The following is a 144,179-nucleotide window of genomic DNA, read 5'->3' on the forward strand; positions in this document are numbered from 1 at the left end:
AAGCTGCTGACAGCGCTGTGCTCCACGTTAGAAGCAGAGACCTGCAGTTCAGAGCCGGTTGGAAGGGAGATCTTGAGGCAAAGTGTTCATGTTACAGCAGTGTTTTAGATTTCACTGTGGATTGAATTGAGGCTCTTTCGTGCTGAAAGAATAAGCCTGTACAGGTTTGTTGAAGAGGCAGGCACTTAAAATTATAGCAGATCTTTATTGACTGATTGGGTGTGGACAGGAGAGAGAATAATCATGTTGATGACCAGGGTGTTACGCCAAGAACTGGCTAAGATGCAAGATGGTGACTCAAATGTAGCACTGAAGGCAGTACTATGTTAATGAATTGTAATTATTCTCTTATTTGTACTAATTAGTATCAGTCTTCCAGCACAGTGGGTCTTCTGAGCAATATGTGTAGTATTTTTATTTTAGCATGGGGTTTTTCGTTGACATTTGAAGAGAAGGACAAATCATTAACTTAGTGAGTACAGGCTTGATGTAGATATATTCAAAATTTAACTGGAAGTTAAGTTTTCCATTTACACTAACTTTGGCTTCTCTTCTCTCTGTGTTACAGAAATACAGAGCATTTGACCTTCTAATCTCTCCAGCTGAATTTCCTGATACCAGGACTAGGAAAGGGTGCCTTCAGAACCAATATGTAGCAAATGGGTATCACACCTCCGAAGCTCCTCCCTTGGTTCAACGCTTGCATGTTTTAAGGATCCTTGTCGCCTCAGCAGTGAATTGTTCTTGTGAACTTCAGAAACGGATTTCATGTGGTGCTTGCTAAACGTTGAGTCACCATGAGTAGTAATCTAGGAAAAGAAAAGGACTGTAAAGAGAAGGATCCCAAAGTCCCGTCGTCAAAAGAAAGGGAGAAAGAGGCAAAAGCCTCTGGAGGATTTGGGAAAGAGAGCAAAGAAAAGGAGCCTAAGACCAAAGGGAAAGATGCCAAAGATGGAAAGAAGGACTCCAGTAGCACGCAGCCTGGGGTAGCTTTTTCAGTGGACAATACGATAAAGAGACCTAATCCAGCCACAGGTACCCGTAAAAAATCCAGCAATGCTGAAGTGATCAAAGAGCTAAATAAATGCCGGGAAGAGAATTCAATGCGCTTGGACTTGTCCAAGAGGTCTATACACATGCTTCCATCAGCTATCAAAGAGCTAACGCAGTTAACAGAACTTTATTTATACAGTAACAAACTGCAGTCCCTACCGGCAGAGGTGGGTTGTCTTGTGAACCTGATGACACTGGCCCTGAGTGAAAACTCACTCACCAGTTTGCCTGACTCTCTTGATAACTTGAAGAAACTGCGCATGCTTGACCTGCGGCATAACAAACTTAGAGAAATCCCCTCGGTGGTGTATAGGCTAAGCTCTCTTGCCACTCTTTACCTACGCTTTAATCGTATAACTACTGTGGAAAAGGATATCAAAAACTTGTCAAAACTCACCATGCTTAGCATACGAGAGAACAAAATCAAGCAACTACCTGCTGAAATTGGTAAGCGATTACACTGATTGAAAGTTTCATTCTGTGCTTACGTTAGTTTTGCAATTCAGTTAAGTATACATAAACTGCCACTACTCCAGGTGCCCTTCGTCATTTCAAACTTCAAAAAATTATGCTCTTGATCATACTGTTGCAATGCTAAATTATGTTGAGAGCAATCAATACCTTGGATATATTTCTTTCAAAACAAAAGCTCCTTTTCTTCATCTGTCATCTTAAAATCAGATGCATCTTGTTTTCATCTTTGCCTTGTGCTTTCACATATTGTGTCTTCAGAGCCCAGATGGTTTAAAAAAAAAAAGATACAAGGGCATACTTCATTTTAAAATTTCTTTATAAATCATTTATGAACTGTTGCAAGTTATAAACACATTATGGGCATGTTACAGAGGGGTGTGACCGTGGTAATACAAGGTAGAATAGGCAGCTACATGCTATTACCATGAGCAAGCTGTTGGATGCCATAACAGTTAATAATGTAGGTTAATGATTTGTGAAAGCCTCTACCTTTTATAAGTCATGAATATATTAATACATGGACTTTTAATATAAAGTGGCCAAATGTTGAATGCATGGTAGATGATTCTTAGGATTTTTTAATGAATAATATTTGTTTTTCCAAACATTGTCTTGCAAGTTTGAAAGACGGTGAAATAGTATGAAAGTGGCTTATTGATTTAAATAGTTTATTACAAAAGGTGCACTGGAATACCTGTATATCAAGAACTCCCTAATTTGTTCCTGATAGGTTCTGATTCATGGAAAACATCTCTTTATCAGACTGTATGCGACAAAATATTTGAACAATGTATGTGCCTCGTAAAAGGGAGATTCTATCATCAGACATTTTTTTTTTTTCTATTTATGTTGGTTTAAAATGCAAGTATAGAATCATGGAATCATAGAATAGTTTGGGTTGGAAGGGACCTTCAAAGCTCATCTAGGCCAACCCCACTGCAATGAGCAGGGACATCTTCAACCAGATCAGGTTGCTCAGAACCCTGTCTGATACATGTGCCAGAAATGGAACTTCAGGACAGAGGTACCTTCCAGGCCTCAGTTTTCAAGTACTTATATACAGTCAGTTTGGAAAATGCTTTGAAGAGCTTCAAAACATTCAGCATGCAAAGTGCTACCAGTATAACTATGTCAGTTAGCCATACCACTTTCAGTGCTCATATTGCTTGTATCTGTTAAAATGAACTCCTTTATACTACTATGAAGGCACTATAGAGCTCAATTTCATTTCTCAGAGCAAAGCACGAGTTTACTGGTCTAAACATTTATATAACAGGTAGAGTTTAGTCCCTTTAGGGGGAGGGGGAACATAAACTTCAAGCAGTTAAGAAACTGCTTCGACTTTCTTCAAGAGTGGAAAAAAACTTGTAAAAGCCCTTATAACGCTGTGAGCAATAATTCCTGTGACCTCTTTTTAAAAGCTGATGTGGGACTTTTCCCTGTTAACCAAATCAGTGCATGGATATGTTGAAGTGTTACTGAAGTTGGCCCCTGTGCTCACTCATTTTGAAAAGCTTGGGAAATGCTCGTTTGGAACCCTAAATAGATCTGTTTCCAACTAGCAGTGTTTGCCTCTTTCTCCTGCACCTTGATAGATGTAAGATTTGTAAGATTTATAAGATAACATGCCCTTGACGGCAGGAGCTCCTGGGCACGTCTGAAGCTGCTGATCACATTCCCTGTGCTGCCCGGCACAGCTTCTGTAGCTGCTAATGGCAGCGGAGAGATGCGGAGAGGCTGTCGCTTGTTGGTCTGAGTCTTGGGCTCCCTGTAGCTGCAATCAGAATGGTTTCTACTAGAATTCACAGAAACACTTTCCTGCTAGGCAAAAATTAAATGGTTAATGTGGTATGTTTTCTGATCAACATGATTTTTGAGTTGGCACTGACATCTGAGCAATCCTGGGGATTTCCCTGGGGAGAGCTAAGGAATTATAATTTTGACCTATTTTGCCACTTCAGTTTTAAGTCCAACAGCTTCCTTGAATCTTGTCCTGATCAGAGGATCAAACTGGAAACCATGTCGCTGATGTTTGCAAAAAAACCCAAAAAACAAACCCAAACCATGCTGTGTATTTCTGTATACATTGAAGAAATTGTGACCGATGTAACCACTTGAACTGTATTACACAATTGTCAGTACTTTACCTGGGTCTGTTTGTGTCTCAGTTATCAAATGTAATTTAGCAAACAGTCAGCTTCTGAGGTTCAACGGGCGATAATATTGCATAAATTTAAATTAACACTAGTGTGTGAAGGAAAACTTTTGTGAGACGTTGCATTCCAGTGTTTGGACTTGCCCTGCTAAACTTCTTGTAGGTGTGTTTGATACCGCAGACATTATTGTTGCTGCTGGAACCTCTTTGTTTCTTAACTATTTTGTTTGTAGAATTTTTATGGTTAAGTTTACATTAAAGTATATAATTTCTGTATGTTTGTTTACAATAGTCTTGAAAGAGATCATGTGTAACAGTTGTGTGGAGAAATTTGGTAGATATATGTGTCATGAAGGAATATATGTAACTTGCTTTTTTCTTCTCTGTGTGTGTTGTTTGTTGTGTTGTTTTTTTTTCGTCTTGCTATGCATATAGGCAGTGTTCCTGGTTCTTTATCAAACCCTAGCTTGACAACATGAACTACTTTACATCTGTCTTTGTATCCAGCAGTTAGTCGTGCCTTTATTTGTACTGGGATAATGCCCCCGTTCCTTGTCATGGGTCAGCACCTCATTGTGGAAGGCACTTTAGAAGCATAAATGCAAGAGGACTGTCACCCTTACGAAGAATTTTAAAGGGAAATCGCTATGTTCAACACTGTCCCCTTTTATTTGAAGTAAATTTTCTCTGACTAGGTCCCTTGCAATTTAATCAGTTGAAAAATAAAATAATCAAAGGATTTTGAAGTGTAAGTAACACAAATAATTTTAACTGCCAAGACATACAGAACAGACATTTGAAAGCCTTTTTTCTCAAATAGTAAGAACAGATGAGATAGTTTCACTTTTGTAATTGTTTTGTACTGACTTTCATGTATCTTTGCTCTAGTACAAAGAGGAAATATTTGAGTTGGAAACACAGCTGAGAAATGAAACTGCTGAGAATTTATTTCTTTTAGATGGAATTTCTCTGTTTCTTTAAACTCTGGTTATTTCTCTACATTTTACATGTGCACTTGAAAAAAACCTTGCCTTTTAAGTCCCAATGATTTTAATCCCTTGTATGTTTATAGTATGATTGCTACATACCATATACAAGTAAGCACTGTTATATTATCAGCTTGTAAATAACATAGAAGTTTTTGTTGCTGCAAAGCGGGAAATAAAACGAGGCTATTATTTTTTATAAAGCAATATCGTGCGGAGCATTTAAAATTCTTTTTTTTTTTTTTTAAATACCCCATTGTTGTAAGGCCTAAGGCTCACGTACCTCATGGCAAGCTAGTGTGCTTGTTCATATTTTTAAAAATTCAAAGCTGTGTAACCTGCTGACTTCTCCAGCAAGGCAGAGTCTTGCAGCAGATAGCTGTGATGTATTCCTGTTGCTAATCTGACACACAACTGTGCGAAGAATCCTGGGTTTTCTTTACTTTGTCTTTTAGAGGTAGATCTGCTACTAAAGGTTGCCCTGGACAAAAAACCAAACCAAAACAACCCAACAAACCACAAAAACAACCCAAAACCCCAAGAGTTCAGCTGGAAAGATGGGATGTTGTTACTGTTGCCTTGAAGTGTGATGGCATTAAAGTCTAAGCTGGTGCTAGACACTTGTGTTCAGTGGCAGTGAAAGCCATCACAAAATATCTGTTCTGTATAATTATAAAAGGCTTTCTAACTTAAGGACCTTGCTGCTCTAAAATAAAGTGTCACCTCGTTTGTAAGCAATCATCCCATGTAATTTTCTAGGAATCTTTTGTCTCCAGCCTTAGAAAATGAAGGTATTTTTCCTTCTACTCCCATGGAAAGAAATTGGAAGTAGGTCCTGGAGTCTAAAGTGCTCTGATATTTGAGACCTTTCTTCCAATACCCAATATATCTATGGCTGGTTGATTTTTGTGCTAGTGATGTTTCATTGCTTGTAGACACAGCAGTTTGCCTCTGTTGCTTTCATTTGCTCTCCCATTGTATGTGCAGGCAGCGGTCAGATCTTCTCCCAGGCATTACTCACACCACAGCTTTTAGTCCTGCATAAAATCTCCATTCCTTCTGTCACCCTGCTATCCATTTTCTGTGTTGTCTTATGTTTTGAATGCTGAGGGTGCTTGATTAGTTGGAATATGCTATTCCAGATGAGTCTCTGTCTCTGTGCTGGAGGTAACTCTGTCCGTGCATCTGGATCCCGTTGCAGCTGTGTTAGACTGACCACACACAGGCTCTCGTGACCACCCAAGACACCTGCGCTCTTTGCTGCCTCTGTCCTCCCTCTCTGGCAGAGGTCAACCCTGAGATCGTAGTAGCAATGTGCTCTTTTTTTGCGCTACTAAATTTCATACAGTTTCCATTATTTTTATTTACCTATTTATTTATTATTATTTTCATAAGAGTGTTGGAGAGGTAACCTCCATCCAAGCTGGTGTGTTATTTTCAGTCCTGTTACATCCATAGCAACTTGTAGTCAGTTCCTCGGGTATCTTGACATCTTCTACTAGTCACCTGAGTCTCCTAGTTATTTTCTGTACACTACATCAGATGTCTTTGTGAAGTCTAGGATCAGTAGACTGGATAAAATTGATCTTCCATATCTTTGCAGAAAACTGTTAACTCTTTATGCCAAACTAATTTGATATTTTACTGATATTTTTTCAAGTCACTTTTTATTTGTCTCTCTTTTAATGACTTTTGTTAATGTTTCATGCAGATTCTGTTGATCTGCATTGTGTTTTGATGACTCTGAGGTTGTCAGAGTCTCCCCTTGTTATTTCCCCTATCTTGAATTTTAAATTGATAGTTTCCAATCCTATGGTAGTGTTCCTTGTTTGATAGATGACATATAGAAACTATACTCCTGGTCGTGATTTCAAAATAAGTTTCTAGAAAAGCTTATGTAGGACTTCTACTGCTTGCTGTGCAAGCACACAGTAATAATACTTGTAAGAAAAAGATTTCTTTTAGGGAAGCCAGAAACTAACTCCAAAACATTTTTTAGAAGCCTGAGTGAAGGTAAAATATTTAACAAAATGTTTGCAAAACACATTGTTGATCAAATTTTAAGTGGCTCTGAAAACTTCTTTAAAACAACTGATTGGTTACAGTGTGTCTTGTCTTGAGGGAAACCTAGAAGTGGTGAACAGTTCTATTTTGGGCTTCAAACTGTCTTTAGTAGTTTAAAAACACAAACTCAAATGAGGTGAATACACTGGGGGAAAAGTTGCTTTGCATCTAAACAAAATATTTTAGTGAGAAAGAAGAAGTGCTACTAGCTATAGTTAGTAAACAGATGTGTGTGTTTCTGTTATGTCCTTTTGTTTTTCCCCAGAATGCAGTACCTTTCATTCCTTGCATCCAGCTGCTTTGCTGTAGGTATGATGATGGCAACAAGTTTTCCTGTCTTTTCAATATTCAGAAAGCTTCTTAATTTTAAATAGTATTTTACTCAACTGAACACAGTAAACCAAAAAATGGAGAAAATATTATCTGTGCTTTGGAAGAAGATGGTATTTTAGTAACTTGGCAAATTCAGGCTCTAGGCACCTAGCAAGTCATAGAATAGTTTGGGTTGGAAGGGACCTTTAAAGCTCATCTAGTCCAACCCCCTGCAATGAATATGGGCATCTGCAACTACATCAGGTTGCTCGGAGCCCCACTGATCATTTATTGGTCTTTTCTTAACACTTTTCCAGCAACATATATATTGCTTCTACATTTTTAATGCAATTGAACTGATTTTAATAGGCAGTATAGTAAGCTGAGGTCTTGACAAGCATTGTTGCATTTTCAAATAGACTTGTTTGAATAAGATCTAAAAATACTTAAAAGTCTATTTAACCGAAAACATATTCCAAGGTTTTTTTAATACCTTTTTTTTTCTCTCCTTATGTTTAGCTAAAAGCTCGGTTCAAAAGTAGCTGAGTTGTGGGGAGTTCTTGTGAAATGGCTGTGTTGATGCGTGGCAGCTTCAGGATGCCAAAAGGGGCAGTATCTGATCCCTTCCTCACAGCTTCTGAGCTGCTCCATCCTTCTGCCTCCGTCTGAGCCGATCGATCTCCCTGAACTAACAGAGAGATGTTAATGGTTTTGCTGCTTTCGTTATTTGTTGAAATCAGTGAAGTTTCAGATCAGAGCGGGGATGGTGTGGGAGGCCATGGGCTGGCACTGGGGAGCACTGAGCCCTCACAGCAGCTCCATCGCTGGAGCTCCCTGGGGAAACCTCGCAGGTAGGATTGCTCATGTTGTGTAGAAGCGTGTGCAGTGCTCTCCAAGTGGTTTGAAGAAGGATGGATTACTGTCTGCAGAAAGACATTGAAAATGCATCAGATTATATTTTCAGAATCTCTTTTTTTTTTTCCTCCTTCCCCCACTGCTTGTTGCACAAAACCATGTACAGCTTATTAGAGTCCTGGTAGCATCAGCTCTGCCCCAACTTCATGATGCATTTTTTTAATGAAGTTTTTTACATATAGTTGAAAGAATGGACTGATTTAAGTTTCTTGATGGCACAGCTACTCTGTGTTGCTTTTTGTGAACCTTCAGTTTCTTATAAATTGCATCCTACCTAACAATGGTGATAAATTTTCCGAGTGCATCTTGCCCGCTATCCTGCTTCTGATAGTAGCCCTAAACAAATGTCTGCATAAAACCAGGGTAAGTATATGTATGAGGCTTAACCTGACTCCTTTCCCAGATCCAGCTATTTTTGTATCATGGATTTCCTGAGTCTGGTGCGGCTTGTCTCTACTAATTCTCAGTAGACTCATCTTCTAAGAGCTTGACCATTTTTTTTCCTTTAAACTCCTGTAAATGCTTTGCATCCCTAACAAGGACCACAGGTTTGCTTTGAGCATTGTTGTTGACAGATTAACTCCAGTTCTCATGTACAGAGGTGGTCAGCAGTCATACTTATCTCCGTGCCATTCACGATTCGTATGTTGGCCCTCCAGATTTTGCTTCTGAATGCTCATGGATTGTTTGAAGTCCATCACTTCATAAGTGAAGCTAGATATGGGCCACTGGTCCCTCATATCTCTTTACATTTTATATGCCTAATTTTATCTGACGTTTTGTTGCCCAGGCATTTAATCTTGTAAAGTTTTTCTGCAGTATCTCACTCTGCCTTTGTCCTTACTGACATAAATAGTTTGGTATCAATCAGCAGACTTCTGTTGCTGAGCCCAAGGCCACTGTTACATGGATGTTGAACATTATATCTATCACACATCTATGTGTGTGTGTGACTATATATACATATATATATATATATATATACACACGCACATATAGAGTGCAAAAGCAGAACTTACCTGTTCACTTGTCTGTTGCGTATCTGGTGGCATCCATGCAATAAAACCTTAATGGAAAGGTTTCCACGTGGAAGATTTTCTGAAACACAGTCTGCAGGGCTAATTGTAGAAATGAGTTCACAAGGTGGACTCCAACTTCATTGCCATATCTGGTAAATTGTCCCTTCCACTGAGATCAAAAAGTCAAAGATTAGAATGGAAGAATGCAAATGCTTTGGTGAGTCAGACAGCACGAGAAGGATGAAAAGCAGAGGAACTGTCTTGGGATGAGGCCAAGCAAATGCTTCAGTATGCAGGCTGTTACTTAAGCAAGCCGTTTGCATTTATTGTATTGAGAGTTTTATTGTATTCCTGCATGGTGTGTTGAAGGAATCATTTTGTACGATCAGGTGGCTGATGTATTATTTGCAAAGACAAGCTTGCACCTTATACCAGTTTGGGATATTTTTTTATTTTCTTAGGACACACAGCTCCAATAGAAATAATATAGTCAACACGGTTAAAATTACATTTGCATAGTTTCTGCAAGTTCTTTAAGACTCCAAATATTGTGTTTTCTGTCTGTGAATGCAACTCTTATTCTATGGAGAATCTGGTCAGGGCTGTTCTGCAAGGGAAATATTTTTAGATTGTAATTCAAGGAATCTGCCTACACCAGACTTGGAATGTCTCTGAGACTTTCTTCTGTTCTTCCCTTCCCCCGTCTACCCAATATTTAGATCATTTGTGGTTTCTTCACTACTTTGAAACTATTTTTTATAACACTTGCACCTGTTTGGTTTTCAGTAGCATAGACAGCAACCCAGATGTGTGCAGCTGCGTTAGTTCATGTCTACTCACTCCATACTGAATGTAGTGTCTCCTTATTAAATGACTTGTTAGTCGCAAAACTTTTCAGTGATGCTCTGAATTTAATTTCCCCCTTTTTGTAGCAGACCTGATGATATAGGGAAATATTTCTTTACATTATTTGTATCTCAGAACACCTTCTTCCTTTTCAGCAATTTGAAGGAAACCAAGTTGTGTTCCTTGGCTTAGCTGGCATGTTGATTTCTGCAAACACAGTGGTTTGAGAATATTTTTGTATTTTAATGTGATAAGATCATGAAGTGGTGAACAGAAGTGGAATGAATATAGGCGTTGATACGGAGCAAAATGACTGCTTATTTCATCCAGTTCTGGTTGCTTTCTTGAGCTTCAGGAAGGGTGAAGAACTTGATTTTGGCCGGCTTCAGATTTGGTGTCAGGGTCCTGATTCCTGTGACAGCTCTTGTGTGGCTGCAGTCCCATCTTGTCAGCTTCCTTCTTGTGAAATTCCTTCTGTGACATTTTCTTCAGACAAGCTTTAAGATAATGATTAAGTAGTCCCGCCTTTTTTATCTACTTGCAGAGCTTATTGGGATGATGCCCCAAGTGTAATTCCAGTAAATACTGGCAGCTTGCTAGAAGTCCTACTCTTTTTTTTTTTTTTTTTAAATATATCAATGGTGCAATTATTTTAACTGTTTTTATACTTTCCTAAGTGCTGAACAGAGGAACATAATAGCTTCACTCAGGCTGCCCTTGCTCACACAGCCCAGGACCTGGTTACCATTTATTATTATTTGGGAGTGAGCACTTTGTTCCACACTGAGAATGGACAGGAGCCAAGATGTGACTGAGGTTCAGCCTCAGCAGGACCCCCTGGTCCATCCCGGCCGAGCTGTGTCCTCACTGGCTGGCGTGAGGCTGCACCATCCGCTTCACAAGCTTATTCCATTCTGGGTGCAGGACTTTGCCTTTTTCTTGGTCCTTCATGAGGTTCCTCTTGGTTTATTCTACTGCCCTTCTCAAATCCTGCCTTGAGCCCTTGCTGATACTGTTTCTTTTGCAACTTCCATGTGTTTTAAATGTTGTTTGAACACGTTTTAATTTTATTTATATTTGTTACTTTCAGTTATAAACAATAAATAAAGACTGTTTTGCTGCTGTGTCTTGCTGACGCTTGTTTTAGACCAGGTTTTGACTCTTTTCAGTTGAGCTTAGCTTCTGTGTTTGAGTGGTTTCCATAACTAGATCCTGTTGTGCATTCTGCAAATACTAAACATTTTACTATGCTTATCGCTTACTTATATAAATATTTTAACGTTGGTACATAAGTCACTCGTGACCATATTAAAATTGCGCGCTTTCTACTCGGTCATACTTCTATGTAAGTTATAGTTGTGCAGTAATAATTCAAAACAGCTCTGACTGCTTTACTGTTCTTTTGGGCAACTGATAATGCACAGCAAAAAGTTCAGGTTGTCTGTTACAGTGATGTACTCAAATCTCATACAGAGGGAGAAGATTCTGAAACTGTAAAATTGTTGTGTTTTGTTTTTCTAAAATCAAGACACTTATACTAAGGAATTTTATAGACAGAGTATTTTTTTTTCCAGCGGAGAACCTGGTGAGAGATTGATAACTACTGAAGTTATGGGAACGGTTTATAACTCGTCCCCACCATTGCTGATTTCAGATAATTATTCTTTACAAATGAGCTCACAACCAGTGTTGGGACACACCAGCCTGAAGTCCCACTAATATTTGCATTCTTCTCTTCCTTGTACTTTCCATGAGTCTTGATCCTCTTGCTGTGTCATCTGGCCCAGGATTTATCATGTTGTGAAGGATTTCGTAATTTTCAATCTGTTTAAGCCTGGGCAGGGACGGAGTTAATCCAGTGGAAAACAGGCTATATTTCAAATTGCGTTTTGCCATCCAGGAGTGTTGCCTAATGTGAGAATTAGTGGTAGCAGACACTGAAGCCTCTTTGCTATTGACCTAGACTCTTTCCCTATACGACTGTTAATTTGTGTGCACTTTTATATATTTTTTTAATGAAGCTGTATTTTGTTTTTTAAGTGGCCAAGAAGAATTTTCAGAGTTACGTAAGTCAGGGCATGTAACTTGGTCCTCTTGCCATAACAGGCTTTCAAGGTTGGCCATGTGCTGAGACTATAATTCTGCCTCATTATGCAGAAAACATTAGTCATTTTGTAATGTTGTTTTTTTCCAGCAGGTATATTTAGCTTTGTCATGCTATAACATTTAGTCTCTGTGCATATGAGAACGACAGTGAGGTGATTGCTCACCGCACCTTTTTTAAGGATTGTTGAGAAGTATACTGAGCTGTATTTTTAACAGTGTTTTTAACTGGAACGTGGTTGGGAGCCTTCACAAGCTATTTAGTTGAAAAATTCAAGTGAATAGTCTGAAATGTTTATCTTGTAGGACCTTTGAAAATATACGTTTTTAAAAACTACATAATAGGATGTAACTAACCATTTTGTGAAGGTTACTTATAGAGAAACCGCTTTATGTATTTCATATGGGCATTACTTCTACTACAAAATATTTTATTGTCAAGCCAGCTAGTACATGCAATTTCTGTCTGCTTTCTTGGCAGACTTTGTGCAATATAGTATTTAAACATAAAAAGGGCGAAAAAAGAAAGGGGGGGGTGGGGGGAAGGCAAAACTCAACCTCAAACCTCAGCATCTTCCTAGTTTATTTTCTAGTTCTCCTGAGCGTGCTCGCCTCTTCAATGCAGTTGCACGTAGTCCAAACTGAATCCTTTATTCATTACTGTGAGCTTAAGATTCGTCTATTTTGGACATTACTTGTGGTGAAAAGAGTTAGTTCATTTTACCTGTCACTAGTATTTCCCTCAAGTAGTGCTTGCCTCACTCCAGTGATTTCAGGTGTTCGAACAGTCCTCTGAAGTGATGCTGGAGTTGTCCACGTAGTAAATGGGAATGGATTTTTCTTTAGTGAACTGCTTTCTGGGTAAGGCTGATTTTTGAGCTGCTGCACATTTCTAGCTGGCATATTTCTGTTTAAATTAATTAAGATACAAATGTATTTCAGCAAAGTTTATGTAGTACCCCAGAAAAGAGCAAATGTTGATTCTTTTAATATGAGTAAGGTCATGAGCTCCATACTCATTAGCCGATTTTCTTTTCATACCTGAGCAAATTTTTAATTTAGGAAAACTTTCTTTTTGATTTTTGAGATATATTAACCTGGCCAAGAAAAAAGAGCCAGATTTCAGTTGTATCTTGGTGAAACTTATTTTCACTTTTTTTTTTTTTGAGAAGCGTTTCCTTCAGTACAGTTGCCGCTGTTCAGACAATAAGGACGACACTTTCCATCACTGAAACAAGCTGGCTTTACATCTGCTCCTAGGAACAGCATTGTGCAGATGGCCTCAAGTTTGGCCTCTTTGTTCTTGCAGATCATTATTTGTTGTATCGATTGTTTGTGCCATGTGTTTCTTTTTGAAATAGCTGCTGTTGTGCAGCGGTGCCATGCACAATGTCTCCATTCACGGGGTAAATCGCAGCCGTCTGTCAGCTGGGGAAAGAGCTGCCCCTGTTCTGTAGCTACTGGCTTGGAGGCAGCATGCTCTCTGTGTCCAGAGTGGTTCTGGTCTCATGTATCATGGGATGTTTCAGCATGCTCTGTGTCCAGAGTGATTCTAGTCCCATGTACCGGGATGTTTCAGCATGCTCTCCATGTCCAGAGTGGTTGTGGCCCCACGTACTGGGATGTAATTTTAGCATGTTCCTTGTGTCCAAAGTTGTTCTGGTCCCATGTACTGGGATGTTTCAGCTTGCTGTCCATGTCCAGAGTGGTTCTGGCCCCGTGTACTGGGATGTTTCAGCTTGCTGTCCGTGTCCAGAGTGGTTCTGCTCCCACGTACTGGGATGTTTCTGAAGTGCTGGTCGCATTAACCGCAGTGTTGCTGGTGCTCAGATCTCCACGCCTGCAGAACAGAGCCTCTCACCCGGCAGAACAGTGAGAGTTGAAGGAGAAGACAGGACAAATGGTGCTGATCGTGCACAAGGTGTGACCAGCACTGGTTCGTGAAGGACTGGACCCTTTGATTTCCCTATCCCTCTGTTTTCCCACACTTATCGTTCACAAACCACATTGATGCCTCCCTTTCCCCTTCCCTAAAGATCCCATAGCAACTCTTACCATCCCAGGTTGCTCTTCCTTGCACCCCACAGGAGGTGTTCAACCCTCACATGCAGGAACAGCCTGCGAGGTGCCCTGGAGCATTTCCACGTACTCACCATGATGGTTCTCACGCTGGCCAGGGGCCTGATGGCACTCCTGGGATAGCCAGTGTTGGGTTCTCCCACCCACTGCTGGTCCTTTCTGTGCCTTTGCATGTGGAGATGAGCCTCTACCACATCACCTAAACATTTTTCACCTTGTTAAGCATATTGGATGTAAAAATTTTTTCCATACGTCATGGAGAATGACAGGAGAAATGTACCTTGGGTGCTTTTTGTTGACTTGCACGCTCTGTGTTGTGTCTCAGCAATCCAAGTTAAGGTATTGGAAGAATTTTAACGTCAACAGCACTTCACCTCCCCTCTGCTTCTGCCCTTAGGGGAAAACAATAACATTTTGGTAAGAAGCTGTCAAACCGTAAGAATCGCTATGTCCAAGAGCAAGATTCTTTACTAAGCAATGTGAACTAAAAGCTGAATATCATAATATCTATTGAAATTGCTTTCCTTAAGGCACTGTACTTCATGATAGGGCTTTAAGTTGATTTCTGCTCAAAAGTCTAAAATTGTTGGGCAATCCTCCATCTATTTTAACGTTCAGATTTTTTATTAAATGTTTTTAAAAGAATACCTGCATCTTTAATATAACAAAATTAAGTATGACTATCCAAATCAAACCAGTGTGAGCTTGCCTTTAATTGGCTAAATGATCGTGGGCATCTCTTCTCTTTTTCTCTCCCCAGAATTAGTGAGGTGTTTGTTTCAAACACATAACTTGCCGTTGTCAAAGTTTTCAGCAGGTGCAAAAATGAAGTGCAGCAAATGTTGCTGCACAAACCCAAGTCTGTCTTCGACTTCAGCAGATGTAGAGTGGGAAGAGTCAAGTAAATGAGAAATCAGTGTGATGAAATGAAATTTATGCCACATTTCAATTTTGACATCATTGGTTTAGGTCTGAAGTGAAAACAAATCAAAACAGTAATCGTGAAGTGAAAACTGCTGCCCCAAAGTGTGCGAAGGTTCTTGAGTTATCTTAGTAAAGATTTATGAGATTCTTTTTGGTTGCTTTGTTTAAAGGGAGGGATTTTGAATTTTTTCTCGAGGTTTTCTGCCTCCTGTTGCCTTCTACGCATTGCCCACTTGCTTCCACAAATAATAAAAAGACTCTTCTACCACAGAACATTAACTCTTGCTCAAATTTTTCTTAAATTTGCTTTCTTCTGCTTATTAATGGCATTGAAACCCGTGGCTTTGTGCAGCGTGGGATGCAGCGGGTTTGACTCTTGACTCTGGCTGCCTGCAGTACACTTGGACACTGACTTGTGAGAGGGGGTGCAGAGTGATGGAGGAGCTGCTTAAGCACCACCTTTACATTTGTATCTGCCTGGTTTCTAGAAAAACGTGGCAATTTCGCTTAATAAATTCAGGAAATAAGATCAGTTATATGTTAACAATCTAAGCAAAAATGGAATAATGAAGCTGTTGGGGTTGGCTTTTTTTGCTAGCCTTTCACAACTGTTTTGTGATATGTACTAAGTATTATACATGACACCTGCAACTCAATACAGTGTCTGAATTCATAAATATTTTATGATTTATTAAATCACCATTTGTGATTGTCTGCTGATCTAATGGGTAGATACTCCACATGCCAGAACTTGCCCAAGCTGGTCCTGCAGCCTGCGGGAAAATCCTTAAAGGATTATGTCAAAGATACAACACTGAAGCTTAAAAATAGACATTCGGTCCTCCAAAGGAATTTGCTGCTCTTCCAGCTTTGTTACTGAGCCATGCTCTTCTACACAAATACAGTGACCTCATCTTTACTGGATAGAGTTGAAGCTGTTCAAATCATTTGCATTAATTTCACCTCCATCAGATGCAAATATACGTGAGTGCTTACACCCCTGTATTCATGCACGCATGCCTTTTTTTTTAAACAAGCCCAACAAGCTGTTGCTCAGAATACAGTATGTTTACCATTTAAATACATGAAACTGCTGTACATAGAGAGTTGTGCCTAGCTGTACTTTTAAATTAATGTGCAAATGTCAGGGATGAAGCAGTTCAGCATAAAGTAGCTCTAAACTCTAAGTATATCCAATCTTTTTTAAGGCTTAGCAGATAAGCCTTTTATTTAAAACTTATTTGCTGTAGCTTTGCTTGCATATATAAAATATAATAATCTGCGTGAATAGGTTTACAATTTACTTACCGTAAGTTGCCTTTTTTGTGATGACTAAAAATGATTAAAAACAGCACTCTGGGTGAATTACCTGGATTGTCAGCCAGATCATTCTGATGCCTCTTAATTGTTGATTTTGTGCCTGAAAGTAGTTCGTGCTGTAAAAGCAGATCTCAGTTGCTCAAAATTGAATACAATCCACTCACTCTGTGATGTTTTAAACTTCTGGTCAGCCTGAAACAAGTGTGAGATATAGGTTTTGTATTGTGTTTCACAGCTTGAACTGTCAGAAGAAAATAAATGTTTCTTCAGAGAGTCTATAAAAGCTTTACCTGAGTTTTTAAAAATTGTTGGTCAAGTTTTAGATTTGCTTGATGAAATTATGATCCTGTAATGCCTTATTTTATATGTATAAGCTTATGGTAGCAATAGCTTTTTCTCAGATAATCCAAAAATCTGTCTGATTCTATTAATCTCTGTGTGGAAGTAATTGTCTAGAGCTGTACATGAAAGAACTTGATGTTTTGGTTTTCTTGTGTGCTTTTAGGTGAGTTGTGTAACCTCATAACGCTGGATGTAGCGCACAATCAGCTTGAACATCTTCCAGAAGAGATTGGAAGCTGCATGCAGATCACCAACCTTGACTTGCAGCACAATGAGCTCTTGGACCTGCCAGAAACCATAGGTACGTGAAGAGGCTGGAGAAGAGAAAATAAATCGCTTTTTCCAAATGTTCAGTAAGATGAACAAATTTAAGAATGAGGTTTCAGTTGGTGGCTGTAGAATGACTGGTGTTCTACTTAAGGCAGCTTCACACTTGAGATCAAATGCAAGGTGTGTGTGTTACCTTAAAGGCCGTTTAGAGCTTTCTGAATTACGTAATTAAATTTAGCTGTGCTGCAGTCTCTAATAATGAGACTTATAAGGAAAAAAATTCATCACTTCTACCTCTGATTTAAGATTCTGTACTTATGAGTAAATATCTGTAGTTTGTCCATTCTGTGATGAAACTGAGCATATAAATGAATAAAAGGCTAAAAGACTCATAGTTTTGATATGTCATACTTTGGCACAGAGCTTTAACTAACATCTTTGACTAAAGAAAAATAGAACTAAAAAGGTAAATATTTTAAATTAGTTGTGTATATTTCATGCTCTTTGGTAGAGTGACTGAAAAAAAATCTTTCAAGTCCACCAAGTTATCATACACTAATGCAATAAAATACAGGGGGTTTGCAACTTAGTTTGGGAGTAATAGGCTGAAATAAACACCATCCTGGGTGGTTTCAGAATCTCATATAGGATGAAACAACAAAATATGACTCTTCCTGTTTAATTAAATCAGTTTTAAAGAGAGAGGATGAAAGATGCATGCTGTGGTTTTTAAAAAGACAAAAAACAGAGGCCATCTTGATTTTAAGCTCTTATTTGTCACCAGAATGTACTCTGAAGAATGAACATTATCACTTGGACAATATTTCATATTGAACATTTCATTAATGTTCTTTAACGCTAGGAAAATGAATGATCAGAAGAGTGAGGAACCTCTTAACACTCCAGCTTTTCTTCTAGCAGTAGATTGGAGTGTGGAGTTACTGTTTAGAACCTTTGACCGGAACAGAGTTTACATTGATGAAGCATCCACTGGAGCTAAATTTCCTTCCTGGGCTGATGATATTTTTAAACTCTGGAGATCCCGCTCCATCTGGAATTTACATCTAACTTACACAATTCATAAGCGCAGCCTTTATTTTTGTAGCTAGTTTGTAAATCTTCTTGAAAGTTGTTTTACGTAAAACTTACCTGTAGCGTACATGTCATATTTAAGAAGTGAATTCTCCAGTTAAACTGTTAATTAGGGGAAAAATTCTCTAAGCAAGTGTGAGATTTCCATTTTCAGGGCTTATAGACTACTATTGTTGATTCTTGTGCAGAACAGTAGCGTGATTTACTGAGTTGTTTAATGACGAGCAGTCACGGAGCTTCTCAGAGAACCACAAAAATCTCACTTTTAATATGATGCAAAGCTGTGCTTACACGGAAAGGCCTTTGGATAGGAGAGGCGCAAAGTTACTTAGTCAGTTAGGTCATTTGTTATAGGAAATTGCTGACTAGGCAATCAGGATTGTTTGGACTCACCTATTTCTTCAGAAAGTTATTGTAAGGTTAGGTGGTTTGTATTGAGTCAGGCTCATATCTGGTTGGACGGGATTTCTGCCTGTTTGTTTTGTTTTTCCATAGCACTGTCTTCATAGTTTTTTGAAGTTAGATATTTTTAAATGTATATAGCTGTCGCTTTATGTGCTTATCTGAACTGAATATCAATGCTATATAGCTCAAAAAACCCACCAAAGACATGAATAATGGTAAGAGACAGCAGTGTGCCGTCACGTCTTTAACCTTACACTGGTTCAGTTTTTACTCCGCTGGAAAATACCTGTTGTTTTTATTGACAAGTGTGTAGTAGCTGAGCATTCCTGTTTAGAGTAATATCTTAAAATCAGAAATTGCTATTTGTGCCACATATAGTTCACAAACAGCCAGAGCTTAATACTTAAGGGAAAAAAAGTTAAACTCCAGCTTAAATGATAATGATCAACCTACATTTATACATGTTACAGAAAAGGTAGCCATAGCCGGTTCAGCAACATTGGCTTTATTTCTTAGTCATCGCAGTTGTGATTCAACATTAAAGCAAGTTGTGGCTTGATTTTCAGATTGCAGCTTGCTTTGTGGTTAGGATTGTTCAGTGAGAGACTGCGAGTACTGAGAAGAGCCCAGCGAGTACATGGCGTGTAGCTGCCCGACGGCCCCTCCAGCCTCTCCATCCTCTCCATCCTCTCCATCCCTCGCTCCTCTCTCCACCTCTTCCCCTACTTGGGGGTATCTACCCGGTGTTCAGCACAGCTGGCTTTTCTGCCAACATTTACATGCTGCCAGCTTTCAGTACACTTAATATGTAAGTGCTGTTAATTTTTCCCCAGTTCAGTCAAACTGGGATGGGTTCTCAGACCAGAAACAAAAAGGACCAAGCACATTTACTCGTTATAGGTGTTTAATATGAGGCTCCTGTTATAGAACAGACTTTCTATTACTGACAGGTCTGTCCCCTCCTCTCTCACCGACACTGTTTTGATGGAGACCTGTTTGGTTTTGGTTTTTTTCCTTGAAAGGGATGTTTTTGCCAAGCTGCTTTGAAAAACAAACAGCTCCCTTCCTTTTCTGTTTCTCCCTCCCTCAAAAAGGACCCCTTCCCTCCTTGCCTCATGCCACCAGAACTAAAAAACTCTTGCAAAATACTTCTTAAACTCTCTGCTGGGTTATCCAACCAAGTTTGGGTTTTACCACAGAAAGATATCTGAATCTGCCAATTAAAAAAGCTTGTTTTCTAACTGACAGCACGGCATGAAATGTGCCGGAGCTGTGAGGAAGGGGTGCTGGAGGGTGACATGCAGGGGAGCGTCAGGGAAGGGATTATGATTACAGAGGTAGCAGAGCCAATATACCCACTCTGTAAAAATACAAAGTTCTTTTTTCAACTAACGCTTTATAAGCACACTGTTGTGCAGTAACAAATGTCAATTTTAGATATTAGTTGTCAGGAAGTGACCTAATGTCTTGCTTTATAGATATTGGCTTAATACATTCATATCTGTATTTCTGTTGATTCAAAATTGTAAAGTACTTTGTATATGAGATCACTTCCTGTAAGAAAAATGAGCTTTGTGGAACAGCTTAACACATTCCAAGAGTCTCAAGTCTAGAATCAAAATCAGAGTGGGATCTTAGCTACTTAGTGTTTTAATTGCAGATTTTTTCCCCACCCCCATTTTTTGGGGGAGGGTGAGGGAATTACGATCCATTTCTATTTACACAATGTTTTATCTCTGTATACTTAGCTGGCGTGCTAACATGTCCAAAAGATATGTAAAAGAAGGTAAAGAACATACCATTTCTATTGAAATGAATAATTGAACTTTTGAGAGAGAGAGAAGGCAAATTTTGGGTGGAGTAAAGTGTTCCTTTGGATTACAAGCTAGCTTAGAAATTCTGTGCTGTAAATACCACATTGCGAATATTCCCTCTTTGAACTTTTAATTTTAGCATTCTGTACAAATGTGTTCACAATTTCTTATTTAAAGCACAGAAACACTTATTTGAGAAAGAAATCCAACAGTAACAGAATTACGGCTTTGAAATAAATCAGATTCTTTATCTGTTTTGTAATTTTCTAGTTTCGTGTGCTAACACATGGAGTTCGATTGTAGTCAAATGTGCCATATTGATGGACATTTAAGGCAATAGACATTTTAGTAAGAAAAAGAATAGTCAGTTGTAAATGTTCCAAAATGATGCTTTAAAAGCACAAAAAATCCTGTCACTGGACACACTTTGCAGTGTCTGACATGGCACCGTTCCGAAGAGATGGTTGGGGAGATGGGAGGCGCATTCAAAGCCCTGCACTACTCTCCTGCCCTTGGCTGCGACGCATTAGCTCGGAAGCTGAAATCACGACTCTCACGAAAGCAAATATGTGGAATAGCTTTGCCATTTTTGCTGGTTGAAATTGTCCTGTTACACAAACCAGGCTTTGTGCTGCAAACGTTTGGCCCTGGTGTACCTCTGAGTGCTCTGTTGTGCTTTTTTTTTGATAAAATATGAAGCATCGTGACCAGAACCGGGCGTATGTAATTGGTACAGCTCAGGTTACACAAATTGTGGTCGAGGGCTTTAAGTTCCTAGAAGTCCTAGTAAAGAAACTTCTGTAGAAACGTAGAACGAGTTTAAAATGGTATTTTCAGTTTAGTAGATTTAGCAAAAACTGGAGAGGTCTTATTCGGAAATGCCTGACAGATGCACTGGTCCTGGTGAGACCCAGCAGAGCCCCTGCAGCTCCCTCGGGGCTCAGGGATGATGTTCATCCGTGACTGACGGGTTCGATGTTACTAATTACTCGCCACTCTGATGAAGCAAAGTGCACAAGCTCCTCCTTCAGCTTTGGCAATATTCATATTCTTAAAATTTAAGCACGTGACCTAGTGGTTTGGTCTGTGAGCATTCAGTACTTTACAGGATCGAGCCCGTTTCCATAGGCTCACAGTAGATCTGGTCAGTGTTCAGTGCTTGGTCTAAAGTTTTGTTCTTGGACTGTGCTACTAGTGAAACATTTTTAATTACATTCTGCTAGTATTGGGAAACCACAATTAGCTCGGCCTTTGCTTTATCTGGTGGAAAGCAGCGTCTCCTACTTTTATTCTGAATTTTGGACTATAAGCCTTTGCTAGTTCTCGTGCCGGGATCATAAAAAAGGGAATTAAGCTTTTGGTTCTTGTTTGCTTCAATTCTAGACTTAGTAAACATAAAGCAGTGACATTGGCTAGAGAATAGAGTGGCAGGATAGGGTCAGTGGGAAGTGAGTGCTCGGTGCCTCCTCCAAGGGCAGAACAGGGATGGAGCAAAGCTGTGAGGCGGCGACCTCAGACCAGTAAAAATCAGACAGTTCTGCGTGCGATGGGTCGGGAACATCGGGGTGTCAGTGTGCGCACAGGCTGCTGTAGATTATAAAAGCTCACAGGGCAATGTGACAATTATGCAGGAGAAAAATGTATCAGGTGCTGCTAAATTTGGTTTGTGGCTGAGCCACACGCTGTCCAATCTCCTCCAGCTCTTGGGGAAGTTTCAGGCTGGGCTTTCCCTTTCCTTAGGTTCTTCTCCTGGTATCTGCTGTTGGGCATTTTTTCCCAGAGAGAAAATAGTAGGTGGATCTCTGTCTGTGTACAATAATTCTCACATTCCTTAATTAGCTAAAATTATAAATGTATATTCATGTGTTATACATTTTATGTTTACTCTATATGGCAGGGCAGACTCAAAAAATTAAACCCATGTATCACTTAGGAAAGGTTAATGTTTTTTCTGCTTTGCCAGTTAGGTGTAAACTGTTCCTACAATGTGATTTACATTTATATAAATCTTTAATTTCACAGAAGGTTTTAAATAGTCAGTTGAAAAGGAAAATAACAATGAAAAATGAAATGAAATAAATTTCAGTAGCGCTGTGTTATAGTATAAAGTATGAATTGAGTAAAATCCAACACTTTTATTGATAGTTCAAAATAAGTCCCAGCAGTTGCTTTTGACTCTGTTGCTGTGTGAAGTGTGTTTATATATTTGTATAATTTTCAGCTAATTCAACTTTCTTTCTTTGTTACTTAATAAATAAATCTCCAATGCAAGCCTGATATAGTTTAATATGTACGTACTGTTTTTCTGTAAAAGTTAGGCTAGCTTCCATTGGCTTATTCATAGAATCATTTTGGTTGGAAGAGACCCTCAAGATAATCAAGTCCAACCATAACCTAACTCTAGCACTAAACTGTGTCCCTAAGGGCCTCATCTAAATGTCTTTTAAACCCCTCCAGGGATGGTGACTCCACCACTTCCCTGGGCAGTCCATTCCAGTACTTAACAACCCTTTCTGTGAAGAAATGTTTCCTAATATCCAATCTCAACCTGGTGCAACTTGAGGCCTTAATTTTTAATTAATTCAAAGTTTATTGTTTTGATGTGTATTTATGAAAATAATTTTAAATTTGTATTTTGGTTGGATATTCTTTCTTGTAAGACTAGGATGGGAACAGTTTATTTTAGTGAATGTGCATACCATCATACAGTAATTAGGTACGGAGACCAGCATGTACAGCTATGTTATAACTGCAGCTCAGCATTTTCAGAATGCTTTCTATACTGCAGAAAGAAAAAGCCCATAATCTTACTTTCTTTATGTAAGACACAGGCACAAGGGAAGAGTGATTCAAAGGAACACATCAGAATTGAGACAAGCGGATCTTTTAGTTGCATGCATCTTGATGAACACATGTTGAATGAAGTTGAATTTTCATAGCTTAGACAGTTTCAGAAACATGTCACTTCGAGTTTGTGCTCCCTGGTCTTATGCAGGTGTTTTGTGTGCTGCGTGTCAGCCTCTGTCACTTGATTTTTGCCAGCATCTTGTGTGCATCTTTCACACATACACAGTCAGCAATAACTGCAGTCTTGAATCACAGCTGAAAAACAAATAAGTGCTGACATGCTCACGCCTTAGCCATAATTTTGAAATAATGAAGGAAAACGTATCTTTGGTTGCTACTTTTACATTGAAAATAGGAATCTCTTCGCTTTCTTAATTGGTATTTAAACCAGTAAAGGTGGTAGAGATTAATTTTACATTTATGTTAAATAGCTTCTAACAGATAACATCTTTTAGGAAAATTCCTAGACTTTGTGTAAGGAAGATAATGCATTTGGTTTGAGCGGGACAAAAAATGGTGGATCCTGCTGACCTTGTAATTTGAGAGTCTGAATCTGCCTCCTACGCTGGTCTGATATGTCAGGAGGTATTGGTGGCTGAAAAGAAAAATTAAAATATATTAAAAATCACTTTACTGTTAAACCAGTAAAATCCGGAGTTTGTTAAGTCGAGCTTTGTGTTGTGTTCAAATATACCTTTGTATTTGGAAGAGTATGATTATGTTTCCTACTTTGGCTTCAGTAGTTGGTAGCAATGATCTCTTCTACAATTTTCCTGAGTGCTTGCCCTCCCACCCCCCATCACCTTTCTGTCCCCATTCCCAGTTTTGCGAAAATATCAGCCTTTAGCTGGAGCACATTAAGCATCAGGGATGTTCCAGCCCTGCAGGCTGTAGAAAGGATTTGACCTCTCTGGGATGATTGATCAATGGCACTAGTTTACATCCATACAAATCTATAGGCTTTGGTTTAGGAAGAATTTGCTCCCAGATCAGATGAGTACCGACTAAGGGATTTTGTTCTGCTTTCCTCTGCAACGTACCGACTGAGATCACATTCAGGATGTCTTGCTGGACCAGTCACTTGGTGCTGCCGCGGTGCTGGACATTGGCAGGCATCATCTTCGCTTGTGCAATGCAATTGGAGGTTAAAGCGGTTTATCTGAAGCCATTTGTTCTACTCTACAGCTATTGGGGGAAATGTTCTGCTTACTGACAAGAGATTAGATTAAACATGTCAACGGCTCCTTTCACCTAAAAATCTGTGAAACTGTTTAACAGTTGTCATGCAGCATGGCCGACATCTGGAAAAACTAATATGTAGGAAGTACAAAGTGTGATACAGGCATCTTCGGACTTCCATCTATTTTAGGCTGGGAACACTGTTGAAGTATTTGAGTGCAGTGCTTAATCGCTATCCATAGCTGGCCATCTCTGGCTTCTCTAGTCTCTCCTACACAGCTTTCAAGTCTTTCAAAGCCCTTTGATCCCACCTGATTTGTAATGTATTGGTTGGACCTCTTTTGGCTTTTTCTTCTGTATTGTCATCTTGGTTATTCTCATTAAAAGATTAATGTGATGTGGTGTATTAAACTTAAATGATGATTTTTTTTAAACAGTGACATTAAGCATAGTGGTTTTTTGCTTGTGTGTTTTGTTTTTAAACTTTAATTTTGGCTGTACATTTTGCTTTCTATTTGTTAAAAGTGAAGTCTGGTACCTCTTGTGTGCAATTTGTCTTTCTCAGAAGTTCCCTTAGTGAATTAAGTGAACTGAGTTGTAAAACATGTTCTTTAGTAGGTGGCTACTCATTGTATGCAAAGTTCAGTCAAATCAAAATTTAGGAATATTTACGGAACTTAGACCATCAGAAATACTTACTAGTGCCATGTTGCTTGTAGCAAATTCTTGCAATTACATATTACATGCTGAGGTTCACATATACTTTTGATTACAGTCTTACAGGGTTTTGATGTGCACAGCTCTTGTAAGTCCAATTTGTGTTTTTAACATTATCTGCAGAAAAGTAGAAGAGACTTCAAATTGATCAGATGCTTCTGGCTTATTTAGGAGAAAGTAACTGCTCCTGATAGCAAAGTAGCTTGATGAACTAAGCTATATAAAACAGACTAATTATTCAATCTTTTAGTAGTGATGCAATAATATTTCACACAAAGTAATGACCCTTCGTCTAAGGATGGGGAATTTGAAGGATTATTTAAACTGAGGGAGGGAGAGGAAGAAATGTGGTAAATCCCAGAAGAGAGCATTTGTCACTCCCTTTAGAAAGCATTAGTAGGATTTTGAATTAGGAATCTGGATTTCTTAAAATTATTCAACGTACCAGTTCCTTTTTCGCTTGATTTTGAAATACTCAGAGGAATATTGCTCCTACTTTGTGAACCACTTCAGATGGTCTTTCTAAAAATGTGTGCTTTGGTAAGCATGGTTTTCTGCTTGATTTCCAGTCTTCCCTTTGTTTTGGGATTGGCAAACACTTCTTTTTCTTTGCCTAATATCTTTGAGGTACCTTTAATGAAGAATTTAATTTAAACCATCTATTTAGAATCTCTTTTATAGTAACAGAATTTAATTGAATGTTTCTGGATTTGCATGCTTCCAAGTATTTTTTGTTCATTTCTGTGTAAATGAAGCAGGTAACCCTGAGAGAGGCCTGCAGTCCCTCCAGTGAAGTGATTATGAATTCTGCACTTATGTTGCTTCAAACCTGAGCTCTGGGCGAAGCGAAGCCCCCTGATGGGCATTAAAATGCTTTGCTGGTGAGAAAATGAACCTGAAACGAGGTGTCTGCATGAAACCTGATTCCCAAGAGTGACTGTTCACACGAGAACTAAAACAATTTTTCAGTGACTCTGGGCCTGGCGTAAGCGTAGGGATTAGTCAGGTTTTAGTATTGTATTTTTAGAAGTACCAATGGACAGGGCAGTTGAGTTTACAAGGTATTTTGTGATGGGCTCCCTGAGAAACAAGTTGGAAGGAGTTTCGCTGGTTACTTTTCCTGCCATTAGCTGCTTTTCAGTTGTGGTTATCAAACCGTCATGTTTGTGAATATCTAGTGCTGCGCTGTCTGAGTCGCTCTACCTGTGGAAGGCCGTGTTAGAGGAACCACTGAGCTACGGTTTCAGTGACAAAAGTACAACCGCAGATGATCCTGATGACTGTCTGACTGGGTTGATTGCGATCAGTTGTTACCTTCCTCGCCTTAATTCGTAGACTAATATGCGGCCATCTCAGAACCAGTAGCTGAACTGGAGAAGATGGAGATGAGTGCAGGCGCTGCAAAACAGCTCTGAATATAAGTATCACCTAGGTAATCCTGAGCTTAGGGAGCTGTAAATGGTATCACTTTTGATCATGCAATACCTAAGATGTGCGATTTAGAAACTTTTAACTGTTTTCTGTTACAAACTGGAATTTGCCACTTTGCTGGTTGGAGAGCCTGCGAGGAGGCCTGAGCATGTTAGCTGCCTGGTGGCTGGGCCATAGGATATGGAGGCAAATATTAACATTATTGTACTGATTATTGCTTTTTATTAAACAAAAACAAAAAACCCAACCCAAACCAAATGAACAGCAGCAAAAATACCTCACAACACAGTGATCAGAGAGTGGCTCCTTTTTTGTGAGGAGGAACTGGCTCATCCAGCATATGAAAATAAAAGCTGATAAAAGTTTCTCACCATGGCACGTTTACAATGGGGTGTGAATATTAACTCTGTTGAGGATGAGAAGATATCTAAGTCTTGTTGACAGAAGGCTAGATGGCAATAAATTGGCTATAAATACGTTCTGACCTGAAATGAGAAGGTGGCCCAAACTGTCTGCACCAGCTGGATGCAGGACAGCCCTCCAAGGAGCAGTGGCACAGGTGCTACTGATGGAGCTCCAGCTGAAATCTTGCTGGTTTTGTTCTCAGGAATAACTGTATTTAGTGCTGTGGTGTCTGAAACAGTCACAGGGAATGTGAAACATGCAGCATGTGTCTTCTTTTATGCCTTTCCAATGGAGGAGAAAGATGACTAGGAGAGAAACAGTGATAAACTTTTATGGAGAAATGCTACTTACAATTAAACAAAACAGAATATTAAGAGCTTCTGTTCATGCCTCCTTTCTGATAATGCCATAAGGACAGCCAGTGTGTGTCATTCTCTCCTGAAACATTATGGCACAGTTTGATTCTCTCTAATGGCTGCGTTGTTTCGTTTTTCCGAAATGCCACGTTGCTGGTAGGAAGAGGAGCCACACACGTACAACCTGTGCTTGCAATCTGGGAACTGGCATAGCGACGTTGGATTGCTAAGCAACAGTTGGCATCATGCTGGCTGCTAGAGCCGTTTCTTCTTCGTCTAACTGCCTGAAAAATCCAGATCAGCATCTAGCTCAGGGTTTAAGTAGTGAAAAAGAGCAGTAGATTGATACCTTATTCTGTGTAGAGTTTGCCGTTCGTTTTGTTAGTAAGGCATTAAATAACAATTCAGAGAAAATCAGTCAGAATGTGCTTTGTTCATCCCTAGAACAGCGAATCCTCACGATCTGGGTGCCTTGCAGGAGGGTGTCTGTCGTGTGAAGCGAGGCCACTTTCTGATACAGCCAGCAATGCCACATCTCGCCAAATATGGCATGAAATAGCTACACTATGTAAAATTTGTGCTTCTTTATGCTAGTGGATTGTAGGCTCAAAATAGGTTCTAATTTTATTGTCTTTAGTACATACACGGACTATAGGATTTGACCTCAGAGAGGAAGATTTGTGTGTGCACTGAGAACCGTATTGATAGCCCTGGGTTTTAAGTGCCTTTTTTGGTTAAGGGAAGACTTTCTTTGCTGCTTTTGCAAAAGCGAATTGTATACTTGCTCAGAAAGAAAGAACTTAAAAAGGGAATAAAAATCCCAATGGGAGATACTACTAGATAAGCAGCGCAAGGTGACTACCTGTTCTTTTAACTTTAGTTTTGTTATAGACAATACTAAGTGAAATTTGTTCCTAAGCTTGTTATCTAAATAGCAGATATGCTCTGACTTTTTTGTTTTGTTTTGTTTTACTTTCATTGCTCTTGTGAATCTCCATTTTAGTAACTATAGTGAATCACACAAGATTCCCAGTTTCCAGTTTGTATTAGCTACATTTCCAGCTACTCAGCAACGTAGGGTTATTCACAGTATATTTTGACCAAGTTCAAGAAAGACACATTTTGCTACTTTCTTTCTTGAGGTTCCTTCTCTGTCTAGCAGATTCCATTGTAGCAGTTGTATTAATTGTCAGTCTTCATTTCCTTTTATTTTGTTTCAACCTTTGTTTCCAAGCTTATTTCATACACTACATTTGTGTGTTCCTTTGCTGTGTTCCAGTAACCTTTGTATAAGTATGTATATATTGACATTAATATATCCTTTATTTAATGAGTAGACTGTACCTGTTAAGCTCCCTTCATATTTTAAAATTCTTTCTGATTATTTTTGCTGCTGTTTGTTAAATCCGACGTTTATTTTCTAATGTGTCTTTCTGGTACTTCAATTTGCAGGACAAATGTGTTGTGGCATGAGTAGTTGTAAAAATGACTGTAAAAATAGAAAATATTTTGCAAGGAACTGATGGATTGTGTGAATCTGTTCCTGATCTCCACAGGTGTGATGTACATCCATGCACAGACACGTTTTTGATTGCAGGATGAGCCAGAAGACTAAACACTGTTCTTTGTACTATTTGCCAGTTGACCTTTCAGTGAAGTTCAAGCTCTTAAAACCTGTAGGAGAGGCTGAATGCCGCAGCACCATATAGTTCAAAGGCATCCTTAAGCAGTTGATTTTGGTCTTGAGTACTTGTTAGATGGCAAAGGTTGGAGCTAAAGGAAACTTCAGATGGGAGATTTTTAAGTTTCAAGTTTCTCAATGTTATTTTTCCTGACACAAATACATATCGGCTGGCACTGTCAGCCTGGCAATATCCAATAAGATTTTTACATGCACTATTGTCTAGACTTTTGCGGACTTCCTCCAGACTTTTTCTTCAGTATCATTCCCAAAACTTGGAAGTTTTGGTTTTTTCTATGACTTTTTTCAAGACTTTGTTGCTTTTAGACGATGGAAAAGCTTTTTTTTTTTCTTTTTTTTTTTTTCTTTTTCACTTCACCGTAGAGGAAATTGTTTTGCCCTGACCTGAGCTGTGTGATGTGTGCCCAAGGTCTGGTAACATGACTCATGGCATTGAATTATGCTGCCTGTAATTTTAAAAAGTCATGTTGGGGACATCTGGAAAATGATAGAGTAGTTTGTTGGTGGAGAGATCAGAATAGAAAGACTTCTACTGTAGGACATAGGCCTTGCTTGCTTATCATATTATGCACAACTTAAGAAAAATATTTAATATGCACAATCTACTTCCGCATGGTTGGCTTCAGTGTTGGAAAGCGCTGTAATCTGTGTATCTCGTGTTTGGGGATGATAGCTCCATTTCACCGTATGCAAAGTTTGAAGTGTAGAGTGCAAGACAGCAGACGAATCAGAACTCAAACCTTGTTTTGTGCCTTTGTGTAAATCTAACGATATATTAATACCTGTTTCCTACCTGCAGGAAATCTGTCCAGTTTAAGTCGCCTTGGCCTGAGGTACAATAGGCTGTCAGCAATTCCGAAGTCTTTAGCGAAATGCAGTGAACTCGATGAACTGAACCTGGAGAACAACAACATTTCTGCTTTACCAGAGGTGAGAATTAGAGGGCATAGATTTGGGAGGGAATGTCATTGTAAGGCATTGGAGTTTTGCAGAAGGATTGGAACATGGGAAATTATCTTGTCTTGCATCATAACTTTGAGGAATTGCCTCTGTTTTAATCTACATGTGTGTAATGTGAAATATTGCAATTCTGTACAGTTAGGTATGTCTAGCTAGTATAGAAGAACTGATGTCATACAACTTCAGTGAAAAGTGGGAGCAATACATGTGATTGTATTTGCTGTCCTCAATCCCTTTAAAAAACCTTAACTAAGGAGTCCGGTTCCCACCGTTCAAGCTAGGTAAGAGCTGCTCAGTATTTTTGTTTCATGGAGGTAGGGAAGAATTAGAAAAATTAAAAATGGGATATTTTTTGCTGTCTAATTTAGACAAGAATGACCTTTAGGAGAATGGCTAAAGCTTTTCACGCAGCTCATTGACACGCCTTCCCTCAGTTGTGAAAAATAAAAATTTGCATAATTTTTCAGGGTTCAGTCACTTTCTGAGGATCTTGGGAGACAGAGGAAGAGAGACCTGTTTTCACAGCTGCTGCACTTGGTTGTCTTACCTTGGCCTGTCTTGCTTCAGGCTTAGTGTGGGACCAAGGACAACATCCATAGTTAGAAGTTCTGGAGCCACCGTGTCAGGCTCTTCAAGTAACACGTTCCCTGAAGCAAGTGCTCTGCTGGCCCTGGGCTGGGGAGGCAGAAAGCCCAAGTCCCCCGTGCAGCTGTACCTTTTTCTGTACCCCTTCCCTGGAGTTCCCTGAAAGGTGATCCTCTGGGCTTCAGTTTTATAGTCCTGCAGTGGCTGGTTGCAGACCAGTTTTTAAATACAGCTTTGATGTCTGCAGACTTGGAAACTATTCCAGCTCTTGGTTATGCCTTTCATCCTGATTTTCCTTTTCTTAGTTTCTTGAGACTGATTTATCAGGGTAGCAGAGTGTGAGATGCTTGGCTACATAGTGTGTGTTTTTGGTGCTAATAAACATTTACAGAAAAGGTTCGACTTGAAGTATTAGTGCCTGGGCAGAATTGCTCTGATGACAGAAAAAAATCTGATGTGATTGATTCTTACTTTGGATATTTCTTCCATCACTCTAGAACTATTTGAAGATGAAGGCTTCAGGACACAACAGAGAGTTTTATTCTGTTCTAGTGATGGTCAAAACTACTTTCCAAAGCTGCTAACAAACCAAAAGAAAAGAAGTATAAATTATTACTATCAAATGATTCAAAATGTATCTAAAGAGGTATATAGGAAACTATACATAGAAGGAAAAAAACCACATTTGGAGTTAGACAAAGTATTCATAGTAACAAAGTGCAATAAGTTAACTACTTTCCCTCAGATAATTTTCTAAACTTGGCAATGATAGGCTGAAAACAGAGAATTTAATAAATGCTTGGGTAAAACTATCATTTAAGAAAATGCTACTGACTGAAAACCACCAGGCTGCTTTTAAGATGAGAGCTAAGCTAGCCCACCCCACCCAGACATTTTATAAAAGCATCTGCAGTATAATTACAGAAAGCTAATGTGAGGGATGATTACTTGCTTTAAAATATGTTCAGCCATAATACAAAACTCTTTGTGACTGTGCTGCTTTTTTCATGTATATTTGCCAACAATATGTTAACACTTAGGCTGCTACCTTGCAGAAGTGTATAGTTTATACTGTAATCTGTTTAAAGTAAAACATTCTGTGCTAGAATATAAAGAACTGTGTTTGTAGAAGAAACTTCAGACTTTCAAAACATAGCTGAAGCTGCTGACGCTCTGCCTAATAAATATTTTATCTTGAAAGGATGGGCTGGGAGAAGGCAGCACTGCCACAGCTCTCATAGATGTAAGAGTATTGTTCTCGTTGTATTGCCAAAGCTCTCTTGCTTCCCTTCAAATGTGTTTAATTACTCTGGGCTATTAGACTGTATTAGCTAACATATTTTTAATATTTTTTTTGTATGGAAGCAGACTTCAAAAATGGCTTTTTGAAATGCCAAGATCCATTTGAAGCAATTAAGTGTGTTTGTAACAGAGCTCAGGAACTGCCTAAGCCTAGGACAAAGAATATCTGTTTATTAAACTATAGCTAGAAGCAGTATTTTCTAATCAAAGATTATAGTAGCTAATGATTAGGTTAAATTAATACTGATTTGAAGATCCATTATTTTTTCTTCGGGGGGGAAATTGTTTCGCTGATATTTGCCGAGATACCCGCAGAATTGTATTTCAATGCTTGGAATTTTATCCATGACATGTAGATGAGTCCCTATTAAATCTTGTTTTATTTACAATAATGTTAATAAACTGTTTAGAAAAGTAGCCAAAGTTTTCCTGGTGAAACAACAAAGCCATGTTCTTAGAGCTTTTGTAGTGAATGCAGCAGTGAAATTGCAACCCAGAAATACTGACATTAAGAATACGGTAGGAATCATCTTGTTACTGCTCATTCCTGGTTGGAGATGTTGCATTATTTATGGTGTGTACATAAGTCTCCAGTTTCTGTAATACTTAAGCAAATAGGGCTGAACTCAAGTTGGCGTAGTAATAAGCAAAGGTGATACTTCAGCAGTAGTTTAGATCTCATTATTTGTTCCACAGTTCCAGCAACATGGTTGGAAGGTAACTAACAGATAAACTCTGAGATCTGCACTGCTGAGATTTTTACCGTCTAATTAGATTGTGACGTGAGACTCTGAATTCGATAGGAAACCATCACTACCCAGTTTAACACCAGGCTTCTTGCTTTTTATTTCTTGAGGGGGAAAAAACAAAACAAAACAACAACCCAAAACAAACAAAAACCAAGAAAAAAACCAAACCAACACCTAACACACAGAGTGGAGTAAGAACTATTTAGGAATATTTTGAAAGCAGGAGAGGGGGGAAAAAAAAAAAAAAAGGAGTTTCCAAAACTTACCTTTCCATTCCTTTTCTCTCTCCTGTCTGGTTACCTCAAAGTGTTAGAGTCTAAAAGGAAACTTCTACCAGAGGTGCTAACCTTATGGATTGTTATTGCATGACCAAAGTTGTATGCTGGAAGTACCAAACACCAGCTGGGTAATGGGTGCATGCAGCTGGTCCTTCTTTGGGCCCCAACCTCAGCTGTGAGGAGACACTGAGATGGAGCGAGCTGTGGTGTGGTGGCCTTGGCCAAAGCTGGTTCCACTGTCCAGGACACCAGCCGCTGCCCCCGCACTCCTCAGAGCTGCCCAGAGCATTGGTGTGTGTTACAAAACCTCCCAAAATTGTGCTGTTCAATGTGATCTGTTTGTGCTTTTTTGTATCTGGCAATATGGGAAGGGGGAAATAAGGCAAAGCTGACAACTCTGGGCAAAGCTTGTTGCTGATGGAGATTTTATCAAATTTAACACTAGTTTGTGTATTGGAACACTTATTGAGGGGATGGACTTGGGGGGGAAAACATTTCTAATTAGAGCTATGAGGGAAAAGAGATGTATTCACATAAATCTGTCCTAAGTTCCTGGGTGGTTTTCTTCTCTCTACAGGGTCTTTTATCCAGCCTTGTCAAACTGACTAGTTTAACACTAGCCAGGAACTGCTTCCAGTCCTATCCCGTGGGTGGCCCGTCCCAGTTCTCCACAATCTACTCTCTCAATATGGAGCACAACCGCATCAATAAAATCCCCTTTGGAATTTTCTCTAGAGCGAAAGTGTTAAGTAAGCTGAACATGAAGGTGAGGCACAGAAACACGCTACTGTGTGTAAAATCAATGAGGAGCACTGTTTGCCGCTCCACGAATACTGGCAAACTTAATGATATAAGGAATGAATTTATCACCCTGAAGTGGACGCTGATGCTATCACATACAGAAACAATTCTGTAAAAGTTCGGAAATGTACTATCAAGAGTTTATTTATCTTTATTTTTGTGAAGCTTTTGTCACATTTGAACAATGAAACAAGGAAGTTGTTTGCATAGTTCTTGAATATTCAAATGAGACCTAAGCATGTGGAGTAGCTTATTTGTTTCCCCCCCCCACCCCGTTACAGTTTAGATTAAAAACAAAATTATGTAAAATATCTTTTTTGAATACATTATTTCAAAACCTAAGTTTGGAGAATTTTGGCATTAGTTGCAGAGCATGGAAAAAGAACATTTAGGTCTGCTATGTACACTTAGAGTGAAGAGAACTAGAGAAAAGAGATGATGTTTTTCTATGAATGAGTTTGTTTCAAGTTCTTAAAGTATTTTTTTAAAATAAATAATGTTTGAGGGGTGTCTAAACTCAGCTACTGTTTTAGAATATCTTTTGGATTCTCAATTTGCATTGAGACCATTTTTTATCACGTACCTGTTTGTGACTTTGCATGTTTACCAGGACTTAGTATGACCTAGTTGTTTAAGGGATTTTTTTTGGGGTTTTTTTGTAGTTACATTTTGAGCAATAAGAGGTTCAGATTAATTTCAGATGCTTTTACTCTGAGCCATTAAGGTATATTTTCTTTGTGGTGTGTTCACTGTAGTGCCTCCTTTTTTTTTTTTTTAAGCTAACACTCTATATTTTTATGATTCCAGTGTTGCTGACTGCACATTTGTACATTATGGTGAACTTTTTATTCTTTTTCCCCTCTCCCTCCACTGAATTCAGCAAAGAAAGGACAAAAAAAAGCTTTAACCACTGGGATGCATGAAATCTTGAGAATTATGTGCTTTTAATTTTTCCACTTCCATTCATATTAGTATCGCAGAGTCAATTCTGTTACTCTAGGTTGGAACTGCTTATTATGTTTTGAGGAATTTAAAAATATTCGGCCAATTATCAACATCTTATTCTTCTGATTTAATTATCTACTGCTTGGTTATGAAATGTTTTGTAAGCACTTTGTTGAATCTCTCAGATGCCATGCTGGCCTCTTGCAAGCGCAGACCCTAAATGTTTGATATGTTAAATCACAGGACAATCAGCTGACCTCTCTCCCCTTGGACTTCGGGACTTGGACTAGTATGGTAGAACTGAACTTAGCGACTAATCAGCTCACAAAAATCCCTGAGGATGTATCTGGTCTTGTTTCCCTTGAGGTGAGAAGAGTATAATTGAACAACTAAGTGAATCCCTGCAAATAGGTGTTCTGTACTTCAGATTTAAGTAATATTACTTTTGGGTCACATAAAGCTGTATAAATAATATGTACGTCTGCTATTTAAATAAATGTGTTGCATCTGTTTATGGTTGTTTTCAACAGCCTTTTCAATGTTGCTCTTTAGCCTCTTGACAGGTGTCTTTGCACAAAGAGTTAAGTACATATATAGTTTTAACTATGTAGAAAGAAAGTCTTTCTTAGCAGAAAGTTAATGTTGTAAATGAGATGGCACTGAACTCACTTCAGTTCCTTGAGAGACTAGCATGAAAACAGCAGGGATCAGAAAAACATCGTGAAATGGTCTGCAGCCAGAGGTGGCTTGGATGTAGCACTATGAACCTGGTAGGGAGCTGAGTGGGAATTCCCAGCCTTTGAGGGAGAAGAACTTGTAGGTTAAAACTGTGAACTAAACCTGTTGTGTTCCCTGGTCCTGTTTCCCAAGGTAGCATCAGGAGAGACAGTTCCCTTGGAGGGACATAAAGGCAGAGGTCCTTGTTCTGGCAGTCAAGGGGACTTGGTCACCTCTGTGAGTTGCTGGGAAAAATCTGTTCAAGTACAATAGCAAATGGCAGATTTGAAATTGCAAATTTCCAATGTGACTGCTGCTCTGAATAATTAATAATTCCTGTAGTTTGGGGCAAAAAATATGTGGCAGAGTAATAGCTATTTAGTGGCCCAGTTCCCTTTAAGTTAAAGCTGTGATTAATGTGATTGGGAAGTTAGTAACTCTAATAACTGGATTTGCTGATGATCTAATGAAGCTGGAGAGCTGCATGGTCCTCAGACCCATTGGCGCTGTTTTTCTCGGTAATTAAAGAATCACATACAAAGAACTATTTGGGCAGTGTTTACACAAAAGTGAAGGTTCCCACAGCAGTGCTAAGTCAGCTGCGTTGCATGTAGGTAATATTTTTTGTTCCTGCCTTTGTTTCTCGATACGTGATTAAAACGTTACTATTCTTATCGTTCTGCGTGTATCATAGCGCATAAAGGAAGGCCACCAAAATACTGCTTGTGCTAATGCTAAGATGTTGGCTTTTATTCGTTTTGATTTCCACTTTGATTTTAGCTTTGTTTTCTGTTCTGTTCCTGCCTGCCGTGTTTCCGTGCGGTGGGCGCTGGGGTTGGTGGAAGCCCCGGCATTGGGGCGCTGTGCGTGCCTGGCGTGAGGGTCCCGCTGGGTGCTCTTTCACATCCTCGTGTTTCAATGGGCCTTGTTAAATAGCTAGATAATAGCATTGCTTAATCGGTAATTAATTACCTTACTGCTTGCCATGTTGATACAAGCCTTGATTACTTTTCAGGACTGCTAGACTTCTCCAGAGGAAAAATGGTATATTAGTATAACCCCTGTCAATTTGCTTGTGGTATAATAAAAAACTCTTTTAATCGACATTGCAAATAAGGGTACATTTCTCGGACCTGTGGTGCCTATAATTCAGCATAGGAGGAGAAAAACAAGAGGATGACACTGTAGTAGGGGCAGATGTGTGATGGGGAGACCATTTTGGAAACCAGTGGCTATGTACTCAGTGTTCTGCCCAGATGCTCTAATTTGTATGTTTACTCGCTGCTGCTCCTAACCAAAGGGACACGGGGAGAAGAGCAAGTATTAACCTTTTAAGGGAGGACTTGGCAAACACAGTAAATGGTATAAAGCATGGTTATGAGATAGGTAAGAAAGGATAACAATAGTGAAGGGAAGGCTAGGAGGAAATTGGCTTTCTTTGGTCATTTGAAGAAATAAGGTGTTCTTTGGTTTTGCTTTGCATTTACTATTATGCAAGATAATATTTGAAAGAATTATGTCATAAAACCACATATTTGTATGATTAAAGACTATAAAAATATTTTAATAACTGATTTTTTTAATCTTTTCCGTTTGTTTCCATAATTTTTATGTATGCTAATTTTGGACTTCATTACTTGAAAATAAAAAAGATCCTGCCTTAATTGTTATTTACTAATTGCGTTGCTGAAATTCTCTCTGTGTATTTTTTTTTTTTTGAGGTTCTTATCTTGTCAAACAATCTCCTAAAGAAACTTCCCCATGGAATTGGAAATCTACGGAAACTCCGAGAGTTAGATCTAGAGGAAAACAAACTGGAATCCTTGCCAAATGAAATAGCTTACCTCAAGGATCTGCAGGTGAAACAATAATTGGCGGAGATAAACATCTTACGCCCTTTATTTACACTGTGCTGATTTAATTACAGCTAATTTGAGGCATACTCTTTGGGACTGGACATAGAACCATAAGTTAAGAATCTTGCACAACTTAATCCACAGTCTGTGTTACTAATTCTTCAACTTATCAGTTAATATTGAACAATCAATTTTGAAGTGTTTAACTGTTGTACCATGAGTACATACTGCCACAGGAATACTGTCTGATTTTACTTATGTTCATGAAAGCTTTTTTATTTAAGGTACACGATTACTATGCACTATTTTATTTTTATGCCTAGTGATGCTTAATAGAGGGCTGAAATGTTGTTTAAAGGTAGAATTTTTTTGTTCAAATGCTGGAAAGCTGAACTGAACAGCTATATATCTTGTTCTTTGCTGTCGTTCGAAGCAGAAGTCATTAAGCTAATTTTTAAAAATGTGTTTTTTCCCTTAGAAATTGGTTCTGACTAATAATCAGTTAACCACCCTTCCTAGAGGTATCGGTCACCTTACCAATCTGACGCACCTTGGGCTTGGAGAGAATCTTCTCACACACCTTCCTGAGGAAATTGGTGAGATCCCTTTTCCTGGTTTTATGTACTGTGCCTGAGCCAGAGCAGTTGCTGACGCAGACTATGCTCATAAGCAGAGGCCACAAAATTCACGGGAAACTTACACATTTATACAACCTCATGTGAAGTGTGTGCCACAGGAACAGCACTATGGGCTGTGATCTTTGTCTCACTGAACTGTAGTGAGAAGAACATTCTAGCTTGTTTTCAGTTCTGCAGAAATCTGCCGAACACACGTTAACTTGGAATGGTAAGATTCCTTTCCTCTCCAAATTGTCTCGCAAGTTGCGTGTTACCAGTCACTTGACTTCATAAACCTGTTCTTGGAAAGAGGTCTGTGTCAGAAAGGAAACTGTCTGGTCCTACTCTAATTCCATGGTGTGGACAATAACCTTGTGTAAACTGTAGACAGCTGAAGGAAACGTTTCTGCTGATAGTCCTTCTCTGCACATGCTTCTGTTTATAGAACATCACATTGTTTTTTACCTTGATGAGGTGGGAAAAGGAAGTAAAGAGGAGAAAAATTACAGAAAAGAAGGGAGGGATATGATTATTTTTGTCTACTTGAGACATCCAGAGTAAGTGGGATTCAGAGCATCTGAAACTGAGATCCCATGTTTGTTTTATATTTGGTTGCAAGTGTCTCCAGAGCATGATTCTGGGCACTTATGTTAAAATCCTTAAAAATCAGAGCTCATTGTAGAGGAAGGGTGATGTGACAAGCTACACAAGGCAAAATGTGGTCAGAAACAGTGATGTGCAGATGGGGAAGGCTGGGACGTGATCTGTCTCTCCCAGCATCTTTAGCAAAGAGCTGTTACGGCTTCTGCTCATTATATATGTGCCTCAGTGTGAGAAGAGCCTAAAACAATCTAGATCTGGAGCTTTGTAATTTACTTAATAAGTTAATGGAGAGAATTTGGAGGATGTGGAAATGGGCTGTGGAATGAAAGTCAATAAGTACACTTGAAATACTATTGTAGGAGTACAATTCGGTTATTAAAGCTGCTTGTCTTAACAGATTAGAGAATAGTTAACTATTTTCAAATGTGATTGCTTCTTCTATCGTGCTATCAGCTATTTCTCATTATTTGTTCTCCAGCCTTTCCTTTTTGTTGGTTTTCCATGCCTTGAGCCCTGGCTACTGCGTTCTCTTGTGAAAGATTAAATAGTCTTTTGGATTATAGGAGATGGTATAGAAGAATGGGAGTATTTTGAGAAGGACTTGTATGTTTGGAGTGCATTTCAAGGACATGAATTAATTTTGATATTTGATTGCTATGCAGAAATGGCAGTCTTTAGAAAGAACAGATTACAGTTTTCCAGCTTCTGCTTAATCTGTATTGCAGTATCTGTAGTAGAGGCAAGTTGTAAAATTTGAATTTGGGAAAAAATTTACACACAGGTTTGTTCCATTTAATAAATTCACTGCTGTGCAGAGATCTCTGCTGCTTTCTTCCTGTGGCACATTGCAGTTACAGCTTCAGGTCTTTAATACAGGGGTTCTAATTACATAAAAGGTATAGTGATAGATATTTTTAACAAGATAGTAGTTACCATACGGCATAAATATTTTCTAGGCCCTTCTATCTAGATAGCCATTCAATGTTGCCTGCAATTGAAAAGCACTTGTCTGAACAGCTATGGTGAATTCCCTCTCAGTTCTCTTACTTTGTGTATTCTCAGTTCGGGTTTTATCTAAAGGAGATGTAGTAATGGATATTTTTACAGGGAAACTGAAACAAATTGTTTCTTGCTTACGTACCAGTGAAATAAAACTTGCTGTGCTTGAAAACAGGCGTTTAGATGAGTCACTAAGCTTCTATCTAGAAGTTATAAATTGCACGTATTATTTTATTTTATCCAGGTACACTGGAGAATCTGGAAGAACTGTATTTGAATGACAACCCCAATCTGCACAGCCTTCCCTTTGAGCTGGCTCTTTGCAGCAAACTGTCAATAATGAGTATTGAGAACTGCCCGCTCAGCCACCTTCCACCTCAGATTGTTGCAGGAGGACCCTCCTTCATCATTCAGTTCCTAAAAATGCAGGGACCATACCGTGCCATGGTCTGATGCGAATCGGATTGTCCAATACACTGTACAAAATACAAACTGCGTTAATGTTGTTATTGTCTGTATATGTATATATAATATAATATATGCAGCTTATATTATATTATATATATATAAATATATAAATAATATAAAAAGGCAAATTTAAGACTGCATTATGTGTTTCTGCTAATAGAGGAATCATAGCCATTTAGATTTTTTTTTTTTTTTTAATTCTGTAAAAATGCTTGTCTAAGTTTTCTTTGCTGAATTTGATGGAAGTTGTCTGAATAATCTGGAAATGCCAGTTCATTTAAAGCAATTGCCAATGAACTCAAAGTTTAAATTTAAGGGACAAAAATAGTTTTGCTTAGATTTACTTTCAGTTAAGAGAAATGTGTAACCTTTATATAATGAACCTTTCTTTTTTCCTCCCTCCTTTTTTTTTTTGTCAAAACCCGAAAGGGTCATGTGTCCTGAGGTTGGGATTTTCTTTTAACTTATTTTGAGATTTGAAGCAAATGGTGTTTTTATATTGTTTACAGTCAGAGTAAATCACTGGATTCTGTTTTATTCTGATTTGCTCTGTTTTAATCAATCATATCTAGAATTTATATGCCTCTGCTGATGAATTTTTATCAACCGGTTTGTATACTAAAAACATATACTCATCAGAACAACTGGCAGGTGAAAAGGATGCAGTCAAAACAAGAGAGAAGAAAAAAAAGCTTGAATTCCTTTAAGTCTTGCTTCCCTGAGTTATCAGTTGCAGTAACATATCTGAACTGAGCCTTTTGCAGTTGGTCTTTTCTAGCACAAGTCAAACCTATTCAGATTGGTAAAAATGTTGAGTATACTCAGTGAAGAGCGGTTTTCATTTTGTGAAGTAACAATTCCATGAGGTCTAACCGTACAGTTAAGTGGCAAGGAAATAATATATATGTACATTTTTATTACAATGTGGAGTCGTAAACTACAACAGGCAATTTTAAGGATTCCTTATAGTCCTTGTACAATAAATAAATGAATGTGTCTTACTTTTAAACACTGCAATATATGTAAGTTTTAAGGTTGGTTAACAATGTACTATGGTTTTATATCTTGACTTGCCTTGTACCTCCTTCCATTATGGAACTTCTGTGTCCAAGCACAATATCTTCACACTGTGCTGTTTTGCTGCTGAACTAAATGCACTTTTCCCCACAGCTGGGGCACTTGCTTCAAAATATTCAGTTCAGTATCTTGATTATTCTTTTTTAACTTCGCCCTATCTGTTTCAGTATTAAACCGTTCTGTTAAAAAAGAGGCACCTTTTTTGTTTGTGCATAGATGTCGGTAGCTCCAGAGAAACGCTGTATGTGGTGGACATCCAGTTTTATCACGACTTTCTTGGTTGTTTGAAAGGCAGAAGATGCTTCGGGGAGATTTACACTATTGCTGCGCTTGCAGGGCCACTTGTCCTTTTTGAGGAGGGCAGGAGCTCGAGGCGGTTGCATTCCACTCTTACTCAACAACTGTCCAGTTTGTACTCATTGGAATTGCTGCTGGGCTATTGTGACCTAGAGGACTGTACCTTTTGAACAAAATCAAATCAACTGATGCCGTGGGAAATCTGTTTCACATGCAGAAGTTTGGGGAATATTATTTCTGGCTTTCGGGCATGCTTACTTAGAGATATTGCCTTGATCTGTTTGCATTCTGGTTTGTCGTACGTCTTTTCATTAACAAGGAGTAAGTTTAAATGGAAGGCAGGTGGAGATATAAAACCTTAGAGGGCTTAAACATGCTGTAAAACTATTGTAGATGTCACTGGATTTTACTAAGTAATGTTCTGTTCTTTCTCACACACTCTGTCTCTATTTCCCCCCCCCCCCTTTTGTTAACATCTACTGTAGCTTTTCAGTTTAGACTCTAGTTTATGAAAGGCTAGTTCCTTGCAGTTCTGCCTGAAGTTAATATTTCTCAGCATTAAGCTGTTAAAATATGAAGATGCTGACATGCTTAGTATCAAGACTGTACTCTCACTTTGGAATATACTGCTAGATTCGTGTTTGTGCCCTCAGGTCACGAGGGGAAACAGGTTTGATTAATATGATTCCTTAAAACAAAAGTGGCGACCCCTTGTGTTTTCAAGCATCTTGGTCTCATTCCATGTCTGCTCCTCAGTCCCATTTTTATAAGAGTTGATGGGATCGAATTTGCTTAGTTTGTAAATATGTTGATTATTCACCTTGTTAAGGTACATGGTTAATGACTGTATGATTGGAGCTGACCCTCTCTCACATACATTCCTGTGGAGAAGTTGGCTACCAAAATAGTGCTCGTTACACTTGCTTAAAACAAACTATTCTTTTCAGTACACTTATAGGAATAAATAAAGCTATGTTTTAATTCATTACTATATTAAAAACAGGATATTTTTTCAAACTATCTTTGTACTAGTATGGTTGTTGCAATGCCAGTTAATCCTGAGCCCTGTTTTAGGAGTTTAACTTTATAAATTCAGAGGTGCACGTTTATTTTTTCAGTGTCTCGAGAGATTTGAATAAAAGCAGTGAGAGAGAATTTCTGGTACAGGAGAAATCAACTCAGAAAAATTTGAAAATTTCTTTAAAATTACGCAGATTTTAAGTATTAAATGTGTGGCATGGATTTGGAATAGATGCATAAACATCCATGTAAGTACATGCATGGATTTATATTCAAATCTATGCACAGATCCATATAAATCCATCTGTTTTCATCATTCAAAACAGTCTTACATCCCGATAAAACAGACTTTGGCATTTCACAGGATGCTGGATTGTTAACTGGTGCATTTTCTAAATTGTATTTAATGCCCGATGACATTCAGTTGGACACACGTGCTGGCTTATAAATGTTTAAGGATTTTGTCTGGCCTAATCAATCAAAGTACAAATGGAAAGAATTTCATCCTGACAAATGTTTGTATACATACATACATATATATATATATATATATATCTGTGTGTATCTATGTATGTGTGAAAGCATAGACACGGTGGAGGAATTAATTCTTTACATCATCTTTGAGAACAAGACAGAGAAGCAGGTGATTCCCAGATACTTGTACGAAATCTTTATCCCCCTTGCCATACTGAGGGAGATAATTTAGAAAAGTTATTTAAAAGTGTGACAATCTTTACTTTGCGTGAAAATCATGACCTTGATTACTTGCCCATAGACAAAATATAAATTTTGTATGTGTCTGTGCCTATGTACATAAGAATATGTACATATATACGTGCCCCATAAAGAGACTATCCTGAATCATGCCTTGATTTAACAAGCTAAATTACTGTACTATAGGCTAAATAGTATTATGGAAGTCTGGTTAAGGTGTAAAGCAGATTAGGGATTTCTTAAATAATGAAAAGAAGTAATAATTGCTGTTGTGACTCATGTTGGTCACATATTGCATTTAAAGATACTAAATAGAAAGTTGTTTGCTAATTCTTTGCAAAAATGTTTTCTTTTTAGTAAAAAAAAAAAAAATTAAAGTTCTGTCTCTTTCTCTCCCATAATGAAGTTCATCACCGAAGTTGTCCAATATAAACGCAGTGGAAATGCTGCCTGTAAAGTTGGGTCACACAGTTGTGTAATTGGCACTTTTCCATTTGCCAGATGCTGTTGGAAACTTGGAAATTCATACACACCTTTTAGAAAGAGAGTTGGGTTGTAGAATATTTGCTTCAATGCCTCTCTTGGATTTAAGGTTTTCTCTGCAGTTTTGTCCGTCTTTTGCTAATGTTGTGTGAGAAAGTGCATGTTCAGACTTCTTGAAGGTCGTATTTGCTCATGTACATGATTTAGTAAATTAGTACTCAAACTGTCTAGCTGGTTAGCGCTTAAACCCATTGTGTCACCTGGAATTCAAGTATCATCTTTAATCCTGGGAGTTTGAAAAATACCTTTGAGTATCTTTTATTTAACAATTAGAAAACTTTGAGATTTTTTGGCTTTTTTTTTTAAATAAAAGCAAAATAAATTGAATTTCTGAATCCATATAAACCCCTGTCAGGGAGGTCTTCATATCTGGATGCAACTAACAGTTTTCATGTAGGCAGTATCACACCTCGGTTGTATCAAATCAGCGTACCAGAAAAGCTTCAAATGAGGAATGTGCAGTTGGCAGTAATTTGCACAACACAAACTTCAAGGCACAGTAAAGACAATTACAAAAAAAAAATAATGATAGTATCTACAAATGGTTTTTGGTTTTATGTTAGCAAAAATCAGAAAATTATGTTTATTATTCTGATGTTTAGGTCTTAACCAGGACTGCACAGGACTTTCGCTGTGGAAAAATACCAAACCACGCTAATTTTGTGGTTAAAAGCTAAACAAGAGTGTAAACAGTCTACAGAAATGTACTTTTAATCTGAATTATTGTAATGTTGATTGTTATGTCTATATAAAAGATTGCCTTGCTTTTTTTATGAGAGTCATTCTGTATCAATGCATTCATTATAAATAGTATATTTGTAAATAAGCTGCCACTGAGTCTTTCGGAAGTTTTCTACTATTTCTAGTCTAACACAACTTGGATTTAAAAACACCCCAGCGGGTTCCTGCAGTGTGCAGCAGTCACCCCTGCACTGACCTGGGCGCTCTGGCCTTACCCCAGATCTCTGCTGATTAGAACCGGCAGAGGCTCTGACCAAAGTGCCTGAAGGTCTGAGTCGAGTCCACCCTGGGACCGCGGGTGATCCAGCGACCTGCACACAAGCCACAGAGCTGGCCGGGATCACGGCGAGTGACGCTGGACCACGGACCGGCCCCGTCCCACGGGGCTGACTGGCAGGTGGGTACGGAGCACAACAGGGGGGTGCGGTTCCTCCCCAAACTGCTCCAGACCTCACCAGCCACAGCTGGAAGGGCTTGTGAAAAAAAGCAGCATCCGCATCACTGCATCCCATAGCCCTTGATAGATTAGGGAAATTCACAGAAGAAAGTGCTTTTTTTTCTTTAATTCTAAATCTCTTTGTATTTCTAGCCTCTGCAACAAACATCCTGTGTCTAATAATTCTACAATATAATTATGTGCTGGGTGAAGAAGTACTTCCTTTTGTTTGTTTCAAACCACACCACCTTATTTCATTTGGTGACTGCTAGTTCTTGTATTCTGAGAAATTTATGAACAGCCTTTTTCCTGTTCATCTGTTTTTTACAACTTTTTTTTTTCCATAAATGGCAGTGTTTTTTCTCCTAGTCATACAGTACTAGATTTTTAGCTTCTCTTTAAACACAACCTCTTCCATTCTGTGATAATTCTTGTAGCCTTTTCCCATAGTTTTCTAATCCTGGTTCTGATTCTTCTTCCTAATTCATAGCCTTTAGTAAGCTATTTTGTTCTTTGTGTACTTCTAGTTTGTGAAATAAAAGTACAACTCTGTTATGAAAATTAAAGTTGAGCGGGTGATGAAGTTGAGTGCTGAACTCCAGTGGGGAGTAATCTCACCAGATTGGGGTTTAGACTTCAGACACCAGCCACCCACTGCAATGATGGATTGTTTCCTCTCGTTAGCTATAACTGACTTTCATCATCTCCTGCAACTAGGTATCGGAAACAAAATTAAGTTTTAGAGAAGTATGCTGATTTAAATAATACCAGGATTGTACATACTTTGTTCATGCTAGTGAGAGTGCATAGTTTTGGATGATGTGACTTGAATATTTCAGCTGGCCTTTTTAAACTGTCAAGGCTCAATGTTTCCTGAGAATAATAGGAAATTTCTAGTGCTGCTGTTTCTTTGGAAGAGAAGTTGAAGACTGACAGTGCGCTGGTTGAGTTTCATTTTCCCCCTCGAAGCCTTTGCAGAAAGCGACGTACAAATTTCCCATAGTGGTTTTGTTTGTTTTTTAAAAAGGAAAAGACAAGGTGATTTCCCGGGCCCCAGTAGCATCCTGCTGGTAATCGGTGTCATCCAGACAGCGCTCGGCAGCCACTGGGACTGGGGGGAACTTGCTGGTCGTGACCGCTTTCTGATCAAGTGATTCAAGTCAGCACCTGCAGACGAGCCCGGCCTCTGAAGAACAATGCATGTTGGCTCTCATTGAGTGAAAAATGAAGAAAATGTCTTGTTTCTGGCACCCTATGTCCTACAGGCTGTATTAAAGGCTTCAGAAATGTCCGGGTAATGTCTTGGGTGACCATTGAGAAAAAAAGATTACACATCTGTGTAATTAATCCGGCCTAAGTGCTTCAGGATAAGGAGTCTCCCCACACTGCTCTCCAGTGACGGGTCCTGCTTCCCACTGGTGGAAGTTGTGGATTTAGATATCTGCTCTGTGTTGAAGCGTCTGGTGTGCAAATACCGTATAAAATCTTAATACCCGGTAGCTTTACAGAGTATAACTGGTGCTTTGAACTGTGTGTGGTGGCAATGGCAGAAGAAAGGTGTTAAAGGGCTGGAGATAGTTATTATAGCTTTGATACAATTAGAAGAGGCTGGGTGCCTTGAAAGCTAATTTGTTTTGTTTTCGCAAGCCATCTCAGTCAAGTAAAACACGCCATCTCTTCGTACAAGCCTTGCCTTGCCTAGGATTGTAAGAGTGGGAGACAATTCAATTACCAAGATCAAATGATGATGTTTTAGAGGAGGAGCCATCTGGAGTATTTGAGTGAGCAGCTGGCAGCCTGGGCTGCACCGTTAATGATCTGACTGGGTGCCTTGCAACTATTTTTTCCACTGCAAAACCTTTTAAGAGTCTTTAGAGATCAATCTACCCTGCTGCCTCTGAGTAAGATCCTATCTGCAAAATTGCACACAAGTGTTGCCTTCTAAAAGCTCTTTCCACAACACCCTCTTTTTCCTTTCTGTTGGTAAAGTATTTCTTCGTTAAGACTCGTAATGAATCCTTAATTTGCTGTAGTCTGGTAGTTGCTTCACTTGACCTAATAGTAGCTGGTTTGCTTTTTGCCCTGCGTTATTATAGCCATGCTGCCTGAAGTGATTTCCAAACTTCATGTGGACAGTTTTAATGGAAATACATGTTTCCATTAAAGTCTTAAAACATTGTTTGAAAACAGCCATGGTAGGAATAACACAGTAAAACTGTTCTCTCGATACGACTCAAGTTTTTTGGGTGCCCTTCAGCTTTTCTCAGTCCTTGCCAAATATGTTAACTGAGTGGGAAGTTACAACTGAGAAGTCTGAAATCATCTGTCCTTGCCAGCATAGCAGAGGGCAACAAATTCAGCTGGGCAAGGAGCTGCTGATTTCAGGCTTTTTAATCTTCTCCAAGTAAAGCGCTTCTTTTTAGGCCTGCTGAGCATTTCCAGCCTCCCAAGGAGCCACATCAGACAGCGCTGGCCGGTTCTGCTGGGGGGGACCAGGGGAGATTCCCGACAGCTCCAGGGAGTCGGAGGTTTGCCTGGAAGGGGGGAAAGGCACTGGAGGAAATTCCCTGAGAGCAAGTTGAGCGAAGTGGTAAGCAGGTCCCCTGGTGCCGTTGGTGACCTCCACCCAGCTGTGGCTCAGGAACAGCTGGCCAGGCCACAGAGCGCAGCCAAGATTCTTGGGTCTGTGGCTGCACCAGAGGATGGTCCTGGAGCCAGGCCACCGCTGCTTGTCAAGAAGCTTTTGAAATTTGGGAGGGGGTGATGTTGCAGTAAAACAGAGCCATATTTAGAAGCAGCAGAATCCTCCATGAGGAGGAGCTTTTCCAGCAGTGTCTGTTTGTTTTATTTTCTGTGAGCTCTTGCAGTGTCAAGTCTGATCTCATCCTCCACTTGCGCTCTCACCTCCCATCTCTCCTACTTCAGATTTCTCTCTTTTTGCAAACAGTTGTTTATCTCAGATGCTTCCCACACTGTGCTGAGCTGAAGTAAGTGGATAAGGGCAGGAAAAGCAAAAAGATGATGAACCACTTGCTTCCAGTCCTTGGTGCGTCTGGTTCCTCTTCTGAACTTGCTTTGTGTTGGGTACAAGCCCCTTTTTCCTAGTTCTGTTGCAGTGGAGACACCAGGAGAAAAACAGACTTTGGAAACAGTTGGCTGGGAGAGGGAAATATGAAAGATGGATCTGCTGCACAGCTGTGCACTGCTCTACAGCTTCCCTGTTGGCACCTTGGACACTTGGTTTATAGAGCCCAGCCAGGGTTTTACATGGTGTCTCCGAGTCCCTGTGAAGGGTTTTGATGTCTAAGTACTTAGCTGATAAATGATTGGGCTTGGGGTACGTGTCAAGACTCAGAAAGGAATGAATTTTGATTAAATGACAATTCGGTGGCAAATCGTTTCTCCAAACTATTTAGGAATAAGAATTAATGTCTTAGTTTTTGAAGTGACATGGAGTGTTCAGCAGTTCTTAAAGAGTTCTGAAATACGTGTAATGCTTAATAATATTGATCACTTTTGCTTTAGGAAAACCCACATGCTCCCACAACTAAACTGTTGGTGAAATATTAATAAGAAAATGACATTCTCATTTCATGCAGACATTTAATTCCCCAGAAATGTTAAAAAAATTTAGATTTTCTTAAGATATTTGTTAAAGTTGCAATGATTGCTTTTTATCACTTGTCTCTAGATCTGCTTAAGGCAAATTGTGGTTGGATTATACTGAGGAATCAATGGTGATCTTGAGTGATTTTGACTCCAGAGGACTTTGCTGGTCTGGTGAGGTGTTCCAGTGCTTGGAGATGGTGGCGCCTGAGCCCGGTTCCCGGCGGGCGGGTGGGTGGTGGATCCCACACACGGTGGGCAGCAAGGAAGGTCTCAATGAGACACTTTTGAAGGGCTGTCAGTCAAAGCCAGCTGCAATCTGCAGTGAGCTGCCTTTCTGAGGGTTTGGGGGGATATTTTTAGCCTAGCTGAACTTAAAAGGTGCCGTTAAGTCTTGAGATTTTTGTTTGCGCTGTTTTCCTCTCGATGCATCTGATTGCACCGGGGCTACACCTCCAGTAATGCTTGGATGCTGTACGTCGATTTCCACTTCTTCATCCTTGTGACCCAGCAAATAACTTGGCTTCGAGAAGTGGAAAGAAGAGTTCAGGGCAGGTTCAACGTTCCCCATCTCTAGAGGAGCTCCAGCGTTTCTCACAAAGTTTGCTTTCCCTTTGGTCCTTCTGCCCCTGCACTTAACTGGCACTGACAGGCTGAATAGCAGAATTGTACATGAAGTAGAGGTTTCTCCTGTCCCTCTCCCCAGCTGTAGCTCCCATCAGTTGCTCCTGGAGTGGCAGAGGGTGTTAGAGACACCAAGCCGTGTGAGGATGAGGATGGCATCCTGCTGATGAGAGCATTGCCCTGCAGTATCGTTCATCCAACAGCAAAGACCAAACTGTGGCAGAGGGATTTGCTGGAATTGCTCTGCACAGGGTGGAAATGACTTCCCAGGAAAAAAAAGGAAGACACTTTGTTTGCAGCAGCAGAGATCAATGCTTGTTCGTATGTGTTTAGTTTTCTGTGATGTTTTGGGGCAAGAGATGGATTATTTTCCTCTTGAATTTTGTATGGCAGGAATTTCCCTTGCTACCTATGATCTTTCCAGGGAAAAGGAAAATCCGAATTGAAAAAGCGCAAGTGCAGATGTATTATACCCCTTCTCTCAGCATCTGGTGTATCAGCCTGCCTTCTCTAAGTGCTTTGTCCTCATTACACATTACCACCCTTGGTGTAGTATTCCCAGATAGGATAAATGTTTCCTGGGGAGAGAGCTATTTTGTATTGCTTAAAAGCAACTGACAGTGCTGAATAAGCAACTAAATCAAAAGCTGGTATTTAAACTTAATTTGAGCCTCTCAGAAAAACAAAACAAAAAACCCCAGACAAACAAAACAACAACACAAAAACCCCCAAACAATGTGCCTTGCAATCTACATAGGGATAATTGTTTTGTAGGCAATGAGGGAATGAGCGTGGCAACAGTGATGGTTTTCTCTCCCCGGCATGTTGCATGCAGGATCTGCAAACGACCGTGAGGATGGAAACCCCGGCTCTGGAGAGAAGAACCTTCCCCGCTGTGCCTACCAGGTGATGAATGTTTCTGTCAGCTTTCTGCTCTCCTGGCTATTATCACACAGGCCGGGAAGGTGTTGGACCACCCACCAGCTGGAGTCCAAACACGAGGCAGCCCCTGCCCTACTGCAACTTCCTCTCCTTCTCCTCTCCTCCTCCTCTCCGACAGGTCCCTGCTCCTTCCCTTGGTGTAATGTCCCCTCTGTATGACCTGATGGCAAAGGGGCAGCACGGGGAGGAAGCACCTCTAGGGAACTGATGAAGGCAAACTCTCCCCAGCACTGCAAGTGCTTGTAACACCTGGTTGAGTCCACAGGTTAGGTTTGATCACTAGGAGACCTGGGTTTGCCTTACCCAGTCTTGCTCTTTTGCAGCTGTCTTTGCTTACTGTTCCCCTGGGGCTGAGGCTTCCCCAGAGCGAATAAGCTGTTTTGGGGAGAGGCTGGGGGCAAGAGTGGGGAGAAGTGGCTACTGATGTCTGGGGGAAGAAGCTACAGCAGCCTGTGTGTTCCAGCTGGGGTTTGGGGACAGCAGGGACACTGCAGCAGGGTGGCTGTGGGAGATAACTGGGAGAAGCTGGTGGAAGGAGAGGTCTCCTTCCAGAGCTGGCTGCAGCTCCTGGATGGCTTCTCAGCGTTATTTACTTTTGCCACTAGATGGTGAAATAAGTAATAAGGGAAAACACGGCAAGTCTTGCTGCATTCCCTGGTGGCCTACGTCCCTGTGGAACTCCGCTGACGCGCTCTTCTTTCTGGGAACCTGGCAATTTCAGGCAATTATTCCCTGGACCTTTTATACTGCTCAGCCTCCAAGAGCTGCTGCTGCCACCCTGGCTCTTTGATGTTTTTAACTCTAGTGTTGCCACCCTGGGTTCACACAGATACAGCAAACCTGCCTGATGAAAGCACCTGTCGAAAGCTGTCTCCTGCTGTAGCAGCTGTCTGCGCTCTGGTTTTTGAAGGAGGTGTATGACCTGCTCTCCTTTTCCAACAATAACCTGAACCCACTGTGAGACCCACACCTTGCTGGGTGGGAATTGCAAACTTCAGTCCCTGCTTGGCCGCTCGCCGTTGCACCCTCTCTTTTCAGGGCTGTTTGCTTTGCCGGGAGCTTTGCGCTGGCCGTGCCGAAGCAGGTTGCTAGGTATGTGCAACGAACCAGAGAGTTACAGCTCACCTGGGGCACTTCTGCCTTCATAAGAGGGATTGAGTGAATATTGCTGCCTGCAGATCCTGGCCCAGAGGTAGCGTTGCTGTGTCAGTCTCAGATGGAGATGGTGAAGAACAGGGAGGGAAAGAGCAGAGACACGCGCTTGGGCCTTAGGGAGTGAAACTTGAATGAACGAGTTACTTCTCAGCTGAGTAATTAAATGTTAACCTCTCCCAGCTGGGAAATTAAATGCTTGAAAGTGAGGCAGCCCCGGTTTTGCCTTAAAGGTAGGCCAGCTCTGCTGATGAAAGGTAACTCGTTGAGCTGCAGAAACTTGATTTGTTTTATTTAGGGAAGGTTGCAAGGAAAGTTAGTGGTGCCCAACCTTTCTCCTCCCCTGGGCACCTCTCCACTTGCCCAGGACTACTCGTTTTTTCTCTGAAAAGCTGGATAGAAAATCCCTTCTGGTTGCTTCTGTGCTGCCTGTGCAGGCTCGGACAGATGTTCCCCTGGCAGATCCGGGCTTGGGTACCGCTCGCTGGGGCATCACTGCTGGGGGAGCGGATCAGGGAGCACCTGCCAGGGGTAGGATGGATGGAGGGGTGGGAGGAATTGCCTTCTTGTGCTTTGACCAGGGCTGGAAGGACTTGGCTGTGTTTTCTCTGTGTTTTGTCTATATGGTTCTGTATGCATGGCAAAGCCTATTGTAGTCCAGTGAAGGGTTTTATGGGAGGCAGTGGGTCAGTGCCCTGAACAAGGGGCTGATGGTGAACAGTACAGAATGTCCCTGTAATATGTTAGGAATGGTCCATAAACTCTCTGGTTTACTTTTTATTACTTTTGTCCCACTTTTGGCTAATTTTGGCAGGATCCATCTTGTGAGCTGGCAGGACAGGAAGCCTGGGGAGGGGGATGGAGCTGCTCCCTGCTGCTGAGGGCTGGCCCCACGGGTGTTTGGTTCTGGCCATGTTGCAGAATGCAATGAGGAAGCAGGATTTCCAGATGGGAACTGGATAACGACAACTGAACTGCATAAAAACACATTTGCCTGTGCTCAGCACAGAGGAATACGAGTGAATGTACTTGTGGGTGCTACGGAGAGAAAACGCCTGTTTCTCTTGCCCCTTCTTGACACACAGACAGCTGGGGAGGTTTCTTGTTGTGCATAATTCCTCCTGCAAAGGTGAAATGAGCCTTTAATGCCAGGGAGGCCACTGTGACACCAGGCAGAAGCAAAAGAGGGAAAATAATGAATAAATAAACCAGAGGTTCACGTTAAGTGCAGTCGCTGTGTCTCAGCCTCACCCCCGCCTCTGCCACGCTGTAATCTGTACCGTAGAAATGTTTCTCTTGGCTGCTGGTTTAGGGCTGTGCAATCAAACCTGGTAGTTAAAATCCTGCTGAACAGGGCAGGCAACCTGAACACCAGCTAATGAGGAAATGCAGGCAGAGCTTACGAGCTGTTTGCAAAGGAAAAAAAAGCACCAGAGGAGCAGGTGGTCACATAGGATCCATCTTCCGCTGGTTTGAGCCAGCTCTCTGCAGATGGGGGGCTAGTGAAGAACTGCCACCATAGGTAATATTCAGTGTGTCTCCTTTCCTTCCCTCTGAACATCTGATACTGTGGCAGCATCCCTGCTCACAAGGGGATTAGGTGCTAGCACAGCCCGCTGTAGCAGCTATCTGTTTCCTACTGGTTTATTCAAATAACTTGGAAAAGTACATCCAGCAGCTGAGTCCAGACAAATTCTGTTGAAAAACACGGCTCTGCCGAAGTCATTGCTGTGAGATCTGTGAAAAGAGCAAACCCCGAACCCACGGGAGCAGCAGCAGGCTGCTGTGGGTTTGAATGTGTGTGCAGGAGGAAAAGTGTCAGGGGTCCCAAAACAGCTGGAGGGGTGGCAGGAACAGCCATGCTTCTGACAGTCTTTTTCTTTAAAAAAATTAACCTAAAAAACAAAATGTAGGAATTGCAGCATTTGAAGCACCTCCCTGGAAACAGCTGGTGTGCTTGATGTATTCCTTTGCAGTGGCACCATGATACACCCAGCAACACCAGGTTTGCCTGCATAAGGTCTGTGCCTCTTTCCCAGAGAGCTCCTATGTTTTAGTTTTGTTTTTTTTTTTTTTTTTTCCTCTTGAGTTTAACATAGTAAAGTGGAAAAGCATTTTTTTGTGTAATTTGGGTGCATCTCTACCAGCTTGTCCTGGGCCTGGAGGAAAACTGTCCAACCTGAAGCTGCTGTAAAGGGCGATTCACCAGGCCATAGGGTGTCAGAAGCCATGGGATTTCAGTGCGTTACCCCCAGCAGAACCCAGTTACTAAAGCAAATCTTCCTGTAAGACATCCTGCTATAATTTATTCAAATACACCCAGTAGCACGGTCAAAATCCACAGCTACAAGAACAGCTTCCTGCCATGGATATGCAAATATTGAGATCAGTGCAAATGAGGAAACTACAGCTCTCCTGACAAAAAGCAAACTCTGATTGTGAGGTAAACACTACCTCTGGTCACAAAGCACCCATGGCTCCCAACCCAAGGCTCTCCTCTTTGATGGCTTGTGTCCAGTCGGCACAGAGATGCTCTTGAAAGCTCCTGCCAAGAAATAGTTTCTGCACTTTGTTCTAGTGGTTGCCCTTTTGTGTGATGCCCCCAGGAGTCTGTGCTGCAATGCCGTGAGCTAGCCCTAGGTTTGCCCAGCTTCTGTAACCCCGAACCAGACTGTTCAAAAAGCAAGTCTTGTTTCTTCAGCAGCTCTTATTACTTTTTTTCCCTGCCAGAATCTCACTGCTTCTCTGGAAATAAACAGTTCCTGGGGCTGCTTGTTCAAAACACACATTTTGCAGCCTTATTACCATAGCTATTCTTTCCAGAGATTATCTCAGCTCCCAGAGGCAGCAGGAGAGGGTGGTCCTGGCTCCCCCCACGATGCTGGAAGCAACGCTGGAGCCGGTGGGCGGAGGAGATGTATAAACATGGAAGCAGCGTGCCTAATTAATGACCTGAAACCAGCTATAAAGGTCAGCTTGTTTGCGAGGGACGCGCTCGGGGTACACGTGCTGAACGCGAACTTCGCTGCGGAAAGGGCATCGCTGCCCACCCGGGACGGCGGCTGGCGGAGGGGGAGCTGTCAGAGGAGGATCAATAGCCTTCAGCCTCCCTCATTAGCGTGCACCCCGGCTGACCCCCTCGCCTGGCAAGCCTGGCTCTTCGTGGGACTCTGCTGAGAAACCAGGCTGCTTTTCCAGGGAAAGGGCAGGCTCCTGCGGCTCTTCGGAGTGCGGTGCCGCCGGAGAACAGGCTGTTTTCTGGGTTGTCTTGTCAGGTACTTGTTGACTGAGTTCGAACCGCAGAGTCGTCATAACTGGTATCAATGCCGTCAGCAATGCGCATTCAAAAACCGAGCATCTGGATGCAAATGCCAGGGGATTGATATACAAATTTTATTTACTAGCTGTTTCCCCCCTCCCTTGAAGCTTTTATCTACAGTCTTCCAGGGGCTTCAAGCTTCTTGCCTAATCCCAGGACTCTGGGAATTGAGGCTTTATGAATATTACAGATTAGCATCAGGCATGGTATAGACTTGTAAAGATGGCTTTCCTGTAGGACAGGGCATGCCACAGGTTGTCATGTGACAGCTTAAGGGTCCTTGCCATCCGGAAAGCTTCGGACCACCTTTCATCTCAAGAAGATGACCTGCAGACAAAATTAAGGGGAGGCTTGGTGTTAGTGAGTCACTTTGCAGACGGTGCTGAGTGCTGCTGATGTCGATAAAATCACAGAGATGCCACACGTACGATGATGGTGGCGGTACAAAACAGTGCCTTTGATGAGGCAGGTTTTCTCCCTCTCTGAGATGAATACAATGACATCCCAGCTGTCCTCTGCTTGCAGAGCACTCTGTTTCCAGTACTTGCTGGAAAAAACTCTTCAGGCTTTTGGTCTCATATGTCCCTCTCATGCTCCTTGTCCCTGCAAAGAGCTCTGATCAAAGCTCCGCTTTTGAGATGTGGTGGCTCAGAAGCCATGTTGTTGGCTGGGTTTAGCTTCAGGCACACTGAGAGTGTCCAGCCACAAAAGGAGACAGAAAGTCAAGGCAGATGGTCATGTTTTGTAATTTAAATGAGCTTGTGTAGGGGAACACAGCTTGGCTTTGCAGGGAACTTAGGGGCATGCAGGGTGTTTCCAGAAAGGCACAAGCCTGAGTCCAGCAAAGAATCTTGGGCAGCTGGTGATGGCAGGTCGAACTGGAGCAGAGAAGGGGTTCTCCACGTCAGGCAGGGCATGGCATGTGCCCTCCCTGTCTCCAGGTACTTCCATCCAAGCAGTGACCAAGAAAGGCTCTGTCAGGGGTCTGCTCCAGCCCCTGCAGATCCCGCACCTGAAGGAGAGGAAGATCCACTGCCCGGCAGAACTGTGTGTCCTCCTGCATGAACATAAGGCAGGAGGTGCTAACAAAGTTCAACATCAACTCGACCTACTGCCTGGCCTTGCCATAGGCTTAGGTGAGTCCCTTCATCCTTTGTGTTTCCACTTGGTCCTTGCAGTGATGTTTGTGGTCACACATCACTTTTGCCCTCAAACAGAGGTCTTTCATGCATGCATGTCAGTCATCCTGGGTTCAATTCACAGCTTTTAAATTGCTCCCTGTGGATTTCTCTTTTTCCAGGCAAGCCCACACAGTGGGTCCTGCACTTCCTTGCTCAACAGTGGGATTCCCCCTTGTTTTCCCTCACTAAGCCTTGTGCCAGCCGCAGAGGCTGTGCTCTCTGGCTCCCAGACCCTGTCTCTCCCACTCCTGCTCCCTCTCTCCCAAGCGTCATCACTCCTGGGCCTGGCTTATAACATGGTGTGTGGCGCAGGGACAAAGATGACAAGGCTTCCTCCATCTCGCAGGGGAAATACATTCATTGGCCTAGGCATTCAGCACAGCGATTAATTGAGAGCTGCCTGAATCTGGAGCACCAAGTGAGTATCACTAGAGCCATCCAAAAATGAGGGAGAAGAGACTGTAAGCGAAAGAATCACAGCTTTACTTCATGCACTGAACCGGTGAGTAATCTGTACATGCTGAGAGCTGACAGTTTTTGGGGCCGGGCGGGCTACCAGGTACGTCACTATTGCTCTTTTGCTGTTAAAACGGTCCTGTGTTGCTGTTACAGCCATGCAGGTGGGTGATGCCAGCCCCTGTGCTGCTTGGGGAGCACTTGGGGATGCTCCCCAGGGCTGGGACACCCCATGGGGCAGGGTGTGGGAGCAGCTGCCTGCCTGGGCCTGCTGCCCACATCCCCATCCTTCTGTGCATGGGGCTGGGGAGAGCCAATGGGGAGCATGTGGGATGCAATGAAAGGGGCCCCGGGAGGAACACAGTTGGGTTGGTGCTGTGGGATGGGAGCCCTCGGGGGTGCTGCAGGGCAAGAGGGGCCATGCAGCCGGGGGTGAGCCAGCCCCGGGGGTCTGAGTGAGGACTGGCAGCACGGGGCTGCCCCATCCCTGAATGCTCTGCTCAATCCCTGGGTGGTCTGCCTCATCCTTCCTTTGTGGGAGCTGCTGCTCCCCGGGGACCTCTCGGCAGGAGCGTTTCCCTGCTTGCGGAGCGGGGTGCTGGGGCTCCTCCTGATCCCCTCGCGGGCTGCCTAGCGCCGCGGTGCGGGGGGCGGGCAGTAGGTGCAGTGAGGCGCCGCGGCCAGCAGGTGCCACTGCCCCCCCGCGCTGCCCGGGGCCGCCGCCGCCCGCCGAGACGGTAAAACCGAGCGGGCAGCGCCCTGCCCGCGGGGCTCCCCTGGTCCTGCCCGCCCCGCTGCCGTGACCCCCCGCGGGGCCGGGACCCCAACCCTGCCCAGCTGCCCCGCGGGTGAAGCGCTGCTCTCGGGGCTCCCAGCGAGAGCCCGGAGCGCAGCCCTACCGCCGCGGCGGGGCCCGTCGGTGCCCCCACGCACACGCGGGACGGGGCGGCAGCCTCCACACCGGCGCGGTACGGGAGCAGCCCCCAGCCGCACCGCGGTGGGTGCCAGGAGCCCTGCGGGCTGCGCAGCGCCTGGACGGCGAGGGCAGCCGTCCCCATGCACACCCACTCCCATAAACACGCACTCTGGCCACGGTGCTTCAGCTCCTCCATGCTCACCCCCTCACGGCTGTGACCCGCCGGGCTCCGCTCCGCTCCTTTCTGCGGGCGGGATGAAGCCGCTCCCGCCGAGGGCTGGGCGGGGAGCCGGGCTGGGCGAGACCAAGGGGCAGCGGGCGAGGGGCTGGAGCTCCGGGTGTAACGGCTGATGTGCCAGGGGAGTGAGCAGGTGTGCAAAATACAGATGGGGCGAGCAGACAGCGTGTGTGTGCGGTGAGCGAGGTGAGTGTGCGTGGGGCGGGGGTCGCGTGTGTCCGGGTCAGAGCGGCGGGGGGAGCGCAGGGCTGGGCGGAGTGTGTGCGGGTGCGTGTCTGTCTGTGTGTGCGTGTGTGTCCGTGTGTGTGTGTGCGCGCACCGGGGGCAGCTCCCCACGTGGGGCTGACGCGGCAGCCCCGGCCTGATCCGGGGCTATAAAACGGCTCGGCGGCGAGCGAAGCAAAGCAGCCGCTGCCGGCTGCAGCCCCAGCACATCTCCGCGCTGCTCCGCGCCGGTCCGCGCCCCGCTAAGCAGCTCCGGCCGGGCAGCGCCCCAGCATGAGCCGCGGGCGACCGCAGCCCCCCGGCGGCCGCCGCGCAGCCCCGCCCCGGCCAGAGGCGCAGTAGGAGCGGGGGTCCCCGCAGAGCCCGTTGGAGCCCCGCGGAGCCGGGCGCGGCGCGGGTGGGGCAGGGGGCGAAGGGCGGGGGTGTCCACGCAGCCGGGGTTGATGTTTAACCTGGAGCGCCCGTTCACGGAGAGGGGCCACTTCTTCTCCTCCATGGAGTACCAGCGGCAACTGGAGGAGGAGGAGGGCTACCCGCCTCCTGGCACCAACGGGACCTTCAACGAGAGCGGGGCCGGGCCGGGCTGGGGCACGCCGTACCCCCTGCACACCACCATCACCCTCATCAGCCTGGCGGGCTTGCTTATGCTCTTCACTGTCTTCGGCAACGTTCTGGTCATCATTGCTGTCTTCACCAGCCGAGCACTCAAGGCCCCGCAGAATCTCTTCCTGGTCTCCTTAGCCTCAGCTGACATCCTGGTGGCCACGCTGGTCATCCCCTTCTCCCTGGCAAATGAGGTGATGGGGTACTGGTACTTTGGCAAAGTCTGGTGTGAGATTTACCTGGCCTTGGATGTGCTGTTCTGCACCTCCTCCATCGTGCACTTGTGTGCCATCAGCCTGGACCGTTACTGGTCCATCACACAAGCCATTGAATACAACCTCAAGCGTACCCCACGCCGCATCAAGTGCATCATCTTCATCGTCTGGGTCATCTCAGCTGTCATCTCCTTCCCACCGCTCATCTCTATCGAGAAGAAGACTGGGCAGCAGGCTGACCAGGGGGTGGCGGGGTGCAAGATCAATGATGAGAAGTGGTACATCATCTCTTCTAGCATCGGCTCTTTCTTTGCCCCCTGCCTCATCATGATCCTGGTCTACATGCGCATCTATCAGATAGCCAAGAGGCGAACTAGGGTACCACCAAACAAGCGGGCAGAGCGCCCTGAGAAGAGGCAGAACGGCTTGGCTGACAAGGAGGACCTGCCAGCAACAGCCCAGCTCAATGGGGAGAAGGCGGCAGGAGGTGGTGGTGGTGGGCAGGAGGGAGAGATCAACAGCATAGACATGGAGGAGAGCTCTTCCTCTGAGCACCAGGAGAACAACCAGTGTAAGAAGTCAGAGAGACCATCGAGGGGAAAGACTAAGACTAAACTGAGCCAGATTAAGCCTGGGGACAGTTTGCCCAGGAAGATAGAGGAGGAGAGGAACACCAAAGGGTCGCGGTGGAGGGGCAGGCAGAACCGGGAGAAGCGTTTCACCTTTGTGCTGGCGGTGGTGATCGGGGTCTTTGTCATCTGCTGGTTCCCATTCTTCTTCACCTACACTCTGATGGCCGTCTGCAGGAGCTGCTCCGTGCCTGACACCCTCTTCAAGTTCTTCTTCTGGTTTGGTTACTGCAATAGCTCCTTGAACCCTGTCATCTATACCATTTTCAACCATGACTTCAGACGGGCCTTCAAGAGGATCCTCTGCAGGATAGAGAGGAAAAGGATTGTTTGAAGGAGCCTTTGGTATGGGCAGGACTAACTCAAGACTTTGTAGGAGAGTAAGGCATGGTTCTTGGGCTGTGCTTGCATGGGATGGTTTCCTTCAGCTCGTGAGCAGGAAGCCTTTAAAATCCAACATGAGCCTATGGAAATGGCGAGCAGCAGCAGCGAGGAGCAGCAGGCAAGTGGAAGCCCAAGCTGTGGCAATCGGCTTTCCAGGGGAGGATGGCTTTTGACTTGCTTGGTTTATTTTGTTAGGTTTTATTTTTCTTTTGCCAGAATCTCTTGGTGGATATTTTCATGACTGCTTAGTTTTGACTCTTTAAAGATAAGCAGTGTGCAGCTCCATGAGATGAACAACAGAGAAGGAGTATGCCACCCCAGAGGTGTTGGCTTCTTTATTTTGTTGTAATTTTTTTCTTGTTGTATATGTAATTAATTTTAACCCCCTTGTAAAATACAGTATTGTATCCCTGAATCTGAATGTCTTAATTTTTGTAAGGCAAGCAGCTTTGAAACTGTGAATGCTTTAATTATCTTTGATACCTTGAAGTCCCTCTCTTCCCACCTCCCAAAAGCCCCCCTCACTCAAAACTGTTGAACAACTAGAGCCATTCCCTCTACCTGACAGTTTGTTAATATTACTAACATTTCCAATATCCTGTCATTTTTTTGGCTACAAAACTTAGGATCACAGACCTCACCAGACTGGCTATTTTTGTAGTTATTTTTTATACCGTACCTGATTCTGTTTAATTTCTGTGTTGCCTGTGATATAATACAGCTGAGGTGGTAGCTGCCCTCCCGTTATTTGTTAAAGCAACACCTGGTGGAGCGGTGGTTTTCCCTGTGCAGGCAGGGACATCCCAGGATGGACTGACAGGCTGTTCCCCATGCAACTTGGGGCTTGGGACCCTGCCAAGTTCCCCAAGAGTTAATCTTGGTTGATATTATACCACACTGCAGCACTGAAATGTGTTCAATGCTAACTCGCTTCCCCCGCCTCCAACTGTAAATAGATAACATTTCAAAGCAAATAACAGGGCTCCGTACATCATGTTATCTCATTTGTATTGATTTGTGATGGTTTAGCTCCTGCAGGATTTCCTTGGTTGTGCACAGGGGCTGTTCCACCTTTCTGAATTAAGGGAGAAGAGTTCAGTTTTTCGATCTGCCAGTCTCATCTTTCCTAGGAAATACAAAAGCATCCCTCTTTCAGTCTTATACAGGGCAAAACTCAAATGGGAAACTTAACGGACCATTTCTTCAGTATTTTATAGTGTAATTAAGCTTTGTTTTTCTGAAAAAAAAAGTGTAAATATTGTGAGATTGGAGCAGGAGAGGGAGTTAATACTGATTTACACTCCTTTCCTGAAATGTCTTTCAGCTCTTTCTGCTAAAAAACCATACAAAAATAGACAGAACAAACTTAACATCCTTGTGCCATGAAGATATTTCTGGAGAATATTAAAAGGAAAACCTTTTGATTCATCACAGTAAACGAGTCTGCAAGCCTTTTAATGTTATGAAAATAGCTTTTTCAAATACTGACAAGTCACAGAAATTGTTTGGAGAAAGCAAAGTTTGTGTAAGTCTTATGTATAAGATGAGTTTGCCTTTTCTGGAGTTGTATGGTGCACAGGAAAAGACTTTTTAAAGAAATACCTTTTTACTTTTGGGAAGTGTTTTGTTGATTTTGCTCTCTCTTTTGACTTTGTAATTAACTCCAAGGGTCCCTGGATGCACCTTGGGACCTGGAGAGCAATGTTTACATTCACTTGCATTTTCAGAATTGAATCCTCAAGGGGTGAGGAAAACAAACTGTGCTTTACTGTAAAACAAAAACAAGCCAAACCATGAGCAGAAGTTGCTATAATGGATGATTATTTTTATTAAATAAAAGAGCGTTTACAGATCAAATGTGAAAACCCTCTGGATAATCTGTTAGCTGTTTTGTTTTTGTTTTTTCCCAGCTGTTCACCGATCGTCTGGCAGCTTTGATCTTGACATTTTTTAAAGAACACATTGGGAAAGCACTCGTGTTTTCTGAAAGGCGTTATAAGCACAGGTAGGGAACAATGGCTCAGTTCTGTGCACAGTGGCATAATAACAAATGAGTCCTTGATATTTATTGGGGTTTTTGTTTTCCTCCTTTCATGCCTCAGTAAGAGCATTCACGTGTTTTTTAATGAAAAGAGCTTAGGGTTTCAGGGTGTGATTTGCTCCCCGGAAATGCAGCCTGGCACTGTTGCTGGGAACGCCTGTCTGGTACAGCATTTACAGCTCTTGAGTTGAGAATGTTTTTAATAATTAGGTTGCAGATGGGATTAGGAACAATTAGGCTGGAAGGCAATATTTCTTTATACATGCAGGAGTGTCCGTCTACGTGGGGCTTTGTTTCTAGCCCCTGAGAGCCGGCCAGGCTTGCTTGGCCTTATGCCAGTGCTGCCAAGACCCTCCCTGCAGAAGGATGATGGGGGTGGTTCTCCCATGGAACGAAGTGCTGCTTCTGTGTGGCCACCTGCCTTCCTGAGCACACCAGGGTCCACCCGCCATCGGCTTCAGCAGGGCTTCTTTGCCACAAGTGCCAGGTAGCTCCTGAGGTGGAGGGGACACGAGGTGTTGATCCCGGTGAGTGTTTTATCATGTGCTTCATTTTGCCCAGCAGCTCTGACTCCTGGTCTTCCCGTTGTTGGGATGCCTGGAGTCGCTCTACTTCCCTTCTCAGCTTCTTGTTTGGTGAGAAAATAAGTGACCAGAGCCCAGTGCTGGAGGTGCTGGGCTCATGGCCCCACTCTGCCAGTGCTACCAAGGTCATGGTTGGAGGTGCTTGGTAAGCTGGGAGGTGGACCAGGGCTGGCAAGCAACATCGCTGCTGGGTGTAGGGAACCTGGTGATGGTCCAGAGGTGGACATGTGGTCTTTGCAGGTCAGGAGAGCTTGATCTAGGCAGAGTGTCCTGCTGTCTGTCCTCTGGTCTCAGCTGCCCCTGTTGGCCTTGGAGGATTTTACAAAGCAGACCCCTTGGGAGATGCAGGGGACAGTGCCTGGGACACAAGGTAGTGCAGCAGCCATTGGTTATGTTTGCCATATCCTTCTGGCTGTCTGATGTCCTTGTAACCAAACCTCCAGTACAGTATAGGATTTCGGTGGGTGTGGGGCTGTGGGACCAGGGCTTTAGTGGGCTTTCAGTTAGTGAAGCTTTGCACAGCTGAAATGTTTGATTGCTTCTGGTTTTCCATCAGAAGTAAAAGTAAGGTGCAAAAACCTGAAACTGTGCCTCCAAGGTTGTGTCCCTCCCAAAACCTCATGCCCTCATGGTTCAACTCAGTCAAATAAAATACTTAAGGGGCTGTTTTACCTGGGAGCAGTGACTCCTGCATCTGACACAGCAGAGCTGCCAGCCCTTGTCTGAACTTCCACCATCCTGCTGCCTTTGCCACCTTCCAACTCAGGCTTTTATTTCATTTTCCCTGAGCTGTTGGTCATTTTGGTTTCAGCTGTGTCCTGTGCCCTCCACACCTGCTGGGGATGGGCACATCCAAGCTGCAATGACCTTCGGGCACTGTGGGCTCTGTGGCAGAGGTCCCGGGGTGAAATCACCATCACTTTCCCTTTGGTAGGCAAGGACCAGCCATGCTGCCTCTGAGCCAAGGTCATGTTGCTGTGGGCTTTGCTGGGATACTCCCTCCAGCTCTGCTGTAACTATGTCCAGCTTTGCTGTTACCATGTCCAGCTTTGCTGTCTCTCTCACCTCCGTGCCTGCCCCGTCTCGCTGTGGTGCTGAGTCCCACCACCCTTGCCTGGTCCCAGTGCCCAGCTCTTCTCCTTCCCCCTCCTGAATCCCTCCCTGGCAGGAGAAATCTGCCTCATTGCTCCCAGCTCATTCCCATGCAAATGACACAGTAGGGGATGTAATGAACTTTGGTTGTTTTTTTAATAACCTTTTATTTTGGGACTGAAAGGTTAATGATGCGAGGGTGGGGAGGGGGACCTGCCTCCCTGGCGGGGTGGGAGCCACCTGGGCTGGCACAGCAAACAGTGGGCAGAGGTGCCACTGCCAGCTTTGCCCTAGGAGGGCTTTCTCCACCCTATGTGGGGTGACCCTGCACCCCACACCTTGTGTGGGAGCCCCTGAGGACAGCCCAAAGGTGCTGGCTCAGGGACATACAGGAGGGGCCCAGATGAGGTGGTCTGGTGTGGCAAGTGTACCAAAATGTCCCCGGGGATGAGGGCACGAGCAGTAGGGTTTGCCCTTGCAGAAACTGGTGACCCCAGGGCTTGCCCCTGACCCCCTTGTCCCACTGACACGTGTTTCTTTCCATGGGGTTTTGGTCCCTGTTCTCTGGGGAACAAGGAGCTGGTCACACAGAGGAGCCTCTCCAAGATGTTCCAGCAAGGGATGGACTTGGTCCAAATCACTTTGCTCACACAAAATGAGTTTCCTGTGCCTCAGGGAGCCTCTGTGGGTTTCAGCCCACGTCTGTCAGTCATCCCATGCTGTAAGTACTGCCAGTCCCACCCAGCATCTACTTGCTGGACCTGGTGCCCTGTGGTGTCCTTCTGGATTGGGCCTGTGAGGCTCCTATCAGCTGAAGCCCTTTATTTTATTTCTTAACATTCTCTGCTCTTTCACCACTGGACAAGTTCGAAGTCTGCCGTGATTGCTCCTTTATTACAGCCAGTGCCCTGGCAGAGAGCTGCACTTGGAGATGTCTCATGGTCTCTGCTGTGAACCACTCTTTGCAACTGGTTTATAGGAACATCTCTGTGACTTGTTAAATATTTGTAGCTGCGATTGCTGTGCCTTATCCCAAGTTGTAGAAATGGAGTGAAGAGAAAACAGGGTTAGCGGAGAGCCCACTCCCTGCATTAGCCACTAGTACACAGATCACAAATGCTCCAGGGCCAGATCCTGACCCCTCGCTGAACAGAAATGCTTGTAGTCTGAATCCGGGGAAGTCCAGGTGAAATTCCAGCTGTTGTAATCCTGCACGAGGCCACAGTGCACTCCCAAATGTCCTCGAGGCTGAGCAGAAGGGATGGTGGACAGTGCTGGGGGGGGTCAGACCATAGCTGGTCCCAGGAGGGAGGTTTGCTGCAAGTAGAGGAGAAGGTGACCTGCTGTCATGGGGCAAGGCATGTTGGGAGGTGTTGAATGGAGGTCCTGATGCCTGAGCTGGTCATGCCTTCTGTCTCAAGGGACCTTCTTGGCCATTTGAGTTGTCCCCTAGGAGTGCCCATTTCCCAGACAGGACCACCGATATGTGAGGACATCTCACAGTTAGGTCTATAGAGATGTAAGATGAGTCCTAGCACCCAAACCCAACAGAGAGGCATCAAGACAAACAGTAAGAAGGAGAAAGAAGGCAACTCCCTCACTTGAGCCTAGTTGTCTGTCAGTAAAGGTGTAAACGTGCTGGCTTAAACTAGCTTAAAACCGCTTAAGCTGCCTCTGGTTTAATCTGTTAGTGTGATGGTCAACTCCATATTGGCTAGGTTAAGAGAAACCATTTGCACTGGCTTGGATCCAAGGTCCTGCTCTCCCTCTGTGGCCCTGAGAGTGGCCTGCAGAAGATTTTAGGGAACAGGGAAGAGTAAGGACCCTTCCCGAGTGGCTTGGGGGTCATTAGGCATTCAGGGATTTCCTGGCACCAGTGGTGCCTTTTGCACTAATGGAGAAATTCCACTGACATGTGTTTCCCTTCAGCAATGCTCTGCGTTGGGAGGTCTGGATGGCTTTCAAAAAACATGCTTGAATCCATAGCCAGCAACTGCCTCCATGTGAGAGCAATGACGTGAGTGGGATTTGTCAGGAGGTGGGACAAGCTTATCTAAACATCCCTGCTTCCCCGTGTGTAATGCTTGCGGTGTTTGGCCCATGTCGATTTGGGCACAGCCTGGGGCACTGCATCTGCAGGAGCAGCCTTGCGGTCCTCCAGAGATATGTGACCTGCTGTAGGGTTCGGTTCCCTCTCAGAGACAAGCATTTGTTTTAAATCAGCTGCTACATGAAAGAATTGATTGCTTCTTTGCTGGTTGAAACAGTTGTGTTTTGCTGGATCACGACTTTATGGTGTTTTCCCTGTTTGTTTTTCAATTGCTCTCCACAGAAAAAAAGGAAAGATCTTCCCACCACTGGACATCTCTGATAAAATAATTCCTGCTGGAGGCTGCTTTGCCTTCATCTGCACATGTGGAGTTGCTGCAAAGCATTCACCTGAAGACTGAAACTTCAGGGTGTTACTGAAAAATTCCTTGAGTAAAAAAATAAATTTATAGATAAATATTTAAGACATTGCAGCCAACCTCCTGCTTTTCTGAATCGACTGAAATTTTTCTTAAGAGTGAAATGCTGAATTCTGGCTTTTTATTACCAGGATAACTTTTGCCACCAGGAAAATTCAGACAAATGATTCATATTGCAGACCAAGAAGTGCAAGGTTAGACCCTGAGTGCAGCAGACCTGCGGAGCTCAACTGCTGTGATGCTGATTTACACCCTGGCAGAACATCCCCTCTCCCAGCAATTATCCCCATAATCATGATCCCTGGGTAATCGAGTGACAAGGTCTCTCTGTGTAAAGCTGAGTTTGTTCTTGGTTTTGTGATGCAGATATTTGACCTGAAATGGCTCCTTGCACAAGGTTTGCCACAAAGGGCTTCCTGTTAATTCTGTGCCTGGTGTTTTGCAGCCGTGCTGCTGCACAAACGCAGTCTCTGCCTGTCTGTCAACTCTGCTGTGCTGTCACCAGGAAGGGCACATTTTTGCAGGGGACTCCAAATGCATTACTAAGTATTTCTGTTTCCCGAGGGGGTACACAAAATAGAGAGTAGTGACATGACCCAAGTCAAGCAAGTGGCCAATGTGAGAAAAGAGTGGGGTCCCCCTCTTCTCTTGGTTACAGGTTTGACTTGTAACCTAAGCACAACCCAAAGATTTAAACTTCAATGATGTTAGGTAAAAGTAATCCTACATTTATTATTTTCAAAACGTCATGTGACTTTTAAGCCAGCTTCAAAATTTTGCAGGGCCAGAAGAGTTAAAATGGCCAGTTTAAACAGAATAATCTGACTTGCTTACATTGAAAGATGATCATAGGACCTTTGGCGTTGCTGTCTCAGGATAATGAAGATGCATCTGTACATTTTAAACAGCAGTATAATTACTTTCATCAACATTGACCATCGCTTAGGTGAAATGGCTCTGAAACAGTGCAGCAGAGAGGAAAAGAAAAGCTAAATGCTGCTCTGCTAAATCGGGCATGCAGTGAAGAAAGCCAGGTAAGTAGCATTGCATGTAGGGTAATCCTTCATCACTCTTGGCTCTACTGGGGCTAATTAGAAAATGTGTTTCTGGCTGCTATGAATGAGGTTTGGTCCAAATAGGGTTTCTTGTAGTAAAATAACATGGTTGTAGTAGCAGATGCAACAGTGGCATCTGCCTTTATAGCCCAGCGTTAATTGGCTTAAATCCTTTGCAGCAGAAATGATCTGCTCCTGTTGTAGCTGTTGCTCTTTCTCCCCAGAAATGCCTGTTCCTGGCTATGCTGCTGGGTAATGGTCTGAGATGTGCAGCTGTGTCAGGAGGGTGGGAAACAATTCACATCTACCACATCCACCCATAAGGGGCCTGGGTTTTATTTCCCTGTGATGAAATAGCTTTTCGCATCACTTCAACTTCATGGATTCCTACTGCTGAGGATGTAACAGTGTCTGAGAGTCGGATGAGGGCACACATTTGTGGGGATACAAATGAAATCCATGGAAAATGAAAGATAGTGAAGCAGGGTGTAGAAATGGTTGATATAAACCAGATTATGCTACTGTAGATCCAGTTTCAGAAGGATTCAGCTTAAAAGGCTAGAGAAGGTCAACAACCCACCGCAGCAATTTCAGCAACTGGGAATATAGGAATAGGATCCCTCCCTTATTAATTACCGTCTCAACTGGGATGGCATAAACTGGCATGTTCAAGTTATCAGATCTTTGGAAGAAGAGGTGAATTTTTAGCTGTTGTTTATTCAGACCAAGATTTAATTAATATTAAATAGATTAAATATTTGATGAAATAGACTGAAATTAAATATTTAGCTCCCTCTTTCCCCCAGATAGCAGCCCCAGTGGATGTTTATGTGGGCAGTAAAGCTAGAACATCTTCTGAATGCCAGAGTATTCAAAGACCAGAGCTACATGGAAGCATGTAGGAATTAAATAGGAATTAAATTACTCTGGGCCCCTTGTCTTTGTCAGCCCAGCTGGGAACGTGGTCCTCCTTCCTCTGGCTTATTCAGCCACAACCCACTGGGACTTCAGGTACTACTTCGGTGCAGGTTGTCACCCCTGCTCTCTTGCCATGTTCATCTTCCACTGGGAAAGAGGCTTCATGGGGAAGGGTTTTTTCCCACATGTCCCATTTCTCAGGACAGTGGGCAGGCAAACCCCAAATGGGAAGCAAACAGCAGTGCTTTATGCAAAGTGATTACATCCCAACTCCTGAAGAGGAGAAACTTGTAGAAAAATGACATTTTGCCTGAGGAAGGGCAGCTCATTCCCCGCCACTTGTGCAGGCTGATGCCCCTCTGCATCCCCTGCCAGACTTGGGGTGTGACCCCGGTCCCCAAGCCCTGCTGTCAGGTGAGTCTGGGACAGATGGGGCTGGTTTGCTGAGCATCTGCCGGTGCTTTGGGCACCGTAACTTTGTGAGCTGCATTCTGGAGAAGGGCACGAGGCTTGTCCTGTGCTCAGGAATTGCATGTTTGTCCCACTCATTAAAACCAAGTAGTTTTGAGGATTTATGACTGAAATCCTTTTATATTAGTATCCATTCTAGTGCCTCTGTCATGAAGCATTTGCCTTTGCAGCGAGGAGGGAAGGTCTGTGCCTGGCTTAGCGCATCCTGCAGCGGCAAGGAAGCCTCCGTGCATGGAGCACGCCGCGCAGAAACTGAAGTACTTTGTCAGCCACAAGAGTAGCTGTGAACCAGAGCTCCTGGGAGGAACCTCAGCTTTCCCAGGGAAAAATGGACAGCTTTGGACTGTGAGCGAGACAGCAAGAGGAGTAAAGGTGATACGGTCCATGGGACTATGTGGGACATGGAAGTACAGTCACAGGTAGCAAAAGACATGAGAAAGTGTGTTCTCTTTGTGTAGCAGATGTGCCCTATGCATGTGCTGAGTGGGATCTTCTCTGGCATTAGCAGTGCTGAGAGGCAATGTCTGCTCCCAGCTCTGTGAGGGGAGCAGGGCCGGGATGCTCAGCTGGTCCGTACAGCACCAGCGGTGCTGCTGACGGGGACAGAGGCAGATGTTGCAATAAGCAGGTGGGATTCCAGGCTTTGGCAGGGAGGAAGCAACCTGCCTGTGTGAGTGGCAGGTACTCAGCCCAGTACCTCTGCTGGGCTTGTGCCTTGCACGGATGGTGGTGGCTTAATTGAATAAGAAAACAGAAAATAAAACATGACGGAGCTGGCGTTTCCCTTTTTGTCAGACCCGGGGAAGAAAGCCACAGCAAAACCAAGCTCTCAGCCTTCAGCTGTTTGCCTGCGGCACAGTTTGAACAGACCAGAGATAAACCAGAATACCTGGAGTTTCGTTATGGACTTCAAGTACAGTCTTGTAAATTAGACATGGGCCACTTGGAGCCATCTCACCTATCATGCTGGTCAGTTTGTGTTGGATGGATTATTTATCATGCATTCTTTCTGTATAAAAATGAGCTTTGCTCTCCCTCTGTTGTTCTGTTTTTTGGACAGGGCTTAACTTGTTTTATATGGGGTTTATAAACTTCGGAAGTATTAAGACCTTGCTCTCTGCCTTTGTCACACCTTCCCCCTGCCCAAGCCTCTGTATACAGCTGTCAGAAATGAGCACCCATGTTGGAACACACTTCACAGAAGGCAGGATAGCAAAAATTTAGGACTGGTCTGTTGGGACAAGAGACTGGATTATATTATTTACCAAACTCCTTAGCATGAGTTTTTTAATCCTATATGTGTGTGGAGGGAATTTTGATGACATAAACCTCATTTAGGTGATTGTATCTCAAATGTAGGTGCTCAAAACTTTGTCCCAGAGCTGCCTGAGCCCAGGGCCATAATCTTTGCTCTCCTGGCACCTCTAACTGGGCACAGATATCACAGTCCTGGCACCAATGCAAGGACTTTCTGCCACATCTCTTGTTGGTGGGATGGGACTTCAGAGTGGCTTGCACTGCACCTGGGGGACCTGGGGTCTCCTGAGCAGGTGTCTCCTCTACTGGCAGTGCAGTACCCTGGGCAACTCCGGTCACATAGCCAGAGGGCTGGCCAGGGGTGGTGATAAACACTGGAAAGGGCTGGAGTTACGTTCCCTTCAGTGCCAAATTTTTAGTGCCGGTCTTTGGCCCCTGTGCTAGCACTGACAGTATTTTAGCCAGGGTTTGCTTGTTTTTTGGTACACTAAGCTTGTTTTAAAAGTATGTGCAATATCCTAGTGGGAGTTTTCTAAATAAAAGTATTGTCATAACCCAGAAATATGTTCTGTGTGTTTAGACAAGACCTCCCATTAGGCATAAGAGTAAATCCAGTGCTCTAGTTATCCAGCAGACAACTTTGGTCTGCTGGCATCTGAAACGTTTCAGAAGCGGTAGGAGAGTAGTGGCTTGTCCCTCTCATCACCTCCAGCGTAATTGTGTGGGAATGAAGCTAGTACACTCCATTCAGAGCGGTTAAGTGACTTGCTAGAGGTTGAGTGAATAAAAGCCGTGGTAGATTAATAAAAGATAGTTTTAAATAATTCAACATGGGCCAGTTGATGAAGCTTACCAGGGCCAGAAAGCTGATCTCATTCAGCTTGGTATAAAGCAGTGCCTGGCCTGCCCTTTGGCAGAGGGTAAGCCAGACCTGTGCTGAGGACCTCCTGGGGGTCTCAGGCTGTGTGGGCATGTTTGTCCATCCCCTTACTAGTCCCTGCTGTGCTTCTTAGGGACTGGTTGGGGACAGAGAGTTTGCTGCCCACCTATGGGTTTGGTGTAATGGCAGCTGATCTCAGTGCCCTCTGATGCTTTTAGGTCAGGCATGGTTTCCCTTTTGGTTTCTTGCCCTTTGGTTCCTGTCAGCAGCCCTGGTGCTGGGGAAGGGCAACCCCGGTCTGTGTGAGCTCCTAGGGCTGTGCTGTCCCCGACTGCCCAGGAAAGACAGGTCTGCACCCCATTGGTGGTGGGGAGGGGAGGTGGTGATGGTCCTTGCTCAGGGTAGGTGAATGCTCACAGCATCACCAGGGAGGCACCTTATCATGGAAATCAGGTCAAGCAGGACCTGACTTACATAAACACATGCTGACTGGGCCTAATGGCCTGGTTGTCCTCTATGTGCCACGTGACGGCACTCAAGATGATCCTTCCTGAGCACCAAGGTCAGACTGACAGGCCCGTAGCTCCTCAGATCTTCCTTCTTGCCTTTCTTGCAGATGGGCACTGCATTTGCTAACCTCCAGTCAACTCTGACCTCCCCAGCTAGCCAGGACTGCTGATAAATGATGGAAGGTAGCTTGGTGAGCATCTCTGCCTGTTCCCTCAGTACCCCTGGCTGCATCCAATCTGGCCCCATAGACTTGTGTGAGAGAGAGAGAATTAGGTTATGGCTGAGCTGATTTTATTTTTGCCGTGTGACACAGAAAAAGACACATGCAATAGGAGCCCAAAGAGAGCCTGATTAATGTGCCACTAGAATCGGATTGTTTAATGCAAACAGGTTTAGAGATATTACTAAAGTAGGAAAAGAAACTTGGAAAAGACCCCATTTGAGATAAAAGCAAAGCAGCTATTTTTTTCAAATACCAGTATAGCTGCTTCTAAAAATATAATCTTGGATGTCTGTTAGAAAATGAGAACCAAATGTGATTCTGAACGGTCTAATGCAGCCTGTCATTTTGGAGGAGGATGGATGGGGACCTCTCACTGGAGGCAGGAGATGTGCTTGCAGGCTCTCAGAGAGAAACCAGGCTGTGCAGAATCCAAAGCCACCAACTTTGGAGGGAAACGTAGGTGCAAGCCAGCAGTGTTTGCCCACGGGCTGCTGAATTGCAGGTTCACACTTTGCCCTGTTGGCAACCATCTTCATTCCTAGTTCTGGGAAGATTTTTGGGAGTATGTAAGAGTTTCTAAGAATCAGGAGAATGGTATGTGGATAGCCATGGTTTCCCATAAGTACTGATAATATATTTAATTACTTAGGAAAAGGAGTCATGCACTGTTTACTTTTTAATTATTATTATTTTTTAATTTTATTTTATAAGTAGAAGCAGGAACAATATCATGTATAGGGGAGAAGAAGGAAAGGTCCTTGTGAGAGAGGCCACATCAGAGCTGTTCAACTATCTAAGGCCCTTTTTGCTGTCCCTGCCTCTCCACTGCACTGCTCCTGAGATTCTCACAGAAGCAACAAGGTGGGTTTTTCTCCTTTTCACACATCTTTGCCTCAGCCTCTCAAGCAGTTTATTTCTTAAACCTGTAGCACCAATGGTTGCTGGGTACACTGTGTTCAAAGCGAGTTCAGGTTGCAAACATTGATGCTGGTGCCAAAACCCTATGAATGATTGAAAACCTGCAGGATACCCTTCAGTACTAAACTCAGACAGCATACAAGTGGTTTTGGAGTGTTTTCCATCTAAACTTCTCACTTATCTAATATTAAACTCTGCTCCAACTTTGCCCTTTCCAAGCAGTGATCCAGCAGTCTTCTGGACCTCCTTCTAAAAGTTTACAGGGGGATTTTTTTTTTCCTTTGGGGCTGACAAACATGAGCGTGTTTTATTTGAAACGTTCTGATCAGAGCACTGCACCTCGGATAATGGCAGAGGAACATGCACCCCACAGAGTGCATGCTTCTCCAGCTCTGCCTCATCTTCACCTCATCTTTGCAGTGTGTTAGCTTGACGTGACCAGAATCTGTGGAGAATGCAGCGATGAGAAGGCACCAAGGCCACCAGCCTGCGGAGTGTATACATCCGGTAGCACTGGAGGCTTTCCTGAGCATCAAACACAGTCTGTCTGCAGAGGGAGAAATTTATCTCGGACCTACTTGTTGACATTCAGTTCATCTGCTTCTGCCTGTGTGAAAACATAGATGATGTCATGATGGGACCGAGAGGTCAAGATCACATCAGGAGTCTGCAATGATCTAATGGAGAAGGTCAGTGGGTGACAGCTGCATTTCCCAAGGGGCCTCAGCTGTTATCACCTTTGTTAGACAGTTACACAAATCCTTTGGTATGATGCCTGACACCAAGGGAGGCACAGGGAGGGCTGGGCAGTCAGGTCCACCAAGTCCCTTGATTCAGGGTGGTGAGCAACACAAACTCTTCACCTTGCAAGTTCAGAGCATCTTCTTTGCCGTCACCTGGCAGGCTGGTCTCCAAGGTGACTTGCTCAGTAACTTATTAACCTTCATGGGACTTAAATAGACCCTGCAAGCTGCAAAATCCCATGTTTTGCACAGGGCTTACAGAGAAGTCCTCAATACTAAAGAGAAGAGCTATTTCAGCAAAACCATGCCTGATCACTCTCATAAGGAGAAAGCTGTGATATTTCTTTGAGCTGTTTTAAACGGATCAAGTAATTGATGGGAGTGCTGTGAGCTTTTCAGACCCCAACTGGGATGCCCCTCGCAAAAAACAACAGAACACCAGAAGGTGTTTTTCTTTTGTGACATGTTTTGGTTCTGTCACTGTGTGTAATTTTTGTGATCAGTTTGTTTTGCCCGACTGCTTTGCTCTGGGCATGATGGGGAGGAAAATCCATCTTTCAGTAAATACTCCTCAAGCCACCTGCTGTCACAGCAGATTGCTGCACGTTTCTCTATTCCCAAGAACAAAACCATTGCAAGTCTGAGATTTCAGGCCGTGTTGCATACCTGCTGCTGGTCTGGTCCAGCTCACAGCGCAAACTTTTCAGCAGGTTTTGGATGCAGCCCTTATAGCATTTGACAACTGTAATACAGAATGCGACCTGCCCATGCAAAGGCTTACGAGGATCTGGATTTCCAGGCTGGGGGAAGAAGAACATCCTTCAGCAAAAACACTTCTGCAAGGTCTTACTTTTGCCTTTCTCAGACATTGCCAGCAGGAGGAGAGACTTTTGCACTTGCCTGGGAAGAACTCAGACTTTGTGTGCTAAGTGCTCAGACAGGCACTGCCATCTTAACCCTTTTGCTGCAGGACACGAAACCTGTGTGTGTTTCTGCCTGCTCAGCTGTATTAAGAACCTTCAAAGGCTGTTTATTTGAACTCTGGATTTCCCCCCTTCTGGGTCCCTACTATCGAGCCTTCCTCTGCAAAGGTAGGGACTAGAAACATGTTCCTGAGCTTCTCAGTGGTGTATTTATGTATGAAGCTGCTAGCTTTGTAGGCGAACCTTTGACTGTCTTTATGCCTGTCGCAGCTTATTAACGTGTGGCATGGCCGCAATGCACCTGGAAATGGCCCAGCACTAACTGCTTGCCTCCTGGGCTCGCTGCCCAATTCTTCTGCCAGGTTGTCTCTATATCTGCCTTCTTTTGGATGCTTTTTTTTTTTTTTAAATGACAGTGCCCTCAAGGATTTTGGCAAAAGAAATGGAAAATGGAAAAATCTTCCTGGCAGAACCTATTCTTCTGACGCAGCAGCAGCTGCTGTGGAGGAGAGCCAACAGCAGGGATCCTTTTTGGAGGAGTTTACAGGCTGAGGATCAGAGCTTGTGCTTCTCTCCTTGCTTGGTAGCACAAGCTGCCTCCCTGCAGAGAGCGGTGATGCCAAATCAAGCTTGAAATGTGACATTCACGGCTCTAAATTAGACATATGCAATTTCACTTTGTCTCCAGAATCCAGGCCAAGCAGGTGACTGTCTTCCAAGGGTTCCCAAAAGGTGGTCTAGGAAACTCCTCGGTGATATGTCCAGCTGAACCAGGACTCGATGGATTCAGGCTGGTTTAGACACTTGCATTAAGGCAAGTTGGATCACCCTGAGCACTCACTTTGTCTTGGTTGGTGGTGAAGGGAAGCTCCTGGCCAGCTCTAGGGGAATGCTGGCTCTGTAGAGCTGCAAGGTTGGGAGTCAGAAATCCAGTCAAGGAGGGAATAACCTGCTTTCCTGCTGCCTTTTGTCCTGGTGGGCTTCATCCAAATCTACCGCAATAGGCTGACCATTTGCAGTAGCTCTTCATAAATTATTAAGCCTTTACTGAATATTTTAATACACACAGCCATAATAGAAAAAGATAAAACCTTGACAGGCATTTCCCATGCACCTAATGTTTGGATATGTGTGTGGAGTGGAGCTCTGGACAGGGATGGGAATAAGGTTGTGGAAGATGACAACACCTGCCCGTGTACTTGTCTGGATTTTGTGAACTGGGGAAGCTCATGGCTACAAGTGCAGGATGCTCTTAAGGTTTTGCTCACTTTCTCTGATAAGCCAGAAGCCACGTCTAAGTTTTAAGGAAGGGTCTTTTTCCTTCATCTTCCTGTCTCCTTCTTTTCCCCATTTCACACTGTTAATCACACTGGCAGGATGCCCTCCAGGCTGAGACTATTCTGAGAGCAGGGTGACAGGAGGGTGCTGAGAGGGAGCAGCAGGCTGTGCATTTTCCTTCACTAGCATGATTTGGCTGTGTTTAACGCATGTAGAAAACAATCAGCACATTCAGCCTAATTCTGCAGAATTATTAAAGGAATGATAGCAAGAGGAGAGGAGAGATTTTGCTGCTTTTATTCCATTTTTAGGAAGGAGGCTAGGTGTTGCGTGAACATGGTCAAGCAACATTAGGCATCTCAAAATTAAGGCAGGGAGCAAAATTTGTAGGTGTTTTGTTTTACTTTGTAAAGGCAGTGTTATTCTTAGCTTTGGATTTCTCCTGCTACTTCCCTAAACAGGATCAAAAGAAGCTCATTTGTCACTAAACCAACATAGTCTGTATTAAAGGGAAGAGGAATTGTAAATGAGGAAAATGAGATTACTATGCCTCACCCTGAGCTGATGAACATCCCTCAGTCCTTCACCTCTCCTTTCCACTTGCTGTTCAGCCCCTAATGCTGCTGGGGATGGGCACAGCAAATTGCTGCTGGTTCCTGGGGAAAACGCACCGTGCAGGAGCTGGGTCAGGCAGATGGTTGGGACCACTGCTGCATTGCTGCACTGTGGCACCCAACTTCCTCACACCCATCACCAAAGCTATTTTGTTTAAATCTAGGTCATATATAGCTGCTTGTAGTGCATCCACATGTTCAGCAAGAGCATCTTGGAAACCATTTCTGATGCTGGCAAGTTCACCACTTACTGGCATAACCTTTCTTTATCCAATTAGAAAGGAGGACATTATCTTGTATAAGCTGCAGGTTTTGCAAATCTTTCTTTCCCCTGTGTCTTTAAAACTAAATAATAAGACATGAGTTTACTGAAGAGATTGTAATATATCTCCAGATTTTATAAAACACTAAATAAAACACAAAAATGACTGATATGAAAAGTGTTAGAAAAGCTTACATTGTGATTTTAATCGCCTTCCTTTCTGATACAGGAAAGTATGTCAGCTACTTCTTTTAATTGTGCTTTTTTATGACTTCGAATTTGCATTTTTATTTATTTTCCATTTTCTTGTAATTCCCATTTACCAACACAAAATTAACACTTCTTGTCCCTGCTGAGCTTACTGCTGTTGTTTTTTTTTTCTTTAGTTTTCTGATTTTTGCAAACATAGACTTGGGTTGTGTTTGTTTTTTTTCCCAGTAGGTTTCTACAGGTGCCCATGCCTGATCAGAGCAATTATTGCCCCTAAGTGTTTAAGTCCAGAGTCCAGAGATACAATTTAAGACAGAGGTGGGAATCTTTTGATCTCTGAGTCAGACTGTAAAGAGTAATTGTATGTCATGGCATTTATCAGTCACGCTCTTGGATATTGCCCTGGCGCAGATGAGTACAAGGTTGAAGATGTCTCCTGCTTTGCTGGAGAGCTGGTGGTTGTGTGGGTGTCCCAGTGCCTTTGGGGGCATTGGAATCAGTGGGTGCAAGAGACTGCAAAGCTGTGGGAGTGGGATGTCAAGGGAATATCCTCCAAAGCCTTCCTGCCTGCTGTGGGGCTGGCACTGCTCCTTGGAGGACTTTGACCACGTATCTGGGAATTGGGGGTGGCTCTGATTTTGGTTCCTGGGGATGTGACAGCCCCAGGGGGGCTTGGGCACAGTGCAAACCCTGCTGGGGTTGGGTCTCTGAGGGCAGCCTGACAGTGTGAGACCACCTGTCACATCATGGTTAGGCTTCTTCTCTCAGATGCTCAGTAATGATCCCTTTTGAGTAGGGGGTGGACATTTGCCTTTGCTATTGACCCATCCTTTCCAGCCAGGGTGCCCGGGCTTGGCTGGAAGGGCACACAGAGAGTGGTGAGAGAGAGATGGGTGCTTTACCCCCGCAAGTAGGGAGCAAAGTGAGGGAATGGGGGGTCTGGACAAGCCCATGCTCTCTGTACTTGCAGTTGTGCAGCTCAGATGAGAGACCCCCATGAGCTGTGGCAGTGGTGGGTTCAGTGCCAGAAGAAGGTTCAGTCAGCACCTTGTGTGGGCATCACAATCATGCCAGAAGGGGACCACCTCACGTTCTGCAATGGCAGAGAAAGGATTTCACTGTAAACTGGAAGGAAATGGTGGCAGTTCTCAGCCACTCTAAAACCTCAGTGCAGTTGTCCCTTATCCTGCAGAAACATTGAAACAGCTGCAACATCATGGGGACCTTTGAAGAGGTACCAGAGCATGCATTGTATTCCACTGGCAGTTTAGAAACTGGCTATTTTTCTCCTGTCAGGTCAGCTTCAAGAGGATGCTGTAGGTATGGGAATTGAAATGGAGATTATAGTTTATAATTTTAAGCTTTAGAATGCAAGAACTAATCCTATGCTGGCCAGACCTGAAGAGCCCAGTGTAAGCAAGCAGGACAATCCCATGGGCTTTGCCATTTGATGGGACTTTCTCAGGAGGTCAAAGATGCCCAACAACTCAGGAAAGAGGAAAGAGATGTTTTCAGGGGCTCTGCCTTTGGAGTTATTTTGCCCAGATGGACAGTGGTGAGCCACCAGGTGGCCCTTGGGTGACCCAAATGAAGTAGCTCAGTGCTTCTTGCTGGAGAGATGTCTGGCCAGCGGTGAGAGCATTCATGTGATCCCTGCAAAGAGATGCACGGAGAGAGACGTGGACTCCTGCTGCGGACTTCGGGCCTCAACACACAAGAACAAGCACAGGGGTTGTTTGTGCAGCTGTTTTCCAAATGGCCGAATGTCAACTGTCCCTGCAGGGCATGTTAGTCTGGTACTTGCCCAATGTATTAGAAGGGAGATTTATTTTTTATTGGTGTAACCTGCCATTGCAGAATAAACCTGCTGACTTTTTTTTTGCCTTTCATGATAAGCTCAAGAGCCTGCGGTGGTCACAAGATCGCTTCAGCAACATCCTGACTCACGCAGCTTGTTGTGTTGTTTGTAAAAGTCCAATTTTCTTTTTGAGAAAAATCAATACATCTCATTACTTAGCTGAGAAAAGATCCCCATGTCAAGCAGCTACTCATTCCACTGGAAGGCAGCCTCTGAGCAGGCTCAGCCACTTTTCCTAAGCCGTACAGCAGGTTGACAGCCTTTGCCTTAAATTATCCCTTCTGAACTAAAACTGCCTCACTGAGAAGACTGACCAGCTTCCTGCAGACCACCAAAGAGCTGTTCAACTAGTGAACATCAACGGCCTTGAGCAAAATATGCACTGGAAAAAAAAAACCACACCAACACATAAGACAATTTTTACAGCTGATGTAAGTTCTCACACTGCTTCTATGTTCTATCTTTGGGGCTCTGGCTACATCATTAAGCTTTTTGGTTTCAGTGCTAGGATGTGAGATTTAGTACTATGAGGCTGATTGGTAGCAAAATAGTCTTTGTCTAGCCTGTCTTAAGTGGTGAGATGGAGCTCAGGTGCTTGACTCAAACTTATGATGAGTTTAAGAGATTTGTGTGAGTGCACAAAATGTTTTAAAGCAGCTTTGGAGTCTGAGAGGGTTTGAGTCTGTTGTGTGGACAGTCCCTTTGCCTACTGTGTGTGTATGTATGGCTTTGTGGATGGCACTATTGGTCACAGTGTTTAGGCAGGACCTGGCTTGGGGACATGGCTGCCTTCCCCAGTAAATATTAATACATACTTTGACTACCCATGTCAATATATAGCTAGTGAAAATTGCATCTTGCTATGGCCCAGCTTCAATACCCAGGATGCCAATCTCTTGTCAGAAGTTTGCTAGTTTAAAAAGTAAGAGGAGAAATTTCTCCTGTATGAAATGGATAATGGGGGAAAAAAATACACATTGTGGCTGCTGAGGAGGAGAATCAGGGAGTAAATAGTCATGTTTTTCCTTTTTTGGTTTGAGATCTGAATAAGGCTAATGGAAATTTAGCAGAGACAATTCACAGTGTAAGTTAACTGGTAAGGTCAGTGAGATAAGAAGGTCAGTGCATGGAGAATTATGGAGAAGGTTATCTAGGGGTTAGGGCATATGCTCAATTGACCAGGAAGAGACATGAAGAAGGATGCAGAGCTGGTAAATCCTGTTAAACAAATTCTGTCTTAACTGTTCACAGGCTGCTCCAAAACCAGAGTGGATAACAAAAGGAATAGTGAGGTGTATTTTAAGAGAACTGTTGGCCAAGGAATCTATCTTGTCTCTCCAGATCACTGCTCCAGCCCTATGTGGTGATCACTCTCGAGAGCAGATTCTGGATGCACAGACTGCAGATGAGCTTGGCCCTTCTCTCCCCGTCTCTCCCTCATGAAGTGGTAAGGGATGAGCACGGTGCTCAGGACCGGGAGACATGTCCTGGCAGCAGGGAGTGGGGCAATGCTTATGACAATGTTTTGCAGTGCATGGGCCTTGACACCAGCTTCTGTCTACACATGTGCAGGTCAGGAAAACCACAAATGAAAGAGATTTACATCCTTGTCACCATGTGCTGTCTGTAAAACTTCTTTTGGTCTGAAGTCCATCACTGGTCTCTTTCCAGTTTGTCTCTGTGCTGAGACCTTGATATCATGAGCTGTCTTTAAGAACTTACTCCAGATTGTAGATAATTTTGGGTTGTGGAGACTGTGAAGAGACATTGTTCCTTGTATTACCAGACTCCTTGAGTGTTTGATGATGGCTATGATTGCGGTGCATATAACATTGTTATTTGACTGCAATTACAATAATATGGGTGGTGTTGTGCCTGACTAGTTGATTATTCATATGGAGAAATGAGTAAATCTCCCCCTCTTTTATGATAATTACAGGTAGAGCTGGATTGCAGTCAGCTGAGTGTGGAAGTGATCAAGGCAAACAGAGAGGTGTTTGGCAGCTTTAGGCTGCAGGAAGGATAAACACATGGAGCTCTTGGGGCAATTATTTCCTCCCTGATATGAACTCTGGCTTGAGCCAGCTCTGATCCACCTCAGGGAGCTGCATTTCAGTGGTAAGTGGCCAAACCACTAAAGACAAGTTGGTCCAGTCAGAGTTATAAGGAGATATTTTGGTGTGTAGGAATGCTCAGTAATGCCTTGTTCTCCCTTTCCTTCTTCAGGTTCCTCCTAGGTGCTGGCTCTGGCTTTCTCCCTTCACAACAAACATCTGGCCCATTTTTGGGGGATCAGAGACCAGAAGGCAGTGGAGGCTGGGTGGATTTACTGGGATTTAGTGTGGTTTCTTGAAGGATTTGCATGGGATGGACATGCCCTGAGTACGTATATGCTTTTCGTATAGTGGGCATCCTTTTTTCTAGTCTGCCTCTTGTTTTTCTGTTTAACCTTGGTCCAGAGCTTCTGTTTACCTTCCTATCTTTTCCTTTCAACACTGTGAACTTTCTTGAGCTGTAACTGTCTCATCCCATGTGTGTGCACATCATTTACACCAGTCATAACTGAAACCCGTGCTGTGCTGTTTAAAAGGTCTGGCTTTGAGGATGGAGCCATTTAAGATTGTGGGATGCAGAGCTCTTTCCTCCTTGCAGTGGTTAACCAGAGTGCCCTGTGCCAATATGTCTGTAGCTACCCAAGAGTGAAGGGAGGAAATTCATTAGTACTATTGGATTAAATACCTGCTGTGCTGGGGACCTGCCATGATGGCTTAGTGCCACGGCTGTCTCCAAGCAGGTGGAGTGGCTTTCTGGTTCTTCCTGCAATCTGGGTCACATACATTCAGGCAACAGCAGTGAAGATGCTGTTTTTGCTTGTGAGAATTTACAATTCAAATCAAGAGAAGTTGCATCCTCTCTCTCCCTCATATAGTGATTTTCTTTACTTTCCTGATACAACAAAGATCAAGATGAAATATTAAATGTCCTCCACAATGTAATTATATCTGGCTGGTTGCAATCAGTTCCCTCTGCCTCACGTAGTTTGCTATTGCTTCTCCCTTTCCTGTAAAAGACATGGGGCTGATTCTCATCTCCCCTGTGGTCTGGAAAGGAGACAGTGCCAGGTCCCACAGGGACCTACCACCTTAACAGGAACAACTTATGGAATTGATTTCTCATCAAAAGCCCCAAGCAGTGCAAAGTTGGTTGCAGAGAGACTGGACTCCAGTTTTCATTAAGCCCAATGTGATGCTTTATCTATTAGGCTGCAATTAAATATAGGTTTCCAAAGCTCAGTCTGTTTCAGGCAAGTGCTCCTTTAAGGATATGATATATTTAAAAATAGCCTTTTCTCTTTTCCTGAGCATAGGTTTGGAAAGTCTTTATGAGGCAGAAAGCTTCATATGAATTTCTCCCCTGCCCAGTAAAAAGATCAAGGTTATTAATATACTCATCAGCTTTTTCATTCTCTACCTCTAAACATGTCAAGCAATATCCAAGACAAATCCCTATTATTAGGTGCACAGGCTGGTATTATCATTAGCAAGTCTCTTTGGGAAATCAAAGGCCATTATTCAAGACACCCATGATCAAGCATTAGGGTCTACCTCTCTTGTTCCAGGGAGCAGAGAGAGAGCCAGGGAGTTGGCTCTGGTCTCGCTGGTGTGGTCAGGGACAGGTGCCTCTGCAGCTGTTGGTGGGGAGGGGAAATCTTGAGCATAGGCAGGACTGATCAACAGCTTATGGCCAGACACACACTTCTGTGTTTTGCTGAATCAGGTTTTCAATGCCAGTGGGTAGTGCCTTCACAGAAAAAGAGACTTTTTGGTTTTTTTTTTTTGAAAGACTCTTCTTGGTGCTTCTTGACTGACAATATGACCTGGGGGTTAATCCCAAGAGATGTGGTTTTTGCCTTCACCACCAACCCACAATATTTAGGCTTCACTTCACAACACTTTATTTATAAGCACTTCACCTAAGTGCTGTTTAGAGTTCATTTAATATATATGTAGAGTCAGATATCCAGTCTTGGGGAAACTTGGGTTTCAGACCTTTGAACCCTCTTCTGGTGTGGGATACTGGACTTTTCTATCCATGCAACAGTATAATCAATGCCTCCTTTTGCACCCAACAGTACATCATCAAGAGAGAGACCAAAGTTTGATTTCCACCTCTGCCCAAGAAGAGCTGAGATCCCAAATCACATTTTGCACAGAATAATTAGAGGTGATGGAGGCAAGGCTGAATGGAAACACAACCCTGCAGCTTAGTAGACACTGCAGGACAAGGACGAGAGGACAGATGCTGATGCCTGCTACAATGGATGTTAAACCACTAGATAAATCTGTGAATGAGTAGCTCTGGACCTCTTCCGACAGAGACATGGTTTAGTCCTGCAGGATACAGCTGTGTTCCTGTCTGTGTCACTGTAACTCTGTTTAAATTAAGCTTAGCAGTTCATCACCATGGGCTGAACTTGAGATCATTCCTCTGCGAGTAGAGTGTGTTGGCATCCCATCAGGTAGGAATGGGGCACCAAACAGCCCCCCAGCCCACGGCTCCCTCCTTCAGTGCCTCTGTGCAGGAGACCTTCTACCACTCCTGTGATACAGCTGTATTAACACTACAACACTTTTCTTCAAAAATTGATCAGATCTTCCATTGCACTTTGGTCTTTGCCGTATCTGTTGGAGCATTACAGGTTACTGTGTTTACAGATGTTCCCACTGCTAATGTGGCTTTGTTTATGATTCAGAAGAAAACATGTCATTTTTTATTTTCTGATTGCTAGTATTGCTTCTCCTGTTTTACATTCTTTTCCACATCCATCTAGAAGACCGGAGATAACTCGGATGAAAAGGAGTCAATTATCTGGTGCCTGGGATACCAGAAGTCTGGACTTTATGACCCAGGAAGTTTCTTTCTGCACCACACTCCCAATTTGTTGGATTTTTTTTCTTCTTTAATATCAACAAATAAAATAACATATCCTGGATACTCTGCAGTCAACAGCACTTGCTTTATTGGTGGTAAGTGACTTGGAAGCTACTATATCTCTGTGATTTTTCAGTTTTATGTGTCTGTATATATTATTTTTCCATCACCTATGATTTTTTTTTGCTTTTCATCAGAAATTGAAAGATTGCTGACACCAGATTTTTTGACAACTTCTGAAATGAATCTGAGCTATGAATTTTCCATTGTTTTCCATTTGAAAAGAACACAATAGTGTTTTTCAAAGCTTTCCTTCCCACTTTATCTTTGATTGGCATGCTACCACTGATATGGACAGGAGAAGAACTGGATCAGTGCTAAGTCCTTGGGAACTTTCTGCCACTGGCTGCTAGGAATGTCAAATTAGTGATGCAATAGATCAAATTTACCAATGATGTATTGCTGTTGTCTTCAGGGAGGTCTACACCTTGGACAAATATCTCCTGTTAATGTGACTGCAATGTTCAAGTCTTCCCTTCTGAACAGCCTTCTGTCTAAAATGGCAAGCAGCCAAGCAATAATGGCTGTGCTCAGGAGACTTTCAGATTTTTATTAGTTTCTTTTTTGAAAAGATGAACCAACGGTTATAAATGTCAATACTAAAATGTATTGAGAAGCAGAAGGCTTGAAGTAAAGCCACCATCCTTTTTGATTGCACCTTAGGATGCTAGGTGTGGGGACCTTGTAGGGGCAAGAATGTGCCTTATTGGAAAGTCCTGGAAAACTGTTGTCCTTCTGTTGAAGTTTCCAAACACTGAAAAAAACCCATTGAAATATCCTACATATTGTGCAGTATAAGGCAATATGTTGTATCATTTCACTACCAGACAAGATTATACAGAAATATTCTTCACTCTCTTATATCTGAGAGACAATTGTTTATTCCTTATTCTTTATAATTTCATACCTGGCAGAGGGCTCATTTTGCATTTCCCTGCCTATGTTGAATTGCCTGTGTATCTTTGCACAAGCCTGGCACTGCTGGCAGGGTTGGGACCCAGTCGTGGACCTGGAGCAAACACCTTGCCTTCTCCTAGGGGATGCAGCCTTCAGCAGTCACCCTTCTTAGGGGACACTTTCGGAGTACTAGTTGAGGGAGAACTGGTCTGCAGATGTGAGCCTGCAGGCTTTACCAGAAGGAAAAATTACTTAGGAAAAAAATTGTAAATAATGCAAACACAGTAGCCTTAAGTACCTTACACTGTGCTACAACATTTTAAGCTGAGTCATTATAATTAAACTTATTTTTAATATATAATAATAGTTAAAGAAAATACAACTCAACCCATGCTTCTCTTGCTGACATGTATCCAGGAGACATAGTGGATTTAAAATAAGGTGATTTTTCTAATCTGGTGGAATAAAATCCCGAAGGTAGGAATTGATCAATATGGTGAGTGTCGGGTAAATGTAGTACAAATAGGTGCTTTAAAAGGCTTGGATACAGTAATTCTCATGGGTACCAGGAAGCTCTTAGTTAATCAGACAGTGATGCACCATACACTTCACTCTCTAGTAAAAAAAAAGAGAGAGAGAGAGCAAGAAAAAGAGAAAATCTCTAAGCATACGGTCAGCAAGTGACAAATGTGCATGCTGGGACTCTCTGAAAGAGGGGAAAGCCACGGCTGAGGCTGTGACTCATTCCCGAATGACACGGGCTAATGGAAGCGGGGAAGCTGCTGGCTGGGTTTCATGAAGCGAGCGGCCAGGTGGCCATGACATCCACGGCGGGCCAGCCCAGTGCTGCTGGGGAGCCTGCTCAGCTGTGAGAGCACGTCCAGCAGGTTTTGAGGAGCCAGCCTGTTCTCCCACAAGCATCGTTGAGGCAGTGAGTATGGGTGAGTGTTTGCAGAGGGCTCTGCCAGCCAGACTCCTTGGCAGACAAGAGACCAGGCTCAGCACCATCCTGCCAGGTGCTCAGTAGGTCCCAGAGAGCCCAGATGGCCTCTGCAAAGGCTGAAGGGGCTCTGTGTCCAGCAGACTTGGCTGTAACCAAAGCAGCAGGAACTGGCAACAGCTAGAGACAGCCTAGCAGGTATTAAAACAGACAGGGAGAAAAGCCATGTGTAAACATCAACAAGGGTCACTGATCCTGCAGGAACTCCTGTACATACCTTTGACCACCACTTTTGACACACACAGATATGACATATACATTGTACAGATTATATTATACCCCTATATAGAGACTGTATAGTATAGATCATGGATTATACTTTATTCTGGCAGTATTATAAATTCTGTTTTCTACAGATGTAGGTGCAGATCGAGAAGTGCACGGAAGCGCTGAAGTACAAGCCCTGTCTCACCAGTTTTGTGGTCTAAGAGTACCATAAGATTGGGGTAAGATCATCTCCTTGCTGACTACTGCTCACTAAGCTTCCTTCCTCTTCAATCTGACCTTTAAGATCCTTCCATTTATCTGTGCAAGCACTGGCACCTGGAAGACCCTCTCTATGCTAATTCAACTCACTAATCCAGCAAAAAAATAGTACAGCAGGAAAAAGAGTGGTTTGTTTAATGATGAGTTAATGAGTTGAACTTACCTCTGTCTTGTTTACATAGGTGAGCTTGAAATCTCCTTGTACAATGGAGTGATACTAATTCTCATCTAGCTCATCTTCTGCATTCTCTTCTAGATTTCCTATTGATGCAGATGGGTAACCTGCAACATGGACCTTGTGCCTTTTACCTCTTTGCTTGAAAACATTTGTTGTCACTGCAGGTGAAACTGGGACTGAACATTTCCTCCCCAGCACCATGTTGAGTCGAGCTTCAGGGATGCAGGCTGCTTGGAATGTGGATGAAATGCACAGCACAGTAAGTGTTGGGAAAACAGTGGTTAAATGAAGAAATATTTTTTTTTTGTGCATTTAATAGCAAGGGACTGTCTGTCTGTCAGGCTGGGCACCAGTGGGTTATTTGTTTTTCCTTATCTCCCAGATCTGGTTTGTTATTTTTTTTTCTTTAAGCAATTATTTGTCAGTGCACAGTCTTTTAAATACATTTCCTGCATGAGTGCTGGTCTGGTCTAGTGGTGCAGGGAAAAGCCTTCCCTGTAGAGCAGATCCTCTGGGCTGATTGAGCCTTCTTGCAGGGCTTAGCTCTGGGCCAGGACTTGGGGTGCTCAAGCAGGACCCCAGCAGGGAAACAGCTCTGTTGGTGCACAGCTCCAGCTGCTGCTCTCAGGAGTGTCTTGTGAGCATGGCCAAAGGGACTGGGGCTTGATGCTAGAAGGACACCTGACTTCTGGGCTGTGGAAATGTTCCTGAGAGAGGTTGCTTTCTCTTTGCTCAGCCTTCAGCTCTTCCTCTTCTCTGCTACCAAACATTTTTCTTCCTTCTGGCTAAAGCCCTTCTGAAAACCCTCCCAGAATTATATGCCCCTTTTCCCATATTCAGCCTCCATCTCTCTGCAGAGATGCCTGGAGCAAACTGCTTCTCTTGGACTTCAGCCTGTGAACTCACCTACGATCTGATTCAAGTGCAATCATTAAAGGCTAATGATGCTGCATTATCTTGAATTATATCTATATTGCACTATCTAGTGGAAAGATATCAAACTAACCTTAAATGAATTTAGTCAACACAGTAAGCAGTTTAGCCCAGCTACCATGGGGCTACTAAAGGGCTAATTTACCCCCTCTAGCAGAAGATCAGTAGAGACAAATATTAATCTGGCGAGTGCAATTAAGATGTTCATCCAAAACTCAAGCTGAGTTAAACTTTCCAGAAGAAACAAAAAAAAAACCCTAGCTTGGGTAAATGTATGGAATAGGGGGAAAAAAAAAAAAAAAAGAAAAAGGTAAAGTGAAGGCTCTTGTTTTGTAATTTCACTTTTATCAATCCCAGTGCTAAAAGGATACTTTGCATCTGTGTTTAATCAGCAGGTGCTATATTCAGTGTGGACACAGAGATGTTACAGTTAAAGCCATTGGTAGCTAAGTATGTCTGGTCTGATATTTGAAATAGGAATCTGCTTTTAGGGGAGGGAACACCTGAAGCAGCTTTACCAAAGAAAAGGCATGTGTGTGTGTGAGGAGCACTGAGCTGGACGGGAGCCAGTGCATGACCAGATTGTGGGAGGAACTGTATGGGATCATGGCTGTAAAAGCAAGAGACTCCTGTTCAACAGCCCGAGAGGTACCAGGAGTGAAGGATAACAGAGCGCTCAGGTGTTCCCTGCAGTGAAGGCTCTGATCTCTTCTTGTCCCATTTTATTAGGATTCCCCATGGTTCCTCCATCTGTCATAGTCTGCATTAGACATGGAGGGATGAAATCACCCCCATCATTTCTCCTCCCAGTCTAAGTGAGAACTGCTTGTGCTTTGTTTGATTAAAACATGCTGTGGTTGTTTGGAGTACCCACTAATATCAGGATTAATCTGAAGCTATTGCACAATGTGTGCATTCTGGTGTCTCTAACAATAGGTTTACTGTGACATTGGTTTCAGTTAGGTGTGATATCCAGGCTGGAGGACAACTTGATAGAACTGCACCCCCCGTGTATTATCCTCTCATCAGATAAAACACTGGCACATCCTCATTTAAGTGGTCCCTGGAAGAAAGCAAAGCTGAAGCACTGAGCATCTTATGGCTCAGCTTGCAATGAGCTTTTTGGATTTTAAGAAAGGCTTGTGCAAGACCAGAAGGATTGGGAAGGAGAGAACCATGAAGCAAAAGACTGACTTGTTGCTACCTTAGAAGCTGAAAGTAGAAGAGCAGGAATACCACAAATACAACAAATCTCCTTTGCCAGGGAGCTTAGCATAGTGAGCAGCAGGCAACACAACTTTTCTCCAAATAGATACAAATTAACAGTGTGACGAAAGCAGTAGACAAGGGACCATAGGTTAGTGCTGTTAGAACCTATTCTAGCTTTGAGCAATGACAAAGACTATGTTTGGTCATGAAACATGGAGATGTCACCACATTCCACGTGCTAAGTGCAATTATGGAAGCAGTAGCTCTACTGCTAGGACATGTGCATGGGGAAATGTTTTCCACAGCTGGAGAGATTTCCATGTAAAGATTTCTTCTTGTCTTATGTGCTGTGCCAAGGAAAACACAGCACTGGGGCAAGGGAATCTCACAGCAGAAAGAAGCGAGTCCATGAATGAGTCCACTGTAGCACCCATAGTGGGCATGAATGCGTGTTGGCCCTTTGCGTGTGGGGGGAACTGGAAATGGCTTTGGACATAGGCCTGCAGCTGGCTGGTGTTGATCCTATCTCAAAATAGAAGATGGAGAAAGCTGTAACAACCTGCCAGGCTTGGCAGTGCTGGAAGAAAGAAGGGAAAATAAGGGAGAGGGTGGAAGGATGAAAGGAGGCAAGGGAGGATGTCAGGAGAACACTCATCTTTAAAGAAAAGCTTACATCAGTCTCTGTGTTACTGAACCAAGACAGTCAAGTGAGAAAGTCCTGATTAGAGTTCAGCAATACTGAAGGTCACAGCCATGTCCAGCCTGTGGCTGGGGCTCTGTGTGCTGGAATGTAGAGACACAACAGGGTACAAATACTTGCCCATAGATGTTAAGGAAGTTGAAGAAGATAAAAACAGTGCCATGGGAAGAAGAGCAGTTAAGTGAGCGAGGTGAACAACAAATCATTGACAGAGATTTCTCTTCCTGGGACCAAAGTTTGGTGGTGCATCATTGGAGAAAATGCCTCTTCCGAGTACGACAGATACTCTCCATCTATTGTTTCATAGCACTTCATATACCCTATTTTGCCACGTGAATTCTCAGCCATAAAGCACTTTATTAGCTTAGTCCTTAAATGACCCAGGAATGAAATCAACCTGGCTGAACTCTCTATCCAATACTGCATTTGCCCAAGAACTGCTGAGTCTAGTTTAGACCAACAACTAAGTTTATCCTCACTATTGCAAAGTGGAATGGTGGTACTTATGTAATAGCCCCAAAAGGGGGTTTTCTCATGAGTTTTCTCTTCCTTTGCTTTCAGAGCCATTCCAGTTGTCTTCCTGGGAAAAGAGAAGATCCTGCCACTCACAGATAATAACCCATCTTTCAGCCCTTTACCCTGTAGAAGACCCTACTGTGTGTCTTGATTTAGGGTTTTCAAACCAACTGGGGATCAGAATCTGGATTTTAATAACAAAGGATCTTTAAAGGGAATGCCTGATCTTTCTCTCTGATACTCATGCAAATCCACTTACAGGCCCTGCTACTCTCAGCCTGCTCTGGCTACGGCAGCTGAGGGAGAGGAATGTTCTCTCAGAGAGCGCACCCTTCAGCCACTCTTGATCAAAGCCTGGCAGTTGGTATCAATTTAGGAGCAAACAAATACATGCACAGATGAAGAAATGAGGATCTGAAATTTGCCCTTGGGTAGCCAACCTTCTATATCAGCAATACGAGTATTCTCAGCTGTTAAGTAAAAGTTGAGCAGATAAATCCCAAATATAAGAAATTAAAATCAATAAAATCACAGTGTTGTGCATGCCACTGTTCAGACTCATAAAGAGATACAACCACTAAATCCCTGCAGTGCTGCTCTTTCACAATTGCACACATTAAGAAAGGGGAGGAAAGAGTTATAGGAAACATTTGGCTGGGTATAGGAATCAGTTATCTTAGTGATGCAGTATCAAAAGGAAATATTGTCTCATTTAAAGATCTACCAGCTACAGTCCCTACAATACTCCCAAAAGGATGGTAACTATTCTCACAGATGCCTAGAAATTAAGAATTATACTCTCACTATGTTTAATATCCTAGCTGCACTTTCAAGGCTCATCTATCTTAGTAAAGCTTTGGGGACCTAATTCAATTGCTTTTTGTCTGCCATTGCTTATTTATAAAACACGTGTCTTTCTGGTGATACTGTGTTTCAGCGGATCTCCGAGAAGCTGGAATAAGAACTGATGAACAAGAAAGATCTGGTTTGCTCACCATGCCTCTAGGACTGCATCCCATCCTCAACTGTCTTGTTTTGCAAAGGACATACCTAAAAAAAATGCATCTGCCTCAAGCTTATCCAGCTAACATGGTAGAACAGAGACATATCCAGCTTTTGATATTCCGTGCTGATTGTTCTGCTAAAATCAACAGCTAGCTGTTGATTTTTCCGCATAGCTAGCAACATCTGCAATGTGTGAGACATTTGTTTCCCTTTGTGCAGGCAAAGAATAATTCATAATAGATTATTTACAAGATCACATCACTATGGAACAACTTTACCTGGAGCCTCAGGGGAACACCAAAATTGATAAGCTGTGCAAAGACAGCTGAAATGCAGCCATTCCTCAAGCGAGATATTATAATGCTTGGGGATGTCACATGCATGTGTCTGTGATAAAGGCAAAATATCAGTGTAGTGTTTGAGGGCGAGAAAAAAAAGGACTCAATATAAAACTTTCCAGCCAAATTTCTGAGGCTTGGTGGCTACCATGCTTTTTTGAGGGTTATCAGCAACTCATCTGATTTGGGTTCCAGGAGTGTCCAGGCAAGCTACACCAGCCTTGTGATCAGTAAGTCTATTGTTCACTATGCCTCTAAGTAGCAATTGACTGAATCCTCTTGTATTTTACTCACTTCTTGTTTGTGCTCAGTAAGTTTGCTGTTGGGTGAAATGAGCATGCAGTGTTGATGTAAAGGTGTGAATAGAGCATGAAAAACTAAAGTGGGCACTTTCACTTGGATTTTACACATATCCGTTGTGTGTAGCAGTGAGGAGGCAGTGCTGGGAGCAAGGCAAAGGACACTGTGCTACAAGGAGACTGCAACATGGAAAGGTAGGATCTTGGAAAGTACTGCAAAGTGGATGGCAGGAGTCCCAGGGAGGAGGGAATGTTGGTGATCCCAGGGGTGGACTGAGTGGGGTGCAGAACAAGGAGGTGCTGGGGAGAGGAAAGGCACTGAATTGCTGTTACGCTTGTAAGCACGTTTTTACTCCCCTGAGCTGTGCTCCAACAAAGCAATTAAAAGTATTAGAAGTATTAAAAATGGACTCAACTCCAAGGCCACAAGAACTCAACTTGAATTTAATGCCACTGCTCATGTACTTAAAATTAAGTGTATGCTTAAGCGTTTTCTGGATGGGAATGTTAACTGATAGGCAGCATCAAATGTCAGGAAAACAAATGTGTGTGGGATCTTATCAGCTTCTTGTAGGAAACAACTGGCAGTGCCTTTCAGTCTTGAAAGCTACTTCTCTCAGTAGTCTAGAGTATATCGTCCTTCTGATTAACAAACAACAAGATGGATTTCTTTCCAAATATCTGATGCCTTGTGAATAATTTTCTTAATCAAAATGGATAAGCAGGAAGCACATATTTTACCATTGTTGCTATGATACTGTGAATTATTGCATTTTTTACTCAATTGCTCTTGTGGTTTTGTACAGTTCTAGGAAGCACATGAAGAAATCATTCTGGAGAAGGGTTTAATGTGATGCTGTAGAATTTTGGATTCAGCTGGCTACCAGATGCTGAGTCATAAAGAGAGAGGGGGATGTTTCAGACATAATGGATTATGGAGACAGTTTGTAGGATTCAGTATTTGCTCTTATTAAAAATCAGTGACTTAAATCAGCAGTGATTTGTGCTTGTCCAAGATCACTGTCAGCTACAATTTCTGGTCGATGTGAGGGAGCATCTGGCCCTGGCACAGCACCAGCACCAGCTGTACAGCTGCTGGTGCAGGTCTCAGGGAAAGAGGGAGACAGGCTGAAAAACCAGCCAGTGCATGTAGAGGAAACAGATGTGTGAGTATCGAGAGTGAATAAGGGAAAAAAATGGACAATTTTTTTAACATTTATTGATTAAACCCTACCCAATCTCTTCATGGAGTACAGCTGTCTGCTATAAAGGTTAAAAGCTAGCACAGATCAGCAGCAGAACCGTGCAGGGAGAAGTGCAGCTGTACGGCTTTAACAAATCCAGTGGTACATGTATGTGTCAAGGCACAGAGCTCTGGGCTTTCCCAGGTGCTCTGGGGCTGATTTCTGCACCGCACTGTGGCTGTAGGTCCTCTGGAGAGCAGTTGCTGCAAGGGGAGATGGAGTGTTTCACTCCACCTCCAATTAGTGTAGGATCCAAGCCATGTCGCTAGGCTGGCTGAATTTCTCTCTCTCACACACATGCATGCACGTGCGCAAACAAAATGATGATGATGGCAAAACACATGATGGGAAATGCAGCTGTCAGGAATTTCTTGGCTCACATAAGGAAGATGGGGAGTGGCCAAGAGAATTGAGAGGAGGAGAGCAAATCTCTTGTAAAGAGAAAGAAAGTAGACAGAACTACAAAAAACAGGAGGTCCTTTAAGGCTTAAGAAAGTGGAAGGAAAAGAAAATCTAGTGGAGAGGGAGCATGACAGAAAAGAGAGAAAAGCCAGAGAAAAGCTGGGGACCTGTGGATGCTGCAGGATCATAGACCTGACGGATGTGTGCTAATTTTGCTAGGTTTATTATAAACATCAAACTTCAGCTGCATTTAGATGAGCTGAGAGCACGTTCCATAGCACTTGTTAGGGAATGTTTTCCTACTGAGACTTTTTGTGATAGAGACGGGAAATGAGATAGTGGTCTCATTGTCAATCTTCTAACAGAAGTGAGCTGCCACAAAATCAGAAGCCGTGAGCTCCGCACTGAACTGCTCTGCTCAAGGTCAGTTTTAATTTCTGCTGGAGAGTTGTGAAACCAAGCCCTAAGACTGGCAAGGTGTGAGCGAATGTGGGTGAGGTTGCCAGCTTTGGGTGACTGGGAAGGGGGGATAGGATGGAGAAAATCACTCTGGGTCCTAATTCTGTCTGTGCACACGCAGAGAAAATGATTTACAACTACAAAACTTTGTAGTGACCTCTAAAATATGTCTCTGACAAAAAAGCTATTTAAAATAAAAGGCATTTGCTGGTTCTGGAACAAAGCAGCTATATAAGTTCAGAGATGTCTCTGAGGATTACACAAGGTTTCCCTTGCTATGCTTCCATTTGCAATACACACTTAGGGAAAAGAGGACTGGGAGAGCTGCAGTTGCCATTGCTGCATGGGGTTGCTGAAGCTGCATTCCTGAACGCAGAACTCAGGAATGAAAGACAAGCGTTCTGTCTTGAGCAAGAGGATGAAGAAGGTGCTGACTTGGAAGGAGCCCCACAGGTCCTTGGAGTGGGGCTGGAGCCACCTGGTCCTTGGCTGCGGGGTTGAGCCTGGAGGCCAGCCAGCTCCTGGGGGATGCTGAGTTCCCCTTGCAGCTTGACAGCTGAGAGATGCCTCAGAGACCCCAAAGTGGGACCACACGACAGAGAGGTCAGTACCAAGCACATGCTTTTCAATATGCTGCTATTTCATTTTTTGTAACTTTTCAGTTTAGCAGCTGAGAGTTTAATTAATCTTTCACTGTGTAAGAGCACTTTTTGTCTCTAAGCTTGCCCAAAGCACATGCTTGAGCCCAGATCAGTCCCAGGATTGCTGTTCCTCTGGAAGCAATGAACCCACACAAGGCAGTGTGTGCAGACTGCACACCCTTTGGGTGCCTGCAAACCAGGAGGCGTTAGAAAATGGCCATACTATGGTTACAACCATTAGGGCACACTGGGACCAACTCACCAGCCTGAAGGAACCAGCCTGGGGTTAGTACCACCAGAGACAGTTCACAGACAGAAATTCCTCAGGTTTATGCTCCCCCAACCTGTATTGGGCTAGAGAGATAGCTTAGTATGCCTTTTTATCCCAAAATGTCTCACCTAACAGGGACAGCCTCAGAGGCTAAAGCATATGGCACCATTATTAGGAAAAAAAGCCAGACAGGTTTTTGAAATGGGACCTGACTCCAGCTTCGTACTTCAAAATCAGTTTTGAAGAGTAAAATGTGTGCAAATACATCCTCTGCAAGGTGAGTCACTTCTGTCCCTGCGTTTTGCATGAGTATGATAATCACAGCTCCTTCCTTATCTGTACTGAAATGCACCCGTTTCTCTACTGTCCTCACTCCCTCTCTCTCCCGAGTTCTCATTCCCAGATGCCAAGTTCTTTCAGTCACTTATCTGGCAGGTGTGTATGAAAAGTGGTGTTAGTTCAAGGACACATACTAATAAAATAAACATATCACAAAAGGCACCACCTGATCAATATGTTTAACATTTTGTGCAACAGATAAACCCAGAAGAAACTGAAGAAGCATCAAAAATTGTTATGTTTACCAAGTAGTTACACGTTACTGGAGCAACCTATAAGAACAGGATTCATCCCTGGTTAGTCCTTCCTTGCCGTTATATCACACCAGGTAAGTGTGTTTTATTCAACTGCCAGTGGAGCTTGGCTATTAGTATGGGTCTAAAGTGCACCAAATTGGCCATTGGTGGCCTCATTAAGATACCTAAGTGCATTTTACTTGTTTTATAGTTTCCGTGTAATTTGAGCCTTTCAAATTTCCCTTTGAAGTCTTAGCTTCGTTACATATCATCACCTTAAGCAAAGGTGATGAAGTTTAGGGACATTTTGCTGTTGCACTCCCTGCTGTAGGGTGTTGTTAGGGCTGAAAGTTTGTGTGCAATCAGGACACAAACTACGAGAGACTGTGAAAGTGTGCTGAGGAAAAATCACGGCTGTTGTTAGAGACAGGCTACTGTGTTAGATGGACTGTTTGTCTAACCCAGTTCACTGTGCTTATGTTCTGTGCTGTATCATAGCGAACAGCCTAGGTGAAAGGATATGGCAGCTTTTATTTGTACTTTTAATAGCGCAGCTGGAGAGAACTCCAGGATAACCTAGGCTATTTTGAGGGCTTGCTGACAAGCCTCCACCCTGTGCTAAAAAAGATCATCCTATTGACCATGGCTCCATCTCATCAAATATTGTTGGTTTAAGAAGGAACCATCAAAAGACAAGGCTGTCTGGCTGTCTTCTGTTTTACCTGAGCACACCGGTGTTGTCCAGACCACTGGGTGGTTGGTCCTAGTTTAGCAGAGCACTTTCCCAAGCAGAGGATCTGGGTAAGCCTGTGCTGGCAATGTGAAAAGTCACTCTTCAGAAGAAGACTATGCCTTCGGGAAGGGAAAAGTATCGTCATTTATGGGAACATAAGTACTGAAAATATATATATTTGAATTATGATGTTCAGATTATACATGCTACAACTCTCCTCCCATCTGTCTGTGCAAATTCAGAGGACTCTGATCACCTTGGCATGAATTATTGAAAGGAACAGAATGAATGCTTAAAAAAAAGAAAACGTGTCTGCGGTCCAAGATGCTTTTTAAGCACCTCATTGATTCCTTCTTCATCTTATTGCCTGCTGCCTCTTAAACACTGTAGATAGTCTTTAATTCCATTAGCTCTGCATGTAAATGCTTAAGCTGACCACTAGCATCCTGTCACTAGGAACAAACCTCCCTTAAGGGGAATTATCACACAATTATGGAAGTTTTGTAACCTTTTCTGAGGCATCCAGTATTGGCCACTCAGTACAGACAGGACTTTGATTGATAGGGACTGTTGGCATGGCAATGTGAAGAAGGATCTTGGAGGTGCCTTGAAGAGGAAAGTAATGGTATTAAGTAGAGTTAGTACAGCAACAAAGCCAGAGGTTCCGCTTTTTGTCTTTAAGGAGCTGCAATTTAGTTTCAGTTGGGATGTAGCACAGGAAGGTAATGAAGAAATTAGAGAGTGCAGTAAATATCGAACAAGGCTGGAGCAAAGAGGTGCTAGGCAAGTTTCTTTCCTATTTTCTGGGGAGCGTGTAATATGTCAAAGAACCCGCTTTATGCTTCATAGCAATATATTACTGATACTATAATCATATATATGATGTGTGGAACTGATAGAAAGAAAATGGGTTTCCTGTAGTAATAGGTGTGTTACCAGACTTGAAAATGTATAGAAACCAAGTAACATTTTGAGTCTTGCTACCTGTCCTTTTGATCACATTAGTATCTATTGTTAAAGTAAGCCACAGTTCTGCTGTGCACAGTGCTGTGCAAACAGTGCAGCAGACCTTCAGCTAAGTTGTCATGGAGCCATAATTTTCATTGGAAAATCAATTTCATGGCACTCTGCCAGCTCTGTGATCCTATTTTTGCTGGGACAGACTTCTCAAATGGCTTGAAGGAATGGTTTAGTGGGATGTGGGAGAGACAATGTGCAACAGGTGATGACTCATGGGCATTTTTTACCTTGTCAAAAACAAGTCTTAGAGTTCACCTCATTAGGAAATGTCATTTCTGCTTGCATTTTGAAGGAGTTGAGAGATTTGTGTATGTTTGTGGGAAGATGGGCTGGTGACAGTGGTTTTGCTGTAAGAGTAGAAGCAGGTTGTGTCTGTGTGTGAATGAGGTTGCCATCTCAGATCAATCTGGGTTCATTGGCCATCAGGGCTGTTAATATTGACCACTCTTAACATTGGGATAAGGGGAGGCAAGGCCAGTGTTTAAAAAAAAAAAAAAAAAAGAAAGAAAAAAGAAAAATAATCTGAGATATAAACTAATTGTACACAATTGAGCCCCTCGTATGGCATCTCCTGTCACGAGAGCTTTGTGAAGCTCTTTTTTACAGATGTTAAGAGATTTAGGAAAAGGAGTGTCTTGGAAACAGAGGAGAAAGTTGCAGATAATCAAGTCTTGCTGAATTACTAGGGAAAATAGTCTCATCTCTATAGCACCTTGCTTTCTCAAAGCACTTCATGGAGACTAGTGAAAAATGGCATACTGCTAATATTTTCTTCTATTGGAATCTGATCTCTGTCAATTAAGTGTGTAAAGAAAATCTGCAAGGGCAGTATACAGACTTAGAACTGAAGCAATATATATACAAAAGGGAAGGGGTGAAGTATCAGTCAAAAATTCCTCCTGCCTGATTTTAAATTACATTTCCATGTATCACATTCTCCTGTGTGCAGGAAATGCAGAAAATAATGCAGCCTTAGTTTCTCTTGGACAGCAGCAAAATAGCTCAAAGGGAACCTGATCTATAGTAGAAACAAAGAACTGCAAATAAAAATTCAGTAAAATTCAGAATTACTTTTATCTGAATTCAATTTCACTTATCCCACAATATTTTAAGTTCACCGTGTGAAAAGTATGTGGTCTCTGAACAAAAATGTACATACAATTTGCTAATGTGGTTTCATTAATCCACTTTAAAACTTAAAACTCATTAATGTTCTTATATTTTTACATTAGCCCCAAGGAAGCTTAAAAGGATTCCTTGAAGATTTCCCTTTGAATAAATCAACCACCTCAATTTATCATGACATATGGATCAGCTTGAGAATATTGACTTTAACAGAGCGTTGGGCATCAATGGATCACTTCGCCAGGTGGCTCTCAGACAACACAGGAGATGCTCAGCAGAGGGAGGAGCAGCAGCAGAAGACCAGTAAGAGAATGTTGATGGAGGAAAAGTCCATGAAAAAGCATAGCAGGTCTATTTTGATAAGGAATTTGACCTCACAGATCCTCACCTTGGAAGAAACAAAAATCCTGGACAATTTCACCCTTTTATTTCAGAATACTGAGGTGCTGTCCATGCAGCTACTGACACATTCCCAGTGCACTGAGAGGCAGGTGATCCCCTGCTATCAAGCTGGTAATGCAGAAGAAATCTGCATGGGGAACTTTGTGGAAGGCAGTCAGTCAGATCTGGTTTGCATTTGTCCAGAGTAAGAATTTCCTTTGCTACTTATTGGTGTCTGCTTAACATGAGCGAGATGAGAGTGAAAGGCTGTCTGCAATGAATCAGACTCACTCTGGACAGATAAAACAGAAAGGCAACAGCAGAGACTTCAGTATTGCAATCTGGAAAACAAAATAATAATAAAAAAGGGATTAAAGTGATAATTTTTAGCTGACAGACTTTGTTTGTAAAGCTACAGTCATCTAATGAATTTTCTGGATAGCATGTATATGCTTCCCTGGAGTTACTTGATTAAATAATTGATGGGAAATGAAAATACAACTGTGTGTAGGATGATGAAGTACATGGACTGTCTCTGGCACACCCAGTTTTTTTGTGTGAATTACTCCAGTCCCACCAACACGCTTCTCAGTGAAGCTTTGACTTCATCCATCGGTCCCGTGGGAGAGCAGCCCAGTAGGTGTGAGTCAGATTTATTCATTGCCTGGTAAGTCAGCCTGGAACAGTGATGGGACAGAAAAAAGCTGCTTCACCTGGAGCACAGTGTTATCTGGTGGGTACAACTAATCAAAAGACATATAGCCATTCTGGTCAAGAGCTATATCAACTCTTCATCCTCCCAGGCTTTGTCTCATGGAGCTGGTATGAGGGCTATGCTGGCTTCCCAGGCAGCCTGTTCATGAAGGAACTCAAGGAGACGGCAGTTATTTCCTCTCCTGAGGCAGAAAATGCCCTCTCTGAGTCCTACAGCCTGGGTTAGTCCAGGAGGCAGCAAATATGAAAAAACTTTGTGGATCTCTTCACTATGTAGACTTTGAGACCTAAAAGTGATAAGTGTGGGTAAATGGGGAGACCATGGTGTATTCCTGAAATCTGGGTTAGAAACCAAGCAGCATGAAGACCACAACCAAGGGCAGGGCTTCCCTCTTGCTCGCCTCCACAGTTCTACAGCCTGAGCTGACCCCTGCATCGTGAAAGAAGCAGAATTTCTTGGCATTGGAAATATACTACAAGCCATACCAAAGGTAAATGATACCAGGGTTTAATACAGAATAAGCTTCAGCACAACCGCAGACTTCATAAATTGTCATGTTCTTGGCTCTCATTTTGTAAGCAGACCTTCAAAGTCAGCTTTGGTTTATTTGACATAATTACTACAATAGTACTTGTCAGCTTGTTATGTAGAAGGCTCAGGTATTTGGCATTCAGGTCAATATGTCACATATAGATATTCTGTATCTTTGCACAGTGCTTGTTAATGTAACACTCAGAAATGGACTAATGTTGTGTGAATAATTTCATCAGGGCAAGATTATTTAGATCTACTCACCCCCAAACTCACATTATTTTTAAAAAACATATTTAAATTCATAGGAAGCAGAGAAGACTGCACATATGAAAGGCTGCCTCATAGCATCCACAGTTTTAAAGAAAGTAACCCTTTGTGTCTAACTTAGTTTGTAATTTCTTTGCTTCCAGCTCAGCGGAGCATGAAAAAGATGCACTCCCTCTACCAAATCCACCCTAAGTACTTAACATGAAAGCTAACTCAGAGAAAAGTAGGATGTAATAGCCTCACAAACTTAGAAGCTGAAAGATGTGGTCTTAGCTTGGTCCCCATGCTAATAATCCAATCTCTTCCAATAATTTCATGTATTAATCAAATGTTTATCACAGTTAAGTTTATAGTGCCATGGGGATGTATAATGGGTCCATAAATACCCTTCCCTGAGTCACTGTTAAACTCTAATTAGTTAGGAAATTATTTGGCTTTTCTATTCTGTCCTTGGCCATGGTTGCCTTCAAGATAAACACTTCACTGCCTTTTGAAGGGTCCTTACTGAAACTAGCTGAAGACAATGCACATCTTTCTATTGTGTCTGATGAGGACTTTGTCAAAGAGCAGATTGTCACCACTATACTTCAAATTATGGTAGTGCTTGAGTGTTTCCACCTTCCATTAGTTGAACATGTCATGAGATGATAGCTGACTACTTAAAGTGGCTTGAAGGATTTTTTTGAGATACCTAGGACTGAAAACTTTGCCACTGTTTCCTTCCGATATGAGCATGGTTATGGGGCTCTACAGGCTGCCTTATTTCAAGATTTGTCTAATATCCTCGTATTTACTTTAAATTGGCCAGGAAGAAGACTGAAGTAGAGAACATGGAGGCCTGACCACTGCGCATGATCCTGGATGGGAGCCTGACTTCACATCATTACACGTTTGCACTTGTTTCATTGCATTTTCAATACGGAACTAAGGTACTTCTATCTTTGTAATGGTTATTTATAGGTCTGATTCTGTTTGTGTGAGGGGAAGTTTTACGATGTGGATATGTTATATTGCCATTTATGTAACAACAGGCTGGTAGGAGTCCAGAGCTATGAACTAGGATTATCCAAACAGAGTGAGCAAAGGGTAGAAACTGAGGAAAGGAACAGATACAACCATAGTTGCGTGCTCTGCTTCAGTCTCTCTGTCCCTTCCAAATATAAGGATAAAAAAAAAAAAAAAAAAAAATTCAAATTCACTGTGACTTGATATTAGCTAAATTTACTTTAAACTTAGATGCCCATCAGGTTGTAGAAGTTTTTGCATCTCCACTGCAACAAGAAACTTTCATTTGATTTCCAAGGGACTTGAGTTTGGGTTTCTACTAAATTAAGATCTTTGAGTATTAAGGCCTCTGAAAACTGTTACTCAACCCTTCCATCCTCCCCCATTCAATTTCATGCTTCTAATTTCTGTTCTTCTAATGAAGGGGATGTTTATTACCAGGCATCTAAATGGAATTGATCTGGCAAGTTGCTGAGAAATGTAAGTTGCAGAACATTTGATATGAATGAAGTTTTTTCCATCAAAAAACTCTCATGTCAAAAGTGAAGACAAGCTTTAGCTCTTCTGAAGTACTGGATGTTAGACATTAATCATTGAACTGGAAATCCAATTACATGATTATTAATCAGATGCGTTTTTTTCAACTTGGGGGAAAAAAGACCAAGTGAAACATGAAAGTCCACTGGGAAACACTGCCAATTAAAGCAATTAAAAGAGGATGTGGAGTTCTTAATTCTTACACTTGACTAGAAAGATGATTGACTGGGCTTGACTCTCCGGGGTATGGGTGTTCTGGGCAGTTTTTTATTTGCTTCTTAAGATCAAATGCTTCTGTTTCCTTTATGAGGCATAATTGATTTTCTTTGCAGGAAACTTTACTTATTATGATATGGATAGCTGATCAAGTTTAAAATGTTTGATCAGGTTAAGCGATGCCTGTCATTTAACATTCCCACTCATGGAGAGAAGCACATTATCCTTCCACTCTCATAACATTCTGCAGACAGACTTTCTGACAGCTGAAGTGTAGCCAGTAAATTTGTTTTCCATTATTTGCAAATTGTACAATAATATACTAAAGTAATTACACCATAAATCTTCTTGCCATGAAGTTAAGCTCTGTGGTGCACACTCATAAAATAGTGTAGTAGCAAATAAAATCACTGCATCGGCATATATTAGTCTTGCAGTAACTTTTCTGAGGGTGGTCGAAAACATTGACAAGAGCGAATTGGGAGGAGCTGGAAGAAATTCAATGTTTCTTGGTTGGTGATTTTGTTGTTTGGGTGTTTTTTTTTGTTTGTTTTTGTTTTATTTTGTTTGCTGTTTTTGTTGTTTTTTAGGAGAGGCTATAATTCTTTAATAATTAGGGCTACCTTATAGCTGCATATGGGTCAGAGCAAGGATTGTTGCCAATAACCTCACCTCCTTACATGTGCAATGTGAACTAGAATACAAGATTCCCTGGATCATCCAGGATGCGATGAGTCCACGACAAACTGTGTTGGAGCACCTAAAAGTCCACCCGATCTAAACAGAATACCTGTAGGGTGAATCTAACCATTGCATGGCTCTAAAATGCTTTGAAGATCAGGGAAATACAAATGAGAGTATTTGCACTAAAAGAAGTAGCTGCCAATGCATCCATTTTTTATTAGGTCCCTAGAAAAGAACAGACAGGTACTGTACCTGAAGCACTCTTTGAGCACCTGAATGTGAAGAGTCACCATTTAACATTCACTACTGTATTGCAAACTTTGGCAATAATATTATGGTTTCTAGGCAGTTTTTTCCCAAAGCCAAGGGCTGCCCTGGAGACAAAGCTGCCTGTAACCTTCCTCACACTCCTTGAACTGTACAATAGGGAAGTCCCTCCATTTTGGGGAGAGCATGGTAGCAGCCATCCCATCCCATCCCATCCCATCCCATCCCATCCCATCCCATCCCATCCCATCCCATCCCATCCCATCCCATCCCATCCCATCCCATCCCATCCCACATTTTTTTCCCTTTAGACCAAAGACTCTAAAGGTCTCTATTTCCAGAGAGACCAGGGACTGATGCAATCTTCCTTCAAGCTCTGATATGTGTTTGCACCCAGACAGCCACGGACCTTTCCCAGAACAAGGAGCATGTGCTTAAAACTTCTGTATTGACCCCAAGGAATGGGGATGTGCATGTGCACTGTGACTGTACGGCACCTGCTCTGCCTTCCTCCTTCTCCAGGCAGGCTACCAGCCCCCCAGAAAGCTGTATATTGCTGAAGAGCTCTGGATCCAGCCCTTTCATTGTCCAGCTGGATGCCCTGAGATAAGAACTGCAGGCTGGATTTTTAGAACCTCGTGTCAAATTTAATTTACTACAGTGGGTATGGCTCAGCAGTCAGACCGTGTGAGCTTTGCTCTCTCCCCAGAGCAATGTCAATGCTGCCATTCACTCCTCCTGCATAAGGGGCAGCATTTAGAGATGGCATGTTATTCCTAGGAACATTCATTTCTTGTGGTTTGGTGGCACAGGTGGAGAGGTGGATTCATGGTAGTGTTTAGATTGCTGGAGGAAATAGTGCAGAGCCAGGGCAGGAAAAACTTATGCTGAAAAAGCCAACATTACAGCTTCTGATTCTGCACAATGCTGCAGCCATGGACTTTTGCCAGGTCTCAGCCGTGATGGTAAGAGCATGGTCATCAGTGTGGGAGCATGTCAGGTGAACAGGCTTTGCTATTCCGTGAATAATTACCCTTACATTACAGCATCTTTGTCTGGGTCTCGAGTGACAGTAGTGTGAAACGGGCATTTGACTTTGATTCATCTGGGAACTGGACATGTACAGGAGCACTGGAGAGATACTTTCCCTGCACGTAAAGGCCCAGGAAGTACATTTGATTATATTCACTATATTTGGTGTGATTTGCTGCACTCAGATATTCAGCTGCAATTAGGTGGTTAGAGACTCAGCATTAATCTTCAGCTCTGTGCTGCCTATCATTCTGTTCCCTTACATATTTTAGCTTGTAGCATTATTCTGAATGTTTTCATTAGGAAATATCCCTGCCTTGCAGTTGGTGGTGGTGGCAGGATTTCTGTATGCATCTCCCATCAGTACCCAAATTTCTTCTATTCAAGGCTCTTCAGAGCACTTGTCTCTCAAATGACAATTACGATGTTTCTTGTCCAATTCAGGGATCTATCAAAACCGTGCTGAGTTGGTACCCTGATGTTAGACCCTCAAGAAATTGCTTGTTCCTTGATGCCAGAGCATATTCCTTGATGAACTTTCTGAATTTTTTTTCTCCCATTAGTATATCTTTTGATGTTCAGATACATCTAAGTTATCTTCTACTTTCTTCCTTCTAAAAAGGCTCACATGCTTGGTGCTCTTATTATATAAAAAAATATTTTGAATTTGATTCTTCACTCACTGTTCTTCCTGCTTTTCAGTTCATTCTTTCATAAATAATTAAATAAGATAAAAACAAGGGACATTTAATTGTACTTGTGATGAGGAAAGAAAGTGTTAGAAAAGCCACTGTGGGGATGACAGTGGAGAACCTCTGCTCTTGAGGGAGCTCTCTTCCAGGCAGCTCTTAATTCTCAATGCTTTTAACTGATGAGAGAGGCCAGTAAGTGGATGGACTTCTCCCTGTCTGCAGCCTTTCTCTCTGGAAGCTTTAATCTTGTTTAGCCTTGGCCTGATATGGACACATCATTCACTGGTGATATCCCTTACCAGGGAAGAAGACCTCAATACATCACAGGTAAAGCTGATCTTTATCCATGTAGTGCTCAGCCTCCCTGAAGAAATCACCCTCTACAGGTTTATGGAGAATGTTTTACATGTATTTAATCACCCTGTTGCATTCCATATCACAGGTGACTTTCCCTTTGAAATCCCCAGAATGGTTTCAGGTAGTTATGAACTTGAAGATTGTTTTCAGAACTATTAAGAATAAATTCATCCAAGATAGGAAATATAACCCAATCCTGATGCTATACCATGCTGAAGATCACCATGAAAGACAATGGAGAAGTGACAGACAGAACCCAAGCAGTTCTTTTATTTCTGTTCATGCACAAATCACAAACAAACCTCAGTCTTAAGTAGTTTTTCATTCAAATTCCATTGTTTTCTCTCTCTAGAGTCAGCATATGTTTCACCTGGTAATAGAGCTGTCCAGTCACTGGACATGCTCATGTGATAATGTCACTCTTCCACTTTAGATCTTCCAAGATTAAAGGCCTTCCTTAAAATAAAATTTCAAAGAAAAAAAAAAGAAAAAAAGAAACTGTTATTCAGCTTATTGTTATTATTAGATATGCTGAACAATATGACGTGAATGGAGCTATGAAGAGATCAGATTTGGCAAGAATAGTATTTTTGAAATTTGTGGATCTACCTCTCAGTTACACCCTCCTGCTGCTGAAAAAGTGTTGAATTAAGCTGTAAAGCTGGGAATTTTGTGGAGTTTAACATAAATGATCATTAGCTCCTCTGAAGTTTTCTTTCCTTGGGTGTATCTCTGGTACATCTCTTAAGCTTCCTTGAAGTTCAAAATTTTTTGTGTCTCTGTTTAAACAGATGTGGGTTGTGCTCTGCTGTTTCTGCCACAGATACAAGAGAGATGGGAAACTAGGCTGAGTTTTGAATATTTTTCCTCTATTTCTTTGGTGAGATATTGTATCAGATTGATTCTAATTGTCCCCTATATATTAAAATTGAAAAATGTCCATTTTAATAGCTAAGTCACCTGCACAATGCCATGACTCAACTTTTAACCACCAAACTAAATCCTGTGGACATCTACAGTATAAGGAATAAGAGAAAAAAAAAAAAAAAGAAAAGAAAAAAGAAATGTGAAACAAGTAAATGCATATTAATTTTCTATGATAAGCATGTGCAGTTACTTTATTTAGTATATAGCCAAATTTATTACAAATGCTACAACTATAAGATTGAAAATAAACAGTAGGGAGAGAACAAGACAAAACTAGCCATTAATCTTTGTGCATCCAAAACTGTCATGAGAAGAAAAGAGTTTTAGGAAGGGATCAGAGACTCCTCAGTGCCTAAAGCTCCTGTTGTGCTTTACTTTCCACAGCTGGATGCAGAGAAGCAAATCCAAATAATTCAGTGCATATTTTGCCTTGCTTTTATTTACATTTGGCATCAGGATGCAGCTGTACTGACTCTTCTCGAGTAAGGCAAGGTCATATTCATCATTCCATGTTTAAATAATCCTTGTGTTTTCAGTGTCTTGTAGTACATATCCTACTAGACCATCTCTGTTGGGTTTCTATGAAATTGTTCATTTTTCCTGTGACTGATGAAATGAATTATAGTGATGTACTTCCTACCAAAAGCATCTATCATTTAAACTCTTCCCTGAGCCATCAGTACTGTTAACAGTCAACTCAACACCTCCATCCCTTCAGTGTATGAAGACTGACAATAGTGTTTAAATGGAGTACAAAGGGTACCTCCAGGTATGTGTTATTTGGGTTAAAATCTGGACTGCTTTGTCAGAAGTTCGGTTTTCTCTAGAGTTCAGGCTTTATGGTAATCTAGGTCAATTCTGTGCAATTATGGAAGATCAGATAAAAGTTTTTTCTATTAGTTCCTAGGAAAAAAATGCTTATTGGGCAAGGAAGCTGGGAAATTTTGCTTTATGAAATTGTGTTTTCTCTGTCTTGCCCTCTTTCTGGGAACTGCACAGATATTAAGCATGAGACTCAATTTGTTTTCTAGTTCCATTGTGGAATTCACCTAATTGAATGAGTACTAAAGAAGTTCAAGTTGGTCAGTTCTTAAGAAAAAATGACTAAGGTATTGGCTGAACTAATGCTGGTGGAGACATTATATTTTGTAATATCCAGGTGATTAATAAATCTGGGAGAATACATGGGAAAAGACAGACTGCCTGGGAAAGGTGGAACTGGCCATTATTGGCAGAGATTTTTCCAGTGTTGATTCACAGTCTCAGCCCCAGATAATTGCCAGCCTCATCAGAAGCTTTCAGGAGGTTATTCCATTTTTTGTGTGATGTTTTACCCTCTTGTTTTTACACTTTGTCTTATGGTGGTTCCTGCAGGGATAATACAGGGATCTTCCAGTGGAAGGTGACACTTTGGGAAGGGTTGAGAGGGATTAAGCTGGTTCATGCTAATAGACTAATAATTAATGGCATTAAGAGCTGGAATAAACACAGTCAGCCTGTCTTGTGCCTTGATCCAAAGGACATGCTTTCCCATTCCTCATGTAAGTTGGGGTGTCAGGACATTTCACAGACAGGGTGGTTGTGACAAGCCCTCAGCATCACTCAGGAGGCACAGAGGGAGATGCTGTTTTTCTAGAAAATACTTCCCTCGGATTTTTTCATTGGCTAATGGCAATGACAATCTTAGCCACTAAAAGGAATCCCAGGAAGATACAGAGAGGGAAAAGAGAAAATAAAAAGAGTTGAAGCCTGTGGCTGAGGGACAATCTGTGCAGGAGACCATTTGGCAGGTTTAGCAGAAGACTATCACAGGTAGGACTGGGAATTAATGTTGACGTAAATGTCAATTTGCATGGTTTAATTTAAAACCTTACAGCTGCTTGGTTCAGTATAGTTTGTACAGTCTCATTCTCTTTTTGTGTGTATGTCTTATATGTATATTAGCCAATTTTAGCTAAAGCAGATGAAGGGGTCCAGGACAGTAGGACTTGGGATAATTCAATTCCCATGAAGTTTTTGGAACGTAGCAACTATAGATTGTGCCAAAGTGAAAACTAAGCACTCTGAGAAATTGTATTTGTTCCTTAGCTGTACATCACTTACAGGATATTCTCAAAAGAAATGAAGAGACCACAGGAAATGCTTTTAAGATGATATGCTGGAGGCTTAGAGCCATGTTAGCTTTCTGGTACAGGCAAAAGTCACTTTACAGTGCACCGATGGTGTAGCAATGCTACTTGTGAGATGACTTGAATCCCAGCTTTTCTATATTGCCTATATTCTCCCTGGTAAAATATCACAAACACAGAGTAAAGCAGAAGAGTGGTCTCCACTAGAGACATGTCTGTAACATCAGAAACCAAGTACAGAAACAGCAAAACCCACTATGCAACACTAAAATGAAGTGGAGCACAGCCTGAACAGGCTGAGTCATATCCTCAGTCCTTACATTGCAGTCAGGGAGATGTGTTGGTCAAAAAGCAACTCTGGTGTTTCTGCTGTTGTTATTATTTGCATGTATGAGGTCAGTCATGGTTGATCATCCCACCAGCCCGCACTGTGCAGATGTGAAAAACCCCAAACAGATTCCACTTCATGACGGTAAATATATTCTGCAGTATTTTTGTTTTCACTGCACATGTCACTGTTTCCTCATCTTTACTGCCTCCAGGGAGAAAAGGAAAGTATTAAATGTCTCATCTTGAGCAAGGGAGAATAATGCAGAGAGATTTTCACCTCAAGTACAAGCCTTCAGAGTTGGTTCTTTGTTGGTAGATAGCATCAGATACCTCAGGATTTGAAGAAATACACTGAGATTTCAACTGCTGATAGAAAATTTAACTGAGAACTCCTTCTCCAGCTTGAGTGGATTTCAGAGGAGCCATGAGGTTAAAAGCAAACCAAACAATGAAGCTGGCGGGGGGGTGTGGCGGGGAGGGGTGCTTATCTGGTCTCCCTATAGATATGGAGCAGGAATAGCAGAAATCTTGGGGTTGAGCTTTCCACTGGCCCTTCCAGAGGCTGTGAAACTCTAGTCTCTAGGAACTGAAAAGCAAACCAGGTGCTGATGTTGCAGCAAACCTGCAATTATGGCTGCACACTGACAGCTTCTCATAATGAATTATGTCTTTATTTTGCCACAGAAAGTGCTTTAGGAAAGCTGTGGAGTGTGACTGAGGGCTAGCTTCACCCTCTAACAGAACTGTAGACTCAGGCTATCCAAGGGACACAAGGGGACTAGACAGTAGTAAGACTTGAGAGAGCAAAATTTTCTTCTTCCTTCTGCTTCATGGCACAAGAACTCCTGATGGAGAAAAGTTGTGGCACGCTCAGTTGTTGTCTGCCAAGACCTGGAATGCTGCTACTGAAAATGTCTAGGCATTTCATGTACTCTTCAGTATAAGAAACCACAAATCCAGGCATCAGCCAGTCTTTTATTATGCAGAATTAGGAAAATCATCTCTCCATTTCAATAGGCCAACAGTGCCGCTGATTGTACTATATTATCTTGCAATTGGCGCCAGACTTATGATCCTTTAAACCACATAAAGATTATCTTGGTTTCCTTCCAGCTGCGTAATTCGTTTCTTGCCACTCACTGCACGAACACATTTGGGACTACCTGTCTTTATACGTTCAAGTATCTTATCAGGCTTACTTTCTTCTAAGAACTCAAGATGTCCTTTTTTTGTGGTGAACAACAAGGACTCAAAGAGCTAAAATGAAACAGGAAAATCTCCTAAAAAATGTAAAATGTGTCTCCTCCTCTACTGTAATTCTTGACCCTGCTCTAATTCTAAAGAAGATGGGCCTTTACCTCTCGCTGCAAGGAAGGTCCATGTCTTTGTAACACAATGGTAGTGGGACACCTTGCGGTCTTTAATCCACCTGTGCTCACAGGAACCCTAGGAAGACAAGGGCTGCTGTTACCCGCTATTTTAGAGAAAAGGACAGAGAAAGATTAAAGTGTGTAGGTAGGCTGGGCATCTGTGGCCCTCAGGGGCACACATTCCTCTTTGCTGCACGTTTCAGAGATCTTGCACCAGAGCTCTGGTCCTCCCACACCTGTGGATGGCTGGAGTAACATTTCTGGTCGTTGCATCCCAGTGTTGCACCTCCAATGGGTGGCTAGGTAAGGCCTCAGCTCCTGTACATGTCAGGATGGTGCAGCAGCAGTGCTGTAGTCGAAACAAAGGCAGAGAATGAGGGGTCTTGCTGGGGGACTCTGTGGGTCCTCTGACCTAGTGAAGAAATGAAGAGAGCCCATCTGGAGAACAAGGTTACTGCATACAAGCCAAGAGATGCCCTCTGTTCCGTTCGCTTTGCAGAGGCTGTTGTGAACATCAACATCATCATGACTCACTTGGGGTGACACTTTGAGTCTTCATACAGCGTTATTTTTAAAAAAAAGTCAATGGCTGGAATCACCTTGCAATAGTAACACATTTGTTTCTCTGAGGCCTTCCTTTGTCCACTGAACTTCATCTCTTTTGGAGTCGTTTAAGTCCTTGGGGCTTAGAAAAAACTTCTGGCAACTTTGTGTTGTGGTTAAGCAGATGCATTTACTGCCAGAGGGCCACAAAATTAAAGAAGTCAATAGCAAATAACAGCTGTTTATCTTATTTGAGGTCTACAAAGCAACTAGAACTGAAATTGTCTTTAAGCGACACAAATATAGTTTGTGTGATGAAGTTCCTTGTGGATCCCAAATCCACCTAGTGTCTCTTCCCAGTTGGAATACCAAGAGGTTGGATTTCACTTGGTTGTGTGGCATAATATACCAGTTCAGAAAGTGGTCAAACACACTATAGATGCAGTTAAAAATATGGTCTAATACAAGGATTTAAAACCTATGTTTGAAGTTAAGCACATTGCAAAATCGGGAGTTTCCCTTGTTTCAGCGGCTGGGTGCTGGAAACTCTTAAATATCTTGCAATGGTAGATAGTGAATAAGACAATTTTCTTGAATTGGTGCCTGTAACTACTAAGTCTGTGAGCACTCCCAGGAAACACATCCAAGGATTTATTTGAGAATCAACACATCATAAGACCCTCTGGGAGCCTTCCTTCAGTCCTTCGTAGATTGTAAGGCTCCAGCCAGATGGATGTAAGTCATTAAAGCTCCTTATTCTATCCATTAGTACACTCATTAATATTTCTCAGTAGCTTGGGACACAACATTTCTCATGCCAAGCTTAGAAAAGTTTTCTCTTCTATCTAATTTTGACCTAGAGACAGCTGTAAGGATCAAAAGCTCACCACTGAGTGGAAGAAAAACTTTTTATAAAATTTATATTTACTGAATTTGTCATTCTGGGCAAAACAGTAGAGGCATTTTACTTTAGAGATTAAAATCTTCCATGAAGTTGTTGACCGTAGGGGTATTTAACTTTTGTCATTGAGCTCAGTGTTCCTGTCTGAAGCTTATTGAACTACTAACAGTAAAACAATGAGTTTTTCACAGCAGGTCTCAAAAAGAAAAACAAAGAAATAACGACTTCTTCTGGGACCTTAGGAACTAGATAAGCATGGCGCTAAATTGTTGATGTACCCTAGAGATGGGTACCATTAGAAGACAGCCAACTTAAGCACAAGTAATTGCTTTTGAGCAGAAAAAGAGAATCGCAGAAGCACAGAATCACAGAATGGTTGAGGTGGGAAGGGAACTCTGCAGGTCTTCTTGCCCAAGCCCACTATTCAAGCAGGGCCACCTAGAACCAGTTGCCCAGGAGCATGTCCAGATGACTTTTTAATATCCCCAAGGTGTGATCCAAGTTTGCTTCTGTTGCATACATATATTCCTACACATATAGACATGTTTATATACTTTTATACTCATATGAATATAGATTATATATGCACACACACACATATATATACAAATATATAAACTATCAGGTATGTATATCTGACCATGTATTTTAAAAGCAACATCTGGGTACTCAGTAGGAATTTGAAGATTTGCATTTACAAAGATATTCTGTAAACTTGAGGGAAAAAACCCCTGAACTATTTGATTCAACCAAGAAAAAACACTTCAGTGCTAAACACAGCAGGAGTGCTAATGGTGAAATGGTGACGTTGTTACTGTTCTCAGGGCAAACAATGAGCAGTGGCTCCTCATCACTTACCAGGCTGTAATTTAGCCTTGGGGTCAGAGGTTAAACATTTACTTTTTGCTCTTGGCCATACATGAGAAAACTCATTAAGCGGATCTTTTGTTTTAATAAAGGTCCTTCATTCCTAAGAGGAATTTATGGAAGAAGAGAACTAGGGGCAGCAGGAAGAGTCTCAGAGCCCTGCAGGGTGTACACTGTGCTGCCAAAGTCAATATTCCCTTTCTGTACACAAACTAAGGAGCCCTCAGGCTCCAAAAATGAGTGCAAGAACTCACTTTCTGCAGGTTTTCATTTTAGCTTTTCATCTGGAATGTCATGTTGTGGTTCTTGCATGTGCAGCAACACTACTGGAATTCGACTGTCTCTTCAGTGTTTCCTATCAACTTGGATATTTTATGGCATGTCTCTGCTGATCAGAGGTTAATTATTTCTCCTTTCTCTGGTTCCCTTGTTGTGTTGACACTCATTGAAAGCTCAGTAGCGCTCGTTCTTAGCAAAGCCTAGCTAGTGCTGGACTAGAGCAGTGTTGTAGTGTATCTGCTGAGTTGTGCCATCTAATCAAAGAAGACAGAGCAATATGGCCAGAGTGGCTGAAGTGAGGATGGGGTGGAGGTGGCTCCTGGAGACAGTCCAGGCTGGAAAGTGTGTGTCGAACCCCATGTATTTGGAGCTTTTTTGCTTGGAGGGCTCTCTTGGTGCACTATGGGACCCTGCTGATGGAGCTGTGGAGGGTTGCTAGGCCCCTGGTATCTGATACCTTCACTTGAGAGACAGATACTGCTGGTGTTCCGATTGCAGCCACATTTCCTCCTGTGCACAGCAGCACTAGGAATGATGAGCAGAACCTCTTCTTCTTGATGTCTCCCTTCCTGCTATGTCCACCTACAGCCTTCCAGCCCTGCTAAGTGTGTTCTCACTCACTCTCAAGTGGGCTTGGTGAGAGCCCATGAGGCCAACAGTGGCTGACAGGCTTCTGACAATGCCAATGCATTCCAAGACAAATTCCCCTTACAGATTCAATGTGATCCTTGGTACAAGCAAAACTCAGAGGATTAAAATAAACTTCTCTTCAGTCTGTGCCTCCTTGCACTTATACTCCTTCTCCAACATTGTGTGCACATCCCTTCCTCTGCCTCAGCCCAGAACTCCTTGTTCTGCTGGGGCTTCTGCGTAGATAAAGACTTCAAAGCCTTTGCTTAATTTGTGTTTGCACTTCTAAGTACTGAATGAAGGTGTTAGATAGAGGCAGGTTCTTTCAATGTATTTGTGTATAAACATGAAAGTTACAACCTTCTGCTCCTTCCTCCTTTCATCTTTTCAGGCTTACAGATAAAATGTAGTTGGGTTTTTGAACTTTACAGAAAATTTTATTAAGAGAGTGACTCAGACTCAGAAGTTCTTCTGCTGAGCTCCTTTTCTCTTTCCCCATTTCTTTCCTTTTTTTCTTTTTTTTTCTTTTCTTCCTTGTTCTTCTGCTTTCTTTGTTATTTTCTCCCATTTGATCCTTTTCAGCACTAGCTTCAGATGGCTTTGGTGGACATCTTACATCTTGTTGCATTGTTTCGTTGTGTGGGACATCAGGGCTGTGAACCTGGAGGCCTCATTTTTTATAGCCCCAAAATCTGTCCACTGCACAGCCCCTGTCACCTCTGATGTGGACAAAAATTTGTGGAAAATGCATTATTTCAGTATCATGTTGCCAAATTACCTCCAGACTGCCACGGGGAGAGGTACTAAGGTTGTCTCTCCATTGACAACAGAGAGCACAGAAGACTAGAATATCCAATTTTCAGATTTTGCCCCCATATTTTGGTAAGTATTTGAGTTAAAAAAATATTTTGACAAAAAGGTGGGAATTGGAGCAGAGATTACAACGATCTATCAAAAAGAGAGATGCTTTTGAATGCTTCTGTATCATACAGGAACACAGAAAGAACTTCTACTTCCTCAGGTTCTCAGCTGGTTTCCAGCTTCCTTTTCATGGTCGCTCTTCAGGCACTTTGGTCTTTTTACACCAAGTTTCATTTCTTATATTGGTACCAACTAGAAAGTCCCATTGACATGTAAAGTAGCACCAAAACATCACTATTTTTACTTACATGTTTAGGTTACAGTGCCCCTGTAACTGTAATGAAGATGTTAATGATAAAACCAGAGGTAGGATCAAGGACTCCCAAGACTTCTTGTGTTTTACCCACCATGAAAGATACAGAGCAGCTGTAAATATGTAGATCAGTGATATATGATATTTATCTTGGTAAGCCTTCCATTAGTCCCAATTTTCTTTTAATCTTCTGCCCAAAATCTGAGCAATGAACATCTTAGTTACAAATATCTTCTTTCTGGGAGAATAGGTAATTATCAGCCATCAGGACTTCCATGAGTGACTCACTTTCATGACCTCCAGGATGAACCCCATACGCACATGGCTCCTCTTCGAAGTTTGCATTATCTGATTAACTTGACTTTTGTGTCAGCTGGAATCTGGTAATTTAACTGATAATAACTTGTATTGGTGCAGATGTTTGTCTTCCAGTACTCACTCTATCAAGTATGATTTAACCTTTCTGTTCCTGAAAGAAAGCTTACTGAACTCTATTACAATGACTTCAATGGCTTGACTTACAGTGCTTAGTCTGTATGTGGAGACAAAAAAACTTGGTGTCCTGCAAAGTGATTAGTTCTTCTACATGGTTGTCAATGTGACATTCATCCATGGACATTTCTAACGTTTTCTGAGATTAAGATACTGGCCACGCTGATTAGACTGGACCAAGGATATAGTTTGTCAGGTGGAATTTGCAGCTTTTTCCTTTTAATGAGTGTTTTAATGAGGATTTTCCTTGTTCAAATTCTATCTACTGCCTTGGTATAAAAGTGCAATGCAAGGTTTCTTCTAAGGTCCACAAAGAATTCCTTTAAATTATGGTCAGATAGTCGCAAGCAATGAAATTATCATCTCCCAGGTGAGAGGAGGCAACTTCTTGCATACATTTGTGCAGATCATTTCCAGAAAAGGTTGTTTAAGACAATCAATTTTATTTTGCATTGCAAGATGCTGGAAGCACAGTAGCTTTCAATTTCTGCAGTTCAACTAAAGGTAGGTAAGTTCTTGAAACATGTATTAGTAGCAGTATAAAATGGTTGTGTATTGCTTGGGACCTGTGAGCCTACCTTTGCTAACCAGTGATACAGAAACCTTAGAAATGTGAGTTTGTTGCTGAAAGGAATGTACTCCAGATGCTTTTTTTTTTTTTTTCCATTCAGGTGTTTTAATTTCTTATATTCCACTTAGCTGAAAATCTCCTCTGTGGTCTCTGCGGCTTGGTACAGGGAGGATCTGAAAGCCTGTAGGTCAATGTGATGCTCAACTGAAGAGCTCTCAGTTCTCATGAAGCCCACCTCCTCCTCAGCCACATTCTGCATCTGGAGAGCAGCCACCCACATATGGCACACAAAAGGATTAAGGCCTTAATGACAATTTTAAAATGCTATTATTACATGGAGACTTCCATCCTGTAGAACACTTGAAAAATAACATTTGTAAAACTGCTTCCTGAGCAGTATATTCCCTTTCCCATTATCTCATCTATTTGTATGCTAATAAGAATTCTCCCTTTCTACTCTGTCTCTGCTTGAACAGTTCAGCACTGAATTAATGATTCCATGTGTTGTGCTGTCAAGATTTTACTTATGTTTTATTAAAAAAATAGTATCTCAATAATTAATTACAAATAAATTATTGACAAAGCAGCAGTAGATGCAAAGGAAGAGTGCTGTGTAGCTGAGAGGCTTTTAAAACAGATATTTTTGCAATATACAGATGTACTTTTCGTGTTCAGTTATCAGAAATACATCAATGCTTGTCTAGCATTTGATTCTTCATGTGATACCAAAAACTACTGCAAAAAATTAGCATTTCCTCCTAAAGTGTATCCATAACCAATATGCACATCTGTTAAAAATGTCTCCCAAGAGAAAAACACCCTTGTGTATCTAGACTACACTTCTGTGAAGAAAGTCTTGCATATTTAGGAAGCACAGCTTTGCTAGCAGAGAAACTAAGTTAAGAGCAGACATATAATTTAGCAATTTCCTGCTTGTTTGAAAATGCTTATAGAATCTGAATGTTCACATATATTAGTAACAGCTCTGGAGTTCATTCAAGAAAGTTACTAAAACTTCAATGCCTGCTGAAAGAATCTTTAGCCAAAGTTTTCAGTATTTTTTTTTCTGGTGTGGGAAGGGCTCCTGCTGAGTTTACTATGTTCCTGTGCATCTCTAAACCTCAGTAAGGGTTTTTGGTTACCTGGTCTTAGCCCAAGGTAACATGAGTTACACTAACTTCCTTGTGAGTCACTGACTCGGGGAACGGTTCAGGCTGGAAGGGACTTCTGAAGGTTGTCCAGCCCAACCTCCTGCCCGAAGCAGGCCAACTCCAGGGGCAAGTCTAGTTGCTCAGGGCTTTGGGCTGAGGGTGGAGAGTCCACCGACTCTCTGATTCCATGTTTTAGCAACTTCCCATCTTTCATAGTGAAGATGGTTTTTTTTTCTTATATATCCTTGCGATTGTTGTCTCTCATCCTTTCATTCCGCAGTTACGAGAGGAGCCTGGCTTCTTTTTTGCAATCTCCTTTCAGGTGTGTAATGTGGCGACCGAATTCCTCCTTAAGCTCTTCACCCCTAGACTGAACATCCCCCGTGCTTTCAGCCTCTTCGCACGCCGTCTGTGCTCCAGCCCCCAGCCATGCTGATGGCCACCTCCCCAGGATGTCAGCAATCCATGTTACATCTCATATGTGCCACATACACACAGCTGCAAACATGGACTTGAACTGAAGCTCCAGTGACACACTCAGGTATGTCTGAGCTCTGAACAATGTTGGCCAGATCCAGAAACATATATATACTTTTTTTCCCCCCAGATTTCTGTATAAGTCTGTATTGATATTATCTGTTCTCTGCTCTTCCACATCTTTGCAGAGAACTGGCTTTGAAGGGCTAAGTGTGGCAGGGAGAGTCTTCCTCTTTAATGTGACTGTAAAATATTTAAGAGTTTAGACTAGGGAAGTAATTTCAAGGCCTAGTTCAGCATTACATCTCTCTTCATGAAAACCCATCTTCAAAGAGCTGCTTCAAGGCCCAGGGATGCCAAAAAGAATATTTCCATTGACTTTTGTCTGCTTTGCTTTCTGTTCTTAAGAAAATCCAATTTTCAGCTAAGCTATCAACTCCATTTGGCATAAACATGGGCCAATTTCACATCTTGGTTACTTCAAGGAGAGATGACTCCAAGGCTGAGGTTCTGTTTTCACAAAGAAAAGCATAAAACCCAGGTTCCTTGTTAGTAACACAAAAAGCTCTGTGTGGGGAAATGAGCTGTCTTTGCAATGGCACAACTGATATTTTAGCCTCGGGATCCCTTTCTAAAGGTCAAAGCACAATTTTAAACCCAGAATATTGCAATGCATTTAAATATCTGAAATCTAGGGTAAACAAGATCTGCTAATGTAAAACAGAAACGAAGAAATCATATCTACCCTCCTCATACCAGAATTGACTCATCCCAGGAATAACAATTCCAAGCAGTGAGAAAATTAAATTGCTCTTTCAGTGCCACAACCTTGGATTTAACACCTTCTTCTTCACTGCACAGAGGCGTGGTAGCCTCTACAATAAGATGACTGGCTTAGTGGATGAAAGGAGAGCAGCGGATGTTGTTTATCTTAACTGTGGGAAGTGACTTTTGACAGTGTTCTCCATTAGATGCTCAGAGACAAACTGATGAAGTATGGGGACAATAAATGGAAGTGACATGGGGAGAAACTGGGTGAATGGCTGGACTGAGAGGGGTGAGACCAGCAGCACAAAGTCCACCTGGAGGTCAGCACTAGTAGGGTAGTCTAGGGCTTGATACTGGGTCCCATACTGTTTAATATTTTCATTAATCACCTAGGCGATGGGACAAAGCATACCCTCTGCAAGTTTGTAGATGATACAAAACTGGTAGGATACACTGGATGACTGTGCTGCCATTCAGAGGGACTGAAGAAAGGGGTGGAGAAATGGGTCAACAGGTATGACAGGTAAGACGATGTCCTTTCCCCTGAGAGGAATAACTGCATGCACCAAGCACAGGTTGGGGGATGACTGGCTGGAAATCAGCTCTGGAGAAAAGGTCCTGGTTCACATCGAGTTTAACATGAGCCATCAATGTGCTCTTTAGGCAAATGAGGCAAGTAAGGCCAATGACACCTTGGGTTGTATTATAAAGCGTGTTTCCTGCAGGTCAAGGTAGGTGAAGCTTCCCATCTGTTCAGTGCTGATGAAACACACCTGGAGTGCTGTGTCTAGGCCTGGGCTCTCCACTACAAAAGAGAAATTAACATACTGGATTAAGACCAGCAAAAGGCCATGGAGATGGTTAAGGGATTGGAACATCTGTCACATGAAGAGAGGCAGAGACCTGGTGTTGTTCAGCTTGGAGGTAAGAACGCTTAGGGAGATCTTATCTATGTGTATAAACACCTGGTGGGAGGAGTAAAGAAGACAGAGCCAGACTCTTCACAGTGATGTCCATTGACAAGGATGAGAAGCAAAGAGCACAAACTGAGATACAGAAAGTCCCATTTAAAAGAAAAATCACTTTTCCTTGTGAGGCTAGTCGAACACTGGCACAGGCTGCCCAGACAGGCTGTGGTGGCCCCATCCTTAGAGCTGTTCAAATCCCAACTGGACGCTGCCCTGAGCAATGTGCTGCAGCTAACCCTACTCTGAGCAGTGAACTGGATGATCTCCAGGGGTGCCTGTCCACCTCACCTATTCTGTGGTGCTTTGGTTGGAGTATACAAAGGATTTTTGCAAGACATATTGAAGAAAACAGTATGTTATATGATGTCAAGTGTCATCAAGACCACTAGGAACTGATAAATCCTGAATACTACTTGGAGAGAAATTCAGAGCGTGACTTCACTGTAGCTGAGAATATGTGTTTATAACACAAAATTATTACGGGTACATGTTAATTGTTCTTCACCAAAATGCAAGCTCTTTTACAAATGTTTTTGTCCTAGGAAAAAAAAAAAGTCTTCGTTAAAGTACTTGAACCTTCAAAACATGCCAGTCATTCTGTCTGTAAGATGGTAAAGCCAGCAAATCACTCTCATGACTATTTCCTTACTAAAAAAAACAATGAAATTGAAACTACCTCAGTATGTGTGTATTGACTTTTATTCCTGACACTGATTTAACTGTAAAGGTCTATTAAAACAGAGATCAAAGCAGCTACCAAGGAGTTGACTTAGCTCTGTAAAAGCATACAGTACTTAGCAGAGAATATAAGAAAATGATAGAAAATACAAGTTGACAGTGTAATTTGTGATGTAAGTGTAATGGCTGCTCATTGTACTAAATCTAGCCTTGGACTTTGGAGAGAGAATAGGATGAAAGACAAAGTTTTATTGCACTTTTGCCTAATAGAAGGTGAATAACTGAGTCATATCAGAAGTTTGAATCAGTATTGAATATGAAAGCTGGATGTGAGTCCTAATCTGATGTCTTCACCATAAAACAGTCTTTCCTTGTGCTATACAGAAAAGGGGATAAGCTATACTCCAAATAGCCTCTGGACTCTGCACTTGAATTAAAGGAACATAAAGGAGTGAACACCATCGTGCAAACAGCGGTGAAGCGGCATGAAGATAGACGGTGTCTGGGATGACATGGGGCTAAAAGAAGAGAAGAAGCAATATGCTTTTTTCCACTGCGGTGAGTCACGTAAAGCAGGAATACACACATAAACTGACCATTATTTCCTTTCTCTTTTAACTGTCACAAAGAAGCCGTTTCAGCAGCCATGCAATTAGAGAAACCTAAGCTCCTCTAATTCACAGTGAGCAATTGTTTCTTGCTTGCAGAAGGAAATGCACACAGGTGTGCACATGTGCGCACACCCTTAAAAATGGTTTTAAAATGCCATATTTGACTTCATAGCTAGTTTGCTCATTCTCTCAGAAAATAGCTCTCATGACTGCGGGCTGGCAGAGCTGTTCCTGCCTTGATATAGATGGGAAAACTCAATTAGATGTTGAATCTGTTGCACTGAAATGGAATTGTCTCTTGTGGGCAGAGCTCGGTCATAGACACAGAGCAGCATGAGCGAGAGGGGTTGGGAGAGGAAGAGGCCATGTTTGTGCAGAGGGCACATTGTGGGGGGCTCTGAGGTATTTGGGACAGGGATTTTCCATGTGCTGTCACTCTGGAAAGGGAACTTCATTGCTCTTTTCCCAACACGTTCAAGGAACTGGTGCTTCTTCCAGGCTTTTGCTCTCCAAACCCCTCCATGTCTGAGGAGCCCTGCTGGCTCTGGGGGTGGCAGGGACTGGGCACTGAGGAAGCAGTGACTTGGTTCATGAGGATAGTCTCCCTTTGCTTTGCTTCTCTGGCTTTGGACAAATCTCCACCCTTCCCCAGGCTTCTTCCCTCAGATTTAAGGATGTAATTTGTGTTTCTGTAGTCCAGAAGTATTTGTGAGGATCGTGGCTAGACTGGAGTTTAGTCACTAGCAAAATGTTTGGCTTTTTAGTGGCAGATTCACTACAGGAGAACTGTTTCCAGTTGTGAGGGGAGACACTTCAATACTGCCCCTGCTCCTGGAAGCCCTGAGCTATCCTCCATATTTTTCCCATCATTGTTCACAGAAGCAAACCAGGAAAATGCCTTGTGCACAGGTAGGATGAGGCAGCGGGCATGCAGGGCTCAGACCTGCTCCGATCCCCTGCCCTACCATGTCTATGCCACTTAGTAACCTCGTTATAAACATCCACTAGAGACGTTTATGTACACTGAATTGCCTTTTGTATGGGGCAGAAGGATGATAGCAATTGAATGTTTTTACTGAATACTGTTGTCTTTGGATAATCTGTTGCAGAAGAGTCGTTTAGGTCTTCCTTTGTGGATGCTGTGTGCAGATGCGATTGGATGGACATGAAAGAGTTTTGACAGCCAGGCCTCAAACCCACAATTAGGGGAGTCCTGGGTAAGGGTTAGTGCCCTGCACAGAAATGCGGCTATGGACTATCTGTCCTTCAAGCAGGTGCATGTTAATGCTTTAAAGCTCTTCCCTGAAGGCTTTTGCTGCTCTTGTGTACATGGATGGATGCACGAGCATGGTCTGCATCAAGGTGTTATTGCATGTACTCGGATTATCCTCTCATTGACATGGGGCAGTTGAAATGCTCACACTGTGGCAGGCCAGGAGTATTTGACAAACTTTGACAGCTACTGCAATAGCACCCTGCACACTCCAAGGAGATATTCCAGGGACTTTTGGCTTCTATGTGATTGTTGTTGTTTTGTTGGGAGGTTGGCATTTTCTTTGGAGTTGGTTACAAAAGAGCAAAGAAGAGAGTTGGGGAAAAAATGCCATTTATGAATTCTAAAAATCATGTTGTGGTTGGCAAAGGCAAGGGCAGTTAGCATGGCAAGAGCCATGGCTGTGCAGCAGGAGGGATTTTCTGAGGAGAATGTTCACAACAAGGTTATGGGGTGTCTGTGACACTTTTGCAGAACAGGGAGAAACCTGTCAAGGCCAAATCTGTGGTGCGGCCAGCAGCTACCTGATGATGATGGGGCTGAATAGGGCTCTGAGCAAATGTCAGAGCTTGTTAGTGAGGAGATTGTTCTCACTGGAACAAATCCCACAGATTTGTGAGACAGGCAGGGAAATTTTCCAGAAAAGTCTCCTGAGAAAAACTAGCTGAGTTATGGCGGCAAAAGGGTGAAGAAGGATGAAGAACCACCTCATAGCTCAGGCTATGGCTCCACAGCACCTGTGAGAAACCCCAGGGTGGGGAATGGTGATGAGGCCGGAGAGGGAACTGTTCCTGGCCAGGCACTGCATACACCAGCCACGTGGCCAGCTCTGCCTGCAGCCGAGATGTTAATGATCTCAGAAGAGAAAGAGCTAAAATGAAATCAAGAGCTTTGCCTGCCCTGAGGTTCTTTAGAAAGAGGTAAATGTGACTCAAGAGGGCAAGCACTTCCAACATGGCATGTCTGTAAAGCACATAATCTCCCTGGCCACGTTTACTGCCTGCTCTGCTCATTCCCCATCTAATGCTGTGGAGAGGCACCCCAGTCCCCCTGCCAAGCTGAGTAAAGTGGTGGAGGATGCTGGAGACAGCAGGAGAAGGGAGATTTCATCCCCAAGCTGGGCCCAGGGAGTGGAGTTGCCACCAGCCAGTGGTCAGCAGTGGTGGCCCATTCAGAAGAACCAGGTGAGGAAAAATCCATCCTTGTGTGGATGGCATGTGGTGAGGCTGCCTGTGTGCAGCCACAGAGCCCTCTTGTGTTGTCTGCTGGGCTGCGGATCAGCCAGGAGAGCATTTTCCTTTCACAAGACGAAGAAGGGTAAAAAATGAATGGCTTAGAGTTCTTTTTCTTTTTTTCCCTCTCCCCTTAGGAGTTTTCAGCTTGTGGGTGTTGCTAGAAGGTAAAAATAGGAGAAATGAAATGATCCAAGTCCCTCTTGTCTGTGGGAGGAGAGGAGATATTCTGCACATCTTCCAAAGAGCCATATACCAGGAGGAGAGATTTGTACTGGAGCTGTTCCCATGGTGTTACCTGTTATTAATTGGTTGATTTTCCAGTCAATATTATGGCTTCTTGTAGAAACCCAAGCTCCAAGAACTTATTGCTTCAGTGAAAATAAATCCGTACAAAATTTTTTTTCTTAAAAAAATCCTGTTCATTTTTATATTTTCCTGTGGAAAACAGACCTTTCTTTTTTCAAAAGTAAATGGAAAAAAACACCCTTTGGCTGAACCATCCAGTTTCTGAAGAGTAAAAGTTCAGGCATCCTTCCTTCAGGCAATATTAGAGCCGCAATGAGCTGTTCCGCCCCATGGTTTTTATTCTGACCTGTGCTATCATTGCTAAAGAAGGAAAAGTGGTTAGTGGAGAAGAAGAAAGGAGATAAGGTTTTACTCATCACCTTTTTCTTTTATAAAATAGGGGTTATATCTACTCCTCTCTGTGGTGCTCTATGCTTTCCTCCTGCTCCCGCAAAACACCTGAGTCTCTGCGTAAGTTCAAGGCTGTGAATAAGCCCTTTCACTGCAATCTCCCTTTAGGGGAAGCCACCTCAGGCACAAGGGCTTTGTGCAGTGAAGGCTGATGAAGTACCAGGGAGTCCTGCTTCAGTGGAGTCCCCAGGGAGACAATACCATCTTCCCCTGGCAGTCACACATCATTGGACAGGTTTCTAGAAACCACTAACAGCTTAAACATTATAGGATTTTCTTCTTCGCAATGGCACGGGTAGGCTTTTCTCTTTCTTCTTTATTTTTTGGTTTGTTTTTTAGTGGTTTCAGGAAGTCTAAAGCCAGAAAGCTCTATTAGATCATTTTAATTTGCTCTTTGAAGGTTTTCTGTAAAGTCTTCTATTAAGAGGCATTAACCTCCAGCAGATACCACCAGCAAGGAAAAAAGATGCCATTGAAGCTAAGAATCCTTTAGAACTGCTGTGGGAGGAAAAAGGATGGAAAGTGCTTACGAAAATATGTCCTATGCTACAGAGAAAGGTAAATGTTGGCTTTCCCTCTGTTTGCACTAAATTACACTGAATCTAAACAGGGAGAAAATTATTTCCTGCATTCAGAGCCAATGGTCTCCAAGACTCCGAGAATACAAACAAGGACCGTACGACTCAATCATCCAAATACAGTGCAGGAGAGGTCTTGTTTTCAATCATGTCCACGAACAGCAAACAGAGCTGTATATCAGAATCTGTTCTTTTCCTATTTATAATCTGTCAAATAGACTCTTGTTGTATATGCCCAATAGGTTCATGATGTTAGGAGGAGGTTATGAGAGGTTAGGAAGCTGATGTGTGTTTTAGAATTTCCTATCCACTGGACTAGTTTTCCTAATAATTCAAGATGTTGTTAAATGAAATAAAATCATTCTGGTGATGATGCTATGTATGTTTCAGCTTCAATTTGAATAATGTATCCTGTATTTTGGCTGCTTAGGGTTGGATTTTTGATAGCAACTTCTCTTTCTCTACATTGCTGCCAGCGTGATCCTATTTGATCTCATTGTTTGCAACAGAAATGTAAGAATGAAGACCTGTTTTAACATCCCTTTAGTTTACACTGATGCCACTTTTAACCTGAGCTGTTGCATTAGCAGATTACCAAAATATTTGGATTGGAATTAATTTTTTTTTTTTTTTAAAGCTGTTCCCTTTAGAATTTAAGTTTTTTCATGAAAATATTTTAATTATTGCAGATTTGGGAAATATGCATTGTTTCAGAACAGAGCTCCTGAGTCTCTTTCTTCCCCATCCTCAGAACCTGTGTTCATAGAAGGCTGGAAAGTATATAGATTTGAAAAACAATCAAAATATCTCCGTGTTACAGAGCAACTTTTTGGTGTTGCATTCTTGTGCCAAGGCAAACAAGGTGCTGCCCAGGGCATTCCCTGATATAGCTCTACTTACACATTTTGGTCAGAGACAGATCCTCACACTGGCCCACAGTAGATAGTTAATATTTTATCTGTTTATTGATTCCCTCTCTCATTGTCTTCTTGCAAAGCCACTCCTTTTCCTACTGACCGTAATTGAATTGGCTGGCTGTATTGGGTTCCTAGATTCATCATATGCTCTCAGTCTAATATTATTTATTTGAGATTTACAGTGACAACACCAAAAGCGAGTGAATGCAAAGCCTATAGGAACAGTCACAGAGCATCTTGTTGTGCCAGATGGTGTTATAGCCATGCTGAAAGCTATCAAGTGGGTGTTACATACACACTTACGTGTTCTTTACCTTTTGAATTTGAGGAAAACTTCAGGAACTGCTATGAGATGATCCCTAAAGCCTTCCAGTCTAGAGAAAGAGAGAAGTGCCATTTAAATGAACAGTCATGGATAGAAGTGCCTCTGCTATGATTTTCAAGTGTAAAGTAAGACTGTAAAAATGGCACAGTTTTCAGGATTTATGTCCGAACTCTGATTCTACTCAACCCTGTTATGGGAACGTTTTCATGGATTACTTTAAAAAAAAGGGTGTTTGCAAGCTATCTGTGTCTGTTCCATGTTACCCTTGCCAGAAGGTGTCTCACTTGCATGGTCATTGCAAGAAACTGTAGGTTTGTTTACTATCTATGAGATATATTTAGGTGCACTGCATTTTGCTACTTTGGTTTGAGGTGAGGTATTGCAGCCCGTCAGCAATGGGATTAACAGAATATACTAACCTAAACTGGGTAAATGCTTGTTAGCAGCAAAAGTAGTTTTTTCAAGGTAGATTATGTTGAAAAGAGAGAAAGCCAACAAAGAAAAGGGGGAAAGGGAAAAGGAGAAAGAAAGAAAGAAAGAAAGAATGAAAACTCTTGACTAGCAGAAGGGGAGAAGGTACTCAGGTACTGCAGCTGTTGGCAGAGCTGAAGGAGATGGGAAAAGATGGGAGTTTGAGCGTTAGAGAGAAAGAGAGAAATGGAGGAGCGCAGTCTGGTCAGGAGATGCCTGTGGAGGGATAAGATCTCTGGTCAGAGGAGACGGCGTAACAAGGAAAGGGGGAACAAGCGTCTCAGGCTCCTGCTGGCAGCTCTGCCAGTGGTCACATCCTTGGGTCGTGCTGGTCCCGTACCCAGCTGGATTCCATTTGCATGAGAGGTTCTCCCAGAGCTCAGCCCTGTCCTGGCAGGAGGCCCTGTAGCTCTGATTACAAATTAATTAACTCAGTTCAGGATGGGAGTTATGATGGAATGAGCGGGAGAGAGAAAAACATAGCCAAGTAGTTGCTTTAATGAATTTTGTTTTTCCCAGAGAAGGTATGAAGACATGAAAGATTTTTTCAAGTGAGCAGGAAGGCTTGCTTAAGGAATGGATTATTCAGAGATTAGAAAGTGCTGATTACAAATTGCTCTGTGTATGCTTTGGGTTGTTCAGTGCGAAGTGCTCTTAATAACTAAGCTAATAAACTCCTCAGTGTTTCACCTTGATATCTTTATTTACGTAGTTGGAAATATGATAGTTTGCTGCATGAATAGCAAGACATATTTTGTCTTGGAGCAAATAACAAACACACTCAAAGATTTCTTCAATGTAGCAAGAAGTGAGGATTTTTTTTCCTTTACTTCATTGGCCTTTGGTATCTTTTGTGTTTCATGTCATCCACCGGTGAAGTGGGCACCATCTTTACCTGCATGATATTTGTGGAGTGTCTTTGATTGCATCCAAGAGACACATGAAACCTGGCAACACTGATTAGGGCAGGGGGTGCTTTTAAATCTGGATTAATTTTTAATGGTTTAAGATTTAGAACTTTAGAAAAAATTTCTGCCTGGTTAACTTGATTTCTTAATTTCACCTGAAAGCTCTTGCCATCTTCTGTTTCAAAACCAATTCAGAGACTGAGATGCAAATAAGATCTTTTTTCCTGAGAAAAGGAGAGTTTCAAGTCAGCTCCTTTTGTTCGGTGGGCAGAAAGATCTCTTGAAAAAGCTGTTACCCAGTTACTCTTACTGCCTGTCCCCTGAGGTAGGCAGGGCCTATTTTCACTGTACTAATTGATCTGTGTTACGAAAACAATTACAATAGCATTAATGAACCTTAAAAACCATAAGCAGAGATAATACACACAGTTCTTTTAAATCTGTAAATTTGGTGGGGGGTTGCAATATGCCTCTCTGAGCATAGCTTGAAGGAAATAATCTTGTTTTACAGTTTATGGTGTTGCAAAACCTCTGCTCTCTGCTGTCATGTGCAGGGGCATTGGCTGGTTCCAGGTCTCCTCTGTCCCCACGCCTGCACGAATGGGAGAGCAAGTGCCCCCCTGCCCTCCTCCTTTCTGTTGAGATGGCAAATGCTTCAGGAAGGAGCTGCCTCTGGCTGGCCCTGCACAGCGCCTGCTGGAAAGGAAGGTCTCATTTCAGCTGGGGCTTTCAAGCACTATAGTACTACAAATAATTTTAGGTAATGATTTCATTTTGTTTCCAGTCCCGGGCTTAGTCCAGAGACTCTCGGTGGAACTATTAGGCATGTCTGGAATTGTTATGAACCTCTTCCCTCAAAAGTGATTTATCAGACTGAGGATAACACAGTGTAATTGTATGCCAGCCTCTGACTATTCTTCTAAGACAGCTCAACTCCTGCCTCTCTGAAGATGAATAAAAACTGGACTGCTCTGAAAACAGCCACTGCCTGTCAGGCTGGGCTGGTATTGTAGAAAGCAAATGCATGCTGCCTGGATGAATATGTTGTACATCCACCTCCAGTATCAACCTCCAGGAATCTCTGCAGCTGCTCAGGGCATTTGCCACATTTTCAGACTTTGACAGAATGTCATGTTAAAAATGAAAGGCGCAAAAGGACCCAAATTTGCCCAGGACACAAGGAGCAGCGGCAAAATTGAATGGGCACTGAGAGAACTGCACTGGGAAAGCATGGGCAGATTTTACAGAGCCAACAGGGCTGATGAACAAATCCCTCTCCAACCTGGCCTTGAACACTTCAGGGATGGGGCATCTACAACCTCTCTGAGCAGCCTGTTCAATGCCTCACAACCCTTTCTCCCTTTGTCCCAGCCCTATGTTGCATGAATTTAATGCCCTGAAAAATACACTGGTAGGTTTTGGATTTTACTTCACAGAAGCAATTGACAGTGAGTCGGTCCCACAGTCATGCTGGGAATACCACGCAATCTCTCTTTCCCCTCCTTCTCCTCATCCCGTCTGTCTGTCTTTTTTTTTCTTTCCCTTCTTGGCATGGGAGATTTATCATATTTGAGATATAGATCTCTGGAACCATGAAAAGCAGAAGAAAACTTTAAAAGTGTGACTAGAAGCTCAAATTCAAAAGCTTAAGCTTAGTCAAGGAAGCAAGTCTGGGCAATTAATGACTGCCTGTGATCTGCTCTTTTGAAACTGAGAGCTATCTTAGTGGAACAGACTCTGCTTTAAAGCAGGTAAAATGTACTACTTCAGAAACACTTCACACTGACAGGCATGAGCTCTGTGCAGATTAGTAAAATCTGTCCATGTTTTCCCCGGTGTTTTTCTTGAGTGCAAGCATTTGTTCTGATTTTCCTTTAATTAGTCCCTCATAGTGTCACTCTGACAGACTAAATTAGGTGTCAGTAATAATATACTTTGTAAATGCAATCATTTTTTCTGTACAGAAATTCTCCATGCTCAGGCTGTGATTGTTTTCCATGTCTATTCACTGCACGTAATTATATAATAATATTCTAGAAATAAACACAAAATAATGGCTAGATCTTAAACTGTGCCATTTCTCAGTTGTTATTCATGCTGTGTGACTGGCCAGCCAGTCCACAGGACAGTAAGTCTACTCCTCAGACAAGTGATAGAAATGTTTAATATTAGGGATAAGGAACAGCAATTAGCAATACAGTCTATTTAGAGCTGATCTTTTTATTTAACAGAGCTGATCATAAGGTGCAGGCACTGAGATTTTTTGCAAACATTTTCCTACCAGCTGTTTCTTTAGCTGTGTTCTTCAACATGATACCCAAATCCTCTGTACTGTCCATGTACCGTAGTTAGGGGGCAGATTCAGTTCAAGCCAATTCCTTTCACCTGTTTGTGTGAGCATCGAGTGAGATACTTGGCATGTTTCAGGTTAAAGCCACCATGTGAATCAAAGGTTTAGGGCTTGAGCATGAGTTCAAGCTGCAAGCTAACACAATGGGTGTCTAGCGAGATTTTAAGATCAAAATGGACCTTTAAGATCTTTATAACACTGAACACAGAACTTCTTTTGATTACCTCTGTTTGAAGTCCAGCAGATCATGTCTTCATCAAAGCAAGGTTTCTAGATCTGCTCCTGTCTTAATGAGAGAAGAAAAAGAGACAAAGCCCAACCATTCCCTTTGCTAATGGTTCTTTTTGCAGATCACTCTTATTGTTAAATAATTGTTTAGATTTTCCTGAAAAGACAATGGAGAACCACTAAAAACCAGAACATTTGATCCATATTTTTGGCTTGTTAGAAGCCATCCCCCTTTTTTACTGAGGAAAAGATGTTTTTTCCTACTTCAGCAGATGTTTTGAAGGAAGATGAGGTAAACACCCCTGTTCCTAACTGAAGTCCACTTTCTGGCTGGGTTTTCTTGTAGCTGATAATGCAAAAGGTGGAACTGATCACTATATTCTGAGGCTTCTCTGTGCCATTTCTGAGAGAGACAATGGAAGAAGAGGAGGAACATATGCTTTTTATCAAGAATTTTCATAGGAAAGCATTCTCTTTTTTCATACTTGATATACTTCCAATTTAGAAAATGTTGGGTAAATAACAAGTCAAACCACTATTTTTCATCAGTTTTCTTTATCTTTTTTCTTTTTAATCCTTGCAAAAAGTAGAGCTATGTCTTTTTCTGTGTTCATTTTTTTTTTTCTTTTTGCTTTAAAACCAAATTCAATACTGCAGTGAAATAAGACAAGAGTCACATTTTTTCTCATATTTTGTAATGTCTTTTTCTAAAATCTGCTGCTTATGAAACCCTTTGAAAATATTCCATATGAATGAGAACTCTATAGAAATAATGGACTTAAATTTGTCTAGTGGGCTGTTGCCTGAAGAGAAAATCTTATTGTGGCTTCTCAGTGGTGGCTGCATTCTCAATAATGAAACACGAAGAACAATTTTCTTACCTTGCATTTACACAAAATTTAACAGTAGAAAAATGAGAAACTTAAGAAAACTTCCCAAACAAGTCTTCTAGTCATTCTTCAAGCCTCCCAGGCATCAAAGGGCTTTGCAGATCAATGCCATTATTACATGAATGAGAGGACTTTAGAAAACCATCAGGTACAGGGGGAGTCTATGGTTTGTGGTAGATCCTATTGCAAATGAGCATCCCTTACCCCTGTGTGACTCCCTTTGCTTTTCAAAGGGTGTAGTTTGAGAGGTGTTTGGGATTCAGCATTTATGACGGAATCTGTAACAAAACCCAGCATGGGAACTGCAAGAACGTATTTAAGTAGTTTGAGCGAGAGTCAGAAACTGGTTTAAAAAGCATTTCCTGAAGGTACAATCACTTCTGGCACCAGGGTAGAAACACTTATGCATATTTCTGCACCCTGGGGCAGTATTCAAGAATGTAGCTAATGTTAAATCTGAACTCAAAGGGCTTTAATTTTTCTGTTTGATGGGGAGTACTCATTATGCAAATCAGATAGCCTTTGGGCAGCTGTCTGTTTTCCAAAGTTTTTTTTCTTTTTCTAAAGGATGCTAGTTTAAAATGGAAATTTCCACACTGAATTACCTATTTAGTCACAGCTTTTTAGTGTGCCTGGAAAACGTGAAGTGGAACACAATCAGATACAAGCATGATTGGTAAAGCCTCATCCTGGCATGAAAGCAGCCTTGTTTCCTTTCAGCACTGGAAGTGTCATAACTCCTCCTAGACACAGAAATCACAGCAACTTCCACTTGTCTTTGACCTCAGGGCACAGGTAGAAAGTCTTTGGTTATCTCCATAGCTGGCCTCTGGTGGCCTCACCATTTTTCCTGACCCACCTCCACAGTAGGATTTTGGGGCAGGGATAGTTTGGGTGAGAGCCTCCTCAGTGTTGTAAGGGTAGCTGATCTCTGTACTCTGCCTTACAGTAGTCTTGCTGCCCTCCTGGCATTTGATGTTGTAGGAGGGACCTCAGTCCAGTCTTCCTGGACACCATTTCCCATGTGGCAGTGCCATGGGCAGCAGTGGGAGATGTGGCCATGAGAGAGGTAGGTGAACATTTTTGCCTCTGTTGTCCTCCACTTTTCCCATCTGGTGGATCCCATGGCTTTCCTGAATGTGGGCATGCATCCAGGCAGGCTTTGCCTGTGTGATTACATCAGGTAAAAGCACAGTGTTTGGTAAGCAATGGCCCTATTCATCACCAGCAAAGTCAAAGAGTTAATCAGAAGAAAATCTGAGGACACATCTTGTGCTTGTATAATTCACATGCCATGACCAAAACCAATGAAGTGAGAGTATTTTATATCTTCAGAGATTTTTTTTTTTTTTTCCTGCTGATACCTTTCTTCTTCTAGCACTTCAGTCTCAAAAATCTTATGGAGGATTCAGGGGTTTTGACCCCCATGATCATCTTGAAGTCTAGGGACCTTAAATACCGTAAAGACGATGAAAATTGAAAAATCTTTTACTAACTTATTTTAACTTATTCCCCATTGACTGCTCTGTCCCAGAAGCACTTCACAAGAGACATACCACTTTGGGGAGTGAGGTAGATCTCATGTGACTGCAAACATATGGAAGCAAGAACCTGGAAATTCATCTCCAGGAGCTCAGTGAGAGTTTGGAGCAAGCCCTCTGTAGGAGCAGTGGAGGAAAAGAACCAGCTTCTCCTTTAATGTGCTTCTTATTCAGATGAAATAATAAATTACCTGACTTGTACCTGTGATACATTCAGATCTTTCCTCCCCAGTCTGAGTTTCCTTACCGATAGCCCTCATTTCTTGTGCTGGTCTGGTGGTAAAACATCTGCTTCCCAACATCCAAAAGGGATTTGTTGTGCAGTGTTAAGGAGAGCTTTGCCTGCTGAGTTTGGCTTGCTTAATTAAGCAACAGTTTGTGAAATGTTTTGGATCCATCTGGAGGGAAGATCCTCCTGAAATGGAGCTCATTATCCTAACAATGCAAACGTACCTGGGTGAGCAAGGCCTGGGGGGCCAAACATCATGTATAAGGAAGATGCATGATAGAAGATGGGCAGCTTGCTGAGAGGAAAGCAGGTGGCTCTTGTAGATTGAGTGGGAGCTCTGCTCTCCTGGGGAGGGGAGCAACAGCAGTGTAAGTGCTGAGACTGACAGAAAAAGTTAGTGGAAGTGCTTTCCTATGTTGCTGGGCACAGCTGCAGCACAGCGCTTTGCCATGCTTGAAGACTTCATGTTGCTGAGCTTGCAGCTGGAGGTGGAGAGCTGCAGAGCCAGGCAGGGAAAGTTGTACACACTGAATTTCACTTTAATCCATCTTTGTAAAATGATCAGGGTGCATGCGATTAGGACTCCAGGCTTTCAGAAGTTTGGGATGGCATAAAACAACCCTGGGACATTTGTAGATGAAGAGTGCACAGCCAGGTGCTGAACAGCCTGGCACAGGGATGTGGCTCAGTCACTCCTTCCCAAGCACTCTGCTTGTCACATGTCACGGCTGTGTCTAAGGGCAGTCAAAGCCATTAACTCTCACTTTCCTCTCTTTAATTGTTATGCAGAGGAATATCTAGGCAGGGCCCCCAGAAGCATGCCAGGCAGCTTCCAGCCTAATGGCCCATAGTGGTGGCTTCAACATTACAGCTGCTTTCTGCTTGGGGTGAACACTGCTGTGCCTCTTTCTGCTTAAAGGTTCTTGCTCCCTCCTTTTTATTTGATGCCAGGAACAGCTACAGTGGTCAGAGTGGCTTTCTGTGTTGGCAAGCATATTTTGGAAGGAAACTACCTTATCAGCAAATCATTTCCCACAGGCATTTTAATTTGCTGCAAAGGACAAAGTGAGCTGAGGTAGTTGTGGTTGGGTGAACCAAAGCTGACTGCTTCATACAGTGGATGTTTTCTTCTCTCTGGATTCTGAATCATGTTTGGTACAGTTGTAGGGCCCTTTGAAACCCAGCATTTTATTTTTCTAACACTTGGAAAAAATAGACCCTGAAGGAGGAACATCAAGCAAACTAAATAAAAACATATTTTCCCAAAATACACATAAACCTCCCCTCCCAGTAAGAAAATACCCCAAGGACATTGCATCTCAGCACTAAGTCCAAGCCTTTGGAAACTGCCTGCATAAGACAAACAAGGGAAGAAGTAGACCCTGCTGTCCTGCCAAGGTCAGCCACGTGCTTCTGGTCCCTTCGTTCTCAGAGGGAATGCTGGGGTCACCAGCAGGATCCACATTCCTGTGACATTTCAGGAACACACCAGGAGGAGGAGAGCAAGAAGTCTTGCCCTTGGTCTTGCTTGGGTGGACTGAGTGCTGCCCAACCTGGTGTCTCTACAGCTGAGCAGGTGCAAATCCTACACAAGCTGGGTCTTATCTGGTTTTGTCTAAACAAAAGTGGGGGGTATTTTCTGAACTGGAGTGCATTTTTATACCAGCCCAAATAAAAACAAAGCTGTGCTTTCCCTTTTCCAAAGCAAACTGCAGGTCTGCTCCACTCACTCTCTCTGTCACTTTTATTCTAAGGGAATACCAGTGACTTCAGGGAATTTCCTGGTGTCATCACAAAATGAGATACTAATGCTGCCAATTTACACATGGAAGGCACAAGTACTGACCTATGGTGCCCCATAAAGAATGGTTACAACTATGTTTTAGGACAAGGTGGGTATTTTCTCGTGTTTTCTTTTCAGAAGTGATTTGACACAGCACTGACAGTGGTGAGCAGACATCACACAAACATGCCTAAAGCTTCACTGTCCATCCATAGCCTGCCCAGGGAAACTCCCCTCTGTCTGAATACAAAAAAGCCCTGAAAGAGCATTCGCAGACATCAAGACTCCATTTGAAGAGGCAGATGTCCAAGAACTGCTTTTATGGTTTTTATTTTGAAAAGAGCCAGGTGCTTGATTAAAGGCTCAGCAGCTGGCATTTCAAAAGCCACAGAAGGTTCTTGACCTATCCACAAAGTGCAGTGAAAGAGAGAAGAGAGGTTAGTAGGGAATGAATTCCTTCTTCCTTTATGCCAAGAAAATGCCCTGGTGTGATGGTTTCTACAAGGTTACTGGAAAAGGTCCTCTGAAGAGGTGAGGTGGATGGCAGTGCTGTAGGAGGAGATATTGACCCTGTGTTCCATTCTTGGGACCTTACAGAACCCGGGAACAATTGTACAGAGATACTCAGTGGCATTTGACATGAGTTTTCACCACTTCTCAGAATCAGAGATTTACCTGGAGTACCTGGGCTCACATTTCTCTCTGGTGGATGAAATGAGCCTATGATATCTGAATAGGAATTGCACAGATTCAGTTTTCCAGGTAGCACCATTCACCATGCTGATACCTTATGGAGTGTTCCATGCATGATAACAACACACAAGTCTTTTAACACCCCCTATACAATGATGACAAGCACTGTGGGCAAGAACTATGGGCAGTTATCTCAGCTGAAAATCAGGGCCGTGCTGCAGAGTGGGATGAAGATAGGAAAGCCCACTTCACAGACAACAAGAATGAAACTCAATAACTTGACTGTCAAAGGGAATCAAGCTCCTGCTCCACTGTGGTATGATGCAGAGATGCAGTACATGACATAGTTGGGCAACCTGAGTGTGCTGCCAGCCACAGCCATCTGGCAGGTATTTTCCTGCCTTTGACTATTCTGCTCTTCCAAATGTCCTTACACAACTTCTGGAAGTTACTGAATTGGCAAAGTCTGCTTCCTTGGGTCTTTCTCACTGTCTCCACAGTGATAGATATGAGATGACTGTAACTGCTACAGGGTGAGCCCATATGCTGTAGAGCAGGTTTCTGTCCTTTGCCAGGAAATGTCAATTAGTGCTTGATAAATTAAACTAAAAATTCAGGAGAAAATTCAGCAAATGAAATAAAACAGTATTTCATTATTAATTTGAACATCATCTATAATGAAATATACAACTTTTAAAATGAAAAATCAACTTCATTAATCTTTTTGCTATCAGTCTCTCTTTCCCAAGTTTTCACAACTTTGGATCTGAAAAAAAAAACCCAGTCAACCAAGCAAACCACCTTTGCTCTTAATACATTGGAAAATCCAGATAAAGACTCTAAGCTGAAAATCCAAAATAATTTCATTGAAATTACTCCAGATTTACAGCTGAGTTCACAGTCCTACCTCAATTCCTATTTCCTTTTAAGATCTATTTGCTGTATACCATTCCAGGAGACTTTTAAAAAGATGTAATTTATTTTTTCCCCCAGTTTCCAGGCAGAATTTAGTATTTTAAATTCCCAGCAGTTTGGATAAGGTAGGCATGAATTCAAAATCCAGCCAATATTTGTGTAAACAACATCATTTAAACATAATATACTCAAATCCCACTACTATTCATAGATTGAGCAATTAGTAGATGGGCCAAAACTGAGCTAAAGTGTAATAACTTCACTGAAATCAATTGAACTTGGGCTAATTTGCTTTAGGTACAATCCGGCCCATTTTCTGCTTTAGCACTCTATTGTCCTGCTTTATTTTCCATGACATCTCTTACGCTGGCCTCCAAATTTCTTTGCAAAATACCCAGGTTTTTGTCTGCATCCTCTTTGGTCATAATTTCTACAGTAATGGTTATTAGTGTCAGGATGAACCCATGATTTTTCTCATAATTAAAAGAGCCATGAAAGCTGCACCTCCATCTCCTCATCTACTCTTGTGTCTTTTTTTTTTTTTTAATATTTAAATACAAGTTATAGCAAACCCAACACTGGTCAAATATTAAACAGCACACAGCAGAAATATGCAGTGATCTGGGTGGTGTTTGCATTTCACGAGCTGAAAAAATGCATTTATACTTTGTGTAAAGGATTAAGAGCTTGATCCTGTTTTCATGGTGTCAGTGGGAGTTTCACCACCATTCAACAAGGGATGGATCAGATCCTTAAGATATTTGGTGAAATGGCTTGGCCAAGCATTGTTACTTTCAAAATGCAAAAGCACACATAAACTGTGGCCAAAATAAACTCAAAATAAAAAACCTGTCTCTGGTGGCTGAGCCCTGTGTAAGATCCTGCTTTGAAAATGAGACTGTTGTATGTAAATGATTGAGCAAGTTCAGTAAAGAGAACACAGAATGACATTTTCCCCAGAAATATTTGATGAAAGGTTCAAATTTTGTTACAGAGATCTGCAAAGACACTAATAACACAGGAAGAGGACTTGCAAGGCCAAGGGAATTAACATAGATCTCAAGTAGTTTGGGTTTTTCTGACAAATGATGTTCCTGATGTGGTGCCCCATGTATTGACCTGAAAGGAGGTTGTAGAGAGGTGACTGTCAGTCTCTTCCCCCAGGTAACAAGTGATAGGACCAGAGGAAATAGCCCCAAGCTGCACCAAGGAAAGTCAGATCCTTCTGGGAGAGGACTGTTAGCAAATACCGGCATTTCTAAGGTGATGTCTGCTACCTACCGTGACAACTAATGCTCCTGCACCTCAAGATGTTTGCATGCTGTAGTGTCATTGTTATGAGGAAGGATGTGTTTGCAGAGAGGCATTTGCAGGCATGCCTTTTGAGTTCTCAGACTTCCTTCTCTCTAATTGTCTGGATTGCTTCCTCTCAGCAGGTTTAGTTTTGTGCCATCTTTACTCCCAAACTGACTTGCCATAAGGTCCAACGTGTACCAGTGGTAAGCAACAGGGACCAAGAGCACAGTTGCTGGCAGGCAATGTAAGCCACAAGGCTGGCTTAGCTTTACCAGGTTCCTGCAATCTTATGTTAGTCTGCAGTGAAGGAGGTTATCATTAGGAAAATCCCCAGCAGCTGCAAACCATCAACACCATCTGCAAGAAAAGGCCTGTTTTGCACCTTATTTAGAAAAATAAAATTTACTTTGGCAAAACAAGGCCTTCATGAAGTGACTGTGGACTATTAACAATGACTGCAGCTAAAAAAAGTAATGACCTGTCCGAGGTCAGTGAAACAATCCAATGAGAAGCCAGAAGACCCCTGACTCAAATATTACTATTGGACGGAGTCATCATGTGAGGGGAGGGTAAATGGTCTCTAAGGGTATAATTAGCCAGGGATTTCTGTGCTTGGCTTGGCACCTCTGAGAAAGCAGCCAGCTCAAGCTGGTCCTGCTGCTGTACTACTCTATTAAATTATTTATTTCTGCTAACTTTGATGCCTGAGAGCTTGCTTTGAGAGTCCTCCAAGACTTTGGAGCAACCTGGCACCAGAGAAGGTAAGCATGTTGAGATACAGAATGATGAAACTTTGAAATACTAGCCAAGCCATATAAAGAATAGGATGTGTGCACATAATCCTTTGGCCAAAACCACATGTAACCCCTTACCTGTTTTCCTTTACCTTCTATGTTTCTTAGACATAAACCATTGACTAAGTTTGGATCCAGCCACACCTAGACTCCTCTCTGAGTATTTTAGAAAGCAAGGAGATCCTTTCTGAGCTTTGCAACTCAACAGGAGGGCCTCCCTCCGCCCTTTAACATTTCCTATCCCCATATGAATCACTCTAAAACAACTCTCACCTGATTCCCCTTGGCATATTTGCTTCATAAAGTAATAGAGTGAACCTTGTCATCAAACTGTTGAGTTGCACTTTTCTTTAAGTGATTTAAACATTGCTCTGCAGCAAACAGGGCCCTAAATCACTCCTTTGTGACACATAACATAAGAAAGACTAATTTCTGAAGGTAGAAGGTGTCAGATTTTGTACAAGACAGCAGAAAATACTGCATGAATGTTATTAATGAAGCTAAAGAGGCAGAAAGTATAGAACTAATGTTGCTCAGAAAAAGGGATCCTAGAATCCTAAGGTGCGTAGATAAAAGAAGACAAAAGATACAATTCCAGTCATAAACATAACTTTCTAATGAGCTGCAGAAGTATTGGTTATAGCTTTGTTTCTCATTAAGTGCAAGTACTTTTTTCATTACTTTTTAAATTTCCTTCTTGGGTTGGAAGCAGAACTGCTTTGTGGCTAAGCTAGATTCACAGCAGGGCAATTATGTGCCCTTGTGGCCTTGTTATTATGCATCCCGTGGGGGAGAACTGCCAAATACTTTGAATGATCAAAGATATAGGATGTTCTGGCTCAAGAGCATAGAGACAAGTGCTGAACTGTCCCGGCGCTGCACCATGTGAATTCAATTCCAGCGCAGTTGTGTAACAGTGACTCAGTTGTGAAAGCGAGTGCTCTCCCCAAAGGCTGCCTTTAGCAGCAGAAGTCTTGCTGAGCTCAATGTCTAGAAGGATTAGACCATTAGCCACTGCTGCCTGTCTGATCAGTGGTTTTGGGAGGAGGTGAGCAGTGTTGTTCTGGTTACTTGTGGTGAAAGATCTGCCCAGGTGACAGAAGGCACTGGCACAGTGGAAAATGTGTTGTCTGTCAGTCTCTGCAGGGATTTTAAGAGTGGAAAAGGTCCTAAGGGTCACCCTGATCTGGGATGGTTAGGCCATCATGGCTGGTAGCATATTACTAATTGATGTAAAGATATGGAACTCATAACACTGCTAAGGCTGTTCTTTGGACAGTGTGTTTAATTTCTGCCATTTGTCAGTTGGGTATGTTCCTTGAAAATTGCATTTTCTTGGAAAGAAAATATAGTAAGGGCTGGTAACAATTGTCAGCAGTGTAATAGGGTTATGAAACAGAGAATGTACAGAATTTCAAATAACCAGTTTTTGCAAATCTAAGCCTTTTCCTTCCCTGTAGCTGTCAGCATCTTAGCACAGAGAGATCATCTACAGGAACAGAACTTAGGCACTAAAGCTGTCATGGTGAGGACTTTGGGTAGGCAGAAATGATTCTTGTTTAAATCAAGGTTAGTGACAAATACAGAATCTAAGAGAAAAGCACAAACCCTGAAGAGCAAGAAAATGGTATTTGCATTTTCGTTTTCATAAAGGAGAGTTAGAGCTTTAAAAAAATTTAGGGGAGAGATCCTTTAAACTGTACTCTGTCGCTTGTAGTTCCTTCTTCCTTTAATTGAGATGGGGACTAGTATGTTCTGGGAATTTCAGAAGTACCTTGAAAACAGTGTCTTTGTCAAGACCTTCTAGAATGAATTTCCCTATTAAGTAGGTATAGTTATATACATCACTCTGAGCCCATGAGTAAAGTAAAGCACACACTTGAATACTTATTTAACATGGATCTGAATCTCAAAATGGACCAAAGGAGGGATAGTTGAAGAGATATGGGAGATGACTTTTACACAATTTAAGCTATTGCCCTTGTTTCTGACCTGAAACTAAATGATTTCGAAGACTGGTGCATTTATGTGACTCACTCCAGGGCACCACTTTTATTTGCAGTGGAACTGCATCTTCTCTGTGAGGATGGCAGTGAATGTAGAAACTTTAATGGCATTGGGATCTGATAAACTATATACTCAAGAGAGATGAAAGGGAATAGCTGTCTACTTCATGAGAAACTCTGAAATTTTGACATCTTTCTTATCTTGAATCACAGCAGACTAACGTATTTCAAAATTTCATCAAGAACACGATTTTTGAAAATCTATTACTTTGGATCTCAACATTTCCAATATAATCACTAAATCTACATTTTGCATCACTTGATTTATTATTGTACAAGATGTCCCATGCTCCATTTCCATTTTTGATGCTCGGTTTTACTGAAATCAATGTGTTTCTAGGAAAGACATTCGATCTGTCACACTTTCTGACAGACAGATGTGTTTCCTTAGAAAATCTTTCACCAGCATACAAATGTGTTTAATCAAAAAAGCATTCCAAAAGATGGCTCTTTGTAATGCCAGCAAGGCTACTAAGTGGTGCATGTGTTGCAGTTACAATCAAACAGAAAAATTGCACTGGAAAATAATAAGAGTAATTAATTGTACACAGTTGAAACGCACTTTTTATTCACTATATGCTCCTTCATACAGGATCCAGACCACTTTGGGTCCAGAGAATCCAGTCCATGAACATTAAATATTTAAACAGCTCTCAAAAGAAAAGGAATTCATTTCACACTGTTGCCTCATGGCTCAGGAATATGTCTCTCTCAGGTGTCCTGTGATAAATAGTTCAATCAGAAGTCTTCTGAGATGTGCCTTTAAAAAATTACATGAAGTCCTTTTAATTTGCCTTGGCTTGACAAGCACAGACATGTTAAATCCAGAATTTCTGATCAAACTTTGAGAACTGTAAGGTGCTTGACCCAGAATTGGATTTGACATGAAAAACTGCTTGTAGAAAGCCTGAATTTTATATCAGGTTTAATGCTAGTTACAGCTTCTTAGATGTATTTTCCAACAGAGATGGACTCTAATGAAGTCTATATTGTTCTCCTCAAGTACCAGTAAGAGTGAAAAAGAACAGATGGATTGAATTTTTGCTGGTATCCCTAGACAAAATGCAGCAGTGCACCAATTCTCTTCTTTCTGCCCAGAAAAATCCCTTCTGCAAAGATTTTGGCATCTAGGCATCATTACATGCTGTGTCGTCTTGTTAATTTCTGAGCACCTCTGTTGTAGTTTTTGCTAATTTTTGATTCCTCTCCACAGTGCAAGCTAATTATAGTGGGGATCTTTTATTCCTGTGCAGCACTGAAGAGGTTTATTGGTTCCTTTTCTTGATTTCAGCAATGATTATAATTTATGTAATATTTATAATAATAAGTTTGATTTCTCTTTGCTAGGGCTGAACGTCAGGGAAGATAACAACAGAATGAAGTCATACATTGGTAGAAATACTGCTCACATTTTGAAGACATACAAAGATAGAGAAATAATTCAGAAAATACTTTTTCAAAAAACAGGTAAAACAGCACATCATCTTTTCTCAGTGTTCTTCAAAATTTATTACAAATCAGCCAGGAAGCTCATTGCCAAGAAGAAGGTTGATTTCAGCAGGAACAACAGCTGCAGATATACAACCAAGGGTCAGTGAGGTCCATCTAGCTCCATGCTCTGTCTCTGATCAGGGCCAGGGAAGGATTCTTAGGAAGCATTTTAACAACAGCACCTGTAAAGACTGATGCAGCTCTAGGTATATTATTATGTTTTTTCCAAGCTGGAGAGACCCTGGGTCATTCATCCTCTCTGCAGATAGAAATCATCCACCCTTCTCAGCTTTGTCTGTTCATTTTCTAGAACTACTGCTCAGTCTGTTGTTGGGTGGCCATACCACTTGCTGTACCGAAAGCACCAGAGGGTCAGTTAAAGTCAGTGAAAAGGAACTAGTGCATTCATTGAGTTTTTGGATCCAGCTTGCTTTTATGTAATGAAATTGAAAGGTACAGCTGATTTTCAGGAAGGTGATTAACTCTAACCAGGTAGATAAGCAAACCTATTAAATTACCAAATTATAGCATGTCCTCAAGTGACCCTATGAATTAAGACATATAAGGATGTAATTTAATAATTTTTAATTATTGCTTTTTAAATTTCTGGTTTAGTTATGATCTAGAAAATATATGATGATTAATGACTAACTAGGCAAGTGACCATAAAAATGTATTAATTTCCCCTGAGAATGATAGATGTTTAAATGAATAGAGGCTGACAATTGAGGATCACATGTTCTTCAGACCTTTTGATAAATGTTCTTCCCATTATTTTCACTAAACTTTGATACCTAAAACTGGATAATTTATTCCCAGTAATTCACCTTTGTTCTCATGCGTATCAACTCCTCTCCATATTTTCTTCCAAGAGAAACACAGCAGACGTTAGATCAGCATCAGTAACAATAGGCATAATAAAAACGAACTGGAAGATACTCTGTAAGTGCAAATTATTAGCATGGCAGCTGCTTCACTAGATTAGAAAGAGTGTTAAAGAACCATGCATTGTGTCCTCTGTACTATGGAAATTCTGTACACCTGTACTATGAATAAGTTCATTTTGTCCTTAATTCACACAATGCTTCACTATTGTACTGTATTGCTATGGGTAGGAATGTCATGTTATATGTGCTCTACATACCCAGAACAAAAGAGCAAGTTCTGGATGCATGGTTTTTACTTGGTATCTCTGCTGCTTGGGACATGCATTAGAAAGCTATTGGAGCAGAGAGAAATCTGCCTTTTCTGGTTAGGTAGATTTTCAGAAGTCCATAGGTATTTGTATGATGTTACTTATCCATGTATCAATCTGTCCATCTGTCCAAGTTACTTATCCATGTATCAATCTGTCCATCCGTCCAAGTTACTTATCCATGTATCAATCTGTCCATCCGTCCAACCATCCACTTGCTAATTAAAAAAATCTTCTGTCTAGGACTATTCTTAGCTCAGAGTTTTAAATACTTGGCATCTGCAGATTGTTTCGCAGTTTGTATAAAGTTAATTTGGCCCAGTTTAGTCCCAATAAATAAGGAGAACTAAACCCCAAAACTGTACTTTTTTTTTTGATTTTGCAAGTGATTAGGAATCTGCACCCAGCCATCTCAGACATTATTCTCCAGCTGTTCTTTTCCCATAGCAGAGCTTTCTCCTTCACAAAATAGAGTCTATCAGAAAAAAAAGTAAAAAAACCCCACAAACAAACAGCCCCCCCGCCCCCAACCAAAAACCCCACAGTGGTGTACTGCCTCACTACAGAAGACAGAAATCTAGGTGAGGTACAAACACTCCAATGCCAGTTGTTGCAAGAATGATCATAGAGGAATGGGGCATTTCCAAAGGAGATACCATCCCTGAATAGACAGGAGTAGGAATGAAAATCTTCTAGCATCTATAGCTGGAACACTGTAAGGTGCTCGCTTCTAAGAGGAGATTCAGAAGCGTATCTTGGAAGGCTGAAGACAGTGTATCATTTTTGGGTGTCACTGGGAAAAGGGATCCTCTGGAAGGAAGAGCTTTAAAATACTTGTCAAGGTGGGAGTGGAGCTTTAAGGACTTGCCAGGATGGGAGAAACCTGCAGAGCTCTCTGCCCTCAGAAAGATGAGTAATAACTTTACTTGGGAGCTGGAGGAGAGAGATCAGGGCTGATTAATGTAAAAAAGGATCTGTTTGGCTTGGTAGGTCAAAACCCAAAGGATTAGAGGTGGACAAGATGGATCAATTCTCTATGGAACCAAATCAAACACCAGTGTTTTGTTTTGTTTTTTTCCCCAGCTTATTTGTCATTTCAGAGAGAAGAAACTTGCAAAGTACTGTGAACAGGGTGTGCTGTGCACTGCACTGTACAGCTCGGAAAATGCCTCAGTGATATTCAAACTGCAGAAACTAATGTTTATTCCCAGTTTTCACTCAAGTTGTTTCAGCTAAATATACTGCAGGACTGTAAGAAAATCTATGATACAATATAAACTACCTTCTTTCTTTTTACAGATTTAATGGGATGATTTTAACTGAATTTTTCTTCTAAGTAATCAATTTCTGTAGGGATTTACAATTTTTTTGCTTAGGTAGAACATTTATTCCCCAGTGATGGACTGCTTTGATCAGTAGAATAAGCTGCCACTACAGTGTTATCACGTTCTTTATCATTTATTCAAGGTTGTTGAAAGAAGACTAAACGCCTTATGAATATTAAGTATTCAGACACGCTTTTTTTACTACCTTCAAACTATTTCTATTAAGGAAAAGTGGGGAAATAGTGACCTTACTGTTGTCGGTCCTACGTGTAGAATCAGATCTCATCTTTATTCTTTCAGCTCAGATGCCAAAACACAGAGAAGTGGAAATGGAAGATATGGGGGTCATTTGTAACGCGAGGAGTTTTTTGCTGACTCCTTCACAGGTGAATGTCACCAGGTCAATCTATTAGCAAAGTGGAGGGGGAAAAAAGAGGAATATGACCTGGCTGCTCTGAAACAACGGGCACATGTTCTTGGAGGCAAAGGCCACTGCAAAGCACGGCCACCTGGAAAAGCCAGTGCAGGGATGGACCCAGGATGATCCACGCTGCTTTTATCCACAGCCTGTGTTCACTGGGAACAATGGATACTGTGTTCAGTCCTTGTCAGAAGGAGACAGTTTATGCACGTGAAAAAGGTCCTTTCAGAGTATAATAGATCAACAATCTCTTGTCAGCCAATGTGCCACACACAATGAATGCTGTGTGGAGAAATCCATCTTCTACTACTTCTACATCATGTGCTTATGTTTGTATGTATATAATACTCCATCTTCCTTTCACCACACATCATGCAGTGATCTTGCCTCTGGCATATGCCCTCTGCCGGAACATTTCTAGTATAGCAAGAAACACCTAAGATGAAGAAAAAAAGCTCCACTGCAACTCCTAAACAACAAATGTTGTGCAACTTAAATTGTATGCCTTAAATCATAGTTTGTAGAGTAGTTACCCACTGAGGAATGGTTGGTTGTCATGGTGGGAGATAGGAATGGCTTGTTGAAGTGTGTGCTCACCTGCTGTTGGCATAACAGAACGTCCTGCGGGGCCCACATCCATGAGGTCCCAGAGCGATAATCCTCTGTAGGAAGCGCTGGCCTGTGGATTTGCCAGTGCTCCAAACCATTTTCTGACATAGCTGTATCTGAACAGTGATGTAAAGGCATTGTGACTACTGTGCAGGTGCAAAAGGAGCATGGTTTGGCCCACAGCTGCGCCAATATTGTACTATTTCCAAAGTGTGTTGGAATCCTTTGAGACAGCATGTGTCTATTATTGTACAAGTAAAATCCATACAATATTATCTTCACTATGAATAGGACTTGGGAGAATAAAACAGTCATTGGCTGCTGCAATTTCTCCTTACTATAGTTAATAATTAATCCTTGGGAAAAAAGTGACTTCAGGTTTTTTTGGTCATCTATCAAAGTAGCTCTGGCACCATTTCATCTCTCTGCAAAAACTGAGGAAACAAGAGCTGGAGATGGAAATGTATGCTGTTTCATATTGGTAGTGCATTGCTGGGCTGGTTTGATTAAATTTCTTAATAGAAGAGCGTGGTCATTTTCTATATAACATTATGTTCTTGGGGACAGATTTGTTCTTTTGGGGGACTGATTTTTAAAGCCTGGATTATTTCCTTGCTCTGGTGTGCAGCATTTCCCCCAGTGATGAGCTGAAGGGAAGCCACTGGTGCTGTATGCCTTGTCCTGGTTGCTCTTGCTTTTTTGGAGTGGTTGAAGAGCAATATCGTGTTCGGGGGGGGATCTGGGACTGGCAGGGTGCATTGGCTTGGTTAGATTTCACCGCATGTAAATGATATAATGTCATTGCTTCTAAGCATGTCATTTGCTCGGTAACAGTCCCAATTACTCAGGGGTTACTGACTTTGGCCTTTTAAAATGCACTAGCTACAGGAAGTACCATGACCCCAATTACTACAGATACATTCATGGATTAAAGACCGTGCAGTCAGACTACTCCTCCTGACTAATTGTTAACCAGGAGGAACATTGCGGAGCTGCCACTGATTTTTCTTGAGTTACTTGAGTGGGATGACCATATGTTGTGTACCTTGCTACTTTCATCCTTAGAGGACTTCTGGAAGGGACTTAGATTGACCTGGCAGAAATTGAACTTGAAAATACTTTGAGGTGCAACACCTGTCTGATTTGCCCCATCCTTTTTGGTTATTCCATTAGCACAGATGTATTATAATGAAGAGCAATTCTTTTCATACCTGATTTGTGGGAAGTTCAAGAGACATGACACTGCAGCTAAGTGTGGCTGAGGGAAGAACCATGAATCAGTTACTGTTTTGGCTATGGTCTTTGCAATAGCTTTCTAGATACCTTTAAGTATTGAGAGGGAGGATAAGGCATATTTATAGGTGAGTGAGATGAAAAACATCTCCCAAGTCTGTGAGTCCTTTCTGCCCCTCTGACTGCCTCCTGAAGACACAAGCTCAAAGTGAACTTGAACTCCTGGGACCTTTTACATGAGCTGTCCCTAAGAGTTCAGGTGAATGGAGGTTACTTCAGGCTATAAACAGTTCAACATTCCTTTACCCACGCAGTAAATTAACAAAACATACACATGTCTACGGAGTCATTAATATAAGCACTGCAAAACTAAGGTTGTCAGGAAGCCTTGCATTAAAACCTTCATCCCTGATTAGAAGCTGGCATGCTATGTACTTCAACGCACTTTACACTTCAAATCTAGCTATTATTAGGACATCTGTCCATTCACACTTTCACTTAATGAGAGCTGGTTTTTAGAGATGCAATAATGATGCACTCAATATAAACTTTCATCAAAAAAAGTGTGATTTTTATTAAGCCTCTCCTTGCAAAATAAAAGGGTGAACCCTACTTTTGCAAGACTTGAACAACATTGAGCACACTGGTGTGAATCTGGATATTGCCATTTTCCCTTCAGCATAACTTTGCAACTCCCACGCGGAATGTGGCCCACGTTGCATATTTTTTGGGTTAATGCAACATACATGGAATGTATACTCATTTAGACTGGACATCTAGCTTTTGGGATACCAGAAGCATTAAGATATGTTCTCACTGCCAGCAAAT

General features: G+C 42.3%; 2 protein-coding genes and 1 long non-coding RNA gene across 3 annotated transcripts; all 3 read left to right on the top strand.

The window, feature by feature from the left end:
* The first annotated feature begins 575 nt into the window (after window positions 1–575).
* Window positions 576–44,114, top strand: SHOC2 (SHOC2 leucine rich repeat scaffold protein). Its single transcript, XM_065843562.2, has 8 exons — window positions 576–1,500; window positions 16,756–16,893; window positions 29,610–29,740; window positions 33,262–33,450; window positions 34,674–34,796; window positions 36,869–37,006; window positions 37,482–37,599; window positions 39,467–44,114. The coding sequence occupies exons 1-8, from the start codon at window positions 798–800 to the stop codon at window positions 39,673–39,675; spliced, it is 1,749 nt and encodes a 582-aa protein (XP_065699634.1). The 5' UTR covers window positions 576–797; the 3' UTR covers window positions 39,676–44,114.
* Window positions 44,115–57,193: 13,079 nt separating this feature from the next.
* Window positions 57,194–60,873, top strand: ADRA2A (adrenoceptor alpha 2A). Its single transcript, XM_065843944.2, has one exon. The coding sequence runs from the start codon at window positions 57,621–57,623 to the stop codon at window positions 58,956–58,958; it is 1,338 nt and encodes a 445-aa protein (XP_065700016.1). The 5' UTR covers window positions 57,194–57,620; the 3' UTR covers window positions 58,959–60,873.
* Window positions 60,874–91,617: 30,744 nt separating this feature from the next.
* On the top strand, window positions 91,618–96,943 carry LOC139828505 (uncharacterized). The gene is made up of 3 exons (XR_011740183.1): window positions 91,618–91,935; window positions 93,421–93,550; window positions 96,444–96,943. It is a non-coding gene; the product is annotated as an uncharacterized lncRNA (long non-coding RNA).
* The last annotated feature ends 47,236 nt before the right edge of the window (window positions 96,944–144,179 follow it).

The sequence above is a fragment of the Patagioenas fasciata genome, chromosome 8 (genome assembly GCF_037038585.1).
Source record: "Patagioenas fasciata isolate bPatFas1 chromosome 8, bPatFas1.hap1, whole genome shotgun sequence".
NCBI classification, from domain to species: Eukaryota; Metazoa; Chordata; class Aves; order Columbiformes; family Columbidae; genus Patagioenas; species Patagioenas fasciata.

Excerpts from the sequence above, each read along its gene's own strand:
- SHOC2 (XM_065843562.2), top strand. The coding sequence starts at position 798 with ATGAGTAGTAATCTAGGAAAAGAAAAGGACTGTAAAGAGAAGGATCCC. Across the intron at positions 1,501-16,755 it reads GCAACTACCTGCTGAAATTG|GTGAGTTGTGTAACCTCATA; the intron begins GTAAGCGATTAC and ends GTGTGCTTTTAG. Across the intron at positions 16,894-29,609 it reads GGACCTGCCAGAAACCATAG|GAAATCTGTCCAGTTTAAGT; the intron begins GTACGTGAAGAG and ends TCCTACCTGCAG.
- ADRA2A (XM_065843944.2), top strand. The coding sequence starts at position 57,621 with ATGTTTAACCTGGAGCGCCCGTTCACGGAGAGGGGCCACTTCTTCTCC.